This window comes from Ascidia mentula, chromosome 2 (genome assembly GCF_947561715.1).
Source record: "Ascidia mentula chromosome 2, kaAscMent1.1, whole genome shotgun sequence".
NCBI lineage: Eukaryota > Metazoa > Chordata > Ascidiacea > Phlebobranchia > Ascidiidae > Ascidia > Ascidia mentula.
Window position 1 is genome coordinate 6766535 of NC_138567.1, and position 135638 is coordinate 6902172.

Genomic DNA, 135638 nt, shown 5'->3' on the forward strand with positions numbered 1-135638 from the left:
CCTTTTTGGCATTTTAGTGTTTGCCCAATGGTTTTATGTTACGTACAGTCATTGGCCCTTCATTCACCTTTCCTCTGAGCATTCATTAACCAGCACTGCGGTCTGTCTTGCACACAGCTTAACGGTATAACAACCGGTTACACTCAGCGAAAGAAACCCAACAAAAATCGTGGTCGGTCGTCGTTTATTCGTTTATACGCAATCGAGATACTGTCGTCAACGATACGCTAACAGCATACGTTATCGTGCATAAGAAGGGACATGGCTTCGCGCTGCTTATCTTCAGGGCACGAAAAATAGGAAACACATTGCGCTGTAGGGTAAGTACGCCGTCGTTACAGATATTTATATATATATATTTTTTTATATATACGGGATATTAACAGCATGTAAGTGTACAGTTCACGTCATGTACAGTAAAAGGAGTCATCGACTTTCGTCGCAAGAATAAATAGAAGAGATAAGCGCCTGATACTCAACGTGGTACAGCAAAACGAAAGGAGATGTACATACTGGGTATAGGGAGGTGGTTATAACCGACATGGAGCAGTTAGCACAGTGTTGTTGTCACTTTATAGCAACAGCCTCTGCGCTCATATCGATTTAAACCCCGGTCGACGGCACTTTTGATCGCAGACGGACGTCATAAACGTATGAATTGTCGCCCCCTGTTACCCACGTTCGAGGAACACTCGACATAAATCTCTTGGGGAAGTGGTTCGACGAATAGTTTCATGCTGACGCGCAACGAGTCGCAATGCTGAATGAGAAACTTGATTTTTTTACAAGGTAACTCACAAACAGTGATGTCAAATGCTGATTTTAGATTTAGCGCCAAAAGTCCAGACCATTGGCTGTACGGCGGTAAATATAACTTGTCATTCCACAATCGTAATGATTTTGCAAATGACTTATAGTTGGGTTGCTGCGATTAATGGGGTGATCATTGCAAAATGTTTGGCTATTTCTGGCTATGCCGAACTTTCCAAGCTGGAACAAGTTCAAACTCCTCCCAGTTGCCTCCTGACAACTGGCTCTTGCTCTTGGCGTGTTTTCTCCCATTTCGGTGGTTCGAATGTTCGCACTTCGGCTACAGTCTTAGGACATGCAGAAATACTTCCTCCACCACACGACCGACTTTCTCCTCACGCTCTTTGCCTTCCTCTGCGCTACCTCCCGCTTCTCGCTCTTCGTGGACTCGTTCCTCTTGATGCTTAACCGAGACCACTTGCGACCCTTCTTCTCCTGCCTGGCGATGTACTCCATCCCTTCCAAGATGGCGGTATCGAAGACCTCCTTTAAGTTCTTCTGCGTAAGCGCCGAACACTCGACGTATCCGATGGCGCCGCATTGCTTGGCAAACTTCTCAGCCTCCTCCTCCCCGACCGGTCTCTCACTGGAAAAAAACCCAACGTTGTACCTATTTGATCTTTATTTCGACGATACTGCGGTAAGGATTAGTGAGAAACGTGACGCCATTTGTGCAGTGATTTTACCAGAATAAAAAACAGATTTTGACTAAATTCCAGCATCAGGAATGATTTCAGCCTATGCACCAACCTAATAACTAACATTCACTAAAATTAATACAAAACACAAACAAACAAACATAGTAATAACAAATAACAGTAGCACTTGCGAGGGGATGTGGGATTGCTGCCAATAATAAACTAATAAAAGTTATTACTTACTTGAACCGAGCAAGGTCTACAATGACGTCCAAATTTGTCCTGAGGTCGGTTTGTGTGCCTACTAGAAGGAAGGGTACTTTGGGCATAAACCTCTTGATCTCAGGCAGCCATTTGTCCCTGATGTTGCATAAGCTGGTGGGTCTTACTACACTGAAGCACACTAAGAATACGTCTGTCCCGGGGTAGCAGAGTGGGCGCATACTGTCGAATTCATCCTAGAAAAGAAAATGCAAAAATTTTTGAATAGTGAAAATGTATCGTTTAGTTAAATTTAAAGCATGGGAGTGCATAACGATCAATCGCTTTCGATTCTAAATCAGTGATTGAAAACTAAGTAATGAAAACAAACAGACAAGCAAATACCATTCAAGAATAAAAAATACAATGGATTGGACCAAATCGTGATAAAATAACCCAACTACAATGAAAAGTGTGATATTTGCCCTTATTTGACAAACTGCTTGCAAGCAGCCAAATGCATCAAAAGGGGTACACGAGTCTGGCGCCAAAAAGTCGGACGTTCTTGGATGAAAGATAAACGAAGCCACAAGCGTCATCCAGGCCGTTGTTTTGAGTTTACACAAGCACAGTGCAGTTAATCTGCTATGCCTGCCACCCAATGACGGTGGCTCTATTCTCCGCAATCGCGCTTGTTTGCGTTACAGGCGAAAGGCAAGCACTTGACGCCGCACGGGGCACTCGACTAATCGCATGACACTAACACGGAAGCGGGCTACCGACCTAGTGGTATACTCTCTTAGCCCATTAAGAAGGTTAGGAGAGAACGAAACGTAACCACATTGACATATTCAGTAAAAGAAGTGAGACTTGAAGTCAAACTGTGGTTTTTGTGTATGTTCGGCGAATTTCACGGTACTTTTCGCCTAAAATCGAATTTAATTTCTTACCCACCTTGCCCGCGAACATTAAGTTCATGTATGTTTAAAAATTAGCCTTACGCTTATCCAAGATGAAGAAATGATTTGATGAAAGCAATACAATATTACAACACAATATGACAAGTACATGTGTACTGGCCAGAAATGACACCAACTAGGAAAGCTTACATGTCAATATCATTCGGTCGCAGTGCTCAAGTCGTGAAGTAGAAGTCAAGACAAAACATTTTCGTGTTAAAAGGAGTTTATATTAGTCCGGATTGCGCAGCCTTGTTGTCGTTGCACTTGGTCGGTCAAGCGATGACAAGTTGAGTCAACATCACTCGCTCCCTAGGCGTCTTAACCGAATTCCAGGTGTCGGAAAATTTCCAGCACCTGTCATAGACCACGTGATGGTGGGATTTCGTCATTGGGGGAGGTAGGTCCCTCAGGCGTTGACCTACCGGCGCCAAGCGAGCAGTTGCCGTCGCTGAGGTGGCCTTCGTACTATTGAGTCCAGCGTGGCGTGGCCTAATATGTCTACGACAGGGGGAGGGAGATGTCTTTGATGCGAGCTGGGCCAGAAATAGCCGTTTAACAATGGGGGAGGTTTACGTGTGCAAACAGCGCATCTGACGTCCACCGGAGGTGACACACACGCGCAAGCCCAGCATGACCGTGGCGCTCCGAAACGGACGTAAAACGTTTCTAATAGATGGGAGAAAGGCCCGCCCTACCTGTGATGATTGATAGTTGCCTTCATTCATAATTTTTCGTCTTTTACGGAAGACTGGCGACCGCCCAGCACGGGTAAGTTTATTTTTGCCGGTAGAACGCAAATGTGATTTGATTCTATGCCTCGGGGCCATCATACGATTTAGGTTCCGGCTTTCGGGCGCTTGATGTGTTAAAGTGCAAACCCAAAATATGCGATATCCGATAACGCCCATTCGAATTCCGCGCAGTACTGATGTCGAATCACTTAATGGCAACCAACAGCTCACTTTCTGGCATGCTTGATGTATTAAATACTGGTGCTTATTATCGTTCTTGGCAAATTTGGATGAGGTGCACGATTGCTTGTTTAAACACTACCTCGATCCAATCCCGTGACAGCAGAATATTGATTGAAAACATATGCCACCGAACCAATACCAGGGCAGTAGTTACACACACATAATTTTCTTTGTTTAAAAACCAAGACAAGATAAACAAAATCGACAGTTTATGGCAAAATGGAACAGATCGCCGTAAATCCTAGGTAATAAGGTTTTACTGACCAAATATAAGGCGTGTTTTCCTCAGGGTTAAGCAAAAAGTCCAAAGGTAACAAGAAGCGTTTTCGCTGTTGAGTGAACAGCGTGTCGAACACGAACAAAACTATGTAACAAAATGCTCTAGCGGATCGAGAACGCAGTTGATGACGTCGATCCTTATGTTCTTTCCGCTAAAGCGCAGTTCCTGTCGCCGCAACAAACAAGTTTGACAACCCAACTCAAGTGGGAATAAGGATTCGCCGTCTGGTTAACACATTAACAGGTCTGGTGTTTTCAGCAACGCCCCAAGGTCATTGTGCGCCCAACAACGGGCTAACGACACAACATGACGTCATCACCACTTAACGACAAGTGTCGTCGGGCACAGCCTCGCGCGCGCGCACTTCTATATTTGTGCATGAAACGATGAGCGGAGTGCGGTAATTAAGTACTTTGGCGAGGCATTAATGGAGAGAACAGCGACACGCAAAACGGTTTGGATAAAAGTGCTAAACTTGCCGGTGAAATACTTAAGATGATGCACCGCCCGCACTGGACGACACGTGTACAGTAACATTGGAACAGTGTTAAAACAAAATCCCAGTAACTGACTTGGAAACACGCCTTGGCGAAATTAATTATAAGGTAAATTAACCACGATAAACAGTAAATGAGGTTTGTACTTTTTTTGTACATTGACGGAGAGTGGCTTTTGAGACTTCGAGTTCCGTAGTTCATTGCAAAGGGATGTGGGAATAGGGTGACATCATTCATAGCAGTTCCAAGTTTTTAAAGTCCTTCAACGGCATAACCTTCGTTGAACTAATCTGATTGGCTCGGTTGGGCGGCTGCACACTAAGCGAGGCCAAAATATCACCAAAGATGGATGAAGTCTGGCGGTGGACAAACTAAAGGCCGTTTGATGGTCCCTTTTGGGACCTACTACACAAACAAGGCCTACCAGGGAAGCAAAACCGACCCTGAGGAGTAGGTAGGTCCCCCGAGTGCTCTTTAGAAGGTAGACAAGGAACAGCTTATGCGTGTGTTTACCGGCAAAGGGCGCTCCCTCCGAGCGTCAAAACACAGTGAAAAGGCTGCCTAACGCACACTTCAAAGTCAGCTAATGCTCGAAATCCCAGCTGGCCCAGGGCGTTTAACTAGCCGCCCTCCCTAGAACAACTCCCTGCGCCACTTCCAAGTGCGGCGAGCATTCTGTGCCGACAAAAGCTCGCGCGTTTTGGTAGTCGACTGGAGATCTACATAGAACAGGGGCTTTTAACAACCAGTCATGCGAAATGCGGATGCCTTTACCACGCGCACAAGCCACTTTAATTTTCCCCACCCAGCACGTTTTTTGGAGCAAATAGTTTTCCTGCCAATAGACAACGGGTGAATTCAGCCGCCCGCGACGTGTAACAAAAACATGAATTCCTTCCAATAACCGCCCGTAGCGTACGTGTGTGATAGGATCTGGCCTCCGCAAATTTTGTAGTTACTTGGTTATTGTACGAACGTTATTCTAACATCATTGACAGATCATAGTACCAAACGAAAAGTAAAGCTAAACCCAGTTCTTCAATCACCTCATAACGACAGAACAAGTAGTTTTTGCATCGGTATTGTGTAAAACCAATCAAGCTAAAATCGAGTTTTGCGTGATGCAGCAAAAAAAGAAACGTATATTTAGCCCAAGTTTGTTGCAGATATTTCACAATTATTCTTGCTTCAATTGTTAAACGTAAATAAAATATATGTACCTGGCCGGCAGTGTCACAGATCTGCAGACGGATGGGTTTTTCGTTGATCGTCACTCTCACTAAAAACAAAAATTATTCCTTCATTTAAATTGTCACCTTGAACAAGAAGAATTTGCGGTTGTTGATTTTAAAACCGGCGTAACGAGTCCACGGCGTGCGTTCTTAATACTGTATTTTCCGAACGTTTAAAGTACATCCTAGCGGGCAAAGCGGTCGTTGGTCGCTGGGATTGCGCAACACCGGCTGCAATCATCTCATAATAATCGGCGCAGACTGATATTTGCCCAGGGTCGAACGAACCGAAGGTCGCGGCTGCAGCAAAATCGAACCGCGCGAGTCGATCAAGGTAATGGCACTGACCCGATTTGCCTCGAGTAATAGCAGTAATTACGTTGCCCGCAGCAGTCGTGGAGACTTGTAATTGACTCCGATGCAGGTAGTTCTAATCAAAAAAACATCGCCTGACCAACGAGGCTTGTTTGCTGCACCGAAACACCGCCCCGAGTTTCAAGCATCACGCCACCCTGTTACGTCACGTCACATTGCAATGACGTCATCGGTGTTGGTTAGGCTGGAGTGGTGCCATATCGAGACAAATAAGTCCCATAGAAAGTACACACTTAACGGGGTTTCATATCGCGGCGCAGGAATTAGAATTATTACAAACCTGAGTAGTTGTCGAAGGCGGTTGGGACGTATTCGGTGGGGTATCCGTTTGTGGTGTAGCTGACAACAAGGCTGGTCTTGCCAACCGCACCGTCGCCAAGGAATACACACTTCAGGCGGTTTTCTTCTTCTTCGCAGTCGCTCTTTACTTCCTTCTGCATCACATCTCCTTCACAGCACTCCGAACTAAGTCGCGTTGAGACATCGGGCGCCATTGTTTTCAGATTGTTATTTACAGTTGGGGTCGCGTTGTGTTCCTTGTCCTGCCTGGTGAGACTGTTGCACACGTTAGAAAACTCTTCGTCCTTTACAGCGCCGACTCCATCGACAATAACTGGGGGGTTCATGTAAACACACTAAATACAAGTCGCTTCCAAGCAGTGCTTAGTCTATACGTCTCTACATGAAGAAACAACAAGTCTGAATAAGGCTCAAGGTAATTGACACTGACAAGCCTATTCCAGTCGACGACTGGCTAAACGCACAAGATCAGCCGGCAATACCAATCTCTACAGCCTTTTTCACTCCCCTCTTCTCCCGCGGGAAAGCTCACCGATTCTTTCTTATCTGCGTAACATCTATCCCGTATTTCTCGAGCTTATTTCTTCGGCGCAACGCCCAGCTAATCTGTATTTGTTATGCCACTTTCGCGTTGTAACACCGCTTCGGCGTATTAATCGGCTTAAAGAATCCCACCTATTGCTACGCACTTTCGCACCATTCTCTTTAATTAATCGCGTGATTAGAAGAGAACTGTGAGGTAGAGCGGTGTCTTAAAATCAGGCGCAACGCCAGGTTTTTTTCAATCTATTTGCGTTGCACCCTCGCCCTTTTTAAGGGGGGATTTGCTTAGACCTTACACAGCTGAACCTTACCGCTCGCTAAATAACATACAGTCATAGTCATAAAAAACACAACACCTGTCTTGAGACTCAATCTAAGGCTGCAGACTGGTTGCTGTTTAAACTGTTAGCAAACTTCAGTAGTTTCGATACAAGTGGCCCTCCTCAAGTACAGCTACCTCACAAGAGCCTGTTGCCTGCCTTCGACCCAGACAGACCGGCTGGTGTTCCAATCGAATCGGTCGCTTCAGCCGAAGAAAAAGGGATGCGGCGGTTACGTCACATATGTTTTCGTTCGCCAGAGACGGAACCTTTCAATAAGTTTTCCACATCAACAAAACGCGTTTTTTGTCATTTTTTGCTAATTGGCTACCATTACGTGTAAAAGCGTGATTTTAAAAAACAGACAGGGCGAACATAACAGTAGCGCGAGCGACCATTGCAATCAGGGTACGTTCATTTAATTGTCGTTGGGCCGAAGAGCAAATATGTGATGAACTACTTTCGTCCGCTTAAGAGCACACTTTACTTTAACTCTAATTGACTGAACGTCTGTCGCAAGGCTACTACATTTATTGTAAAAGACGCATCACGCGAAATCGTGCCGTGTCATATAAACTTGTTCGAAATATCCGAATGCGAAAAACACGTAGGCTATACCTAACTAAAGACTATGCCTATATTTACCGTAAACTGTTTGGCACATATTCAAGAAAATTATCCGCAGTCTGATCAGTAGTTCACTTCGCAACAATATTTTCGCGACCATCGGGCTCACATTGCAGCGTTCCAATCGACATCTGGTGCTCAACTGCACGCCCGTGGAAATCGCGTCGTTAGTAGGGTTTCATGTCACCAGGTTAATTATTAATAACGTGGAAAGGGACCCGGGCCACTGACGACATTCATTGGCCTTTCACAATGTTGCTTGAACAAGCGCCATGTCACTGGGCACACGCTGTACTGGTCACTGCCGTTTGTCCGGACCACTGCGGAGCAATTAAATGTTTAGTTTAACAATTGTTGCCATGAAAAACCGACCGATAATTGCAATGCAATCGCAAGTGACATTTACATGGTGGCGATGTTTTAAATGCATGATGAATTTAACTGATTTGGCTCCGTTTTGAAAAAGAAGGACTTTTGTTATCTGAAACCCATGCAGTTCACATTACTGCAGTAGGGCTTTCATCGACACAGCGTTCGTTTCGACCAAAAACTGACAAGGTTTTATTGAACCATGCGCACTTCGTTTATCATCTGGACCACAAAATAATCCTCTGGTTTAGACACTTCAAAATAAGACTTGCCATTCAAGTTTTGTGTACAATAATTTTGTCATCACAAGCGTTCTGTCCATTGAACACCTGCTTTAATTTACATCCCACAACCATATCATATTCGTACGGGGATTCCCCTGCAGAACTGAATGTGAAATTTTAAACTCACAATAGAAGAGAGTAAAGTAAACATCCACTACGATTGCCTCTATTACGTGGCAAATTCCAACGTATTAAAAATTGGAAATAGAGAAACACTGTTGCAATCAGACGAGTTGCGGAACAACAAACACGTTCTTTTTGTGAATACCACGCTTATTACCTCACAAAGCGGTGGGTTACGTTACACCATAGGGCGGCCCCTGCTGCGTAACATATGATATTTGCCAGGGCGCCAGATTCTATAATAAATTTGTCAAGCGGTGAAATGACAAACCTACATAGTAAAGGATAAGGAACCCGACTTACGCCTACGGGACATTCGCGGTGATGGATTGTCTTACAATGTCGCGTCAAGAGATGCCGTATTTTGGTTACTGGATTGGAAGTTGGCTTCCTTGGCCCGGTAAGTTTGCGTTTTGGTTTCCAAAAAGGGCCCAGTCCCGCCATTTGTCTCCTGGTAGAACACACAATTGATGTGATGAATGACCATTCAACTAAAAACGATATCAGATCTCGTATCTCACATTCATAACATATTGATGACCAAATTTTCAATGGTATTTTGCAACTTTACTGATGTGCATATTCAATGCTCCAAAGCCCAGGAAATTAGGCACCTAAATTTTAGTTTTTCTGTCCTTGAACTTGCGCAACAGATCCACCAAACATGGTAATGCACATCTCTTTGCTGTTGTCCAAAAATTCAACGACCATAAAGAGCCTATAATTTCTTTTATGATCAGATACGCCCGAATTGGTATTCTGGGTTGGATTTAACAAGGTTAATTGGGTAACCTACCACATGCTTATAAAGACTGGTGATGCCCAATTGCAGACCTGGCAATTCAATTTGAGGGACTTTTTTTGGCTAAAACGGATTTGAGGTCAGTCAGGTTTTTGTCCGACGTATATGGACTCGTTGTCAACCTGCGTAAAGTAAATTAATTAGCATTTATGGCTCAGTTGTTATCATATACATGACCTTACGCAGTGATACTGCCTGGTGACTCTGTATGCCCTCGAGCACGTCTTGCTGACGTCAATCCAGGCAAAGAGCTGGCGATTTCAGGTATATCCAATAATACATATTCATATTCCAACATAATAAGAGTTCTGTAAAGGACACAAGAGAAATTGGTGAGAAACAGATTTCGAAGTAATGATAAAGTCTGGTTAGATTTGTCGCTTTGAAACGGTTGGTCGAAATGGATCGACGTTTTTGGTCTCAAATGCACGATTTCGTAAATGTGATACTGCGGGTTCTTTGCCCTTATCGTTTAGAACTAACACTGTTTGTAAGTCCTACATTTAAAAAAATATACGCAGATTACAAAACGACTTGTGGTGTTTGTACAGAAATTGTGACAATGGCTGCGTATCAACATAGGGATTTAAACTAAAATACATTAATTTCTTGAATGTTTTGACACCTTGTCATGTTTTTGTTGTGCTGGGATCTGAACCAAGGTTATTCTGCACACGAATTCCGATCAGGTTTCCACCATAATGTATAGGTCGAACGCTTTGGCCGACTTTATTAAATGCCCGTATAGTCCGTTCGTCTCAAATTCGTGCACTTTACTTCCATCAAACGTTTGTTTTTTAGGATGTTTTATTTTTATTTACAGTTGTCCATATACTTTTGAAAAAAGAGAACTACAATTTTTGTGTGTGTTTTAAACAAACAGCTGGATTTGCCCACTTTTCATTGATGTTCTTGGAAAAAGAAAAACTTCCGAAATGAATTTTTAAAAAACAACCTTCAAACGGGGTACATTCCCTAGTTGGCAACCATCGTGTTGTTCCCACTGGTCATTCATTTGTTACAGTTTGCTTTTGTTTCCAATTTATAGCAAATGCTTCGAAAATGTCCGAAAAACCAAGTCCATTTTCTTGTCACGCCATTCGTCTTAAGCCTGGTAAAGCGTTTTACGTTAGCTGTGGGTATAATACCTTACAAGAGTGCTTGTTTTCTTCAGGCCAAGACTTGGTTAAGGAGTTGATTAAGTTTGTGGCATCTATAAAATGCACTTCAGCATTTATGTTGACTTGTGTGGGGAGCCTGAGTGATGCTACACTGCGAATGGCCGGTTTTTGCAAAACCAATGAACCAGATGTAAGTTCTTAGTGAACTAAATTTGCAACCACAAACCTTTTCCAGTATTTTTTGACTCTATAATAAAGTTAAATATTTTCAGCTTCAAGAAAACAAAGTTCTTTGACTTGTGATGATAAGATCTTTTCTAAATTACCATAGTTTACAATGTCAGTCACCAGCTGCACTGATGACCCTGAGGTCAAATCATTGAGCACAGCACCTCACTAATTCCTATTGTTGTTCTTAGTTTCTTCGAGTGAATAAACCAACTGAAATTGTGTCTCTGGTGGGCACAATATCAAAACATGGTAAAGTTCACATTCACATTTCTCTGTCTGACGCTGACGGTAAAGTGGTAGGTGGACACCTGCCATCAAGTGGTGGAGCTATAGTTGCGACAACTGCAGAAGTAGTTGTAGGAGCCTCGGATACCTTGACATTCACCAGGGAGTTTGATGAGGAATCCGGCTTTGACGAACTGGTCATAAGCTAATCAGGAAATCCAAGCAACCATGGTTTAACTGGTGCCCGCAAAGTACATGTTTTTGGTGCAGATTTTCTTAATCTGTAAAATGTTTTACATTTCGTTGATCATAGCAATGATATATTTACCATTGCCATATCTGCTTTTATTTGAGTTTAAGTGAAAGAAAATAAGAAATAGAAGAGAACGTTACGAACAACACAATTTGGCAATTATTATGCAGCAAAATGGACCTCACAATTAAGCCAAAACAAAGCTTGTTACAGTTGTTACTTTTCACACATGAATAGAAAGGAAAGGAGTGTTGGTTAATGTTCCTGGAAATACTTGTCAGTTATGAACTGGAATGTGAAATTGGCCACAGATTTTGAACCTTTTACCATAGCGACTGATAGTCAAATTTAAACTTGACCAAGTATTTAAGATTGACTTGAGCCACATCATATACAATGTATTCGTTGTACAGAAGTGACGTGTTATCATCAAACTTGGACAGATCAGTATCAACTCCTTTTCCCATTGGTACTTCAGCGCCATCTTGTGTGGTGTGTGTAGCTTTTTCAGGCTCTGTTTGCCCAATTCCTTTCACGCTATGTTTGGATTTGGGAAGTTTGCGCACATTTTTGGCATTCACCAGTTCGTACCTTAGAAAAATTATGGAATAAGAGATTTTTTGGACAATAGTGTACAGAAAAAATTAACAACTTGGCTGTCAAAAATAAGAAATAATTTTCTTGTTTCTTAAAAATAATTTGCAATGGGAAATTTAATTTAAGTCTTTTTCTTTCCTAAAACTTATTTTATTAGGTGGTTGCTTATAACTATTTTTAATTAAATCATTATTATCAATGAAGAATATGACGAACACGGTTAACACAGCGAACACACAATGAAAAATATCTTAAAACACTCACATATTTCCCAGTGCGACATCGGCAAGCATCGCAAGGCCATATGGGTTGTCAGCAGTTGTTCCACAGTAGTTTGTGCTCTTTGACACCATGTCAGCAAAATAAATTCCTTTTCCAAACATGTATCCGGTCTACCCAAAAACATTGGTAATAAGTGAAAAAAAAAATTTTTATTTTATGAGTAATAATTTTTTTTGCAACAAAAAGGTCAAGCTGTAAAAAAAAATAATATATGTACAACCCAAAATATTTCAGGCATGTAAGCTTAGCGATCCTGCAAATTTCTGGGTAAAACAAAAAAAACATCATGCTCTAATCAATATAGAGGACAAAAAAAGGAGCAATAATAAAAAATACCAGAAGAACCGTAACGATAAATTTCAAATAAGTGAATACTTTTTTTTTTATTGAAAATTTATGTGTATTTTTGTGCAATCATTGAATAAATTTAAAATAATCTGTTAAAACTCATTAACATTGTGTAATTTCTTAAGAAACACAAATTAGTGGCACTTACAACTGGAGCTTCCGGTGGTGCAATACGCAATCCCTGAGACAGAATACCAGCATAATTTGTTGTCCGTGAGCCATGCCACAAAAGTTTGCGATTGTGGAGGGATTTAAATGGACGGAAGCGAGATTCCTCCCCTAAAACAGAACATGGCGTCATGGCAACAGCAATTGCGTGAAAATAATTCAATGATTTACCGTGTCTGTTGATCTTGAAGAGCTCCTCAACTTGGAGTGTGTATTGAGTGTGAGTGCTGGCGTGAGTCAAGTCCACATATTTTTCTACCATCTTGTACTCCTCGCTCTCTTTTTTCACCACCTTCACAATTCAGAAACATTTTTAAGCTATGCCATTATAAGCCAGGGGAGTTAAACTTAAGCTTGAACATAATGACAAAGTCAATACTTTAGAAGCACAAAAGTGTACGAAGGGCTGCGATTGTCATCACTGGCAGTTGTGGTTTTGATCCATTACAAGAAGCTATTAATCTTGTTGTGGTATTTTATTCATAAAATCCTATGACAATATAATTCAGAACATGGCTGGCCGGATGCTGTTACAGTAATTGTTTAAATCAGACATGATTTTACCTCCAAATCACATTGCAACTTCTTGTAGCTGACATCAAGTGGGTCTTCTGCACTTTTATCCTTATCTTCGGTTTTCAGTAAGTTGTACGCAACTTCTATGTCCATGAGACTATCCAGCATTTCAGTCTGTCAAGCAATGTTGGTGATTATTCAATCAAGCGACTTGCAGTCTTAAATTATTTCCAACACTACGGAAAGCCTTATTTCCTTAAGTTTTGCTTTATTTGTAGTTATATTTTTATACATGTATGTATTTTTATGTTGACGTAGTGTTATAGATGTGTTGTCACCTTCGACTTGATAATTTCTGCACAGTCCAGCATTGGTGGTTGTTTCATGCCATAGTCGTGTGGAATGAGAGTGTAAAATCGGTTTGAACAATCCAACATCTTTGCTCCAACTAACTCACCACTTGTGATCAGCTAAAAAAGTCATATATTTGTTTTTGGCCAACTGCCTAATATGTAACTTACCTCTGTCGCTTCTGTCAGCACAGAGTAAGCATGTTGCATTTGTTTCTTGCTTAACTTTCCAAGAGGCATCTTGTTGAGGTCAATCTGAATGAAAAGGTCACTTGAGAGTCAGTGTTTGTACCAAAAAAACTTATTTGTGTCGGATTTGTGATTAAAAATGTGCATAAAAAAGGCAAAATCATATGCACTGGATAAACAGTTTGTGTGATAGTGTACCAAGACCATAAATAAAAGCTGATTCAAGGATAGTTTATTTTTTTATGCCAGACACATGAGAAAATATTTTCAAAAAAAGGAATCAACAAATTTTGTGAAATGAAATACTACACTCAAAAAAAAATAATATTTAGCATGGACATTATACATGGCAACAACCCAGGTGTCAATGTCAAGCAACACAATCACAAGTTGCAAAAATTAAATTACAAGTAACCTCAAATTCCACCATGGCCTTTTTCATGCTTTCAATGTCAAATATCATTTTCACAAGTTCTTGTACTGACTTTTCCAGCTTTGACTTGGATCCAGCATCACTCAAACTTTTAATCTGCAAAAATAACATTTTTTTTATCCAAGACTTAAAGCAGACATTTTCAATGGGATTCACAGCTATTAAAACAGGTCATGTGATTAATATAATGAGTCTTATATGTGCAAAAAAGCCATATTATTGCAAAGCTGCAGACAGTGCGTGTACACACCCTGTCTGCAGCCTTATAATAAGTCTTGTTTTGAAAAAAATAAATAGTGTACATCTTGGACATAGATAAAATTTTTGAGAATCATTGGCGAAAACTGTTTTGACTAAATGTTCCAGTCTTCCTATGGTGAACCTTTTTCAAACAAACTGTTTGCAGCTAAATTAAAATGCCTGACTGCACTCACAAAATTTTTCTATTTTTTTTTACCTTACTATTTCCTTCCGAGTAGTCAATGTCAAGCGGGTAAAACTTGTTGGGATATTTGTGGAAACTTCTGGCCAGAAAATTGTTGCCTGAACAAAATACATCCAAAATTATTGTGCCTACCTTTCTACCTTATTGCAGTAATTACCTGTTTTCTCCAAATAAATCTCCAGAAAATTCTCCATGCCAGCATCTAGAGATCTGAAAGTTTCCAGTTTTGTCCCGCCAATCTGTGTGCCAACACGGCCCCAGGATCGGAACACATACCACCTGTGAACAGTGGAAAAGAAAAGGAATTTGCAATTATAGACATAAACACAACATTTAAAATACTTTGTTAGTTTATCAAATAACATTGTTGTAATTCGGGGTAAAGCCCTGAGGTACTGGTAACGTTTTTGAGAGTACAGAATGGCTTTCAGATCAACATCTTAAACTTTATCTTTATTTTATGGACAAAAACGGTATTGGAGTAATTCTAGTCGTCAGTAGCACAATCCTAGTCATGGTAAATATTAAATGTCAAGTTCCCAGCAATTTCTTCTTACGTTTTGCCAGAATGTTTGGTGAGGAGTTGCAACTTATAATAGGAGTTAGCACCAGACTTCATATCGACCAATGCCAGTGTGGCAGTGTACTTTTTGCCTTTGTGGACGGTGACATCACATGAATCCTAAAGTTATGCAAAACTTATTTGCTGGTAACACTGACCAGGGAATCATAATGACCAAACCTCCATTTCAGACTCCGGATCCACTGCGGCTCCATGCTTTACAACCAGCTTCATTTTCTTTGAAGATTCACCATGTCCTGTAATGTATCAATGTAATTTACAGGATATTGTAGGATCAATAACAGGCCACTTACTTGATTCTTCTTCCATCACTCTTTTCATGCTCTTCCCATCTGATGCAGTTTCCCTCTGCAATATTATGTCATACAAAGATTATGCATACCTTCTTTTGTCAATTAAACAGCCACGCCGCTTTTACTTGATTTTAAGCCAGGACTTGTAAATGCTTTTACCCTACTGTTTGTGCGACTTACAGTCGAAGGTGGTTTGTAATCGGTATGGCTTACACTTTTTATTGACACACTAATGTTTCATCTGCGACTTTGTGATTCATTGAAATTCACCTTTACACTGCTTTTCTATACCAATAGATCAACAGAGGTTACAGTGCACAGGATTGTTAATTTTACCAATAATTTTGAATCATAGATTTGGTTACAATGCACTTTTATGTGAGGGCAGTGCAGCTTACATTTGAGGGCGGCTCACACACCAGTAAATACAATAATCACAATCGTTCAACACAATACACAAAGCTTCACATTTTGCAAAGGTTTTCTCAATTATTACCTCACTACCCCAGCTTGCCAGACTGAATTTCTTCAGAAGAGGAACAAGAGACTGTGGTGGAGTCTTTAAAGCTTTACATTCTTTGAGGAACTCCTCAGATACAACAAACAGATCTTGCACCTCTGCATCTTTCATCCTTTTCTTTCCCGCATCCACTTCTCCTGCAAGAAATAATCAGACAATGCTATTTACACAGGAGAGGTAAAATATATTTTTTTTTTTTTTGAAACATGTGCAAGCAATTGTTTTTGGTTTTAAAGATCTGTGAAGTTATTGTTTGAAACCAAGTGTTTCCGATTACCGTCAGTCGGTTTATTTTTAAAATACGAAAAATTGATTCTGCCTACAAAGGCATCATCAGTTTCTACAAATAAAATGCAATAAAGCACTCTAAGCTACCTTTACACAAGATAGGCAAGCAAATAAAATAAAACTAAAATGGTGAACACTGTGGCCCCTACCACTGCATCTACTCAACTATGAACTGCACTGCTGTGCAAGGCTTTTTAACACAGGAGGCAGAAAGATCTGTGAAGTTATATTTTTAAATTGACCTTTTGTTGAAATACAGCAGTAGGCCTTTGCAAGTGAAGTTGTCACTGAACCTCCTATTTCTTCTATCAAGGTCTTGAGTTCCTCTTTCGGGGTACTTACTTTTCCCAAGATCACAATTTTCTTGTTCTTTAGCGGTTTGACTGGTGGCCTAAATAAAAAAGGCGTAGACCTACATTGGTATCAAAATGTCAAAGAAAAATTCAATTACTTTTAAACACCATTTTAAAGATAAACAATATTTTAAAATATCAGTTAATATATTAAGTTGGAGGCATAGATCCTTTTATTCATTTTTTTCAAACGAAAACATTCCTTACAAAATAAAATAAAACAACTTACAATGGTGGAAACACTCTGTCCATAGGCTTGTACTTGTACTTTGCCCTAATTACAAAATTAATAAAATTGACATATATAACTTTAAGTTAACACATCAAAGTCAATCTCACAAATAAGGCACTTCTCCCTTCAAATTATCTGGCATTTCCCATTTATTTCTTTTTACATCGAGGGTTGTGTTTGTGCATTTGGTCCAGCTTGAAATATTCCCGAGACATTGATAAAAACCCCTGCTACTGGCAACCAGTTGACCCCCACATACGGAGCATGGACTGAGACTGCCAAAGAGCATTCCATCTGCAATTCTTTCATAAATCTACACAAAAGTAACAAAACCAGAGTGTAGAATGTAAAATATTTTCCACTTGACAACAATATATTTATTTGACATGTAAATGATAAATTTCAGTGTCATGGTAACTCACCTGTCATGGTAAATGTGGTATGAAGTGTAGAAAAAAAACAAATCTTTTATCAATGTTTAATTAAACCACACAATTACTAAGAATTGTTATTCTGGCACTTAAGTTACAATAACCACTTTTGTAACTTAAGTGCCAGAAGAACAATTCTTATTAATTACTAGGCCGGGTAGCAAGAATAGCACTATAAACCACAGAAGTTTGACCTGTGGTCATTCTTGCTATGGCAACAAAGTATCTGCGTTGGTTAACCATTTGGCATATTGTACAGTATCCAGTAAATACCGTAATGCACTTAGGACCATATTACAGGACCAAAAAAGTAAAGTTTGTCCAAATTTTGAGTCTTTGCTCAACTGTTTCAACTACACACCTTGTCTATGCCTTTGGGGACGTCCTGGCCATTTACTGCAAGTATTTGGATCAAATCAGCTTTCTTTAAATCAATGTTTTTCAGTGTGTCTACAACCTTCCAAAGTAGACAAGTTTGGTGTTTGAGCTTTTTGGTTAACTCGTCTTGTGGAGAAGTAGACGACTTTGGTTCTTTCTTTATGCTGCACTCTGGTGGTTCATTTTCTTTTGATTTTTTGGTCTTTTTTCTGATAAGGACAAACATAGTAGAGAAAAACAAATTACAGAACAAGGGCATGTTTAAGGCAAACAATACACAAAAACTTTATGGTAATCCAAATATCTTTATTCATGTTCTTATTACAGAGCATTTTTGTAAAAAACACAAAATACACAAATATAAATATTTTGATTTAAGCTTTTTACATATATATATATATATAAGATGTACATTAAGATGTACATTCCATACTTTTTTTTGTCTAATAGTTTCTCAATAGTTTTTCGGTCTTCTGAGTCAATAGCTTTAAAACCGCTAATCATGTTAGCTGTGTATTCTCCATCGACCCAATTCAACTCCTTTCGTCGTTTAACGAAACACCCAACATGATGCCAGCGATCAAGGAGGCCCAGCTGTGGTTTCTCTGGGTCAACTTCTTTGTGAGATATACGAATCTCATCCTTAATGAAAATTAGTGTAATTAAAACCTGCAAGCATGAACATGGTATCTATGAGGAAACATCATAATTTTACCTTTTCAATTTTTCCCTCACATTTTCTACATTTGCTTCTCCCAGAAAGTGCATACTGTATTACAAAATCTTTCAGTGACTTCGATACCAAAGGTGCACTGCCACCATCTTTAGTAGTGACATTTTTTCCACCAGGTGTTCTTTCAATTTGTGTTCTTATTTTTTCCTGATCTTCCCATCGAAGATTGTGGTAATGGCCAACTTCATCTACTGAAACTGGTCTGAATTTTCCAAAGAAGCATGAGTAATGAAACCAAGTTGGTTGCTTGAAAGATAAACAGATTTTATATAAATTGCAACACTTTTGGCAGACAATTCTAACCTTCCCATCGAAGTGTCGGGATTGCACCATGTGTGCCAACCTCAGGGAATCTTTTGCTATGAGACTCATGCACCCTTTGCATGAGGCACGATTGCTTTTTGCATATTCTGCTTGATAGTTGCAGTCTTCACTTTCCATTGTATACCCTTTTTACAGGTTGGCGAGGACAGTCAAACAGCTGTTGAAAAATGTAGGCTAAGTCTAAATGTTAATGAAGACACGTCAAAAAAATCCTCTAATTACCAGGTATGGATGGAACGCTAATTTAACGAAGCAAACTATTATCGACAATGGCCTTATTAGTAAAATTTCTGGTCGATTGATGTAATATTTACCAAAATATTGGCAGCAAAACCAAAGCACGCCCAGCAAACAACAACAACAAAAACGCCGCTGGATGTTTCCCGCCAAACCACACATGTAAACAGTCCACAAGGGCGCAGCAGAGGTGCATTGCGTCATATTTGCGAAATTGGAGAGAAAAAAGAAAAAGTTTCTGACTTGTGACGAGAGGAAGAGAAGAAACAAAACTCTGACGCAACGAAACTAATTTTAGCTTTCTGGTGTTTCGCACATTAGTAAGTGATTTACGATGCGAGCTGGTTGGCAGTATCGTATCTTATGTGGCATTTAGAACATGTTTTGCAAGGTAGTCATATTGGAAGCCACTACCGATGGCCTCTTTACCTAACAATCGTTGGATTTTATTGCAGTTTACGGCATTTAAGTTGCCACTTAGCTTATCAGTAAAATAAGGTCTTGAAAGATTTAGATAAGACTTGTTTGATAAAGCAACTTGTTTTCAATGCCAGTTTTTCCGCTATAATTGCCCAAATTGCTGAAGTAGTTGTATTTTGATTTTAGGAGGCCATCATGGCTTCGACGCTAACATATCTCGACGGTTCGCGTATCGTAAATAAAAACGAAGACGTCCACAGCCTGGAAGACGGCGATTTGAGCTCGTTGAGTGATTTCGGTGACGACAATTCGTTGGATGAATATTTCGAAGACGACCTTATCCCCGACGATGAAAATGACATGTCCATAATCAGCAGCAACGCAGACGAAGACGGTGATGTGGTTGTGATTCCTGGTCGTTCTGAAGGAAATTACACAGACGCGGATTACTCTTGGAGAACTGGCTACACCGTCAATTGGAAGTCATACGGAAGTCATAACAAAAGTAACAACAATGCTGTCCATGAAGATTTGGGCAATGGACGATTGCGTTCAATCTCCGATGTTACAATCGCTGCAACCAAACCCCCGACAAAGAAAAAACTTAGTGTTGGTAAGATAACATATTACAAAGTTTAAGTGCCAATGAAATGCGTTTTCGAAATCACAAATTGCAGCATTTAAGTGAGTGTATTGTTTCTAAAATATAGTGAGGACAAATTACATTTGTGTATGTGATTTTTTAGATCTAACAGAACCAGACAACACACCCTCCACAAATACTTCCTCATTCTTTCGCAGTATTGGAAGCTGGTTTCGTGGTATGTATGCATTGCTTAAATATATAATAAAACTAAGTTTAATCGTGTTTACAAACAAAATTATTGTTAACATTACCTTTTTGACATGTATTGGTGTATGTATATATATACACTCATTAGCTGTATTTAAAATCAAAAAATTGTTGGTTGTAGAGTGTGGTCAGAAGAAAGTACTAGCAGCATTCTGGATTGCTATAGATCCCAACTCCCAAAGAAGCATTAATTATCTCTCTCCATAACTATATATGTATATTCTTAAGGGAGTAACAACTCCGTGAAATCCCTGCCAGAAGCACCAGCACCACAAAATAACAACGAAAAAACTTCAGTGAGAACAATCAGTGGCACAACACCACAAACAGAGAATCACAAAGATCATGTTGTAAGTTGTCGTAGTTAATTAAAATAAATCAATGTTTCCGACAGTTGCAATTAAATGTTCTAAATTAATTTTAAACTCTGCATTGTTTTGTTCATAAATTCCTTTAATTCTAGAAACATTTTATTGGTGCTTATGTAGCTATTAATCAAGCTTTAAAGTGGTGTGAGTGCCATGTGTAAACTACTTTGGTGCCGTTACCCTTTATTAGAGAACAATGTTAAGTTTCTCATTGTTTGTGGAGTACAAACAAGATTTGTGTTGGCTGAATATTTTGTATATTCTAGGTTGGAACTTCTTTTTCTTCATTTAATAACCAAGGCACTTTACGAAACAGTCAGAGGAAAAAAATTCATTTTTCTCTGGAAGAAAAAGAGGATGATTTAAGGTAGACATTTTGGACAAACATGAAGGTTTGCCATATTTGAAATATTTTAATTACCCAACTTTCTCCTCTTGTAGTGAATGTGAGGAGTCATCAAGTACAGAGTCATTATCTCCAAGACCTACTTCACTGAGTAGCCAAAAACAAGCAGAGGCTGCAGGTATTATATACCAGGTCTTGTGTAGTTATAATCTATTTAAACAGGGTTTAAACTTGATCAGTGTCTGGTTGTGGTGTGATAATTTGTTAGTATGCCAATATAGCTACACTAAACCTAAAGTTCAAATGAAATAATTTAATACTTAACTATGATAAGGTGTATACATGATTAGTACCCACACAAGAAAAAAACTGTCTCTCTGTTTGATAAGATTACAGACTGAAATTATGCCTGCAGTTGTTCCAAAGTTTATTGCAATGACAAGATATTAAAACATATTAATTGTCATATTTGTCAAGACTGTTTAAGTAATTTGTGTGCTATGTCTTCTAACCTATTTTTGTTCTACAGGAACAGTTTCCCCAAACTTTGTATGTGACACCACATATGAATTGTGCACCACCGACAGTCAGCAGTACATTTGCTGGCAGAGACAGTTTCGCAAAACACCTGGAATCATGGTGTCGAGGAAGCCCATTAACTCTTCATTGATTGGTGACGCACTTGTGAGTTTACTGCCATCAATTAATCATGACAGAGGAAATGAGAAACTGGTATAACTTCAGTGATTTTCTTGTGCAGATTGTGCCAGGAAATAGCTTTGGATTTCTTGATGGAGAGCCTGAGTTACAATATATCAAGCTGTTTGGATGGGCAATGTAAGCACTTACCAGCTCTATTTTTACTTTTTGTGGTAGAAAAATATGCAAAACAATGCTTTGTAGTGTCCTTTTCCCTGCGATCAATTGATCATGTTTATAAAAGTGTGTTTCTTGTGCAAATAGTCAATGTGTGATTGCTTAGGGTTTAACATGTTGTCTTACTTCTAATTACAGACAGAAAAGGTTACGACAAATAATCTGTCAAAACCATGATGGAGAGTTGTTAGTGGTAAGTGTTTGTGTTTGGTTTTCATATTCAAGCATTCCATGTACAATGTTAATAGGGGGAGGCAATAGTTTTGCCGATGAATATTTCCGAAGGGAGTTTATCAGATAGCAGCGAAAGCAGGGATGAAATAGAGCACACCAAGCAGTGCCTGAGAACAATATCAGTGGAATTGGATGACGATGAGGCATCGGAAAGGGAATACTGCAAAACGGTGAAGAATCTTATCTATGTACCAGTGATGAGAGTCCCCAGTCTTATACAGGACACTGTGAATGCCTATCTGGCTTTCAGAGCTGCAATCAGGGCTGGTAAGTTAGATGTTGGTATCCTGAATTGGATTTTGGGTAGCTCTGTGTGTGGGGTGCATTTGTAACATTTTAATTCTCATTATTAGCCAATAACTTACAATTTATTGTAAATAACTGGGTTTGTAGTTGGTAGTAATTTTGGTCTATGCTGCGTTTTGGGGACATTTGGCTTTATAAATGTGACTACGAAATTCTCATTATGCATAAATGGGTTTGTGTTAACAGTGAAGTCACACAACCAAAACTGCGACGAAGCAAAGAAAATTCAAACGGTGATCTGTCCGCAGTTGTGTGGTGACATCGGAAAGATGCCTGCCGGCAGAATTGCGTTGCAGGTTAGTTCCAAAAGTTACGAATTTTTTTGATGAGTTTCGTACGGTGGAAAGTTTCTTTTAACAATGCGCCTCTTTAACATGATGCGGTGTTTTTTACCGCACTTTTTTAACCGTCAACGAGCTGATGTTTGCTGTGTTTTTGCATTTGCAAAAGGAAAAAACAAGTGGTTGCGAATATCTTAAAAAATCTGTGAAAATCTTGTTCAAAATACCAATTTTTCGTCCTGAGTTCCTGTCGTGAAAAGTTGCTGTCACTAATCCGCTTTTACCGTCAACGAGCTTTCTGTGTACAACGCCACTTGTGTCTGAGCTGAGCGCTATCTTGAGTTGTTTAGTGTGGGAAACACGAACATGTAACACAAACGCCACCAGGAAGGAACGTGAGAGCAGCTTCCATCGCCAAAAATGTCGCTGTATTTATAGCTAGGGTTTTTCATGGTTAAACATACCGTTTCCTTTATTGTTTCAAAGGAAATGTAATACTCGCTTGACTGCACATATATATATATGGGCATATGTAACTTGTATTTTGCAAGAAATCGTTCGCTTTCTCACAGAAAAGGGCTCATCTTATCAATGTCATTGTGATATAATTTGATATCACACATGGAAATATGTTTTTACGTGAAACTCCCATATCTGTCATCTTTAGAGCAGTGAGTTTTCCAGCAGTTGTGAACAACCAGTGGAAATGTTGTTCCGCTCGGGAGCCGTATCATCATTGCCCGCCTGTGTTATCACAGGCAAGCAAGGCTTGGGATCTTTTCGTTTCTAAAATTAGGATTTTGAATGAGTGTGCGAACAAATCCTCTAGAACTTCGCTGGTTGGGGTTTTGTTGTGCGCGTTCCGCCTCAGTGACCCTGAACCCGTAGGAATTTCATGCCACGAGTAGCGTGAAAACCCCTTGCGATGAAACACGAGTACAGTTCTCAATATGAGGAACCCAGCAAACTGCGGAAATGGCCATCAAGTAGCACGTTTAGCTCAATGATTTATTCATGCATTAAGTTGGTTTATTGCAACAGTGAACATAGCACCTCGAGGTTTAAAATGGTGGTATCGAATTTAGTATTGTGACGTAAACATTTAGGAGTGTGACATCAGCAACCACAATTTTGTAATCATATTGAACTGCAAGGGTATTCATCTCGGTCGCATTGTGTATTTCAATAGCTTTTATATTGCGATTACCTGTCGCATCGTTCACTCGGCTCTTTGAGTTCGACGCCGTCATAAAAAATCCCTGTGATCTTATCTCGTTGCAAATACCAAAGTTTCGCCCGATGCAACCGCTCCCCGTCGTTCGCTTCGGGGCATTTTTAAAGCATTCTAAAAGCCGCTGGCACGCCGCAAGGTTTGACACTTCCACCGTTTGTGTTGTCAGATGAAAACTGCGTATGATTCGTTCTCACTCAACAAACGACACGACATTAAAATGCCTATCGACCTCGGCTCCATGGCAACCAATCACGTGGAACTGGCAACGGCGAAAAACGGAAACTGGTGCTGAGATTTTACGGAGTGTTTTCACCAGATTTCAACCTATCTGCTTTTTAGTATTTTTTATGTCTTAAATATTTCGAAAATGCTGCCATGCCATGTGAAACGTGTTCGTATTTAACACAGAAGATTAAATCGTTGCTGTTAGAAGTGGACGTATTTTTGTATCATTTGTTTTTGCACGCTGCACTCACACTCCGGAAGTTGCTTTTTTCCTCGTCACCATCAGTGGATGCAGATAACTTGACGCGTTGAATTTCGCTTCCCCTTGCACATGATGCTGACTGACACTTATAAAACCTTGCCCAGTTTATAAAAGTTCGTTTTAACCTTTATATTTGCACTTTGCAAAGTCAATGTCATTGCGACGTTGCGTCGATATGTGGCCATCTCCTATAATGCACTGCTGTACTTATTCGTTTATACAATAATTTTTGGTTTCTGGTGTTAAAACATATATTTTTCCATTTTGCTATGTTAAACCTAAAATTGATAGCTTGAAAGTGTCATGAAAACCTTCATTTACATGGAAATATTACAAATATGTCTTCCTTTTCTACAGTTGTTTTTTTAACGCTCTTCCCATATATACTGTGGTATTGTACATACTGTACACATAGCAAAGCAATGATTATTGCACTTTAGTTGGCTAGCTGCAATACATTTGTTTTACTTTTCCGCTGTAACTACGTCTTACTCTGCCTTTTTTATTCGTTCTTAACTTCATGGGCGCTTTAACAATAAGTTTGAATACGACCTACCTGTATACATTTACCAAGTATTTAGTCTATTTTGCCTAAAAAAGAGCCCAAGTCACTGCCCAACATCAATCAAGACAAAATGAAATTTGACCTCTAAAATTGAGATAACACCACTTGTGACCTTTCCACGTGCAGTATGTCGATCTCCACGACCTTCGGCGTCTACCACGCGCCGATACAATTTTGTAAGATAAACACTGGAAACAAACGATACGAAATGTGTTTTTGTTTCTTTCATCATATCGTTTTCTTCTTTTTACTTTGTAATGTTTTACTTTTCGAACTCTGACAGCGTTGACATTCCCCCTTGATACAGTAAGTGTATCTGTATCGTGGACCTGTTTATAAATAAATATCAATTTAGCACTATAAGCTTGATGTCGTGGCTGCGTCACCAAATGTTGAGAATGTGTGAACCAGCATTCATATGCATACCTGAAAAATCCTATATGTGGATTAAAATAGTGTAATTCCCAGTGATGTTGTACTGCTCATAATTTAGTTTCCACCTAAAATATTGACATGTTTCGAATCGGTAAAAGCATATAGCTGGAGGCCAAATTGTATTTGAGCACCGTTTGGTAAAACGAGACATTCTCTTGTAACAAAACCTCGGCACGCCCGATTAACTTTGTGAGCAGACTTGAGTCACATCATGGCTATAAACGATGGAGTCCTCACCCACGTACATTTTCTTACCTTCGTATAGCTTGTAAGCGTTAGTGCGTAGGCCCAGGATACTTATCATCATAGTGGACAATTATAGCACATATACTTATTAGGCTGTGGTTGCTAAAAATGCCTTGGAAATGCGTGACATTGTCCTGAAATAACGGCCGAATACGGTAAGTTTGAAACGCACAGCATGGCCGTGCAGTGAAGGCGTATCTTGAAATACCCGTTAAAAAGGTGGTCGGAAAAATAAAAAAAAATGTCCAGATAAAAACAACAAATTGACGAAGACGTGTCGTGGAATATACATACTTGTAAATCAGTTCACATCGTTTGGAACAAAGGAACATGTACAGAAGTATATAAATGTCATCAAAAGTGTCTTTTCGTTTAGTTGGAAAGTCTGATTTGAAAATACTTTAGCCTACATGTGATTATACGTAACGCAAAAAACTAAACCATGAGATCGCAAGCAAAGGCGCCAATCTTTGATTTAGCTCTTCCACCCTCTGTTATGGTTCCAAACTTGTTCAGCTTAGTGCGAAAAGAGTGCATGACTTTTCGATTGCTAAAGATTATCGACCTCTGACCTAAATACAAAAAAAATATTTACTTTTCAAAACAAAAGAAATTTTATTTACTTGGTAAATGTGCGGTAAAAAGTCTTCTGTTTCAAAATTAGTTTTGGCAATGTGGCGCTCATCAAAGGGAAACAGGTCCAAACCCAACTGGTGATCAAGGCGATGATGCCGCCTATAATTGGAACAAAATGTCGTAATTTAATCCTCGATTCCTCAAATACCAGGCGGCCATCAAGGTGGGGTTATAATTGCTTTCAGATTCCGTGCGAAATTTATCCTCGTGGAAACTGTAACAAGTTGCATGGACTTGGGTTTATATAGAGCAGCGGTTCGTAGTACTTTATTACAACCTCTGCTCAGAGTGCCGTTTAGTACTTCCCACTATACTACAGTTACATTCCCTTAACGGTTCATAATGTTGTTGCAAATTTGAGGCATTTTATTCAGTCTCCTCATTTTGGCACTCGTCGTATATATGGCCATATTTAATTACAACAATTCATAAAGAGGCTACGGCCTTTGCCACTGTGGGTATTACGTCAGTTGTTCCAGTATTTAGGCGGGTTCTTTGTGATTCTATCTTTTACCGCTTGTGCCTGTTTACAATAATAGCCTGCATGGTGTTACGTCGGATTCGACCTGATGCCCCCATAATGGCGAATTGCATTAAGTTGATCATGTATAATGTATGACATGATGGATAACAGCTTCCATTTCCAAAATACCAATTTAAATACAACTGTTTTTTTTAATCTGACTGCAGGAACAAGTATAAGCACTAAAACCTGAAAGTCAGAAAGTATTTGGTGATCTCGTGCCATCCACGCATAATACGACGCTTGAGCGACACCACGTGGTGCAATTATAAGACAGTCACAATTAACACTACTACATAACGTGGTTTTCAAAGATTTAATCTATATAGGTATAAGGGCGTGTCACGGTTTTCATTTTAGATGCGGAATGCAGAAAAAATAGTTATCTTCAATATTTGTTCAAATATTTTTGTATGCCCGTGTTTTCATGACGTACGAAAATATCGTTTTCCAAAACGGTATTTTTCCTCAATATCCCTGGAATTCGGAGCACGAGAAGTTTATTCTCTACCAGAAATATTCGAGGAAATGTTGTTCGAAGGAAACACTCTATCAAGTGGGAGTGAGAATATGTACATATATTTTGGTACTCTGAACCGGTAAAATTTCGGAACAACGTATACGGCCGCTGATTTTTTTAAAATCTGTGCATTTTGCTCTAAAGGAATTCCATCAAATGTGGAAAAATTACTGCTGTCTTCGTGATATAAACTGAGCCAAACACGGCCCGAAAGATGTTTCTGAAACGTGAACTGGCAGAATGTATTTTTAAGGACCGGTAAAAAAGTTAATCCGGACCGCCGCAGGTTTCGAACCAGAAGAAGAGAAAAAACTGCATAAGACGTATAGATTTCCCACAGGCAACTGCATTTTGTCATGATGCTAATATATATATTCTTACGATTATGCGTCTTGGATGATTGTATCAACCTATAGGTAAGTCCTAAAATCACTTTTTAGGTCACAATACTAACATTTGTCCTGATCTATACCTTGGACCTTTCTGCTGACCTCCGTTAATTTTGATGCTTTACACGGCGATGCACAGCTGTAAGCTTTATAGGCCAATAATAGAAAACAAACAGTGGCGAGCGTGCGTTTTATTGTGACGTAACAATGCAACACGACGGCAATTGCAAAAATTGGGGCGTGTCAATAAAACTCATCGCACTTCACGAAAACGTAAACGCAGCTGAAAGACACTGGTTTCACACAATGGCACAAATGCAAGCGCAATAAATGAATGAGCTCCAACAACGCCAGTGTTTTAATATAAAAATATACGCCTGTCAACAATAAAAATCTATGCGTGGTGCCGCGTGTTTTGCGTTGCTCGTCGTTTAAACACTCAACGTATTACTTTGTTGCTGACGTTGCTAGGCATATGTTAAATTAACTCGAATTAATTTAAGATCAACATGATCCATAAACGGCGTTCGACCTCTGTTGGAGTTCATTCTTTTGCTGACGAAGTCGCGACGTTTTCTCTTCCAATTGTCTGATGCGGATCTCGCATTTCTTGTGGTGTTCACGCAGAATCACGATCCTACGCAGTGGCACTGGCTTCGAAAACCTTTTTCCTTTACTGGGGGGAATGGAAACAGGAAGAGATTTTTTCGGTAGGGTATTTGCATTGACATCGGTCGCTCTTTTATCATCAACGGCACCGGGTCTTTCTTCCAGGCCGCGCGTCTTTGGGCTCGCCGCCTGAGGAACAACGTTGCAAGTCAAGGCGCCTGTTCTTTCCTTGATAATCTCCCTCTCCTTCACAGAAGTGCGAATGTCCTTTTTAAGGATGCTGGACTCAATAATTCCAACATCGTTCCTTTTGGGTGCAATCACGCCATATCGCTTTTTTATCGATACTTCCAGCATAGGTTTCTTTGCTGCTCCTGCAGCATCACGCACAGTCGTACCAGCACTTGGCATCAAGTCTTTTACAGCAGTCGTCAGTCTTAGATTTTCTCTGCAGTCCAGGACAGCTTTCGAGTGTCTCTCCGTGAGATTGGATGCCCTCTGGCACGTAAAACCGGTGGGTTTCGGCGCTAACGACTTGCGAAGGCCGAGGGCGGTTGCAGCCACGCTCCTCTGTCGATCTTTCAAGTGAAACCACATACTGATATTCTGTTCCAAATTCTTCAGATCCGCAACAGTCTGCAAAGATTTTTAATTTTAGTTGCAAATAATAAAAACATGTTTTTTTTAAAAAACAGTTAAGCTCTAGTGATATTCCGGCTAAATTGTATGCGAACAACTTTTTTGTTGGGTACTATATAAAACTGAAGAAACACAGGAACTACACGAAAATTGCTGAAACAACTAACGCAATCAGAGATAAATATCTCTAAGTATGATTACCATTTCTCTTATTTTAAGAATTTTATTTTTGAAAAGTGTGCTAACTTGTCTTCAGGTTTCATCAGTACGGTTTATTAATTGGTATGAACTTTTTGTTACAGATAGGTATTAAAAAAAATATCGATAACTCCCATAACCATAAAGCCACATTGAACAATACACAAATTTTAACGAGTGGTACCGTACATCCTCGCAAAGCAGCGTGCGTATTTTTTAGTTTATGCATATGGTAACCCTGCCTGTGTTCATGTGTTGGTTTACATTTAGCACATCTCGCCTGTCGAAAACTATCACTAAGCACCCAACACATAACAATTCCACGAAATAATTAAATCAATGAAACTTACCATTCTCTTGAAGTGGTCAACGTTGAATTTCATATCTTAATGATAGACGAAAGCTTTACCACAATCTTCAGACACAAAAATCACACCTTGCAAGTTCGCTAACAATTGTAAGACAGCTGCAAAGTAGAACAAGTCCGGTTAGATCAGCAGCAACAGTCTTTCAATGACCTCGAATGCCAGGCGACCGGCATCCATCGCACGACATATATTCGCAGCGTAACAATATGCCCTAACTGCCGCCATGTTGTTTTAAGCAAGAGCGATTCATTCCGTTAATTTTTTCTCTAAATCAGGTCGCAATACGATAATCCGTACAACACTTTCGCGAAGAGGATTACTGCCCTGGAAATTGGTTATAGCTGCATTACGTCCCACGTTATAAGACTGTAGAAGCGACAGCAGCTGCTACTGGATTACGTGTTCGGTACCCGAAGCATGCCACCTTTATACGCAACGACTTTTACCCATCGACAGGCGCTGGGCAGTTATCTACTTTTCTCACCTTGTTCTAGAGCTGCGCTATTGTCTTCCGCCGGCACAAAAGAGCTTAGAACAACGGTCTTTTCAAGTTCACCAGCACGACTGATAAAACTGTAGCGCACTCGTACGCGGCAGACTCATTACACATTGGTGTTTACGCAGGGGATTACAGCCCCTCTTTCACATTCAGCGCCATTACTTACCAGCACCTGTACTCTGTCTACAATTATGAAAAGACTATTATCAATAAGCAAGTCGCCATTGGCAGAAATCATGGCGTCGGACATTAAGTGTTCCACTTAGTTACACGTTTTCTAATTGCTTTTATTCCCAATGGACGTAGAATGCAAAAACATTTGCACTATTTGCAACTGCCTTGATGCAAAAAAGTATGTATATGGAATTAATATTGGCAGCTTATTAAATTTACTACAAATTGCAATATTACGTAACAATTTAACCTTTGTTGCTATCTTTTATTTGCTAGAAACAAAATGTAGCAGTCAGTAGTCTTCAAAATTTATTTTTATTTTTTGTTCGCTCAAAGCATTTTTAACTGTCTAGATTTACATTATCAGACAAAATAATGCCACGACGATAAAGTTGTATTTGTTTTACGAACTTGTTTTTGCAAAGTTTTGTATGTCGAAGATATGGCGAGCAGGCCGTTATCGCCTGTTGTGTTTTCTGATTGCCATTAGACATTGTTCATGTATTGATTAGGAGCCTTAGAATTAGAATATTGGAGATGCCTGAAAAGGGCGTTATCGCATTTTGACGCGCCAGCAACCAACCATTCAGCGAATGTTTGCTCACTGTAACCTTGAACGCTGGCAAAGGTGTTAGAAGTACAGCCTTCGAGCCGAAGGTGCTTTTCAAAGAGTAGATGGCAGTTTTATTCGAGGCCAGCCAGGGTGACGTGTAGTAGCAGACATCAAAGATGGTTTATTTACAGAGACATTTGCATTTTTGGGTGTACAGGACAGTCAAACAAAGCATTCGGCTTGACCTTGTAGTACATAGAACAAAAAAACCCAGGCGTCTTGATGACTCAGTCGGCCCACTTTGAATTGCCTCGCCACATCTGCCGGTTGTTTACAACTTGCCCTGTGCGTCACATTCGTCTGAAAACCCAGTGTGTCAACAGACTGCAGTGCAGCGCATTCCCATGGCACGAACGGTGACTTCGGCCTTACTCAGACAGCCGGTGCAGTCACTGCAGTGCCTATGTAAGGTCGTCGGGTCAGCCCTTTCCAATACAGCGGTCAAATCAAGTCTTGGTATTGACGGGCACTTGCTTGTACTGCGCACTCCTTATGACCCGAGCGGCGATTACGAGCGTGCGTTTGCACGAAATTCAGAAACTGGTCAAGCGAATGGAAATTGATAGACAGCGATGCGCGACGATAAACAATTTTAATGGGGATATGAAGGAGGTTTTAGAAGCGTCTTATCAGTACATGGGGCATTTCAAATGCGCGACACTTTGGGATATATATTTAGATATGGTGTTATTTTTATTTCACGCTCTGAGCAGATTTTCGTGAAAAAAACGTGAAATCAACTTGGTAAATTATTTTCGTGATTATTTGCAGAAGACAGAAAATGAAGAAGGGTTACTAGGTTACGTGTATAATGCAAATAAATCCCAACATACCAGTGGGAACCAGCACATACGCAGGAAGTGAGCAGCAACGAATAAAAAGGTACTTGCATCCGGCGTGTACAAGAAACTTATTAGGTTTAATACGACGGAGAGCAGCCGCTATTGGGTTTATGACGTTCAAACAGCTTGACCGAAACGTTGCTACTTAATAGCAATTGACAATCAGTAGCAGCTCGGGAAAAGAAAAACTGAACGAGCCTTGGACTATTTTCGTAATCAATTATTCCGGCGCACCAGGCATCCATTGTTTGTGACGGCATTGCCGCGCGAGCAAACACCAACGGCGCCTTTCTCACACGTTGTTTTTCAGTCTTCGGGTGCTTGTAGCGCGGCAATTAGTTCCTGTGTTCTGTGTGACGCGCGTGCTTCGGGAATACGAGAGGCAGAGTATAGGGTTGTGAAGACGGACGGCATTGCTTCGCATGCTTTTTTGGGATAACCGTTGAATAAACATGACTGTCACATCGGATAGACATCACATGGTAAGATGAGATTGTTTTATGCTTATATGGAATAACTGCACGAATTTGTTTGAGATAATTTTAGGACGTCAACAAAGCACGTGACTTTGCTTTCCATAAAAGGTTTTGAAAACAACACGTCGCCTCACTTGTTTTTCTCGCCAAGAATCGAACGAAATTTATTGCAAGATTGCTTAATGCCTTTCGAATAATAAATCTTGTTTATAAAGAAACCATTATGAGGAAAATACACTTATGCTCGTTGTACGTTTATATGGAAACACGGGATTAGACAAAGATAGTTTAAAACGCAGGACAGCAAACATCGTGCAAATTTTTCTAGAAACAACAAGGACTTGTTATATGCACTATAACAAACTATACGTTCAAACGATTGTAATGTTCACTGAATATTATTTCTATGTTCGTTTTACACAGAACGTTAACGACCTGCACAAGTTTGAGAAGAACATCACCGGCTGGTTTCAGCAGTGGGACAGGCAAAGAAATTTAACCACCAGTCGATTTGCGCAAGACAACAGGCCCCCGGCGCACGGAAGTCCCAACAAAACAAACGGAAATTCAGAAATGCACACCAAAGCTCTGCTGGACTGTAAAACCTCGACAGGTCCCGGAAAACAAAACACAAGAAACCACGATTCTGTCAGTTTCAAGTCAAGGGGCGTATCAGCTTTTGCCGCGAAACTGCGAAGCTTAAGGTGTCAAAGCATAAGCTCTAGGGCAAAGAAAAACGCCGCAGGAGTGTCAACTGGCGGTCGCAAACTATGGACTATCACCAGCAGGTCTTCGTTTTCACGTTTGACGCCACTCAAAGAGACCGACCAAGCTACGATATCCACCTCTGAAGACAACCAGCGAAACAGGCCGGAGTTGGAACGGCGGGGCAGCAGTCACAGTAACATGTATTCGCTTTTGTTGTCGCTCAAGGAGGACGTAACGCCAAACCGACAGCGCCGTTTTCCCAGAACAAACTCCTTGCGAAGGTTTGTGACGCTTCGCGAACATCGGAAGAAATGCGAAATGGGTTTGATTAAAGTGGATACAAAACATACCTAAAGTTTTAATGTCGGGGTTATATACATATACCTATGTCGCTGTGAAGTTATGCAAAGTTATTATCTCAGTTTTGTCTTGTTGTAAGCTGTTTGCCTATTCGCACAATGCTACTTTGTTTTCTCTAGCTCTGTGTATCACTTTTCGCTTGGGAGCATTGTTTACCGGTTCGTGAGCAGCATCTGGGCCGCGCTTATATGATGATTGCGTAACAAATGAACTTGACAGGGGACGATATATCAACGAAACATCCATCTAAAACTTTCCAATGTTGATTGAACAGCTATTGTGGCTGCCACTAATTAAATGTTAGGGACGAATGGATGGAACATATTGAACTCAATAGTTGCATTTTTTAATGCCCGTTTTTCTTCGATAAGTTGTTGAAATAAACGGTTTGTTTTTGTGCATGAACAGTTTGTACCAATCGGGGTTTTGAGGTATTTACAATTCGCAATTGGGCATGATCAGTAGTTGTGATGAATACTTGAAAGCAGAAATGACCAATTAGAGAAAAATTAATAATTTAAAACTCATTGCATAACCTCACCGTGTACACAGAAGAATGTGTTTCACTTTTTGCGTATATTAACTACGAATACGGCACAGATTACTTGCAAAAAAATTATTAAATGTTTTCGAAAAATAATCAAAAATACAAATAAAAGCCAAATACCTCTTCTTAAAAAGGTCAATCTGGCATACAGTCTTGGCTGGAATGAAGGTTTACAAAAAGTGAAAAGTTACGTCACAAAGACCTTGATCGTTGCCCCACAGTTTATGTCTTAAATTTATGTGTTGGGAATTTTGTAAATGCTGTGATGTGAATAATGTGTGTTTGTACATAGAACTTACCAATTACTTGACAATTCCCGATATTGTGAACACTATAATGTTGTAGAAACCAAGATTTTAGTCACTTTTTATCAATGTCCTATGGATTCAAGCTTTACAGAAGTTAATGTTTGTATGAAAATAAGCAAATTAGCAAGAACAACTACGGTATGTAAAATTTGTGGCAATTCTGTGATTGATGTAGAATCTACTACAGATATTTGATTTCTATAGTGCATGATAGAAAGGACCTTGTTGCTCAGGATTTTCAACATGTGCAGATTTCCTGGGTAGATACATTGACCACATAACGGGGGCATCGACGCAAACCAGATTATGACGTCACAATCGCTTTTAACAATGGACAAGGTTGTGCGTGCGTCAAATGTGCGTGAAGTGCGCTGTAGTCTGAAACGTGTCAACTGAACCGTGAATGTTTTGAAGAATATAATGTGGGTTGGGCCCAGATTTCAGTTATGGTGTAGTCTGGAAGCATTAAATACTCTAATGTGGGTTGGGCCTAGATTTCAATTATGGTGTAGCGTGGAAGCATTAAATACTCTAATGTGGGTTGGGTCTATATTTCAGTTATGGTGTAGTCTGGAAGTATTAAATACTCTAATGTGGGTTGGGCCTAGATTTCAATTATGGTGTAGTCTGGAAGCATTAAATACTCTAATGTGGGTTGGGCCTAGATTTCAGTTATGGTGTAGCGTGGAAGCATTAAATACTCTAATGTGGGTTGGGCCCAGATTTCAGTTATGGTGTAGTCTGGAAGCATTAAATACTCTAATGTGGGTTGGGCCTAGATTTCAGTTATGGTGTAGCGTGGAAGCATTAAATACTCTAATGTGGGTTGGGCCCAGATTTCAGTTATGGTGTAGCGTGGAAGCATTAAATACTCTAATGTGGGTTGGGCCTAGATTTCAGTTATGGTGTAGCGTGGAAGCATTAAATACTCTAATGTGGGTTGGGCCTAGATTTCAATTATGGTGTAGTCTGGAAGCATTAAATACTCTAATGTGGGTTGGGCCTAGATTTCAGTTATGGTGTAGCGTGGAAGCATTAAATACTCTAATGTGGGTTGGGCCCAGATTTCAGTTATGGTGTAGCGTGGAAGCATTAAATACTCTAATGTGGGTTGGGCCCAGATTTCAGTGATGGTGTAGCGTGGAAGTATTAAATACTCTAATGTGGGTTGGGCCCAGATTTCAGTTATGGTGTAGCGTGTAAGCATTAAATACTCTAATGTGGGTTGGGCCCAGATTTCAGTTATGGTGTAGCGTGGAAGCATTAAATACTCTAATGTGGGTTGGGCCCAGATTTCAGTTATGGTGTAGCGTGGAAGCATTAAATACTCTAATGCGGGTTGGGCCCAGATTTCGGTTATGGTGTAGCGTGGAAGCATTAAATACTCTAATGCGGGTTGGGCCCAGATTTTGGTTATGGTGTAGTCTGGAAGCATTAAATACTCTAATGTGGTTTGGGCCTAGATTTCAGTTATAGTGAAGCTTAATAACTTTATACTCTGTGGGTTGGTGTATGACTGGAACTATTATATTTTGGTTTTGCTTCGCTTACTTTGCACAAGCTCAGACCATCAGAATGAAGCATGTTGCCAATGTGTTTAGATCCATTAACATAATTTAGGTCATTCTATTTTGACTATGTTGGTTTCAACAAAAGACAAATGACATTTGAAGCGACAAGTCAAACAGAAGACACAAATCAAAAGGTTTGTTATGATTTTATTAAAAAAAAACAATTTTAAATGCTACTTGAATTTCAGCTGAACATCTGCAATGCTTCTATTGGAATATTGCATCTGTGGAAATAAAGTATAATTTGAATAAGGTAAGAATTACTGTTAAGTCTTTAAAGTTCATTTTGTGTGGTCCTTTTTACTCCTTCCCAAAATTGAAAATTATTTTATATCATACTATGGATATGATAGTGTCTGTCGTCATACTACAAAATATTTTCACTTTGTATATTGTTTACATTGGATTTAAAAAAATGGATATTCCTGTATGATTCTTGATTGATAAAACAAAATTGTAACAAAGCTTTAACACTGCAGATTCTGCAAAGATAGAAGCCACCCTAAATAAGCTGCAAGAAACCAGATACAAATTTCCAAACATATTTTTTACAAAGTTGAAATCTTTATAAAACACACTATCTCATGTTAAACAGCATTTGTGTTATATATATTGTTTTGTGTATGCTAATTGTGATGCAATAAACTGTTTCTGCCACTGCCAGACAATGCAAATTTAAATGAACTTCCTTTGGGCACAAACATTGCACTCTTTGTCACATGTCGCTACAAAAACGGTGCTATTTGTTTTGTAATCGATTTCTCTTTTTTATGGCGAACTAAGTGCATTTCAGGCTTTCCAAATAAATAATGTTTGCTTATATGTTGATGTACTGCATTTTTATGTTGTGTTTGAAAAATTCCTACCACGCCCAGGAGGCTTTTCCATGTGGTCGTTGGCATTTTTGATAACCCAGACGCCTCGCCAGTAGCCATATGAAACTGGGTTGAACAACATAATACGTGTTGAAGAAAACACAATACTTAAATAGTATGGTCTTAAAATCACTCTGCAGAAGTGTTACACCTCTCAGGTTGAAGCCTGATTGGTCAGTTTTACCATCGCAAGGTATGGTATGAAATTCACTCTGCGAAAGTGTTACACCTCTCAGGTAGAGTCCCGATTGGTCAGGTTTACCATCACTCTACGAGTGTTACACCATTAGGGTCAAAACCCAAAGGTATGGTAGGAAATTCACTTCGCAGGAGTGTTACACCTCTCAGGTAGAGTCCCGATTGGTCAGGTTTACCGTCACTCCAAGAGTGTTACACCCTTTGGGCCAAAACCCAAAAGGTACGGTATTACATTCACTTTGCAGAAGTGATAAAACTAAAAAAATTGGGACATTGTGGTTGTTATGGTATAGTGAATAAATTTCATTTGGCTTGTGTTCTTATTTGTTTAACAGATTGTAATGTTGTTTGATTTACAATGTGCACACAAAATATTTATCTTTTTTTGCTTGCTTCTCTGAAAAACCAACACACATGATGTGAAACCACTGTCCACATCGAGTGCACTCAATCCAAACTTTTTTCAGGGGATTGGCGCCTTCATCTCCACATACTTTACATGTCTCTATTTCATTTGTGCCTTGAAGACACTTGCCAGCAATTTCCCTTAACATTTCAAGTCTATAGCTGTAGGTACAAACATTTTGCACAAGTTTTTCTCCAGTTGCCAGCCATTTTGCATACATACATATCATCACTCCACAGCTTGATCCATCTGGCTGTTTTGTTCTGTGTGGTATTTCCACAGTATTAATTTTCCAACCAAACTTTGTTGCCATTAGACAATTCACCATAGCTTTTGCAGTTTGAACATTGCTGTCTGTTTTTACACAAGGCATTGCTACTGGGTCTATGTACAGCATTTTTCGACCAGGGATGTCAACTACAAGCAAAACCCAGTGGAAGCCTGAAGAGTTCCAAGGTATAAACAGTGTTTGTTTCCCTTGCAAATTTATCCCTTCCCAAACTTTTTTAATTGAAGCTTTTCTTTGTAATATTTGAGCCACTGTCGAACAAACATAAAGTGTGTGTTGGTGCACACCAGTTAATCGCCACAAGTAGCTGTTAATGACTTCATCATAAAGCCAACCAACATTAAATCTGCTGTCATGCTTTTTAAGCTCGCAAACTTCAGCTGGTGGCAATGCATCATCCAGAGATTTTAACTCCAACAAAGAAATTGAATGAGGGCCGTTTTTTAAAATTGTACCAGAAGCTTTGTAACCGGTAACATGGGCTGTGATGTTTTTTTGCATCATTGAGTGTTTGTTCCGAACAATATCCATACAAGCCTCACCAGAAGATTCATGTTGGTCACAGGCTTTTGCTGCCTGTGGGGTTGTTAATTTTACACTTTTCTTTGATCGAGGAAACAAAGTTGTTACTTGGTGCAGCGGCTGCATAAGGTTGGCAAATTGTCCAACCCGTGATGAAAATGGATTGGGCTTTGGTCGCTTGCGGGGCAACTCATCATGGACAGTATTTTCAGAAGGTGTTGTTTTTCGCTTCCTTTTCAATGACTTAAGTTCTGGAGGTTGAGTAATTCTAAACCCAGAATCGTATGAACATGCTTTAGAAAACTTAGCCACCATGGCATTGCCATCAGAAATGCCTTCATCCAAAACCTGCTTGGAACTGACATCATATGAAAGGTCTATCAAATGCTTCATTAAATCAATAAACTTTTGATGGCTTTGTTTGCGATCTGAGGTTTTGTTGTCAGTACCGCAGGTTTTGTCGTCAGTTACAATGTTTTCAGGTTGAGAAATTGATTGGTTTGTGGAGGAATTCTTGATGTCTTGTGTTTTGACCACAGTATCACAAACAGTTTCAACTGACAATTTGTTCACAACAACCGGATCCAAAACCATGTAAACAGAATTGGAGTACCAATCTGGCAGACTATGCCATCCAACATCTGCATACTTGTTAAAAATTGCAAACATGTGTTTGCATGGTAAAAAATTGTGTAAAAAATCATGACATGTACACTTTGGAAAATCTCTTTCAGTGCCAAATTTAATGGTGTATATTTCAGAAGAGGAACTGCTTAATACAGTGAACAAGTCCCCTTTTCTACATATAGAACTTGCCTGAATGTTTGTAGTTTCTCCGATACGTTTTATACAATGTTTTACCAATTTTCTTGGTCGGTTTCGAAGAAAGCTGGGAACCTCAGCGTTGTAACTTCTGTAATTGCCAGAAGATCTCATGTTTTGTTGTTTGTATCTGCTCAAAGTAAAATTTATTGATTAATTTTGATTGCATATTCTTGCATATAACCATAAATGTTTTAGTGGAGGTACACTCACTTCTCATATGCATTTGGCAAAAATTCGTGGTGCAAAATTGTAATTAAGCCAGAAAGCGACTTATCAGTCCGAAATCGCACATGGCATTCTTTTAAAACTCGGTTTTGTCTCTCAACACCATTGTTGGTGCGGATCAAAACCTTTAACTGGTCTGCTCGATAGAGCCACATCCAACGCTAGAAAACGTGCATGAACAGAAGTCACATTTAACATATATGTTTTGTAAATACTCAAACCTCTTTATCCTTAAGCCAAATATTTGTGAAGTATTTTTGTAGTTTTGGGTTGTTTTCCCAAACTGAACTTGACTCAAATATCTGCAGTGCATTGTTGCAGCTTTTTTCACATTCAGCGTTAGCAATTCCTCTCATAAATGTCAAAACTTTGTCCTTGTCTGGACCTACTTGGTTTTCAGATTTTTTAACCCATCTTTCCCATGCCTGTTCACGATGAAAATCGCAAATGAGGACACGGACATCTAGAAAATAGTTATTTTTACATATGTGGTACATGTATATTTGATGCAGAACTTTAACCTGTAAAAATGCTTTCAATGGCATGGATCTCAGCATCACATTTGTCTACCATAAAAAATGATGGTTGCCATGCAGGAGTCCATTCTTTCAATATTTTCAGTGCCTCTTCAATGTCCAATTGTCTTTCATTTTGTGTAATGAAACTGGCAACAACTTGATAGCCAACATTTGTCTTCACACAGAGAAAAAACAATGGGAGAGCATATTTGGATGTCTTGTAGGTAGCATCCATTAGACAAATGTCTTGGCCGTAGCGCAGAAGCAATCTACGCTGCCATGCAAACTGATGGATAAACAGCATGGTTTGTTCAGATTGAATGACTGGTGCTGTTTCTCCATCAACTACTTCAGGTTCCATGTTAGCAATGAATGGCCGGAAATATATTTTGTCATTGGCATCTCCTGCCTTCACCCATTCATCCACCAAGCACTGGACATTAGTTTGATCAATTTTTGCAAATCTGTGTTTACAAAATACTCGGTAATAATGACTTTGAATGTCCTTTTTTGTTGGATAAAATCTCCTGTTTGAAGTAGATGGTGGGGTATCATTTTGAAAAAGTTCATGGGCAACATAATGTTTTAGGCTTCTAAGAATTTCCTCAATACTGCATACACCTTCTGTAACCAATTGATCTATTTTGGCAATTATTCTTTGATCAACAGGTTGAAGGAAACCAGCAGCCTTAAAATATGTAATATGGTAACAGTTCAAAAGTAAACATTTAATTTAAATAACATTCTTACTTCCCCTAAAACATGACCGGTGTGGTCATCCTGAGATGGAAAGCAAACACCGTAAGTTTGTTGCTTTAGCAAGTGCTTATCGTTGTTTTGCAGCAAATCTTTTACAACAACACTTGTCTTGTCCATTTTAGATTTACATTTCGAGATTATCTAATCATATTACAGAAGAAATTATTGATATCCAACTAAATAAAATTAGATTCAAACAAGTTGAAGAAGTACCTGAAACTGTGGAAACTTCATAATTTCCTGAATTACAATTTTTGCCTTGCAGTTAGTTTTTTTGGTCCCTTGAATACACAAATGTTTTTTGCAAGGATTTGGATGATCTTGCAACTGATCAAAGGGGTTTCAATATTTTATCATAGAAAACATAAAGTCACTTACATGTGTAGGTGGTGCAACATGACGCCTTTCATTTTTAATCTTGTTGCGATCTTTAGAATGTTGGCATTCCAAGACCTTTGTTTGTACTATGATGTAGGGAGTGGATGTACTGTCCCAATGCAAGCGACCTATTAAAATATCTAAAAAAAATCACAAATGTAATCAGTTTGTATTGTCATACAATTATGGCTTGATGAACTTTCTTTTAATAAGTAAAACTAAGCTAAAAAGCAGGCCTTTTTTTTATCATACCAAATGAATTCTTCGAGAAATGAATGAACTTTGTCAATGTGGAGATTTCAAATTTCTCAACTAAATCATTTGCCTGAGTCATTGAACAAGCCCACTGCAACAATTGTTGGATTTACTCTAAACTTAAATTTATAAACTGCACCAATTACCAGTCTTATATTACCTGCAAATTTTGTTTGCTATTCTCCTTTGCTGCTTCTGATATATTTTGCTAAAATAAACAACCACACATATGCACAAAGCATTGTGTTAAGCTATACAATTTACTAACCATTTTACTTAAACAAGTGAATTCGTTCTTCACAAACTTCACAAAATATCTCTCTTCCTGTTGTAAACCTGCACCTTGGCTATTAAGGCTTTCTCTTATTGTTTTGCTTGCCTTTTCAAGATTGTATTTTGATAGCTTGTTCTGTGCCCAAGACATTAATGTAATGATAGTTAATAACATTTAAATGCATACTTACTAAGCCTTCAAACTTTGCAAACACCAAAACATCAAAGATGGTTATTACATATTGATATAGTTTGTTTGGTTCAGATTGGCGGTCAAAATGCCAAAGTGATTCAAAGCACTCTGAACGTGTAATTATGTATGGTATGGCAGCATCATTCCAATGCACTGAGCTTTTACATGCATCTTCAAACGTAAAAAGAGGTTTCGAAAAAAAAACAGTACCATCGTGAAAACAAGCACCCACAAACAACAAAACTCACCGTGTGATTTAATTAACGGGGACTTTAAAGTTAGTGCACATGACTTTTTGAATTGATGCAGCATATTTGTTGCTTCATGTTTGGATCCATACCACTAATAAATAAAAGCACAAATGAAATACTTCCATAATACAACAAAAACGTGTTCATGTGCTTGAACATAGAACTTTTATTACTACTTAACAGATTCTTAGACCAATTTGTGACAATGCAAGTTTCATTCTTTAATATTCACAGCGTAATAACTAACCTTCTCTAGAGTATTTGAGAATGTAAATTCCTTCTCACCGAATGCCACTTCATTTAGGATGCTAAAGCAAGTATTAAAATAGTTTTTAGGATTTAGAAAAGTTTTACATCTTACCAATGTTGAACAATATCTTCAGAGATTATTAAATTTTTTGGCATTGGCACACAATTTCGAAATTGCCTAGACTCATGAGAGTCAACAACATCTTTCAAAAGACTGAAACTTCTTTTACAAAAAAACATCTCTTCGCACAAAATCAATTCGATTTTTAGCAGAACAGAACCTAAATAAACAATAAATACAAATGGTCACTACAAATAAACCAAATTAAAGTAATTTCTATTTTACACATAAAGCTTCCACGCTACACCATAAATGAAATCTAGGCCCAACACACATTAGAGTATTTAATGCTTCCAGACTACACCATAACTGAAATCTAGGCCCAACCCACATTAGAGTATTTAATGCTTCCACGCTACACCATAACTGAAATCTGGGCCCAACCCACATTAGAGTATTTAATGCTTACACGCTACACCATAACTGAAATCTGGGCCCAACCCACATTAGAGTATTTAATGCTTCCACGCTACACCATCACTGAAATCTAGGCCCAACCCACATTAGAGTATTTAATGCTTCCACGCTACACCATAACTGAAATCTAGGCCCAACCCACATTAGAGTATTTAATGCTTCCACGCTACACCATAACTGAAATCTAGGCCCAACCCACATTAGAGTATTTAATGCTTCCACGCTACACCATAACTGAAATCCAGGCCCAACCCACATTAGAGTATTTAATGCTTCCACGCTACACCATAACTGAAATCCAGGCCCAACCCACATTAGAGTATTTAATGCTTCCAGACTACACCATCACTGAAATCTAGGCCCAACCCACATTAGAGTATTTAATGCTTCCAGACTACACCATAACTGAAATCTAGGCCCAACCCACATTAGAGTATTTAATGCTTCCACGCTACACCATAAATGAAATCTGGGCCCAACCCACATTAGAGTATTTAATGCTTCCACGCTACACCATAAATGAAATCTAGGCCCAACCCACATTAGAGTATTTAATGCTTCCAGACTACACCATAACTGAAATCTAGGCCCAACCCACATTAGAGTATTTAATGCTTCCACGCTACACCATAACTGAAATCTAGGCCCAACCCACATTAGAGTATTTAATGCTTCCACGCTACACCATAAATGAAATCCAGGCCCAACCCACATTAGAGTATTTAATACTTCCAGACTACACCATAACTGAAATCTAGGCCCAACCCACATTAGAGTATTTAATGCTTCCACGCTACACCATAACTGAAATCTAGGCCCAACCCACATTAGAGTATTTAATACTTCCATGCTACACCATAACTGAAATCCAGGCCCAACCCACATTAGAGTATTTAATACTTCCATGCTACACCATAACTGAAATCTAGGCCCAACCCACATTAGAGTATTTAATGCTTCCAGACTACACCATAACTGAAATCTGGGCCCAACCCACATTAGAGTATTTAATGCTTCCACGCTATTACACCATAACTGAAATCTAGGCCCAACCCACATTAGAGTATTTAATGCTTCCACGCTACACCATAACTGAAATCTAGGCCCAACCCACATTAGAGTATTTAATACTTCCACGCTACACCATAACTGAAATCTAGGCCCAACCCACATTAGAGTATTTAATGCTTCCACGCTACACCATAACTGAAATCTAGGCCCAACCCACATTAGAGTATTTAATACTTCCACGCTACACCATAACTGAAATCTAGGCCCAACCCACATTAGAGTATTTAATGCTTCCAGACTACACCATAACTGAAATCTGGGCCCAACCCACATTATATTCTTCAAAACATTCACGGTTCAGTTGACACGTTTCAGACTACAGCGCACTTCACGCACATTTGACGCACGCACAACCTTGTCCATTGTTAAAAGCGATTGTGACGTCATAATCTGGTTTGCGTCGATGCCCCCGTTATGTGGTCAATGTATCTACCGATTTCCTGACTTTGGAAAAACACCTTTGCAGAAATCACGTCTTGCTGTTGCTAATGGTTTTGGCAGTTACACTTTAAATGCATGGCTACTGGACAATTTCAGGGAACATTTAAACCTGTTCCTCCGGCAAAAGGGTCGTTTCCACTGGACCACTCAGGTATGCAACGGCAATAATGACCTTTGAGAACTGGCAGACAAAATAAATTCTTTACAAGTATTTATGCAAATTGTTCAATTGATTATTGAGTGATGTCTGTGATTTTTTTGTGAACTGAGCAATGTATTTTTGCAATATGCCTGCTGCACAAAGTTTTGCAAAACAGTGTAGTTTAACTCATTAAACGTAGGCCTATCGCAGACATGCAAATGTTTAACACAGCTCTACATCTGCTTTACAGGTGAATGTAAGGAGTTAAAGGAATTGTTTATGAAGTGCCTGGCCCAAAACAAAGCTGATAACAGTTTGTGCAGAGAAGAATCAAAGGCCTATTTAATTTGTCGCATGGAGAAGTAGGCTATGTTTACCAATCTGCATGACAAAATACATTTGTTGGAATATATTGCAAACATTATTACAGAAAACTAAGTCCAATCTTTATGGTGATGTGAAATATAAGGCAACTGTTGGAATAAGATTGATAAAATATTGTCATCATATAATTTTAGAATTGTCAATGAAAACTGTGGTCACACTTTAACCAATACTTCTCCAACAGAAATCTCATGCAGAAAGAAACATTGGTGCAACTTGGGTTTAAAGGAAAGAAAGAAAAAGACAATCAGGAAACAGACATAGCAAAGTCCTAATACATTGCTATGAAAGATAGTGAGGACTCCAATTGCAATGGCAGCGAAGTTGAAGAATTGGAACGTTTATGTCCCACTGTAGTGGACAGGTATTTTGCTCGGGGTTACAAGGTAAATTTACCCAAAGGCGGAAGTTTGTCTGACTTTGAGGACAGAAAATCAAACATGAATGATGTGAGGATTCTTCGACATTCCAATCGAATATGTGTTATAACGTTGGCCCCATCGCATCCAGTCCTACAAGCGGGAATATCTAGCATCAGTTTTAAGGTATCTTATGTGTTTTACGTGACATGATCTGGGAATTCTTCTATTTTAGTTACCTAGTTACCACACTAAACATTACTTTAAATTGTGTATCTTATATTTTGCTTGTTCAATTATGTTTATAGCTTATAATTTTGTTTTGGCTTCTTTTTCTATGTTAAATTTATATGTGTGATTAGCTGAGACTTCTTTCCATATGCTTCCTTTGTCCAAACAAAATTACAGGTCTCCGACAAACTGGATCGATCTAAAAATGTAGTTTCTGGAAAGCGAAAGCGAGGAGCTCAATGGTTGAACCCTTCTGCACCTTTATGCATTGTATCATGTGACAATGGAACTCAGTATACGGTTTATTGTGGAATTCGGGCAAAACTTGTTGAAATGAACAATCGTTTGCTGACCCAACCACATTTGTTGCACACCAAGACTGAAACTGAAGGGTAAAACTGTCATTAAACTTTAATGCAATTACCTTAATAATCAGGGTTACCACAAGCAAGCTAATTACTGAGGTTATCTTGTTACTGATGTGCAGTTCATTTTGCAAAATAGGTTCGTTGCAATTGTGATGCCTAAACTTGAAGAGGCAAGTACCACTATGGATGGTTTGCTAAATGAAGAGGAATATGATGGCTACAGGAAAAAGCAGCAAATTCTTCATTCTGCTTCATCACTAGATATCACAGAGGCTTCCGATGTGATACATGCTTCATAATACATTTAGTCTTGTTTAAACCGCTGGTTTTTAAACATTATTTGTATTCTTAAAACAAATACTTTCGACAAAAATTCTCACAAATACACCAACATTGTGGCAAGTTTCGAAAATTTACAAGAAATCACCATTAGGATAATAATAAAAACATCGGCGTAGTAATAAAAGCAAATGAAATACACGAAAAAGTTATTCTGCATTTGCACTTCCGAAACTATGATAAAACCTTTCTTCAACGCGACTTTTTTAAACAATTTTTTGACTCGTTTAGTATGTCTTTAATCGTGTATCAGACCTTTCTGGAGCGACAGGTTGGTCTCCAATAGTTGATGCACACGCGCGTATCGCATCTGTTAGTACCGAGTCGTCTTCCACCAGCGCCCCAACTCTCGTTGCCCAGCAACTGTCGCATTGAAGGTTGGTTGTTTCGAAGTAAGTGGTGACGAGCGAGTCTCTCGTGATTACGTCACCACAATTACAGTTGGTTTCGCTGGGAAAATTGAATTGTAAGTGAGTGTAGACGGTAGAGATAATAGTCTTCTGACTGATTTCGGTTTACCCGGCAGAATAGACCGTAGCCTGTTTAAGAGCGGAGAGCATACAATCGATGAAAAAACAATCTTTTGTTAGTGAATATACACATTCTGGTATAAAAATATAAGACCACGTTTATAATGGAAACAAATTACTAGTGCGTAGCTTTGCTTGGTCACGTCATATTCACATAATTTTTATGTTAGGTCCTAAACTTGACCTAGACTTTCTAGTGACGTAATTTGGGGTGTTCAAAATTTGTATAACAAAGTTCGTACGATTTCGCACCAAACCCAAAACTAATTACCTGCACTGCACCTTTTGTTCCACAAACCCAAGAACCGATTTAAAATTCCCTATCGGGTTCGTTTGACCCTGGTATTTGGCAAGGTAATCGTTAACACAGAGATCATAGTTGTCTTCGGTTCGTTGCGGACAGGCATCGTCATTTTCCCTGTCCTGATAGCCAGCACTGTTTTGCGGTCTTTCAAAAGCTGCGTCTGAATGGTAAATGTATTCGTTGGTTAAAAAAGGTATTTATTTCTTCTACACAAAAACCCAAAGTTGTGGCCGTGGCTTGTGTTTTTAGTAACTGGTAAGACGAACAAGAACGCAAAAAATTACAAGTTATTTCAGTATTTGTATTTTGTTCAAAACAAACTATAAGTTAGTTTACAAGCAATAAGTGCGTATTGGATCCCTCCTGGTCGACTAGAGGACTGTTTCAAACGACGCGCACTCCCTTCTTATACCAAGTTCTTATACCATCATATCCGTAGGTGGCATAAAAGTAGAATTTCTTCACACATTCCTCGGCCGCCGCGAGTTGGATGCTGCCGTCTCCGAGTAAAGATTTCAACCTCCATATCCAGCACTCTACAGTATCGTTCGACGCGCTGTTGTTAAAATAATCGTTTTACGTCTCGTTTTACCGACTTGTATGTTTCCAAAAAAACATTTTGAAAAACCTATGTATGTTATTCTGACAAGCAGTAGTTTCACAAACAAATCAAAATTTAATCCTATATTCACCGTGACGTTCTGTAAAGGTCTTTACGCGCGCGGAATGGTTTGGGAATCAATGTTCATTAGGTTATAATTTGTCTCATAAAAGCGTTGGTACAAATACATACATATATACCTGCATGTGACGTCATTCGATATTGTGTACCACCTCGAATACTCGACGAGGAACTTAACAACGCTATCGTAATCCACACCGTCAAAGTTTGTTTCTGTTGTGAGACATCTCGGGAAATACGACTCGATATTTTCCACTGCAAGTTGGTCTCGGGTTGTGGTTGTGATCTCTCGCTTTGCAACGTGGGTTGGTATGTGGCAAGCTGCAAAACATTTTAACGAAATCCTATTAGAAATGCACTTTACATTTATACGAGTAAAATTAAAAGTTGCAAGAACAGGTTCTTTTGCAAAAATGTAAGTATCGTGTTGACGTTAGACTTGTGCATTATTGTTGTGACAACCGAGTCTCGAATTCTAAGAACGTACCAGTTCGAATATATACCACCAGTTAGTCTTTACGAAAATAACCAGAGACCAAATGTTGCGCTTGGTTATCGTTTGTGGTTAAAGTTTTGCGAACATTTGGCTGCGAAGTATAAAACTATTAGAAAACTGTTTAAGCCCTTATTTGTCACATTCAGTATCCATTTGAAGTAAGTTTTATAAAAACCTGGTACATGCACAAAATAAACTCGATTTGACCAATTGGCGATAAAAGGACAGTTTTCTTGATTACATACAACTATTCATTATTGAACAGTTATTTGATTCAAAATCCAAGTTGCAAAATATCGTGAAAAAATATTATCCTAGTATATTCACTTGACTGGCAGCAATATATTGGTGTGTTTAAATCAAGCAAAAATGAACCGAAACTCTGTCATTTGACAACAGTGCCACACATACCCTGCGTCGCCAAAGCGAGAAAGAACAACGTCACAACCCCAAAACCTAAAGCTCCTGTTCTTATCATTCTGCAAATATTATTTGTTATGACCGTTTTCCATGTTTTGCAAGTATACCTAGCTTTAGCTTCTTCGTATGATATTGACGTCAATTTAAGCATAACATCTTCACCTTGTTTAACCACTACCAATAGGAACATTGACTCATACGTGCACGAGTGCAAGGGTAAGATTACGGGACGGAGTAATCCTGCTAATTACAGCAAAACACCGGTTGCAACAGGTCAAAAACGCAAAATACATGCTGCGTCAACGACCGACGGTGGGTAAATGTGCAGATGAGTTGTCTGTGACGTAAGAATGATAAATTGTTAGTAAGCGACTTCAAATCGGAAGCAATTGGGTTCAAACAGCTTGTTTGTTTGTTTATTTCGATTGTTAGAGGAGTTTGGTTTTACTATGTTACGTACACGGTGTTGCGTGATACAAGTTTCGAATGACAATATGCACGGTAACAGAAGAAGCCAACGGCATAGCCGTCGATATTAGACGCAGTTTTGTTTTATGCAAGGAAAAAAATGGAAAACTGTGCAACAAAATAAACAGAAACAATGAATTATCAAAAAGTGTATACACAGCGCATGAACAGCATTACATACACCCGGGGCTCGCGGGAAGATTTTTCCAGGCACTCGTCACAATATTGTTGTGCAATGTGCTATGTAAGCAAAGCAACACAACGGCGATCTTTCTTAAACCACAATCGGACAATCTTGGGGGATTTCGGTTCCTACCACACCAACAAGCTCTGTTTCGTCTGACGTCATCGAAATCACGTGGTCATATGGACAGCTACATTCAGTGGCCATAGCAGCTATTTCCGTGGCCGATAGCATGCGGTCGTATAGGACGAAGTTAGCTATTGAGCCACTTTGGACACAAAATACCCAGAAACAGTTAATAACCGAACGTACCAATATCGCTTGATTTTTAAGCATTTCACCAAACTAACTTACTTCATGGAACCAAATCCTTCGAGGAAAGCCCCGAGAACGAAACTTCCGTTCCCCTCAATCACTGGTCCAGATGACGTACTTCCAGCCAACTCCGTTCCGTCGATAGAAATGAACATCTTGCTTGAGTCAAATCCAGCACACACGTGATGCTACAACAAGAGTAGTTTTGAAAACATCGGACGACAAAGGTTACTGGGAACGATATATTTAATTTTTGTAATAGATACCTTACGAATTCAACATATTTTATCCTACTTACCGCGTCACCTGTTTTCCAGTCATATTCTAAATTCAAAAGCTTTGAAGTGAAAAATACCAGTCGGATATTATTGTCCGATGCAGTTTCGGACCCAAAATAAAGGATTTGATACGAGTTGGACAAGTAGGAAAAAAAAACTCCGAAAGTGTTTTTATTTGTTATCCACGCACACACGGTGGCAGCACTGAGCTGTGAAAACGTTTTTGTGTATCTGACGTAATTGCCCTCTTGTCCGTTAAAGTCGAAGTGGGATCGTGGACAGGCTGCGGAACGTCGGAAAAGTTAAATGCAGTTTGTACGTTCCTTACCACGTACATATAAAATCACATGTTATTATATTTTATTATTTTTACACATCTGTGATTTCTTAAACCCAAATGACAATGCATCAGTCATCACCAATATGAAGTCGGTCGAACTTACAAGAAAAGTGAAGAGATGAATAGGAAAAACCAGCTGATAGACTTCTGATGCCATAATTAGTTGATCCTTGGTAATATGCCTGACTGGGAGCCGAAGCTAACTTTACAAGGCCACCGTTTTCTTGTATGCAAGACGAAATGCTTTATTTCAAGAAATTGTATTGCAATATACGTTTATCACCAGTTAGCTTTCCGGCGTGTATGGCAGCGCTGCACACCGATGACCTGATGCTGTAGATTCCAGTTCCGTAAACAGGTTCCTTTCCGCATCCAGATGGACAAAAGACTTGTGTTATATCTGTGGCCGAATCACCTTTCACTGAACACGTCACTGAAATCCCGAAATTAAATTTTAAAATAGATTAGTTTTACTTTTGAATAATTGAATGTTGATGAGTAACGCTAACTTTGTAATGTTATGGAATAACACAGGAAAAATTGGTCTGCATATTTTGTAATCACTTTAATGCAGTTTTATCTGCAAAGTCATCAAATAAAAAAAGGAAATTTTTAAAGTATTTCATTGTTTGTCTTCGTTCCGAATAGAAAACAAAACTTTTTTTGTAGTTCTTTCTGCCCTTAGTTTAGATAAGCCTTACATGCCAAAAATATTTCTTATTTCTTGTCGCCATGCTCTTACTTTGAAATGAGTATGAGTTCCCTGCTTTTCTACAGGAATTGCTGGTGACGCCATTTCTACTTCCGCCAATGTATCGATTTTCTGGATTTCCTTCAATCCTATAAACCGTCACAGGTCCACCGCCATCTTTACAATGTTCGTGAAAACAACTCAGATGCATTCACCTTTAGCACATTATCATTATACAGCATTAATTTGTGTTGCAATACCGTCGATCCATTGATCTTGTATGGCAGCCAAGCAAATGGGCCCATTCGAATACACTCCGTTGCCACACAATGTTGATTTCTGCCTCCAACAGTTCGCAGGACAAAGCAGAGTAGTTATAGAATGATTCAAGTCCGAAAACTTCGTGTTACAATCTGCATAAACAATTATCGACAAATAACGTTTAGTCCAAAATTTAGATGGTTTGTTGTTGATTGTCAAGCCAATACATTCCGTGTGTAATTTTAATTATTTTCAAGTCAAATACGGTTGCTATAAATAATATGTTGGTAACGTTATTTAACACAAATATATAGAAGCAAGTTATTTACGGGTTTCTTACCTTTCCATTCGTTGCCATTGACACTCGAGACAACAATCAGGAACCACCAGAAATTCATCTTTTCACTTATATCAAAATTTGCGTGTTGAAAACGACGCAATAATCTACATATATTTAAACAATCTATTTACAGCACCGTCTTTCCGCAGTTACACAAGTGACTTCTTCACAAGGAACTTAATGCTTTCGTTCACCATAGCATGGAACAAACCAATTTTTTTAGTCGCAAAAACTGTTCCTTATCTTACTCATTCATTAAGCTATATCCCACAAATATCGCAATACTCAGAGTCCAACTAACGATGTTGACAAACCAACTTAATATTTAAGCGCAGTTTTCTCTTTTTTTCATTTCTTCGCACCAGCAGTTATTTTTTTTATTTCGTGATGGCAGCGATTTGCAATACAAGGTTTGTTTAATTCTGACTTTTTTGCAGGAGCCAGTGACGCCGTTTTGGTTCCTACCTTTTTTTCATTATCCTGATTACCAGAACTCATGCGAACCGTATACTGCTGCTTATTATAGAAAACAGTTACCTGAGTTCATTATTTTGCGTCACGGCAAATTGCCTTGTTTCAACCCATGCAGTTTAGCTGCATTCTAAAGGAAGCATCGAAAGCATTGCATAAGTGTTAAAGGAAAAGCATTGATGAGATGTTGAATCGCATATATTTAACTGTTTGAATTTAAACTATTGTTGAGTTCCTCGCAAAGATAAAGAAGTTACATACACCATCGGTTGGCGTTTGATAATTACGACTGCATTCCTTTAATTCAATTGTTCTCTTTGTTTGATCAAAAATATTCAAAAAACTTTGCTCTAAACGATTTTATTTTGCTAACTCGATTTTCAAAACTGAAAAGACTACAACGCTGAATATTTAACGCAATTAACTTGGTGACACTTCTGGGTATGGTTTATGCGCAAAGGTCTGTGAAATATGTCACTTATTTGGTATGATACCAGGTGTGGGATTTAATTATTCTTCACCATGATTGCGGTTCTAAATAAACCAAATGACAATAAATCACCAGGTAGACTCATTGTGTAGCTCAGATGGCATTTAGTCACTTAATCTTCATTTTCATATTAATGCAAACTTATATAGACGGCTTCCACTTTACACTCACCGGTTGCGGATTCCTGGTATAGACCGGCGGTATCCAACCGCAATGCTATTTCGGAGCAAAATTGATGTTGCTTTTTTGAGAAGTGCCGCAAAAAGCATTGCTTTTAATGGGAAAGTTGGTTTGACGAATTTCCTTAGTATTTCCAAGTTTACAAACTGGAAACTACCACATAATTACGTGTGAAGGGTGAATGTACAGCAACATCAATGTATTACAACGTTACAACCACGAAATTATGCTTACATGTCTCACGTTCAAGTTGTGCTTGTCAGTTTCCGTCTTATTCAAATGAAAATGGCAAAAGCACAATGTATCCAGATTAGTCACATTTATGAACGAGTTAAACTTTGCCACAATTAATAATTTTTTTATCGGCATAATAAATCAAAGTCTGGGGTATAGGGCTCAACGCTAAAAGTATAGCTGATGGCTAATTAATTCACAAAAGAAAGTAATTAATTTTAATTTAGTGACGCACGTTAAGAGTATTAGCAACGGAAACTATTAAACTAACACGTCGCTCTGACAAGTTTGGATGATGGATGACTTCAAGTTTTCAGGCAGTAACTGGTCGTCGCGCTCGCGTGGTGCCAGGTGATGATCTGTCAAGTTGTTACTTTATCAGCATATTATTAAACGCCACACATTGTTGATTTCTGCTTCCAACAGTTCACAGTGGCAATAGAATGATTCAAGTCCGAAAACTTTGTTGAGATTTCATCGCTAAACCGTAGTGCGCTGAGCAAATGTTTGCGCGTTTAGCCCGACATTTATTTGGAAGATACGAGGACCTTGGTGCGATAAAATCCTGTGAAATTTCAACGAATTTAAACACTGTTGTGCGAGCTTCCAGCATATGCATGCGGATGTTGTTGTGGGTTCGTGTGAAAGTGCCAATGATGGGTCACACACAGTGACATGCCTATCAGTGAAGGTACGCCTACAAACCACATGTTTGTAACCTTTTCCACTTCGGTATATCGGATTTCAATTGCGTCATCATGATACCTATTACAGTTATAGTAATGGAGGCATAGCCGAAATAACATCATATACGTTTACCCAGCGTTTAAATTTCACCGAACGTTGAAACCCAAACCCAAGTACGAGGTCTGACATCTTACCTTGATTCAAAGGCGCTGTAGTTGACGGAAATATAGCTCGCATAAGTGCTGTTCCGTGTCGTTTATGCATTTATTTATGACGCGAAACATTGCGTGCCATTATACCAATTTGATACAAAAAAGTTAAAAAAAACTTGGTCAATGTACACAACAATTTACATCAATGCGAATTATTCCAAAAGGGCGAAGATTCTACGAAAAACACAATGTATAGATATTTACATTCAAATCAAGAACGTTTATACCTTAAATTACAAAACGATTCCTTCGAGTAGAAGTGAAGTCAATTTGCCTTCTCACATCAAATTAATATGTCTTTGCGCGATGAATGCGACGTTGTACATATAATAGCGCGGGACCGGTAAACACGTGTCAAGGAAGGCGCAAGATTGACGATTTTACCGAGCCAATGTAAATCAGCAGTAAGAATCATAAAGAACGGTTAGTATAAAAATCACTCTTCGCAAAAAAGGTATTTTACCGATGAACAGAAAACAGAAAGTAATTGTTTGTAAAAAGTGATTACGTAAACATGTTTACATCAAAGTGGGACATTCCATGGGGATCGCGGTGCCTACATTCCCCCCAACCTCCGTTTCATCTGATGTCATCGAAATCACGTGGTCATATGGACAGCGACATTCAGTGGCCATGGCAGCTATTTCTGTCGACGAGAGCAGGCGATCGTAAAGAACGAAGTTGTCAATTGCACCGCTGTGACATCGTAAAATATGTAAACAGAATTATAGTTTTTCTTTGTGAACAAAGTAACGTATCTATCTAAACCATCTTACAATGGATATCCGCCACCTACAACTAAATCGCCACCACCCTCCATCGCTGGTCCTGATGACGTATGTCTGCCAAGCTCCACTCCGTCGACAGAGACGCCGATCATGGTCGAATCAAACCAACCACACACGTGATGCTACAAAGTACGATGGAATTCAATAAAGATACGCATGAAGCAAATATTGTCATTTTGACAAGTAGCTGAAACATTAAATTTGCTGTTTGTAAAGTTCTACCAATGATTCCACTTACCGCTTCACCTGTTCGCCAATCAAAAGGAAACTGTTTCGTTCGTCTCCCAACGTCATATTTTAGTGCTGTTGGGTTGGTGAAACTATAAGAAAGGTGAAAGAAATTGTACCTGCTTTGAACATAGTAGTAAAAAAAAAGCCTTGCGCTTGTCTGGTTTTGGATGGTTAACCATGCACACATGGTGGCAGCACTGAGCGAGTGAAAGGTTTTGGTGTACGAGACCCAAGACCAACTATCGATGAAATCAAAGTGGGATCGTGGACAGGCTGTGAAAAAAATAATTAAGTTTATCAACACGTGCTTCTAGGTTACTCTTTGTTACTGCCGTTGATGTAATCAGTGATAATTTGACCGTTCCGTAGGTTTCGATTTCCCGGGTTGAGTTATTAATATTTATGTAGTGTCACATTATATGGAAAGCTGACTAACTTACATGAAAAAGTGAAGGAGGAATTGGACTGCCCACTTGAAACACTCGTCACGCCATATTTGGTAGATCCATTATAGTATAATTGTCCAGGAGCAACAATGAACTTGACCAAACCTCCGTTTACTTTTCACAAAATGAAATACGTTATGCAGGGAAACTATGCAAAAGAGTTTACGTTTTTTACCTGTTAGCGTTCCGGCGTGTATGGCAGCGCTGCACACCGATGACTTGATGCTGTAGATTCCAGTTCCAAAAACAGGTTCCTTTCCGCATCCAGATGGACAAAAGACTTGTGTTATGTCTGTGGCCGTATCACCATTCACTGAACACGACACTAGAACAGTCATATTCCAACTTTGTAATGTTATAGAATAACACAGAAAAAATTCGTCTGCATATTTTGTAATCGCTTTAATGCTGTTAAATCTGCAAAGTCATTTAATAAAAACAGCAAGTTTTTAAGTATTTCATTGTTCCGAATAGAAAACAAAACTTTTTTTGTAGTTCTTCCTGACCTTAGTTTAGATAAGCTTTAGATGCCCAAAATATTTCTTATTTCTTGTCGCCATGCACTTACTTTGAAATGAGTATGAGTTCCCTGCTTTCCTGCATGAGTTGCTGGTGACGCCATTTCTACTTCCGCCTATGTATCGATTTTCTGGATTTCCTTCAATCCTATAAACCGTCACAGGTCCACCGCCATCTTTACAATGTACGTGAAAACAACTCAGATGTATTCACCTCGGCACACTATCATTATACAGCATTAATTTGTATTGCAATACCGTCGATCCATTGATCTTGCATGGCAGCCAAGCAAATGGGTCCATTCGAATACACCCCGTTGCCACACAATGTTGATTTCTGCCTCCAACAGTTCGCAGGACAAAGCAGAGTAGTTATAGAATTATTCAAGTCCGAAAACTTCGTGTTACAATCTGCATAAAACAATTATCGACAAATAACGTTTAGTCCAAAATTTAGATGGTTTGTTATTGATTGTCAAGCCAATACATTCCGTGTGTAATTTTAATTATTTTCAAGTCAAGTATTCGGTTGCTAGAAATAATATGTTGGTAACGTTATTTAACACAAATATATAGAAGCAAGTTATTTATGGATTTCTTACCTTTCCATTCGTTGCCATTGACAATCGAGACAACAATCAGGAACCACCAGAAATTCATTTTTTCACTTATATCAAAGTTTGCGTGTTGAAAACTATGCTATAAGCTACATGTATTAAGTCAATATTGTGAAACTAACAGAAGTTTCAAATTGAAGTCAGCTGATTTATTAACAACATTGAAAAATTGATTTCGCCTGGACGGGCATCCTCAGTTTCTGCAAATTCGAATTTGCAAGTAAACACAGAAAGCTATACGGTAAATAAATCAAAGAATAAAATAAAATAAATAAAATGAATTAAAATAAAATAAAATAAAACTACTAAAGTAAAATATCAAGAAGTCATGTGCTCCTGCCTTCCCTATGCACTACACTGCAAAGCAAGGCGAGACTTCAGTGGCGCAAAGATAAGATTAGCCGAATGACGCGCTAAGCTACATGTGTTTAAATCTATTTTACATCGTCCCACCACAGTTACACAATTTACTTCTTTATAAGGAACTTAAATGCGGTCGTTATAGCGTGGAACAAACTGATTTTTCGGCAGAGTCTTAAAAGCTTTTTCTTATTTTGTAATGCAAATAACCTCGTGGCAAACGCAGTTTATTACAAAGAAAACAACATTTTTCGCTAAAAGCATCATCAGTTCTAAAGCAAAACGAAAGTAAAATGTTAAAACTGGCCGAACATATAGGCTGCTGGTGGTAACTACCTTCAAGTCATTCTGAATAGCAATGTCAGGTGACCTACTTGCATGGTGTAGCACCGCGATGATAGAGTTACATATCCGGGAATGTAGCCCAGTTTACCGGTTGATTGGCATATTTGGTTTTTTCTTGTTGATTCTTTGGCCAAAACCTTTTCTCCCAATCCCGCGCAATGTCAACCTGTCGTTTGGTGCTTTTTGGTGGGAATTTAGGCATAGCACACTTCCTCTGTACTCGTTCGAGACCGACCTGGTAGTCTTCTGGTTCTTCATTGAGGCGGCGCTACCTAACAGCCTCCTCATACACAATGGCTTTGAATATATGTTTGGGATGGTGTGATCTTTCACTGATGAATAATCTTCCTTCGCTTGTCGGCTTCACGGAATCCTTGGTTTTAAAACCCGACAAGGAATCACTTATAATCACGAAAGTGACGTTTAAAAAGTCCCGAACAGCACAGCGCTTGCTTATTGCTTTCAGGTCTATTGCAACCCGTACCCACACAGGGCCAGGGTATTTAAAACCATGCCGGAAATGTGGCCTATGTGGTCATTTAAAGGCTTTAACAGCATGGTGGACGAAGTTCACCACGTTGATACACTATCTGGTGCAACCAAGCTGCATGACCAATCGGATTGTACAAGCGATGGAATATATATGGTGATTTGTATAGGGTATATGTCATTAAAAATACGTAGGACAAACAATGAATAAGTTCACCACCAGGTGGAGCAAGCCCAGACAGTTGTGGAGAACATTCAACATCGATAATGCGGGAGACAAAAGTGCACTTTTCCGCTATTTTTAGGCACATCACCGAGCAAAGTTCTACAAAAGATCTGGTTTAGCTAAATGCTACTCTGTGGTGTTTCTATAATGGAGCATTTGAACATCTGTGAAAACAAATGGCAAAAACTTTTAAAACGCACGAATTAACAAAAATAAAATGATACTACTTGCGATCACGTGATACGCTCAACGTTTATATCTACACACGCAACGCATGCTTGTGGTCGCGGTGCTGCACCACGCAATTAGGTCACCTGACATTGCTATTCAGAATGACTTGGAGGTAATTGCTACCAGCAGCCTATCTGTTCAGCCAGTTTTTTCTATTTGGCAGATGCGAGGACTGGTATCTTACCTTGATGAGACAAAATCCGTTGAAATTTTAACGAATTTACAGACTGTTGTGCGAGCTTCCAGCATATGCATGAGAATGTTGTAGTGATCTTAAAATGTTTATTACTTCATCCCCTAGGTTACTTTGTAACACTCAACCAGGTGGTACGCGTCAAAAATTTTATATCTCCAAGTGGTACGCAACCACGAAAAGGTTGGGAATTACTGTGTCACAATAATGGGGGCATAGCCGGGATAACAACATATACGTTTACCCAGCGTCTAAATTTCAAAAGTTAAAAAAAACTTGGTCAATGTACACAACAATTTACATCAATGCGAATTATTTCCAAAAGGGCGAAGATTCTACGAAAAACACAATGTATAGATATTTACATTCAAATCAAGAACATTTATGCCTAAAATTACAAAACGATTTCTTCGAGTAGAAGTGAAGTCAATTTGCCTTCTTACAACAAATTAATATGTCTTTGCGCGATGAATTCGACGTTGTACATATAATGGCGCGGGAACGATAAGCACGTATCAAGGAAGGCGCAAGATTGACGATTTTACCGAGCCAACGTAAATCAACAGTAAGAATCATAAAGAACGGTTAGTATAAAAATCACTCTTCGCAAAAAAGGTATTTTACCGATGAACAGAAAAGTGGGAATCGAACTTACAGAAAGTAATTGTTGGTAAAAAGTGATTACGTAAACATGTTTACATCAAAGTGGGACATTCCATGGGGATCGCGGTTCCTACATTCCCCTCAACCTCCGTTTCATCTGACGTCATCGAAATCACGTGGTCATATGGACAGCGACATTCAGTGGCCATGGCAGCTATTTCTGTCGACGAGAGCAGGCGATCGTAAAGAACGAAGTTGTCAATTGCAACGCTGTGACATCGTAAAATATGTAAAGAGAATTTTAGTTTTTTTTCTGAAAAATGCAACGTATCTGAACCATCTTACAATCGAGTCAGGAAACCTAGATAAAAATGGCCACCACCCTCCATCGCTGGTCCTGATGACGTAAGTCTGCCAAGCTCCACTCCGTCGACAGAGACCCCGATCATGGTCGAATCAAACCAACCACACACGTGATGCTACAAAGTACAATGGAATTCAATAAAGATACGCATGAAGCAAATATTGTTATTTTGACACGTAGCTAAAAAATTAAATTTGCTGTTTGTAAAGTACTACCAATAATTCCACTTACCGCTTCACCTGTTCGCCAATCAAAAGGAAACTCTTTCGTTCGTCTCCCAACTTCATATATGAGTGCTTTTGGGTTGGTGAAACGATAAGAAAGGTGAAAGAAATTGTACCTTCTTTGATAATAGTGAAAATAAATCACTCTGTTCGTCTGGTTTTGGAAGGTTAACCATGCACACATGGTGGCAGCACTGAGCGAGTAAAAGGTTTTGGTGTATGAGACCCAAGACCACCTATCGATGAATTCAAAGTGGGATCGAGGACAGGCTGTGAAAAAAACTTGAATTTATCAACATGTGCTTCTGTATTGCTTTCTGTTACTACAGTTGATGTAATCAGTTATAATTGGACATTGATTGCCCGGGTTGAGTTATTAATATTCATGTAGCGTCACATTATATAGAAACCTGACTAACTTACATGAAAAAGTGAAGGAGGAATTGGACTGCCCACTTGAAACACTCGTCACGCCATATTTGGTAGATCCATTATAGTATAATTGTCCAGGAGCAACAATGAACTTCACCAAACCTCCGTTTTCTTTTCACAAAATGAAATACGTTTTCGAGGGAAATTATGCAAAAGAGTTTACGTTTTTTACCAGTCAGCTTTCCGGCGTGTATGGCAGCGCTGCACACCGATGACTTGATGCTGTAGATTCCAGTTCCGTAAACAGGTTCCTTTCCGCATCCAGATGGACAAAAGACTTGTGTTATGTCTGTGGCCGAATCACCGTTCACTGAACACGACACTGGAACAGTCATATTCCAACTTTGTAATGGTGTAGAATAACACAGAAAAAATTCGTCTTCATATTTTGTAATCGCTTTAATGCAGTTAAAGGTTTCAAGTATTTCATTGTTTGTCTTCGTCCCGAATAGAAAACAAAACATTTTTTGGAGTTCTTCCTGACCTTAGTTTAGATAAGCCTTACATGCCCAAAATATTTCTTATTTCTTGTCGCCATGCACTTACTTTGAAATGAGTATGAGTTCCCTGCTTTCCTGCATGAGTTGCTGGTGACGCCATTTCTACTTCCGCCAATGTATCGATTTTCTGGATTTCCTTCAATTCTATAAACCGTCACAGGTCCACCGCCATCTTTACAATGTACGTGAAAACAACTCAGATGCATTCATCTCAAGCACATTATCATTATTCAGCATTAATTTGTGTTGCAATACCGTCGATCCATTGATCTTGCATGGCAGCCAAGCAAATGGGCCCATTGGAATACACCCCGTTGCCACACAATGTTGATTTCTGCCTCCAACAGTTCGCAGGACAAAGCAGAGTAGTTATAGAATGATTCAAGTCCGAAAACTTCGTGTCACAATCTACATAAAACAATTATCGACAAACAACGTTTAGTCCAAAATTTAGATGGTTTGTTATTGATTGTCAAGCCAATACATTCCGTGTGTAATTTTAAATATTTTCAAGTGAAATATTCGGTTGCTAGAAATAATATGTTGGTAACGTTATTCAACACAAATATATATAGAAGCCAAGTTATTTATGGATTTCTTGCCTTTCCATTCGTTGCCATTGACAATCGGGACAACAATCAGGAACCACCAGAAATTCATTTTTTCACTTACATCAAAGTTTGCGTGTTGAAAACTATGCTATAAGCTACATGTACTAAGTCAATATTGTGAAACTAACAGAAGTTTCAAATCTGTATCATCGCAAAAGTCAGTAGCCACACAGGATCCAAGCAAAATAACTGCAATAACATTGCGTCTAGAAACCACGGTTTCACCAGTAATCTATAGGCCTTTTTAGTATAGTCTATATACTCCAGCTAGCAATAGTAAAACAAGTCAAATAGAGGTTAATTATCGTTGATTGATCTACGCAGATATAGGTAATGAACGTTTAAGTATAAATTATAGGCTCTTCCCCAAACGTCACAAAATCTTTGATGCCTCGGCCAGGTTTTTTGTGCCCAACAGGTTATTTCCTTTCGCAAGCTGCATTTAAACTTTATCTAAGCCTTACTTTTGCAGACCGTTTGTGAATGATTTCTCATATTTTTCAAAGTTTTATATGGTGGTGCGAAATCGTGGGGAAAAAGGTTCCTAAACAAGCAAACGAGATTTCAATACCCCAAATTGTGTAGTGTTATTGATTGTCAAGCCAATACATTCCGTGTGTAATTTTAATTATTTTCAAGTGAAATACGGTTGCTAGAAATAATATGTTGGTAACGTTATTCAACACAAATATATACAAGCAAGTTATTTATGGATTTCTTACCTTTCCATTCGTTGCCATTGACAATCGAGACAACAAACAGGAACCACCATAAATTCATCTTTTCACTTACATCAAAATTAAATAATCTATTTTATAGAAAGAAAATGACGCCATGATCTACATGTATTTAAATAATCTATTTTACACCGTCTCACCACACTTACACAAGTGACTTCTTCATAAGGAACTTACTGCGGACGTCATAGCGTGGAACAAAGCTATTTTTTTAGTCGCAAAAGCTTTTCCTTATCTTACTCATTTATTAGGTTGTGAAAACATTTCTGTTCACCGAGTACCTTTTTTGTTTAAGTAAAGCAAAAATATCCCACAAATATCACAATACGCAGAGTCCAACTAACGATGTTGACAAACCAACTTAATATTTAAGTGCAGTTTTTCTTTTTTTCCATTTCTTCGCACCAGCAGTTATTTTTTTTTTTATTTCGTGATGGCAGCGATTTGCAATACAAGGTTTGTTTAAGTCTGACTTTTTTGCAGGAGCCAGTGACGCCGATTTGGTTACTACCTTTTTTTTAATTAACCTGATTACCAGAACTCATGCGAACCGCACACTGCTGCTTATTGTCACGGCAAATTACCTTGCTTTAACCCATACAGTTTAGCTGTATTCGAAAGAAAACATCGAAAGCATTTCATAAGTGTTAAATGAAAAGCAATGGTGAGATGTTGAATCGCATGTATTTAACAATTTAAATTTCAACGATTGGTGAGTTCCTCGCAAAGATAAAGACAAGTTACACACGCCCTCGACTGGCGGTCGACAACTATGACAGCATTCCTTTAGTTCAATTCTTCTCTTCGTTTGGTCAAAAATATTTAAAAAACTTTGCTATAAACGATTTTATTTTGCTATCTCAATTTTCAAAACTGAAAAGACCACAACGCAGAATATTTGATGCGATTAACTTGGTAACACTTCTGGGTATGGTTAGTATGCGCAAAGGTCTGTGAAATACGTCACTTATTTGATATGATACCAGGTGTGGGATTTAATTATTCTTCACCATGATTGCGGTTCTAAATAAACCAAATGACAATAAATCACCAGGTAGACTCATTGTGTAGCTCAGATGGCATTTAGTCACTTATTCGTCATTTTCATATTAATGCAACCTTATATAGACGGTTTCCACCTTACACTCACCCGTTGCGGATTCCGGTATCCAGCAACCACAATTCTATTTCGGAGCAAAATTGATGTTGCTTTTTTGAGAAGTGCCGCAAAAAGCATTGCTTCTAATGGGAAAGTTGGTTTGCCGAATTTCCCTAGTATTTCCAAGTATTCAAACTGGAAACTACAACATAATTACGTGTGAAGGGTAAATGTACCGTAACAAAAGTGTAATACGACGCTACAACCACGATTGCTTACATGTCCCACGTTCAAGTAACGTTCAAGTTCAGTTTGTCAGTTTCGGTCTTATACAAATGGAAGAGCACAATGTATTCAGATTAGTCAGATTTATGAACGAGTTAAACTTTGCCACAATTCATGATTTTGTTATCGGCATAATAAATCAACGTCTGGGCTATACGGCTCAACGCTAAAAGTATAGCTAATGGCTAATTAATTCACAAAAGAAAGTAATTAATTTTAATTTTATGACGCACGTTAAGAGTATTAGCATCGGAAACTATTAAACTAACACGTCACTCTCACAAGTTTGGATGATGGATGACTTCAAGTTGTCAGGCAGTAACTGGTCGTCGCACTCGCGCGGTGCCAAGTGATGATCCGTCAAGCTGTTACTTTGTCATCATATTATTAAACGCCACATAATGTTGATATCTGCCTCCAACAGTGCGCAGGACAAAGCAGAGTGATGATAGAATGATTCAAGTCCGAAAACTTCGTGTTGCATGTGTACGTATCTGCACTTACATACCGTGGTTTTGTTCAATCAAAATAACAATCACTACTAAATATAATGTACATGAAAATCAATTGATATTGGCACATGACATTCGTGAAGTCCTGACGTTTCATATATTAGTGACCCAAAATGTGAAACGCATTTAATTTTTGATTTATCCATTAAATGCGTAATCTGTGTCAATGTAATTTGCATTTTTAAACGAAAATCTTTAATACGTTCTGAGATCTAAATATTTACCACTCATTGGATTGAAATAATGGATTTCCCACCTTTATATTTGTTGCCATGGACAACCGAGACAGCAAGCAGAAACCACAGGATCGTGAACTTCATATTATTTTGTCTGCGACAAAAAACCCATGTGTTCGGAGCAACTATTGAATGGCGTCTACCTGTAACTACTCATCACACTTGGGCATGGCGCAGTCGACTTTGTTGAGATTTCATCGCTAAACCGTAGTGCGCTGAGCAAATGTTTGCGCGTTTAGCCCGACATTTATTTGGAAGATACGAGGACCTTGGTGTCCTGTGAAAAATCCTGTGAAATTTCAACGAATTTAAACACTGTTGTGCGAGCTTCCAGCATATGCATGCGGATGTTGTTGTGGGTTCGTGTGAAAGCGCCAATGATGGGTGACACACAGTGACATGCCTATCAGTGAAGGTACGCCTACAAACCACGTGTTTGTAACCTTTTCCACTTCGGTATATCGGATTTCAATTGCGTCATCATGACACCTATTACAATGACAGTAATGGAGGCATAGCCGAAATAACATCATATACGTTTACCCAGCGTTTAAATTTCACCGAACGTTGAAACCCAAACCCAAGTACGAGGTCTGACATCTTACCTTGATTCAAAGGTAGTTAACGGAAATATAGCTCGCATAAGTACTGCTCTGTGTCGTTTATGCATTTATTTACGACGCGAAACATTGCTTGCACACTTTTGATAAATAGCATTAATGTCGGAAGTATCCAAGCTCCACTATTGCGCCTGACACAGAGAATGTATTAACTCTACCTAATCGGTTCTGGCATCTACCACCAACACATAGAGGCATCCTATAGTTGATTTGAATATAAATATCACGACAAATGATCGTTTGAGATTTATTGAAATGCTCGTGTTATCCATGACGTGTAATGTGTTGTCGGAAGCAACAAACTTCACATAGATTGCTCGTTCGATGCGTAAGTTTGCGGTGAACATAGATGACATAGTTGCTTTATTAGTTTACGTTTATTATCGTCATTGCCCGCACGATTTGATGCTTGGTTTCGTGGCGAAAGCCCTCCTAACAATTTTATACAAAAAAGTTAAAAAACGTGGTCAATGTTCACAACAGTTTACACCAATGCGACTTTTTTCCAAAAGTGAGAAGATTCTACGACAAACACAATGTATAGATATTTACGATGAAAAGTAACAAACGAATTCATTCTTTATTTACAATTAATTACATCGATTTTGGACATTTCGATGGAATTTGAGTTCCTGTCACTCCAACAACCTCCGCTTCATCTGACGTCATCGAAATCACATAATCATATGGACAGCGACACTCAGCGGCCATAGCAGATATTTCAGTCGATGAGAGCAAGCGATCGTAGAGAACGAAGTTGCCAATTGCACCACTGAGAAATTTAATTATAACTTTGTCTGGTTTTCTTACCATGCACAACCCTAAACATTGAAGTGAATCTCCCCAACCAACTTACTTCATGTATTGAAAATACTGCCCTCTAGTGGGATGCTCGTCAGTACCGAGAACAAAACTTCCGCTTCTCTTTAACGCTGGTCCTGATGACGTAAGTCTGCCCAGCTCCATTCCGTCGACAGAGACGCCGATTTTGTTTAAGTCGAACCACGCACAAACGTGATGCTACAAAATATGTTTGGGAATAGTCAAGTTTACGATAAATCAAAAATAACATTTCTATTGTCGATAATCTTAGCTTACTTAGGTTGATTCAGTTCATCATCTTAGTGTTAAAATACATACCGTGTTGTCAGTTTCAAAATCGACTGGGAAATGTTCCAGTCTTCCCTTTGCTATAAGCACCAAAGATTTGGGGTTTAGTCGGTTATTAAACTCAAGCAAAAACTCGTTGCCATTGTTATTTGTTAGGTAGCTGAAAAATCCCTGAACTCTGGAAGTATCTCTTAGTGTTATCCACGCACACAAGGTGGCAGCACCGAGCGATGGAAAAGGTTTTGTGTATCTGACGTAATTTCCGTTTTGTCCGTTGAAATCGAAGTGCGATCTAGGGCAAGCTAAAATTTTATTACAATTGATGAGGTTTTCATACAGGGATTACGAAGTAATTTCACTTGTTTTTATTGTACTTGAAAAGCTGAAGGAGGAATTGGAATGCCCACTTGCAAGACTCGCGGCTCCATTTTTAGTCGCCCCCAGGTAATTTGCTTGTCCAGGCGCCACGAAAATCTTTACAAAACCACCATTTTCTGTGTAAAAGATGAAATATATTTTGTGTTGAAAGTGTATGACGAGTAAACGTTTTCACCTGTTAGCTTCCCGGCGTGTATGGCAGCGCTGCACACCGATGACTTGATGCTGTAGATTCCAGTTCCATAAACAGGTTCCTTTCCGCATCCAGATGGACAAAAGACTTGTGTTATGTCTGTGGCCGAATCACCTTTCACTGAACACGACACTGGAAAATGTAATTGGATTTAATGCTCAAAACATAGTCTTTAAGCAACACAAAATGTATTCGCTCCTCGTAATGAGTATATAATTCAGTGATGCAACATTAGCAATGTTTACTTTCAAACGAGTACGAGCTCCCCGCTTTTCTGCATGAGTTGCTGATGACGCCATTTCTGCTTCCGCCAATGTATCGATTATCCGCATTACCTTCACTCTTGTAAACAGCCACGGGTCCACCACCGTCTTCACATTTTGGAGAAATTTGGAAATTACCGCGTATACGTATTAAGAATTGTATCATAGCCATACCGTCGATTAATTGATCTTGCATAGCAGCCAAGCAAATGGGTCCATCCGAATACACTCCGTTGCCACACAATGTTGATTTTTGCCTCCAGCAGTTCGCAGGACAAAGTAGAGTGGTGATAGAATGATTCAAGTCCGAAAACTTCGTGTTGCATGTGTACGTATCTGCATGTACATGCTATGGTTTTGTGAAATAAAATACGCCAAACCCTTACTCACAACTTCAAATATAAACTACATCATTTGCGCCGTACAACAATATTTGCTTTCGTCATCAAACTCGTTTATGAAAAGTGACTTAATATTTCTTTGGTAGTGAAGAAAAAACGATAGTTCAACATGCTTTATGTAAACCGAAGCAGTTCTTGTAACGCAATGTCGCAATAAATTTTTTTTTGCATAGATTTAAACCACAGCAGCATACACACCTAAAAAATGTCACGTATACTGGCGTTGACAACAATATAGAAAAAAAATTTCCTTCTTAATTGTATGTTGTTTAAACTTCAACAACGCGATGCTTCTTTGCCAACGCATGTTAGAACATTACCCTCCCAAAAACGTGACAAAATGTTTGGCACGTGATGGATAGTACAGAATAAATATTGCACGCATATCGGTTAGAGTTGTGCACCCCTGTGTAATAAGTTTCCCACCTGTGCATTTGTTGCCATTGATTGTTGTCAACATAGAAAACACGAAACACCACATTATGAACTTCATGTTTATGAACTACCAAATTGAACGACGCCTTCCAGCAACTACACAAGTGTTGTTTGTATGCATTCGTCCTGACTGACAAGGTATAAGTAAACTTAAAGCCATATTTTTCGCAACATTCGACGCACAGCTTTTTGACAAAATATTGATTGCACAACTTTCAATCATGGGTCATTATCTTTCTCTTCCAGTCAAAGACGATTGCTGCGATATCTTCCTGGTGCCTAATTTGTTACCTTGACTAAGGCACTTGCGCCCACGTTCTGTAAAGCGAATGTTGGTTTGCCTGAAACATGGCGGACGCAAAGTATCTGCAACATAGCTTACTATAAATGTCGATTATATCTGTCTGACCATTATCAAAGGCACATAAAGTCAAACGTATTAAGTCCACAGCTCTTAAACCGTTTGATGCCCCTTCTTTGTACCTTAGTCATACCACCAGTCAATGTCTGTGCTATTATGAGGAATAGCTTTAATCTTTGGTAATACCATTGTTATGATTTTGTTTTGCCGAATTTCCGTAGTATTTCCAAGTATTCAAATGAAAAGTACAACATAATTACGTATGAACGGTAAATGTACTGTGACGTAAATGTATTACGACGTTATAACCACGACATTGCTTACATGTCCCACGTTCAAATTCTGTTTGTCAGTTTCCGTCTTATTCAAATGGAAGTGGAAAAGCACAATGTGGTCAGATTTAAAATCGAGTTAAATCTGTTTATGGAATGTGCACTCTTTAGCGATTTCAATATGTATTTTCTGCAGATTAACTGACTAAATACATCTGTAACATAATTGCAAAGTGACATAAATTGTAGCTTTGATTGCGACAAAGAAAATGCCCCAAAAAGGTCACTTAACGTTATTCACAGCATTAGCAAAGAAAGTATTTTGTCTTTGTGGCTTCTTGGCTTTTGGTAAGATGCGTTTTTAGGATCAGTTTGGCAACTTTTTCCTGATCATATTTTTCCTGTGCTGTTTCACTGACAACATTAACACTTCAAGTTTTTCCTGTATGTTTTAGTCAGTCCCAATCCCGACCATTCTTTTGCACAAATAAAAAAATTGGCAATTCTTGTATTGCAGGTAATTTTTCCTCTCAATACTTCAGTGTACGGTGTTGGAACTCACCTCCATCGAGTTATCTATAAAACGGATAATCACAGCACAAAACTTTCTGCCTTGCTCGTAAATAACCCGCCATCGTGCACTGGTTGGCGAATAACATAAACATTGCACAAAATAAAGCAATAAATAGATGTAAAAAGACACACAGAAACGAGACACATGTCAAAACACAACGCTGTCTAGGTGAACCTGTACCATTGTATCACTTGATCATGAAGATGCTCGAAGGGATATGATTTTATGGAAACCGGAACCTATTACAGCACAAAGCAGTTTACGATTATGATTTGCAATAAGTTAAAGCAGAAAATGAGTTTTGCGGCCTTTGGTTTATACAGAAATGCTGCCCGATAACGGGCGACATTACAGTTGTGCTCTAAACGCTGGAATCTTTGCCACAAAGCACTTCGTGAAATATTGGCGTGCAAAACGCTTGCATACAGTGAGAAAAACATAAAATAAACGAATTAGCACAATTTTAACCGCTGCGCTAAAAGAAACACCATAGGGACTATAAGAAAAAGAAAAAAGTCCAAGGCTTGTACAAGATAAAAAGTATTAGGACTTGCACAGCAGCGTAATTCTCGGCCAAACAGTTTTAAGCAGCTGTGGTATCTCTATCTTCTCTTTTCTTTGCTTCGTTTCAAGCGTTGCTCCTCCAGTTTGGCCTCCTGGGCGTCTTCGATTTGGGCAATTCGCAAGCTGCCGAAGCCAAAAAAATTTTAAATAAGGGTTATGTGTGCACGTATTTGTATATGTAAACATATTATATCAACAGACCTAGGGTACCTAAAACTTTCCCGGCATTGCGTAAGTATTTGTCGATTAATGTTACGCCCAATGACAATTATTGATGGCTCGATTAAGTGCGCAACGTGTTTTGAAGTGTGTGGCATCGCATTCTTAAAAGTGTAACACCAATAATTTGTTTTTATTGAGCTGTAGACAGGGCCACGGTTTCGACAACTCGCTGCCGTTTCCGGTCCCATGGTGCTGAATATTTAGCTTAGAGGCCCGAGTCAAACTTTCGGCGAGGCAAAGAGAGGTGACAAGTGATCAGAAAAAGCAACAACACGAAGCCTTTGCAAATTATAAACACACATTACTGATAGGAAAGCATAAGGAACATTTAAGGCGAAACATGCATTACTTTTGCCTTGTACAAGATCTTACGAGCCCCATAATTGACATTAGCCAGTAGAGTTTAAACAGAATTTAAATTATTCGCAATAAATCATCATTTCCTGCTACCGCCAGTAAACTTACCTCCGTTTCTCCTCTTTTTCAATGTCTTTATAACTGGCGTCCATTTTCGACAAATCGTATTCACTTTCGCGCCCGTATTTGTGTCGGTTGTACCCGAAAATGGCACCGATTTGAGCCGAAACGTCGTCGTCGTCGTAATCTAAAAACAATACTTCACAGGTCTTCACAGGTCGCAAATCTGTCGGTGTACTGAACCCGTGACATACAACTCAAATACTATAAACCAGTTTGTGTAGTCAAAGACTTTAGCAACGCCAACAAGCGAAAATAAGCAAACCGACACATATATTATCTTTGCATTACAAACATATATGTAAACACCTAATTTGAAATCGGTAAATATATATACGCTGCTATCTATGATATAATGTTTCATCGCTGCGTATCTCAATTCAAGGCAAAGAACGGGGGCATGATACTTACCATCTTCGCCATCTTCGATAAATCCTTCCAATTCTGAGTCGTATTCGTCGTCTTCATCATCGTCATCGTGTAAAACTTGAGCTCTCCTGTACACAGCAGCGACATCTCGCGGATGCATATTTGCGGCCATGGCTCTTCTCCGGTACTCCTCAGCAGGTGTCATGCGTGAGCCATTGGGAAGTCCTATGAAACAGAGCAAATGAATTAGGGTCTGATTTAATGCAAAGAGGTCCTTCGACTGTCTTGCATGAAGGGTAAACTCAAGATATTTAAAGCTGTTTATTCATTGATCAAAACTTTCTGACTACATGTAACTTATTTCCCAAACAAAACTCATCAATATTGTAAAGCAAATAAATTTTAGCTTTAATTGCAACAAGTCGTATGTCCTGAAAGGTCACTCAATGTCATACACAGCATCAGCAAAGAAACTATGGCAATTTTGTCCTTGTTGGTTATTTAGTACCTGGCGGGCGCTTCTTGGGCTTTTGGTAGGATGCGTTTTTAGGATCAGTTTCAGCAACTCCAGGGTAGTTAGTTCGAACTCCGTGACTCTGTACACTGAGTTTACATTGACCGGAACTCTTGGCCATATTGCTGCATGAGAACAACCAATAAACAAGTGCTTCCAACCAATACAATAATATAATTATTGAAAAGGCAATGGAACACACAATGTTATGGACTGCACAATAGAGTGATTTCATATCAAATCACCAAATTTGAATCACATTTCTGACCTGACCCAATTAATAAGGTAATACCTCCCATATTAAAATAGTAATATGTAATTGTTGGCGTCAACAACTGTGTAAGTTTTCCTCACATTACGAAAAAATAATATTTGTTATCAGCCAAGACTTCCAGAAAAAAAATTAAGGGGGTGTCCAGAGTTCGGTCACGCCAATGTGTTTGCCTAAAGCGAAAATACGCCAATTATTGCGTTTGACTTAGGCTATTCTGACACCCCCCTAAAATCCGCCACTGAGTATAAAATCAAGTTGACCTTTTCCTTTGATGCATCTTTTGTATACCAATGTCGCAATAAATAATTTTTATGGGTTTAACAGTGGTATAAATGTTTTTTTTTTCAGAAATAACAAATGTTGTTGTGTACTCAGCTGCAGTGTTACACTTTCATTTTCACATTGACACAGTTAAAAAACTATTTTGTGCCAGGTATGTTTTACTTCATTATTCCACCCAAATTTTGTTACACAGGTGTTATTTTTATTACCTTTGGGCCTTTGCCATCATCTCAGTATAGGTAACAGACTTTTTCTGGGCATTGGCCGCCTGTGCCTTTTTCATTGCTTCCAAGTAGGGGTTACTCCGGCCCTTTGCTGGTGCACTTTGTTTAGAAGTCGATTTTGACAGTTTTGTTTCCATTTGCTTTGTAGATTTGGAACTGTGCCCATTTTTCAAGGCATAAGCCGAGTCACTTTTCGTCTTTCCCTTTTCATGCAGTTTGTTTGAGTTGTTGCTCTTTGAGACTTGGTTACTTCTGGGCCTTCCATTTAATGGAGAAGAGTGTCTGGAATCTTTCAGGGAAGGTGATGCAGATTTCGTTTTGGCTCTTGACTGTTGGCTGTTACTGCTGGATGCCTTTCCTGGGTGTTTTTGGCCAAACTTAGCCATGATGGCTTGAATCTTCATTTTTTTACTTTCGTCGCTGAGACCTGACTGAAGTTTGCCAATTTTCAGTGAATGTGATGCAGAATCCCCTGATTTTCGCTTCACACCTGAAGCAAGCATTAAAGGCAAAAATGAACACGATTAAATGGAAATTGTTTTTATGAATTCATCATCTCCAAAATACATAACTTTTAGCGACTAATCATGTACTTGCAACATACCTTTAGTTCCATTCTTGAGTCTTGCCTCCAATTCCTTTCGTTTTCTCTTTTCCCGTTCATATTTTTCCTGCGCTGTCAAACCATCCTCTGAATCATCACTGTCTGTAACCAAGTGCAAAAAACTGTGTACAGACACAGACAAAATTAATTTACAGTAAAATAGAGAGACAGGCCCATACTATTGAAATGTTTTTCGGCAAGAGCTTCCAGTCTATTTATTCTCAGAATTATGAGTAAATCCATAAATAGTGCTCCTAATTTATCGCAATTTTGTAAGGTATATACATACCAGAGGAAACAGTGTCATCAGAATCTTCATCTGTACTGACTGTTTCTTTTTGCTTTTTTTCTGCCAACTTTAAAAGACTATCAAAGTTGAGCCCTGCCGCAGCACTCCTTGCTTTAATTCGATTTTTTGCAATTTTTTTCCTTTTGCGGTTGTCCTCATCCGAGGAATGGTAACCGTGAGTTTCCCGACTGCCGTCTCTATTCTTGTAGGGCATCTGTAACATAAACATTATTTATTAACTAAATATTGTGAAGTGAAGACGATAATATAAGATTTGCACAAACTGGATAAAAGGATTTTATGCATTTTTAATTGATGTATGAAACACATCGAAAAACACTGCTATTAAATTGGATGCAAACCTCTTTTGCATTACCAAACTGTGATTCAGTGTTGTTGAGAACATCTAACTAAGGAAGGGTAGGAAATTACTTTGTTTATCTTTTTCATGAATGCTTTGTGCTGTCGGTCAGCTTCGGGAGATAGAGGAAATTCCTCATTTCTTGTAGTTTTTGGTGCTTTGTGTAATCCGAGGTAATCCTCACCTCTGTAGACCTAGGTCAAAACGAGAATGGGTTGATGGATATATAGACCCAAGAAAAAAATAATATGTCAATTTTAATGATTAAACAAATAATGCCATGCTGGTATTGCTACTGTTTTAGAGTATTTTGTGATATTTGGGCCCATGTATGTATCAAAATTAAAATAAAAAATTTATTTCAGAGAATAAATTGTTATATACCTGAAGGTTATCTTTTGTCCTACTTGCCATTGCTTTGGCTTTTTTGGTATGTTTCACTTCTTCACGCAGTTTTTGCAACGATTCTTTTTTCTTAGCATCTTCAACAGCTATAAAAGGTATGTAAATGCATATGTCATACTTTAAAAATGGCCTACAAACGTAAAGTGTAATGTAAACGCATTGTTACAGTTTACTTATTGTACTTACCTTTTGTTTCATTTTGCTTTCTTTGCCGTTCCAAAAAGGCCTTCACTGCAGCAGGATTTACGTTCCGACCTAGTTTTGTTGGTCCTTGCAAACTTGTGGAAAACCCAATTTTCTAAAATTGAAGAGGTGACGATAAAAAACATAGGCATACTATCTCGAAAATCACATAGCAACTCAAAGCTTAAATTTTACTGTTCTCAAAACTTAATGTCAATGTACCTTGTACAAATGTGTACAATAACTTACAGTTTTATTGCTTGCTTCCTTCTGGTTTTTCTTTGCCAGAGAAATAACATCATTCATGTTCAGGGTAGTTGCCATATTTATGCGTAAGTACAATGTTATGGCCTAACTACTAGTCTAAAACAACAAAAACATTATTTAAGAATTTCTTTTCGGCAATCATCGATTGCACGGACAAACTACCGTTTTTTCTCATGTAAAGGCATTAGTTAATCGTTTTTGTGTGGATTGCTGATAAAATTGTGCAAATTGAGTTTTTACTTTGCCTGTGCCTGGAAAACTTGATAGGCGAAATGCAATGACTTCAGCAGAACACTGATAATAAACACTAATTAAGAAGAAGATACAAAAATATTTTATTCAAAATGACATAGGCTACCCTAACCCAAATCAAGAACATATGTTTCATGATTTACTTCATTAAACAAGTGGCACGAACAAACAGTGGACGTATCAATTGTTACAGCAAGCAGGTTCAAATTAAATTTATAAAATCAAATCAGTTAAGGTACATCGCGATTGTTTCACAAACAAACAGTGGCAAAATAAACCTTTTTCGAGAAGGTTCTTTCCAAGTTAGCTTGACACGACGTGAAAATACATTCGATGTTGAAACTGTCTACAACCTCAACATCCACAACTAACAATCCCATATGAACTGACGTGCATATTTGGTGCTAAACCCAACAAAACAAGTAACAGACACGAGATTAAAAGAAATGGACAAACCTGATGACGTCATTAGATCAGCTGTTTACATCATCCGCAAACGGCGCTGTTACGCTCACTGAGCAAGGAAGGTACGTCGCGAAGCTAAAAGCACGTCATCGTTGCGTTTTACGACTCATAAATTGTAATCATGACAGGACAAACATGGCCTTGGATTTATTAGCAAAACATGATCCAGGAGAACGAAATATCTCATTTTACTGCCAATCGCTTCAATAGATAAAGTCGATTTGTGTGGTTACGCAATCACCCAAGTGCTGTAGTAGTGGTTTCATTCTTCACCATCCTTTATGCTTTTACACATGGCCGCCATAAGTGAAAAAGTTTATTAGCTCTCACACAGCAAAGCACAACACATACACAAAATGTACTTGTGATATTTAATACTGATCTACACAAGATAATTTATGATGCAAACTCCCATGCAGAATAACGACGTCTGCATTGACAAATATTTATTATAAACGTTGTAGTGTGCCAAAGCTTCGCATATGGTTATTAAAGCCTGATTAAATTTGCAACGGTGTACATCTGAAACAGGCAAAAACTGTTCCATGAATGGGACAGCACAATCGCATCACAGTAATTTCAAGCAATTAAGAGCAAAAGTGGCAGAGATAACCATATAATAAGAATAATTTACAACCACACAATTAAACCCTGCAGCAAACATTTAACTGTATTGCAAAATCACAACACTTGGTTATACTTGAAAAGTAAAGCATTACAATGCAAACATTTTACGCTCATTTCATACAGTAGGATTTTATGATGTTAACTTGTTTGGCAGTTTGCCAAACACACACACCTTCCAATTTCAGTACCAACTCCAGTTGATATACATGAAGCACAATGACCCAATGGTACACTTGTTCGACTTGATCCCCGCAATTGGATGTATCATAAGATGGGAAAAGCCAATCAATTAAAAACCACACAGGCAGTAAAATAATGGGTTAATGTGTGACAAACTAATACAGACTTGCATATTACTCCTTTGTTCTTTGAATGAAATAATTCTATCTAGTCAAGAAAGCGAACACTCATCTTGGAATCAATTTCACTTTTCATCATTTGCTGCAAAATCCAATTGTAATAGATTAAATTTAGAAACAAAATTCAAAACAACTAAACACTATAAAATCGACAAATTTTCATATGAGTTTGGGTTGCATCTAATTTTGTACTTTCTTGCATTTTCCCAAATGCAGTGTAAAAATAAATAGAAATTGTACAATGAGAACAGCTTACATTTTTGAACTCCTCAAAGGTAATTTGGCGATCATTGTTTGCATCACATTCAAGAAGTGTTCTTTCGGCTATGTGCGAGAGCTGTTCTTTGCTGATGTTGGCACCAACCAGAAGCTCCAAGACCTGAATACAAACAAATCATCAGTTTACTCTGTTATGGACACTTTAACATTGGCTAAAAATCTTACTTGCAGAAGCTCATCTTTGGAGATGGTGTTGTCCTTGTCATAATCATATATTGAAAACACAACTGTAGGGAGTAAAACATGAAGTTAACAAATAATGCCATTGATAAGTCGTCTTGAGTTTTTTGAGATAACACCTACATTTAATTTTGCTGCTAACGCTGTTTAGGGCATCTTCGAGAGTTTTGGAACTGCAAGGCCGAAAGTGGGCCAAAGTTCTCATAAAAGTCCGAAAATTAACATGTTCCTCCCTGCAGCAGAAAAGTAGTCAAAATGCAAATGTAGACATAATGGAAATATGTGATAGTGAGAACACAGCAAATTACCCATTTTTAAAAAAAGAATCCACTATCCTTTCTGCCAAAGGATTTATAGCCAGTTCTGGAATTCTGAGGAAGTCATCACGCCTGCATTATACATGTTAAAAAGTTTTTGTTTGCAATTAAAAACAAACATTTAGAAATACTATCACTGTCTGTCGATAGTTGTGGAGGTTATATATATAATATTCTATGCACTAAATGCATGTTGAGTTATGCAATGGGTTTTTAAATATATAAATGTACATACGTGAGAAATCCATTCTGCTCTTTGTCGAGACTGGTAAATCTGCTGAATAGTCTAATGATTTGGTTGCAATGAACTGAAATAAAAAACAAAAGCGTGTTTCTATTTAGAAAACAAACTAAATCTTTTGCGTATAATACTTTTTCTGTCTAACATAAGGGGGTGGGCAAATCAACAGAGCTTTTCAAGTGGTACGCCATTTAGTCTACTCTATACAATTTGCCGCACTTTGCAGAAGCCAAAACTGCTGCAAATACATGATGTCAGTTTTCTTTATTTAGCATTTGTGACGCAATAGTATCAATGTGAAATTGTTGCACTGTTGAAGTAATTCTGACATCGTGTATTCAACTGTGCAACAATTTCACGTTGATACTATTGCGTCACAAATGCACAATAAAGAAATCCAAGCAACTGGTGATATTGGCTAAATTGTTATTCATTGGTGGTATGTCATAACAGTTATGGTATAGTGATACGGTGGTACGCAGTGTATTAAAAAACAAATGAGCGGTACGTGATTGGAAAAAGTTTGAGAAACACTGCTCTATATGTATACCAATTCACATTTGCATGATTATAAAACAGCAATTAGCACACTGTTCACTCTCTTCCAGATCTCCAACACCACCATCAACAAAACTGTCCACCATTAAAAGGTAAAAATCAGTGCAATGTTTTGCCTGGTTTATGCATTCTACATTTGCTACTTGGTTTAAAGGTTATATGTTTTGAGATGTGAAAGCATAAACTTCAAGTTTAAATCATACTTTATGACACAATTAGGCATTTTTTGCTGAAAGTGTAATAACAGAATACAAGCAAGAAAATATTAGTAAATTCCAATATTATAATTATACCAGTACTGCTTTAAAACTTACACCCAGTTTCCTTGTGTATAACTTGAATCTCCTCCTCTTGCAGATGTAGTGATGATCTTGACCCCATTTTGTATAGCCTACTTATGTTTCCACGAGTGTTTTAGTTAAATGTCAAGAATTACCAGACCTTTTTATATAATATACAATCTATATAAATACATGTAATGAAAAATCCTTATTTACCCAGAGGACAACGTAACACACACACAGCGAAATACTACTTACCTTTATTTCGGAAAAAAACACAAGTCACTGCAGCCCAGCACACACAAAAACAATAAAACCGGAATATAAACTAACGTATGGAAGTTGGTGTTTCTACATTTTCCCGAAATAATATACGTAAAGCGGTTAACCGTTCAAAACATAAAAAGGTGCTGGGGAATTTTTTAACTTTTGGCAATAAAAGTTACATTTAATTTCACAGTCAATTTGTTACAAAAATTCCACTACACAAACATTTGTTGTAGTATTTTATGATATAAGTCAAAAGCGTGCAAGATAACTGTGTTGCAGCACTCCTAAATAACAAACTTTATTTCAGTTCGTGCATAATAATGTTTCAGATATAAGCATTTTAAGTAAATAAAACTCATTCGAACCAAACGCCATAAATGCAGTCGAACTTGCGAATATGCGGGTAAGCCATATAGGAGTATAGTGGCGTACCACATGGTTTTGTTAAAATCAAGAAAATGTTTTGTTGGCTTCACGATGTAGCCTACTTCATCTTGTACTGTGTACGTTACTGTGTATAAATATATTACAAAATTTTATTTCTGGAAAACAAAACTAATCATTTCTTCTGGTTGTGTGGAAACTTGATCTTCATCCGAATTTTTCCAAAGCTAAAACACATCAATGTTAACGCACTGTTTTCGGTACAAGTCAACTAACCAAATGAGTACACCGATAAAGATAACATTCAAGTTTTAATAACATTGTTAAGCATAAAGGCTTACCGCTTGTAGGTTACCGTCATTCCTCCATGTGATTGCAATGATGTAAATAGCGTACCCAGGTATAAAGATTATTGAGCTGAGACTCATGCACTGAGCCAACACTTGCGCCCAAATTGGATATTTGTATTCTTCATATTTTAAACTTGAGGTAGTGGAAAGGTAGTAAATCATTACCAACTGGAAAAAAATATTTCTTGACGTCAAAACAAACAAACGCACATTACTTTTTTGGGAGATTTGTTCTCACCAAGCAAGTGATTGGCCCCAGAAATTTCCAGCATATAACAAACCAGGCCCTTCCTCTTCTTTTACCTATCATGTCTTCCACGGCACGCCAGTAATTGTTGCCTCCGTAAAGCCATCCTATCGCGACTAGTTCGCACAATACCATGAAAAATATGCACCAGCCCGCCACAGCGTAGTTATTGTACAACTCAAATATGTAAATGCCTCCCTGCAAAGTACAAATAGGCGAATGATTTTAAAAGTCAATGATTTTAAAAGTCCTTTTAAAATCATTGAATAGAGTATACAAAAATGCCCAAACGCAATCATAAATAGGTTGTATGACATAGTTATATCTTGTGTATCTATAATAGGATAAACTATTGCCTCAACGCAAATAATAGGCATGTGTACGTTGGTTAAGGATTGAAACTGTTCCTTAAACTGTGATTTACAATTATAGCCGGATATGGTTGTATTTTTTTGCAAACATACGTCATAAAACGTATTACAAACCGATAGACACTGATATCGCTTATAGAGTAAATGGTGAAAGTTGCATTTACCGTAATGGGTTATTTTAGGCAAACACTTACCTCTGTAAGCATGATAAACCCCACCAGACACATTACAATGGCAAATACTCCTTGAACCATTTCCCTTGAATATCGGTGGCGTTGGATCATCGAAAAATTTTCCAACACCGTTTCCACTAAACATTCCTGGTAGACAAACTACAGCCAGAAACAAAACTTCACTTATATTTTGGCCTTTGTCACCATACCCTTTTTCGTTTTATCGGAGCCCAAGTCATTTTATTTCTTTCGTATATTGTTTAACTGCGTAGTTGTTGTTTTACGCAAAATGCACATGATTTGAATTGGTAAGCGCTTATGGTCGGGCTAGTTGGCATAGCAACAACTGCAAGAAACAAAGTGCAAAAACCTGTGAATCAAATCCAAGGAAAAGTATTGTGACGAAGAAGAGTGAACACCACAATTGCGGAAATGGGAGGAGCGACAAAGCCTCAGGATATGCGATGAAGGCCAACCCTGGCCCAGAACTTGCAACTTGATCAACTGTTGTGTTCTGCATCAATGCGACAAATCGTTAAAACGTGCGATATTAGCGGTTAAATGATTTGCAAAATTTGGAGATTAACCTTGTACTTTGCCATTGCGCCCAGTGTTGAGAAGACGGCAAATCCACTGCAAAAACTTGTGATAGAGTTTACAGCTCCTATCAGTAGCGAATTTCTGAAAACACCCATAACGAAAGCATTGGCGTTTGACTCATCATTTCAGTTACATTTAATTATGTTGTTGGTTGTGTTAAATGAACAAGGACATGCCTCACCTGTAAAAGTTATTGTTGTACTTGTTGTAGCTGCCCAAGATTAGCAGAATGCCAAAACCCAATCCAAATGAGAAAAAAACCTGTGATCCAGCGCTCACCCAGACCTAAACAACACACAGCGATATAATGGAAAAGAAGTGATACCAACGGTAAATGCCACCTCAATGTCTTGCAGCCTCGTAATGTTGGGATAAATATAGTATTTTATTCCCTCTGCAGCGCCATCAAGTGTTGCACCTCGAACAAGGATAATTGCGATCAGAATGAATGGAAGAGTGGCGGTGACGTAGACGATCTGTAATTTGAAAGCTTATAGTATGTATTTGAATAGTCTGTTCTCTATATCGGGGAAACCGGAAGAGCCCTGAAAACCAGAAATAAGGAGCACCGCCGCAACGTTGCATCAAAAGACGCAAGTAAGACAGCGTTGGCCAAGCATGCTGCCTTAAAAGGTCATCGGTTTGCCTTCGACAATGCTGAGGTTTTGGAAAGGAAGGTGGATCGCACTAAGCTTTTTCCTGGAAGCGCTCCATATCCACAAGTACAATCGCATTGTAATGATAAGGAACAGTGCGTGTATTTCCTGCTGCTGTATGACAACTTGCTGTAACTGTTGTTTCCCGCCTTTTTAATAACATCACGTGATTCAAAAGTGTTGTACCAGTACCATTACCATTATCCTGAGGAAGCCGTGCCGGATAGCAGGCGAAACGTCAATATGCCAGAAGAACAGACTAATAAAAATACAATATGCCCGAAGGCAACAGAAACATTATATTTATAGTATGTGTGTTGAATTCGGGTAAAACTTTGCCTTTTCCAACTCAATGCAATATGAATGGCCGTGCAAGGAACAAACCCGACCTTTGCCGTCCACTTAATGCCTTTAAACGTGGAGAAATAGATTCCAATCCACAACAGGGCCAAGTACAGAGCAAGATCGGAACGCAAGGTTCCCAGGGATTCAATTCCATCCGAAATGCCCAATACTTTAAAACTGTAGAAACATCGAATATTGTGCTATGGTTTTTCGTTAAACGCCACAGGTACTTCTGTGTGATATATTATCACTCAAATGTATTAGGAGTCCATGAGAGCAATACCGAGATTTAAAATAACATTATTTAGATACGTATATTGATATGTACAAGGGAAATACAAAAAGAAGTAGTTACCGCTGCAATACAGCAACCTTCTAATACTACAGGTGCGGTAGGACCGTTATGGGACCTAGCGGACCTAGCGGACCTAGAGGACCTGTAGTATTAGAAGGTACCGCTGCAATACGGCTCTTCTGGCAATGATTTTATTATATCGACGTTTTCACCACCATGCAGCATGCAGCCTTCATCAGAATGTTATTCAGGATGTTAAAATAATTGCCAGAAGAGTCGTATTGCAGCAATGCCGGGCAGAATATATGATAATTTATTTAAAGCAATAGTTACCGCCAAAATTCTTCCGCTGACGTTGAAAAACTATTGTTGAAAACGGAGTGATTTATTTTCGCTCCGTTCGAGGAAACGCACATTTTCGTATTCCATTCGTTGTCGCAGTGTGACCAGGGTAAAACACCAGAAAAACTGGACACAAGGTATTTAAGTGCCCATGCCAGTATGATCGGGTAGTACGTATTGACGTGGAGAATGACAACGACGTTCGCCAAAGCAATACCTGAATAGACAGTGTCGACTATTATAGTATACAATGCAAACCAATTTATGTCATGTTGATGTTGTTAAAAAATACCTTTAAATAAAGGAACCTTTGCCCAGCTTTTAAGCAATCCACTTTGGACATATTGACCCAAAGACGTTTCCAGCAGAATAACAGGAACTCCCAGAGTGACAGCAAACAGCAGATAGGGAATCAAAAAGGCACCTTAAGTAAATAATTGCATTTTGACGAGAACGACTAAAAGACCACTAATTGGCGAAGGGGAAAGTTTGCAGGTGTTATGCAACAACAAACTTACAATAAGCTACATTAATTAAATCAGGTCTAGCGTGTATAGTAAACATAACATTCCACTACACTTTTATCAAATCGTACCTCCACCGTTTTTGAAGCACAGATAAGGAAATCTCCATATGTTTCCCAATCCAATGGAACAGCCAATCACAGCGAACAAAAAGTCGTAAGACTTGTTCCATTTCGGTCTACTTACCGCGTTGTCTCTGAGAGCTTTCTGGATAAAGATGTGCCGAAAATTACCAATGAGAAGTATTTCCAAAAAAACTTACGGCATCAAGAGATTCCATCGTGGTTTCTTAGGATCAAGGTCTTTATAAGGCCAGTTACTAAACTTGAAATTATGCGATTTAAACTGCACCGAAAGACGGAAATCCTAAGAGAAAACGGCTTCGTTTTTTGTATTGCGTTGAAAATAACTTTTGTTTATTGATTTTTCAACTTTTGCTTGCGCGATAAGGATCTGCTGCATTGCTCAGCAGAAACGCGTTTTGCGCAACTATGTAAAACTATTCCTGAATGTGCGTAGGAAAGCTCTGCTCAATTCATGCTCCTTCTACGGTAACATATTACCAAATGTTATTCTGACCAACTACTTGTTAAATTTATAATACTGTTTTTCCGTGTTGAACGCTTCGAAAACGATTACGGCAAAACAGCCTTTTTTGCAGCTGGATATAAGCTGCAGACGAAATCGATATTGTTCGCCACAAACGTGACTATTGCATCCGCCCGTATGTTAGGGTTATAGAAAACAACTTTCCGCTTTATGCAGACAAAACCATCTGCTTTCACCCCAGGCAACCAACCACATCGGTAAAATCGGCTTTGTTCATGATAAATTAACATTTACTTCAAGTATTTTGCACCTAACATCGTAAATTATCATATTCACAACAGGAATGTCTCGTGCTCACTTCCATACAAATGCATGCTGAAGTGGAATTACGAAAAGCTATACAGGAAGCTAGCCAAGATGCATCAACAAATCATTAAACCGCTGCATTGTGTACAGAAAACTCAAACATTATGGGAACGGAATATCTGCGACGACTGAACAAGTGTTTAACCCCACCCATAACACATGCATATCGTCATCTTCTTCAGGAACGAAAAGCGTTTTCCGTTTTCGCTTGGTCGCCCCGCTGCAAGCTAGATATGTTGGGAGCGATACAGTGGCATTTCTATCGAACGCCACCAACACGCAGTAATCCAGACCCGATATATGAAAGCAGTTCTCGAGGGACAGAACGTATCTTCATTCGGGGCTTGCCGCAAACTCGTGGTACACGACCAAGATGGTGTTCCTGCTTGCCTTCATCTTCAACAATTGAACGACTTGCGTGGTTCCACAGTGGTCGTCTCTCCCGCTCACGCTAACTTTGAAGCGCGGTTGCTCGCATTCTAGTTGCGGAGGCAAACACTTCTGTACCAAATTGCCCATTTCTGGGTGTGTGTGGTCATGGCATACGAAAGCATCAAACTCGTAACTTTCGTCACTCTTACTAGCCCAACAAGAGCGATGTCGGTATTGATGTACAGTTGTTGAAGGCGAGATCCAAATACTCCAGGGCCATGGTGGCAGAAGGTTTTCCCTTTGAGGTGAAGCGGCCCTTGCAGAATGTTTTCGTTTCTATCACCGGATAATTGGATGAAACGTGAAAGACCTTGAAGTTTCTCAGTCGACGCAGACGGTCGCTCGGAATAGGGTGCATCGCGCCGTGTAAATCACGACCATCGAAGTTAGTAGTCGACTGGAAAATGTGGGTATAGAGCCTGAATTCGAGCTGAGGTCGAGGTACTTTAACTTATCCAACAGCGCAAACGCTTCATCTTCTAGCACAAGTGATCCACTACACACCGGGACAGTTTGTGATGCATTGTATGCTGCAAAATTTCCATCCGAGTTAATTGCAACTAGTTCACGATAACGCGTAAAAGCGTTGCGTCCTGCGTGTGTTATTATGTTTGGGCTCAGATCTAATATCTGCACATTCTGTTCAAGGTATTGGGGAACTTCAATTAGTCCTCTTTTTTGACAAGATATAAACTTTAAGTCGAATCTTGCTCATTGGGGCAGGCCAATTCGATGAAACACCACTTCGATGTTAAACATTTTAGTTTCAGCGTTATTTTCCACGGGCGAACATTGCAGTCTGTAGAAACGGCTCGCACTGGGTATGTTGCTTTGCAGTTGTAGACTTAAAAGCAGAAACACAAGCAACAGTCTAGTACGCAGTGCTTCCCACATTTCTGCTTCTTAATTGCTTTACCTTATAGGAAACTACCACGTGCTAGAATAGCCAGCTTCCGCGTGATGAATGCAATACCAAGACTTGAAAAAAGGAATGCCGCCACGAAAGCTGGGCTGAGCGCATTTCCAATTCAATTCCCAATTGAATTAAAATTACTGAAAGCGCCTAACTGTTTTAGAAGAATTCAACGGTTTTCGAAGCATATATTTTTTTTCAATTCAAGTAATGGTACTTATAGTTTTTTACAAATGTGCAATTTACAATCCAACGGTACTGTGTGCAATAGTTGTTTTTTCTCCCACGGAATATGTGTAATCATTCTTTTGGTGTACGATGTCCCCAGTGCATGTAAGTCAGGCAGAATTTGTTGATGTAAAGCAACAGAAATTTAAACACGGTTTACCAACATGTAAAAATTCACCACGAAAATAATTTCGGCAGTCTCCGATCTAACGAGCCGCAAACTCACGATTATTATGCTGCACTTTCGTAAATTTTAAATATTTGTTATTTTATACCGCTAGAAGTCGCTAGTAAGTAACAAACTCCGCGCAAGCAAATTCTCAACTTTAAATTCAAAACATCGGGCATAAAATTTTAACAATTGCTGGCAACATAAGAAATGTACTGTGACCTGTAATATGGTAAAACGAATTAAGATGGCTTCCAAAGCTACCTTTAATCATAGTCCTCATATAAGCTATACTGACAAAAAGATTTTAATTTGTCCGGACTGTGGTTGAAACCTAAATTCAACACTTCCGCAGCACAGGATTTGATTTTGTGCCAACCCCTTCCATAGGCTTTTTGGGTCCCGAGCGAGATGGAAAAAGTAAATAAAACCAAGTTCTTTGACATAAAACAAAATACCTGGGTGGAAATTAACTCGACAGAAATGGAATTTTTTATAATTTAATCCCTTACTAATCGTTTTACTCTAATCAATATACAATTTTGGCTACAATTGTGGTAAAGAGTATGAGGTGCGATTTACAGAATTATAAAATAACAATGAAAAAATTATCAGTCAAACAAATATTCTGTAATACACTTTTGTATATCTTGAGTACTTTTATTTCTTTTTCCCGCTAGAGTTCGCTCGTGAACCACAAAGTAAATACATGCAAATTCTAAACTTCCAATATCGAGACAGGAGACAGCCAAAACGAAATACACTGCTTCTTTCGGTAAAACGAATATTTTTGTAGCATTAATGTTTCATGCGGGCATGATTGACAGGATCTGGTTGAAAGAGCGTTGGACCTGGTTAGCCCAGGGTCGTGAGTTCAAACCTCACCGGGAGTCTGGTTCGGCTTCGGCTTGTCGGGAAAAAGGTGGGTGATCGAGCTGGGCTGCATTGCCTGTAAAACTTTTTGCAGCATAAAACGAAACCAAAGCTTCTTTTAAACCTAAACACAATAAACCTGTCACGAACACATGATTTCGGAGGGCAATGTCAGATTTCGTCACACTAATGCAGCAAACTTTGTGATTTGGGTAGGGATAATACTATTTACCAGATTACTTAAAAGTTTCCTCTCTTATTATCGCAGGCTTTCGTCCTTGACCAAGGTTGTCTTGCGGAAAACGCTGCCGTGTTTTTGCTGATGTGCGGTTTTGCATTACAATGACGTTACCGTTGGGAGAATACACAGACGAACGTGCATAAGCCCAAGCTTTAGAGCTCAACTATCTCAGCAAGCAACTCTTAAGTTGACGTGTGTATTTTGAAGGGTTTGTCGGCCTTACTCTGGCTAAATTCTCACATTTATGTTCACGGTCATGGTCGTAGTGACAATGTTGAAAAACGGTTGGCTTGGATCTTTTAAGTTCTCCGCACAAGATCTTGACATGCAATCGAACGCTCCATATTATAGTGGCACTAACATGTCAATTTGTGCTGAGACGTGTTATTATTATGGGTGTGTAGGTTGATTGGTGCGGATAAGAGGAAAAGTATATTAGCAAACAAACCTGAAGTTCAACGCGTAGGTTTTGTATTCTTAATGTAATGCCTAGCTTAGAGTTGTCAGTTACTTTCCTCGTGAATATGTTTCGTATTTCACAATATTGCTGGAATGTTTGTTCGTCCTAAACTTACAAGTTTATTTTTGACTTTGTAGTTAGTCGTTTTTGTTTCAAATAATAAATAATAAATGGTATAATCTCATTACAAAACACTTTTGCCGGATCAATTTATTGAGCAAAAAGTTTCATTTCGCATCAAAAAGTTAACACCAAACATCACTTTTTCACATTTTGATTTGTTTATTTCACACATATTCAACACCTCCACAACGGTTTAAGGCTCCTCGGGTATCTCAGGTTCCAAGGGTTCCACTACCACCGGCGGGATGTCATTGGAAAGGTTGCACAGATCGCCATCACAACAAACAAAACAGACGCGCACCTAAAAAAAAGGGAAAAGTATGAATGACGCATAAAACCAGTGCTCAAACTTTTTCGCGTTCAGCACATTTGGAAAATTTTCCACCTCACTTGCGGCGCACCAATTATAACTATTTTTCCCATGTTAACCATATTCAGTCGCAGAAGGCTGGTTTAATTTAGTATTTTATCCATTTATCTCACAAAACATTAAATTATAGGTTTGAATTGCCTCGCGAAACTAGAAACGCACAGTTTGAGAACCACTTGATCAGACTAAAATCATCATGTATGATAATTGTCATAATGTTACCATCCATAAGCCAAACATTGGAAAATTTACCTGCTTGTCAATAGCCGACGCCGAGTAGCAGTTCTGGGCGTTGTTCGCTGTATTTCTTACACAAGCCTCGGTCTGTTTGCATCTTTTTTCCACTTTCTTGTAACCGTGGTTAATTTCGATTTTGGTTTGGCAACCCATTCCCTGTAACAAGCCAAAAGATTGTGGTCAGAACTTCGAGAAAATGCTGTCGCCTTAAACAAACAGTTTTATTTTCATTTTTACACAGCAGTTCTGTGTGACAATTTTTACGCGGAACGCTTTTTATAGAAAAAACGTATGGCCTATGTATATCGTTGAAACCCAAGGTTAGGATGGCGAGCGGTTTGTAACATTGGTCAATAATAAGACCGACCCTCATACCAAGTTACACTGTTCGTGATCAGGATACCGCGTTTTCGAATCCCGGCGTGGTAAAAATAACAACAAAAGTTATTGTACACATACCTCTCCACCGCAGTCGATCATGGTAACGTTGACCTCAACCCCGTTGATAATTTCACCATCGTAGCATCGTTGGACCGGCACTGAAATGAAAAGGTTGTTTTTAATAATGTTTGTATTATGCTTAGGTTTATTTGCAATCGTTACCTGGGTTCTGGGCGACGACAAAAGTAACCAAAGCAGCGATGATCAAAAGTTTCATTATTCTTGCCAACTAGTTTTGTTCAGCTAGCTTTAATCTGGAATTGAAAAATTATGCCATCAACACACTATCGACTTTACCACAAAATATTTTTGCGAAGGAATGTAGGAATACGAAAAACAGAAAAACTTCAGTCGTCTTAATATTTTTCCCTTTACCCAATCAACTTCACCGAGAATAATTACAGGCGATTTTTTAAGCGGCATTTTGCAGCTTACACGCAACCATGTTCAACAATCCTTCAGTCATTGTCACGATGAAGGCAGACGAGTGAACAGGTGGCGTTGCTCGCTCCCTTAAATACCCGCCGAGGTAGAAGTTCAAGGCAGTGCAACAGGAAAACCTGTTTAACCTGATTTTTAGGAAAACGAAGAGACACGTCGTGGTTGCGAAAGGTCATGTAAAATACGCGGTCAAGACAACGCTCGTGTTTCGGGTGGTGTTTATGCGAATTTTGGTTTGGAAATTTTCGCCACACCCGTAAACTTGCCGCATAATTCTACTTCCAGCGGCTTTGTACATGGTTGTGAACCTCAACTTCTTAAACTAATTAAAAGAAGTTCGCATACATGGAGATTATTTGTCGCGATCGAACTAAAATTTGTACTAAAATTGATTTCTGAATGTTATAATTTTTTCGGAATTCTTTTAAAAAACGTTAAAACGCAGTACATGTTTGAAGGCACATTTATATTTATAACAGTTATCTTGCATATTGTTAACTTTTTTATTATTAAAATATTATTGATCTTCTATTCAGTTAACAAGGTTATGCACGAGTTTTTGGCATATTTGGTATCAAATGTTTCAAAAACCCGCAGACGTGACCTGACGTGTCTACGTGACTCGTTTACACCACATTGTTTAAGTTGGATTGTTAAGAGCGGCAAGGACTCATTTACATAAATACCTTGTGGCGGTTTAGGTTTCGCAGCAGCAAGTCGTCTACAGGCTTTCCAGACTTGCAACAAAACCAAACGACTTGTATTCAATTTTTGATAATATGATAAAAAACATTTTCTTTATTTCTGTGGAAATATATTCGTGGACGATCGGTTCATTATCAAACGTTCATGCAGCATTCGAAAACAATTGCAACATGGTCATGTGTAGGTTCCTCACTTTAAACGCGTAATTAGAAAGCTTAGGAAAGGTCATTCATGACTAACCATACTTCTAATGGATGCATGGCCAAGGAAAGGTCAAATTTGGCTACCTTTCATGTGTTTTAATCAAAAGTTTCTGGTTCTGCAATGGCTCGTTGCGCCGTTTCAACAGCGATTATATGACTCAACACAGTACGAACGATTCCGCTTGGGTGTGTGCGACATTGTAAGTATGGTGATGATTTTGCATGTTGCAGTACCTTCCGGCGATTCTGCTATAATTACAGTTACCGATTTCTAAAATTCGACATCACAGCAAACAACATAATGTGCTTTCATTGTTTTTTTTATTGATGCGATAACGAAATGTTTCCATTATTTTTGTGTCAAGTGTATTTGTCCGTCGGTTTATGGCACTACTGGACCAGGTTCCAACGGCAGAAGAACCAGAATGTCGTTTGAGGCGTTGCATAGATTTCCCTCGCAGCAGTAGAAACAGACACGCACCTGCCGAAGCAAAACGACACGGAACAATTAGGTGTTTTCAAACATACAAAAATTTGGTAGGGGGCGAAATATACCATTACATAAATGTGGAATACATAATTTTACCTGCTTCTCAATGGCCGATTCGGAATAACAATTTTGCCCGTTGTTGTCAGTGTCTCTCATGCAAGCCGTAGATTGTTTGCACATTTTGGTGACCTTTTTAAATGCGTGATTGACTTCGATTTTAGTTTGGCACAGCCTCCCCTGTGAGGAAAACAACCGTATAGCGTAAGATAATGTATCAATATGGTTGACATTCTACATTAGCTATTCACTCCAAACAAATGATTGACCGATGAGAACCAATAAACAAAGAATCACAAGCACCAACGGCATGTTTAATCCCAAGTTTTTACATTGGTAAATTAACTGAAAAGCTCTTCTGACAAGGTCAAAGACACGTATGGGACTTACACAGGGGTTTGCCATGGTAAAGCGTCTGCATTTAACCATTTTGCATAAGATCTTTTTGAGTTATTTTTATCAATATGCTGGGCAGCATTGGCAACAAACTATGCATTACATTGGTTTTCTTTTCAACAAACATTCCGTTTTACTTGAACAAGGTACGGTATAGACATGTCCCTTCCTAAATTTGAACAGTGCCTCTTGTTGGGTTATAGGCATGGTATGTTTTTATTACAAAGACTAGTGTTTATTTATAGTTAGCCAATACCTCTCCACCGCAGTCTTGCATGGTTATGTTTTCAACCCCGTTGATGATTTCCCCCTCGTAACACTGGGGAACCACCACTAAACATATAAATACGATAATTGTATTGCTATTTCACTGTTGGCCGCAAAAAGAATTGTAATTTGCAAAAGTACCTTCGTCTTGTGCGGTCACGACCACGAACATCACAGCAAAGGCGGCGAGCAGTTTCATCATTTTGCCAACTGGTATGTTTAGCTAGCTTAAACTGAAACGCAAAAGAAACGAATATAAGATTCAATAACCTACCCCGCGATGTCATCGTTGCGGCAACAGCTCCAAGCGACCGAATACGATTGCAATCGCCTTGTCGTCGGTTATTGCCTTAAGTACAAAATTTGCACGTTTTGGAAAGGCCGATCGTGATCCAACTTGCAGAACCAGGTTCCGAGAATAAGATGGAATCCGGAATGCTAGAGGGCCAAAGAAAGGCCAAAGCAAGCCGGCGTGGTTGGTGTTAATTAAAATTGCCTGATTCGGAAAATGTTGGCCGCACCCGGTGTCAGAGGCTGCATGACTCACGCGACCTTTCTGCCACTTGTCAATGTTGATTAATGTTGGAAAGTTTAATTTTCAACATTAATCAAGCCGGCGACGGAAATTGCTCTTTGCGCTACTACCTCCGTTTTTATCGTAATTTTAATGCGGGGCTTTGTTTGGTTCGAAATATTGTTGCATTCTCGCCAAGACATCTGGCATCAATTCGTAGTTAAGAGAGAATGGAAGACAGTTACAGTGCAGTAGCTTCGCCTCAAACCCCGTACGGAAAAACACGTTAGTCCAGTGGTTGTCGAACACGTGGCCCAGTCAGATAAGGTCGCTCCTGTGCGCGCAATTCCACCTCTCCTTTGCATTTTGCAAGGTGACAAGGCGAGTGTACCAAAAAGTCGCTGGTGTGAGGTTGGCTTGCACAGCGCGACGTTAAATGTCAAAACGCAGATATTATTATCTCAACGGCAATCTTGTCTCAACATCGTGCGAGCCATCAAACAGCTCCAAAGCCGAGAGAAAAGCTGGTTTCTGGGGTGAGGGGACATCTATATTCTGAGATAAGGTGACGTGCGCTGTCGTTACCAAATAGGAACGTCTTTTGTTCACTGTGGCCCACAGAAAGCAGGTTCGTTTTTACTTCACAGTAACCCATATCGCTTTTATCAATACGCGGTCAGAACACTGGTTTGCACTTAAAACATTACATCGTCGTCGATAGCAACAACGTTGAATAGGTTTTTCACAACTTTTTTTCGTTTACTTGAAGAGCAATTGTTGATTGGGTTTCAACCGCAACGGCCAGATTCGTAATTGCGTCAATTTCTGAATCGAGTTGTCAAAAACGCCTCATTGTGGTCTTTTGATTATTCTGAAGAAGCGGCCACAAATTTGATTTTTTCACAGCGTGTAACTGTTTTTTCATTGAAATTCGCGCAGTCCAAACAACCATGTTTTTTTCCTTAACAGTTTCCCTTTTTCTATACAGCTAAACGATAAACAAGATTGTAAAACCAATGTGCCATAAGGTTTTTCATCAGTTCCATGCTCGTGTTGCGCTGGCATGAACGCATTGCTATTTGTTAGCAGACATTCGCACTGCTTGAAAGTCAGCTCCCATTCCAGGAAGTGCGCGTTTGGACGTCAGATTTTGGCTTTCACGCGGTCACGAACGTTACCCCCGGGTCGTGACATGGAGGCTCGTCTCAAGTGCAAATTTGGTCCTTGGTTGTCTGGTACAAAGGCGACGTTTTAAGGAAGAACACGAACTTGTCATCCACAAAACTCGTAAATTTGTTGTTTTCGAAGAACCGCCCCCCGGATTTGGAAACAAAGCGTGGCGACGACCACGATTATTTCCGAACCGGCATTTTGTAACGTCATCTCGCTTTCAAGTTGCCTGGCCTCATTCACGTTCACAATATCCCTGGCTTGCGGTGAAAGCTTCGTTTGAACCCGACACAATGGGTAAATGACAATGCACGAACCTGTCCTGCTCAGAATTCGTCTCGGCCATTATTTCTTCCGGCACTTTACACATGTTTCACTTAATAACATGGGGTATGGTTCATGTAGCACAAAGAGCGAACAATCCACATCGATCAAGCGGGTACATGTTGTAATTACATCTGTAAGTGCTCGGCACTGTTAAAAACAGGCGACTGAATAAAATATTTAAAACGTTGCAGGAAACCGACACAGGTACTGGTCAAAAACAAACAGGCTTTAAGCCAATCAAGGAATCTTAAATATATAAATGATGGGAGTCGATACACTTGCTGCGTAGACGCAGAAAAAAAATACATTCACCATGAGTATTGAACATCATTAATGTCTTGCTTAGCAATCCACCTTCAGAACAATGCGCAAAAAACAAAATATATGCACTTGGTGCCAAACGTCACAATGTGTATCGAAATCCGCAACTTGCTAAAATCGCTAAATAATTGATAAAATAATTGGCGTTTTTGCAAAGCATTTGCTAACATATTTGTATGTTCAGTTTTCAAAACCACCAGAATCCCAGTATTGTCCAAAGATTAGCCAGTATGAAAGTTTGCATGAACGGCCCAGTTGTACGAAATGACCCCATAGCACCTGAAACAGAAAAATACAAGGGAGTAATACAATTATATATTAAATTCCACAAAGCGATCTGTGGACAGCTCAGATGGATTTTTATTGAAAAAAATATATTTCGCCTGAAAAGGCATCATTAATTTCTCCAACTGCCAAAAGGAAGAAAAAAAAACATAAATACAAGATAGTACATTTCTATGTTTTCAGACAGAGATCATATCATACAAAAAGCCTCTCGCAGGCATGCGTGATTTTTGTGTTTAAATCTTCGCAGTGAAGGAAGATGCATGTCAGGAATTTCGACGCAGAGTTTCGTTACACGCCATGAATATGTATCCACGTAATTTACACATTTCCGATTGTGTTCCTCTCTCCAGAGAAATAACAATAAGCAGCATTTACACCAGTGTTTTAAAAGGGCGAGTGGTTTATCCACAGTGCATTCCATTTTTGCTGGGTTGATAAAAAGAAGGACGGTGAAAGGAAAATTATTTGTTGATATCGGTTTTGTATCGATTTAACATTGGCCATCATCGGACCGGCAGTTATACCGTCCACATTTTTAAGATGTTTAATAAATTTGTAATCTTTAACAAGCCCTCTAAAAACGACAACGCATATTTTGCTATGTTTGACCTAAATTAATATTGTTCAAAAATACAAAAATACGAAAATACAAAATGCAAATGCAATGTAAGGGGGGGTTGATATAAATTTATACCATAAAAAACGTATTTTGGCCTCAAAGATAGCCCAACGTGATTGTCATATAATTTAACCAGGAATTCCGTGGAATCACAAATGGTCACCCCAAATATTAGACAGCCCTGAAGGTGTTTATTCCGTATCATAAAAAAAACACCAAGAAGGGGAAAACCTTTATCACCCACTTACCCGAAGTGCTGTTGTTTCCAACTCCCGCGGGCGTGGGGAGTGTATTCGCCATCATTGTTGCGTTATTAGTTTGGTTTGACGAGGTGGCGGTTGACATAGTTGTAGTGGTCGGTTCGGTTGCAGTTGTAGTGGTCGGTTCGGTGGCAGTTGTAGTGGTCGGTTCGGTTGCAATTGTAGTCTCGACTGTGGTCGTAGGAGATGCTGTTGTAGTTGTTGTGGACTCCGTTGTAGTCGTCGTTGACGTTGTTGCTGTGTGTTTTGTTGTTTTACGATGAAAGGGACAAAATGAGTTAAAACGAAATGCGCTTTAAGCGTTATTTGCCAGCGGGAAACTCACCAAGGAAAATAAAATAAAGCAATACATATTTCTACTATGGCCGCCACGAATCACGCATATTGTCAATTTCAACTACTTCCCTCATGGAAATAAATTGACGAATGCAGTATGTGATATAACGTGCAGTGCCTATACTGTACGCAATACGCGAGGCCTCTTAGGTGTTTACCGCCGAGTATTTGTTTGTTAACATATAAAAAATACTCACCGTTAACTGCACAGAGATTGTTAACACAAACCAACGATGAATCGCACGCTGAACACGCTTCTCCACTCTGGTATGGTATATCAGACACCTGGACACTATCGATAATTGTGCTGCAAACAAACTCAGTTTAAATGAAAGTTGACGTTACCATGTGTTGCAAGAATTAGGAAAAAATCTGATATATCTGTAGATTGTTTTGTTGGAGTATGGCTCAAATTTTTTGGAGTATTTTTATCATTTGTATTGAATAGTAACAACTAATTTATTTTAACATTCCTCTGTAAGCCCTAGGTTATATATATATTTAGGCAAACTATTGGAAGTCAAAAACCTCGATTTAAGTTTTGTAATTTCATAATTTCAGTTATTCCCAACTCAATGGCGAGTCAATTTGCCAATATTCACAGGATCAATAAACGTGGCGGTATTTTAATCAGAAGTGGATACCTCAGGAAACTGACAAAAACGTGGGAAAATTGATACAAATTTAGCATATACTTTTGACCACACCGGGATTCGAACCCAGGATAACCTGACCACGAATCCCGATCAGATTTTCTTGGTATATGGGTCGGGCGCTTGACCGAGGCAAAAAAGCAACATTATAATAGAGATAGCGCCATCACCTGGTCAATCCTGCGGGTCCGTATTGGCAAATGGTGAGAAACCCATCCAAATTGTTCGGCAGCAGATCGCTGTGTTGTAAAAAACACAATGTTTATTCGTATTGTTGAAACTTTTGTTTCGTTATATTTCCGATTGCTTCTGGAGGGAGATGTACGTGTAGTATAAGTGTTAAAAAATCGATTATAAAAAGGAAAATCATAGCATTTTCATCATGCTGCTTACTTGCAAAGTGATATCCCGCACCCCACTTTGTACGTTTTTGCCCAGTTTAGCGCGAGGTAGTGACCGCATACTTGGCCATCGTCACAAGTGTTGGTGTCGTACGTGTAGAACTGGGTCTGTAAGCGGATATTTTATAAAAGAAACAATGTTGTTCAATGCACTGTAATTTTCCACTTAGCGTGCATATTTGCTGATTTTCATTCGTATCCCTGTTATTTAAAAAGCCAGGAACGAAAGAGTGTGGGTTTGGGCTAAGATTTCCTAATGTAAAGGTGCTGACCCCGCTCATTTAAGTGCTAATTTTTTGAAAAATAAGGTGAAAAGCGGAAAGCACCACTCGACGACAACAAACATTCCTTTTATTGATTTTGTACGCGGTTGTTTTTACATAAAGCAAAAACTGAAAAGTTGAAAAAAGTTTCGCTTTAACATTGAGTAGAGTTCGGTTTAGAGAACTCATTTTCTCCCACGCGGGAATTCGGAGAAATGGGAACATAGCTGATGTTTTTTAAAATGCGCTTTTTCTCGTATGGGGAAGACGACGCTTTCGTCCTGACTCCACGAATGCGATTTCCGGTTTAAATTTGTTCGTCGCGGATCACAGGAATTACCTCGTTGTTCCATGCAGTCGCCGCAGCTGTAGGTGCGCCGTCCGGGTTCGAGTCGCCTCTGTGGATGTTTTCGCCAATCGGGGAAAACATGGACGTGCTCAAACCTGAACTGTGTTCAAACAAGCACATCCTACAAAAAGATAACATCAGCAAATACCCGTAACAGTAAAAGCAGTTGTATGTTTTGCATGGGCGCCTGACTTAATGACCTTTTTGGTTATATTGGAACCGATGCCACTCTATTTCTGTATTGTTTTTTGGTGTATTGTTAATCTGCGTAGTTGTTTTCTTTACCGTTTCCAGTCATCAGGTTTCGTCTTTTTATCACAAACGTAACCTAGCACCTCAGGATATCGGGTGACCGTCAAAGTATCGGCTAAAACTATGAATGACACTATATCAACAGAATCCCTTTTTTTCTCAAAAAGTCAAATAATTTTTATTTTTTCAAATATATTTCAAAAATTGCTGCCCACATGAAACAATAAATCTTAATTAAAATATGAAATGGACGCCGATTAAGCCGCAAGGCTATCGAGTCCCTAAGGCGTCATATGAATGTGATGTGCCTACGGATGACCACTGTCCACCATATATAATTGCAGTCAGTCGCACAATAAGGTTAAATATAGTCGACCGATCAGAGGGGGTGCTCCATAAACCTTTTGGATAGTCATAACATTTCATCGCCAAAATAACTCGAAGCAACTCCAAAGCTTTCCATTGCGCAACAATGGTCTTTTTTGCGTCAAGATGAAAGGTATCGAGGTGCAATGTTTCGGTGGAGCTTGTTCAAACAAGTTGATATGAAAGCCAGACATGCCTCACTGAGATAACTACCTGGTTTGCTACAACGGTTGCCGATGACCTTTTCTCACTAATAACAAATTACCATTGTTTTTGTGCAACTTCAATGAACACTGGAGGGTTACTCAAGACGGTTGGACGCGGGTCGCCGCACACTAAGGTTTATTTAATCTTCTGCGGGGCAAATAGTCAATTTTTTACAGTTTGCACCGGGTTGAAAGATGTTTTGAATACAAAGCGAGGTAAGGGTTTCCTTGTAAATGTTGTATTATGTCACTTATTTTTATATACTTGTGCCACTTTAACCTATTCACTGCGTCAAACCAAGTTTCGACAGTAAACATGGGTTTCGGGGTTTCGGTAATGTTAAAGAGAAGCAATGTTTCCACTGTAAACTGTTCTGACTCGATAACGGCTATAGTTACAAAGCAATTACCAGTCCAAATTGTCACTGTGAGCACGGAATATCAGGTGGACTGACACGCGATGCTCTTGTTTTTGGAGTATGAGATGCCATGTTTTAATTGATAAACCGAATATAGTCATTGCAAACAGGTACATGTTGGTCAATGTTGCGACGTTTGTTGCGAGGTATTAATATATTTCTATTTCATTGTGAAATAGTTGGTCTGTTGGGTACACCACAAAACATACAAACATGGACAAGTCCTTGAATGCAAACACCAAAGCTTAGAATGGGCTGACGAACATTTCAACAATACAGACATTTCGCATGCTTTCTTGCGTTTACCGTCAGTGCAAACAAAACCGACTGTATACAGGCTGTATACATGGCAACGGGTAAGCTCTCCATTGTGGCGATGTTTATCAGCAAAATCCTAGCTTTGGAATTCATATTCCAAGAAGTACTCTCCAAATACTCTGCAACCCCCCAGCAGTACAATACGAAGCGCGGATTCGAATGAAGCGTCTCGCACCTTTTCCAAACCACACATTGGACGATCACGTGACGTGGGGTCAAATTTCTGCCGGCAAGAACAATGAAAACCTCTATATTTGAATGAATTTAATTTTAAACTTGTGTTCGTGAGCTCTGATTGTGATCCCACGACGCGCGTTATGTTACCTCCGTAGCAACGAAGTAAATATTTGCATCAATACGGGACGACATTACGCCATGTAACCCTAGCGTTGATGCTTCCAATTGTAATGGTATACATGTATTTTTTGGCACAAACAACTTGGTCTGATGCTAAAGCAAGGACTTCCAATTATTTTTGTTGAAGAGTCATATAAATTCTACATTTTAGTTTTTATATTAAAATGACCAAACAAAAGAAGCAAAAATGAGCGTTAAATAAAGGGGTTTCGGCGTGGGCCACTCGAGAACTTTCTGCGGACCATGGGCCGCGGGTTTGACGCCCCCCGGTTTAAACCGACCGAAATATGTTTAATTTTATAATATTTGAAAAACTTCGATTCAAAACATAGTTTATTTCCTGAAAAGATGTTTCGCAGTATAAGCAACATTTATATAAGATCGGAAGATCGTTTTAGAGCCACCTTTCGAAACGAGACGTATTTAAAATCGTGAAGTAATTTATAAACTTCTCCACCTTTGCCGCACGATGAAAGTGGCGTTGGAATAAGTTTATTTATACAAAGGAAACATCAATATCGAAAATCCTTGCACTTACGACGCATATTGTTTCGCGAGGGCCTCCAACTCGCTGTCCCAAGTTAGTTCTCGCATGTCGCTGGCCGTGGGAGTGACCGAACGTCGAAACTCGTTGTGGGCGTCCAGAAAATGGGTCCTCATAGCATCGGTCAGGTCGAAAGAGTGCACCAGCGTGGTGTCACCAGTTGCGCGGCTTGAACGACCTGAAATTGCCCCATCTGTAAGTTAAAAACGCTTTATATTAAATGCATTGGACTTTTGACCAAGGATTTTTCGAAAAGCAATTTTAAACATTCGTTATCGGCCTTTTTGAAATATTTATCAATTCAAGAATATCATTCAGTTGCCTTGAAATGTTTTTTGTACCCTTAGCACGTCACAACAGACCGGAATATGCGCATGGATTACGTATTGTCTTGCGCTTGGGTCACACATTGACAGTCGAAACTCTCAAAAACTTTACTCCTGATTACCAAACCCAGCATGGATGTTTAATTTTACACAGCATGTATTGGTGTTTGTGGAAGAACTGAGAAGAATTGTGAGTTAAATAAAAATAACATAGGATGCCGCAACGCCGGCTCAAGTCAATTCGTCATCGCATATTTCCTTCGGCATATTATAATCTCACTCACCTTCAAGTTGTGAATAATCAACCATATGACTCCCTCCAAGAACAAGCACAAGCATCATTGCAAATGACGCTGATTCCATACTTGAACGCAGCTTATTTTTAAAAACACGAAAAATGCCAGCTGCCAACAAAAAGAACATGTAGAACGTACTTCAATAACACGTAACTAGATCCAGTTTGCACAAAAGAATCATACCGAAACGTGATACGACATTTCACACCCTCTCGTTGGACAAGCAAGACCAAAGACTCCTTTCAAATTGTACACGGGTTAACAAAGCGCAATTATGACTGTTCGATATACAGTCCCTTTCCACGTATAATGTGCGCTTGACGTGAGCATTGCTTTAATCTGATCGATATTGAACGGGAGGTGCTATTGAATTTACCCTTAAAGTCACAACAAACCTGTATATAACCTTTCAGTGGTTAATATACACTTCCGTTCAACTCTCATCCACTTTAAAATTTCTTGCAACTGACGTGTAGTTAATATTCATCCCAAACCCTATTCATCGAGGCAAGCAAGACTGCTATATCACCAACACATCCGACAACTTTCCATTTTTAAGCTCACGGTTAAATATATCACATGGCCAATACGTCACACCAGGAAGGAAATGGTAGCAGACATAAACACCTGTTGCACACGCGGGCCATAAGAACTACAATGGTAACACAATGCTGTTATGTGATGGTTTATCGGTTCCCGCGTGTTTAATCATCTAAAGTCACTCCTGCTCGTATTGCGAAACAACGCATCGTCGTCAACATTCAAGAAGCGTTAAATAAAACACAGGTGCTATAATATTAACCCTGCGTTTGAAATTGTAACCTCTGCACTGCATGTGGAACCACAGCAGCAGCGCGCACTTAACTTCCTGAGTGGCTTCGGTTGCAAGATGCCGTTTGCACCCCTTTGATATAGACTGCACGTCATCTCGCCCGGCGTTACAAGCTGTTAGGTAACACAAAGCGGAGTCAGACGACCGTGACCTCATCTTAGACATTCATTTGAAAGCAGTAAAATTTTTGTTCTTCCCACGCCACTTTATCCTGATTTTTTATCTGCACACAATCCTTGGGATTTCGTGCTCCAGTGCTCACACCAGCGACCCACGTTTCTGTTGCCTTGACACTCGGCGACCAAGCAGTGTGTGACGCTGGCTGTTGAATCAGCGCCAAATTGAAAACCGTATCAAGTTTCTGCCGAAGAAGAGCATACCACTATCACAGTCAACGACTGACTGATTTGTGGCCATCGTTCAGGTAGCACAAAAATTCTGGTCCAATCAACTCTAGCAGCTGTATTTTAAGTTGAATGCAGTCCGAGCGCCTTAATGCGTGCAAGTCAAAGACAAAACGCTTGTTTAAAAGACAGTGATTTTGCGCACACGACTGCAATACGTAAATTTCCCCCAGACCTGATCAAAACATACTAATTCCTCCGGCGGAATACATACTTGTTGGCGCGCCTGTTTAAACTGAAAGAAATAATGCACAGCGCGTGCGTGAAGTAGACCTTCAAACGGAAATGTGCCCATAGTGCGTTTTAGAGACGTCATTGCCACTAAAGGTGTAAGCGTCTAAACTGTGCTCCTTCTTTAGATATCATTAGGACACAAAGCTGTATAGTTGCACGAATGATTTATAGTTTTGATGCGCAGGCGACTCCACCGTCATTGTGCGATTTACATCACCACGCAAATCTACATGCAACAACCTTTTTTGAACCTTACAGCAATCGTCGTCCTTTTTTTAGCGTGTTTTTTCTTCTGAACGTGACGTTTGTACACATTTGTACCTAATGGCGAGTTTTACTTATGATTAGCCGGGATAACTCAATTTGCGGCTTCCCCTTTAATCAGGCGTACACATCGTGCACGTATACAATGGGTTAGATGGGTACAAACTGTACACCCCCTCATCGGAAGTGGTTTAGCTACGTTGTCATTGCTGATATAATGGTGTTTGCTAGCTCGTCGATACACAGGTTGTATTCCTACGTTACAAATCACGACGCCATTGCAAGAGTGTCAGCACTGAACTTAGATCGATAACTTGCAAGCAGTTTCGCCTTTCTATCCGATATTGAGACCCGTTATATTCCATTGGACTAGGCGGGATTAGGGGGTATAGCCAAAAAGTCGCTACAGTTTAAGATTTGTTACTTTTTGCTTATAATAGCATATTTTGGGGTATTTTTTGTTAATAGTGTGACATTATGCACGTTTGTCGTCAATATATGAATGCGCTCATTAGTGAGGCAATGTTTCAAACCAAAAACTTCGACTCGTTTAAACGATTAAACACTTGACCCCGCCAAATTTTTCCGACTGAATACGCCACTGCCTTAACCCATGAAAAGCTGGTTTTCAACTGTCTGCTCACACAGAAAGTAATAATAGGCGCAAAACTGTTACATTGTGGAAACTACTACCTTTTCCTCAGGAAACTCGGTATCCAACCGCGCTTTTGTGATATTTTGTGTTCGTCACGGTTGATAACTCCATGTCACTCTCACCCACCTACCGCTGACTGCTTCTTCACACAGGTTATATGTATTCACACTTTACTCATTTCAATACGATGTTTATTGATCACGAGATGTGACGCACCAAAATGACGCGCCGTCGTACAGGGATTATAAAAAGCTTCGCTAAATCGGTTTAGGCCAGGCGAACATATTTCAATTTTTTTAGTGACATAATTTCGAAATACTCTGAACAAGCAAAATTTAATCGCACGAAAAGACAAGCAAAATTCACCGAACTAATTTAAATCTCGCAAAAGGTTTGGTCAAATCAGTCGTAACATGTCAACCGATTGCTATGTGGATCTACTGTACTGTACTAAAATACGTATCTACGAACATGCATGAATTCACTCATAGCTTTTCATCAGTACCGCGGCCGGGATGAGAAGTGCAACTACTGCCGACATCGACAACTGCACTGCACCTGTAAATTATAATTAATAGTTAATTAATAAAAGTAAACATAATTTCATGTAATCTATAAGATGTTTTTTATTTCAAATCAATTCATTTCATTCTACGCAAATCGACTATATGCAGATGAACAATGCACACAAGAAATAAAATGGCGTGGGCACCGATAAAACCATAAAGGTTGTCAGGTCAGGCGCCCGTGTAAAGTGATTTTTCACGGAAAATCACAGTCTGCAGTATAGGATACCGGCGACTCGCACTGGGAAGTAATGATTGCGACAGGCTACAGATGACGTTATAGGCGGCTACTCGGTCGTGAATATCGTATCCTACAAGTTAAGGATTGATTCTTTTGTGCGAGTTGTATATGGAGTGGTAAATACATACCTGATGTGTTGCCGCGCGCAATCTGAGCACTGGAAGAAGCCACTGTAAGAACAACGCGGTGTGTTAGATTTTCCATATTGTAGATGCAAAGTGTTAAATATATTTACCTTCTGCGGTCAAAAGCCCTGTGGACGAAGCGTTGGCAATCATTCTGTTCACTAAAATAGATTTCATGTTTAGTGCGTATTTTACGTCACAGGTAGACAAAAGTTTAATAATTATCTCTTGTGTTCTAAAGTTCAATAATTATCTCTTTAGCACAGTGGTTCATAACCGATGGGAAACTTCCCACCAGTGGGAAATTATAAGTTTGTTAAATACCGGGGGACAAAGATGTTCAGTTTAAATCAAAGTTTGTTTTAACAAACGTGATATGGAACCCAATTCACGGATTCACTCATACGCATATTTCTGAGAATAAAAAGACTGGCCCATATACTGTTGTTAACATAGCCGTGTTTAAAACGTTTCGGCAAAAACTTATGCCACTTGAACTGATATTAGAACTAACGAAAATATTTTTCGGAACACTGTAACATGCGTATTTATTAAATATCTTTTTATAAGTTGGAAAGTACTCTTACCGCTTGCAGAACACAGTTTGTCGTTTTTGCATTGCAAGCCTTGATCACAAGCTGTACAAGCAGGGCCCGCTAGGTATGGTTGACCAGCACTGTAAAATACATTAAATGCCAGATGTGAATATTTTATAACAGATTGTTTTAAAACGTTTGAAATAATTGCGAAATGCTTTCACGCATGTCATTTAAATGTTATTAATACAGTTTAAATAGCTATGTATGCAAACACACTGGTAGCCAAAGTCATACTTGGTAGGTACGTCCGATTTGTAGATACACACGGTCAGGAAACCGTCCAAACCCTTCGGAAGAATATCGCTGCAAATTAAATAATGTTTTATCGTGTTTTGCCACAAATGAAGAAACATGTCGATATCTTTCGTTTTCAAAAAAAACTGTTGGTTTGATATTTTATGCTGATATATTTGTTTACGGAATGCTTCAAGTGGTTTAGGGGAATCTACGATAATTTGGATTATGACAATGTTGAGACTTACTTGCACAGAGACACCCCGCAGCCAAATTTGTAGTTTTGCGCCCAAACTACTTGGAGGTAATGGCCGCAAACTTCTCCAGATTGACACGTGTTGGATTCGTAGTTGTAAAACGCACCCTATGACATACAAAGTAATGAAGTCATCAAACGCGGCGAGAATATAAAATATCTGCACACGAAAATAGTTTAAATAAGTATAAAATAATGTAAGAACTATGGAAGTTGAAAACTAAGAGTTTTAAGCAGCAACACAGTGTTGAATCTGTGAAACGTGCTTTTGCTACAAATACAAAAGTATATGAGTAACCTTAACTAAAAAAAACATTTCTAGCAGTTTGTGGCAGTTTGTGGCAGTAGCAAACTAAAAAATACACTTCGCAATTCAATACTTGTCAAAAAATAGTAACTTTTCGTTTTGTCATATTGTAGCAAGGAACATGAAGTTGCAGCATAGGTTGCTGAAAAAAATCATCACCTCGTTGTGCCAAGCCTTTGTTGCCGCAGCAGCCAAGCTTGGTAGAGTTGTATCGCCTCTATGCACGTTCTCCCCTGATTCAAATCCTGCACTGTGCTCAAACATGCAATTTCTATAAAACATGATAATGGTTAAAGTAACGAACTGAGTGCAACGACCATGATGAAAACTTATATGCGCTTTAATCTAATGAACATAAGCACAGTTGCTTCGCATAGTCTTCTAGCAAAAAATAGTGCAAGCCAGTTTTACAGTACATTACATATCACGTGGTTTACTTGGCATGTTCCTTGGCAACGGTCGCCAAACCGTTGTCCCAAACCAACTCGCGCATATTGCTGGCAGATGGCGACACCACGCGGCGATATTTGTTGTGCTCGGTCAAGAAGCTTTGCTTTACGACATCCGGAAGGTCGAACGAATGAACAAGGGACGTCTCCCGTTTCACACGGTTTTGCAAACCTGCATAATTTTGTTTGTGTGATAAAAGTACCTGGAAATTTGTGGTAAAACATGAAGCAAGTTGACTCATGATTTGCCACTTCAAATCAAGCTCGTATAGTAGCTCATATACCTGATCTATAGTATATTAATGGATGATAGATTTTGGAAACAATTTGTAAACAGGGCGCCTAACTCCATGGTTGTCGGTGTCCATGTTAGTCTATTTGTTTCGTGTCATGTTCATCTGTGTAGTTTTGTGCAAAATACACATAATTTGATTAGACTTGAACTACTTAACAAGGTGACACACAGCTAGCCTACATTATGATCAAGGTTATATTAGTTTGGAACTTTTATATTCTCTATTAAAGTTGTTCCATCAGGTCATGAAATTATACTTTCTTTGCGTTAGACGACGTTGAATGTTTTGACAAATTTAGTAATCCACTAAAATTAAAAAAAAACGTTTTGTTGATTGTCTTTGGTGTTGGATAAAATGTTGCTGCCAAACTTTAATTGATTCTATCTGACGTGTTTGGCGAAATGTAATGTAAAACTTACCTGATAAACGTGACTGAAATTCTGTATCATCGCAAAAGCCAGTAGCCACATAGGATCCAAGCAAAATAACTGCAATAACATTGCGTCTAGAAACCATGATTTCACCAATAATATAAGAGCCTGTCAAATAGAGGTTAATTATCGTTGATTGATCTTCGCAGGTATAGGTAATAGACGTTTAAGTATAAATTATAGGCTCTTCCGCAAACGTCACAAAATCGTTGATGCCTCGGCAAGTTTTTTGTGCCCAACAGGTTATTTCCTTTCGCAAGCAACATTTAAACGTTATCTAAGCCTTACTTTTGCAGACCGTTTGTGAATGATTTCTCATATTTTTCAAAGTTTTATATGGTGGTGCGAAATCGTGGGGAAAAAGGTTCCTAAACAAGCAAACGGGATTTCAATACCCCAAATTGTGCAGAAAGGTAAAGTAAATTCCTGAGCTCTTTCTGCCTTTACCCTTAAAACACACATATCATTAATTTTTTTTAACAGTTTTTGGCGGGCTCTTGCGTTTTTGCTTAAAAGATGACATTTGTTGAATGACATTTGTTATTTGAAACAATCAAGATATTTAGCCCACGCTACGCCCAAAAAAATCTTTTTGAATATCCTGCATACATATACCATTGTACAGATCTGTAATGGTGAGAACAACACTGTGCTGCAAAATTATTTCATGAATTTAATGCTGATAGAAATTAATAGGTATAAATTTACATGCATCCTGTAAACCTACACTAAAGGTCACGAAACAAATTAACCGTCATTGTACTTTTTCATTAAACTTAAAAACCTAAAGGTACCGGCAGGTGCACCAAAGTGCTATATGTATTTTGTATATTTGCATTTATGTATTTTCCTGAATATGATTGCCTCGCATGGAGCGATATTAGAAGGTGAAAGGGCGCACAGCGTCGGCACGGTTTGTCGCAACACGTCACTTACCTGGACACATGACTCGATAATCCTTATGGTTTTATCGGCGCCCATGTCATTTTTATTTGTGCATACTTATTGTTTTTGTGCGCACAGGTTATTTCGTACAAGATTTGATTTATACGATTTCTATTTTAAAACACGTCATCACTATGAAGTGCCGGTCTTTGTGTCGCTGCTGCAGTAACTGGGCGCCGTAAATGAAAAAAGGTTCGGGTTCAGCTTGTGGCGTGGAGCGGTTGACTTGTTCATTTACTCGCAGTCAGAGAAAAGCGTTTGTTCAGGGATAACCAACGAACATTTAAAAACTGAATATTGTTAACTGTAGCAACTTGTTCTTCTGTCGTTTTGTAGAAGTATAACGATATATTAAAAAAAAAAAATATTAAAAATGACTGTTACTGTGAAACTAATCAATTGTTTTGACATGCAAGAGTTGTAAAAAGTATGTAGTTTACTAGACTGATTATCTTTAATGGTTTAATTTTACAAAAAAAAGTTCCGGAGGAAACAAAATTATAAAGATAAACATCACTTTCCACTAACCTTTTATAGATTATTGTGATACGTACAGTTAGATATATATTGTAGATAAATAAATAGCCTCCAGAGATATTAGCTGCTTTAAAGCCACTTTCATAATTGGATATGGAGGACGCATACGCCAAAACCAAAGAAGAAGTATTAAAATTTTTTAATGTATCTGAAAACCTTGGACTAAGTCAAGAAGAAGTAAGAAGGAATAAAAAGAAATATGGGCCTAATGGTAAGTTAAACCATGTTACATGATATAAAAAAACATTGTACCTATAATAGATAAAAAGTCTATTGCGCTGGCAGAATACAGTATGACAGATTCTATTCATAAACACTGTTTTACAGTTATTATAACTTGTAAATTTATCCTGAATTAAATATGTTTAAATTGTTTATCTACTGCTGTTATGTATATATTTGTAGTATAAATTTCTAAACAAGTAAAGTTTGTGTAGCTTACACATCCTAATTTACTGTTTTTTGTTTTCGCAGAGTTGCCTGCTGAGGAAGGTATGTACATACTTTTTCACCACGGGATTTCAATTTTGAAGGCATTGAGACTTATGCATTTTTTATGTTTTCCCAGGAAAGCCTTTGTGGCAGCTGGTAGTGGAACAATTTGAAGATTTGCTGATCAGGATATTGCTGTTAGCAGCCATCATCTCATTTGTAAGTCGTGTGGCAAGACATAATACCTGTGAATAAAATACTAACTTACATAATTTTGTATCACAGGTTCTTGCTTTATTTGAAGAAGGTGATGAGTCCATTACAGCATTTGTTGAACCTTTCGTCATTCTCCTTATTTTGATAGCAAATGCAATTATTGGTATCTGGCAGGTATGTGTAGCACATGTAGTAAAGTACATATGTTTACACATGTACTGTTGAAAGTTATAAACCAAAGTCCATTCTTTATTAATTCTGTTGCTTGTTTGCACAGGAACGAAATGCTGAGAGCGCAATCGAGGCACTGAAAGAGTATGAGCCGGAGATGGGCAAAGTTCTGAGACAGGACAAGGCCTCAATACAAAGGATACTGGCCCGGGAGATAGTGCCTGGTGACATTGTCCAAGTTGCAAGTAAGTTGCCCAACCATTATATATATATATATATATATATATATATATATATTATTAAAGGTGTTTGAGCAAAAACCAATGCAGCAAACATCCCTTCATCATTAGGTCACATTTAATAATTAATTTCATTATGCTTGTTGTGGTAACTGGGAATGTAAGTTTAAAGCAAGATCAAGATTTCAAGAGAAAAGGGAAAATCCAGTTAACGGGAGACCATATTAGCGTAGTGGAAGTAAGTTCACAGGCATCGTTTTCTCTCAGTGGATACAAGGGTTTTATCAGGCTTTCCCCTTCAACCAATATTGCTTAGCACAGTGCGGGTTTTCCAAGTCCACGTAAGGCAAAGTGAATCATTTGCATTAGTGGTGACAAACAGCACGCTTGTTTTCAAACGCACGTTATTGTAAGACCAAGCGACTTCGAACGACGGTTGGGGTCTACATCCGATCAATGCTGACGTAATGCGGATATCCAGGCAAGTTGGGCAACTATTCGTTAGAACGTACCAAGTGATAGATGCCTCCCCCTACATCCACACAATGCTTTCACTTCTTTGTTACTTTTTACAATACTATTTGGGTGTAATCGAACAAAAAATGCAGCTAAACTGTGGTATTGTTTGCCTACTTGGTTGGGATTTTTCTGGAGCGTTACGGATGTTTATGGTTGTGTAGCCAGTTTGTCATCGCCCTGTTGCTTGCTGCACTTCGTACGGTTATGATTTTGTTGTTGTTGTTGTTAAACAGTTGAAACCCCTACACAAAGCGAGTCCTGTACCTTATGCTTGCCAGTTGTCGGCAAGTTGATGTTGGTGCAAAATTAATAGAATTCGCTACATTTGAAACATTGCCAAAATCCATGTTTGCAGTAAATTTTTCTCGCAACAATCAGCAGCAATTAGATTACGATATAGTTAACTACTTTTTCGTCGCGTCTTAGTCATATTTCGTTGCTTTCAAAACGCGTCCCACATTCGAAGGAAAGCTGAATTGAATCAAATTCCAACTCCCTGAATCCCAATACCAACACCCAAATAGAATCGTTGCCATGGTCGCCGATGACGTCATAACAGGCAGTAGGGAGCTTGAGCTGGGATTTGTGGTAATGCATCGACAGTCACGGCAAATATGGCTCTAGGATTGCAATCTGTCAATTAGTGGCGCGTCGTCCATTAGCTTCTGCAGAAGTAGGAAATAGACATGATTTGCTTGCGGCGTGTATTGTTTAATGGTGGAACATCTTTTAGGGTTTTGCAATTACCGAGGCATTCCGTTGCATTAACAGCTCGCTGATATCCTTACAAGATATACTGTAATGGAAATCCAATTTCGAGATAGCCTTGCACTTAACTTGCGCCTGAAATGACCTCGATGCAGTAATTAATTGGGTTACTCGCTTGATGGGTTTTATTGTCCAAGTCTTGGCATTGTGTCACGCAAAGCATTGGCCTGTATCTTTTGTTTAAAGCGTTCTGCAAACCTACTTTTTAACGCGGCGTAGTCGAAGTCGATTTTTATTATTTGCCCCATCTGCAAACTGGGTGTATGTGAAAGGTAATATTTTACCACTTAGTGTGAAAGCTTGTGGTATTATTACTAATATTTTCCATAAAAATCGAAAAAGTGTTGAAAGGGCGAAAATACAGGATAAACTGTTGCAGTCTCCTCTCTTCCCATATGGTGGTAACTGAAAATCGACATTATTACTTATGTGGCACGCGGTGCTACCGACGTTTGTTTATCCTGTGGTGGAGTACGAGTCATTTTTTAATGCATGTTGGGACAACAAATCACAATGTAACGTAAACAACCACATCACCGTACCTTGGTCAGCTCATTCAAGTTAATGTTCTCGCTTCCCATTGCAGCTCGTGCCCAAAGCGGCATTGCCATTTGCACGTCGGCAAAGACGCCCCTCCGTTACCGTGCTGTAAATGCAACCATATCGAGATTACAAGGAAATCGGGTAATGACATTTCAATCACACGTCGGCCGCCAATTTCCAACCCCGGTATCGTGATATACGCGGTCATGTGTCTTTTTGGTGGACACGTGATCCAAGCGCTTGCGAGGCTGACCGCGATACCCAGAAATAGAGTTACTTGTCTCTTATCGCAAATGGAATGGACGCCCCCCTTAACCTTTCCTCCACCCCATTGGGACAGACAAGGTCGCGTTTTTGCCGCTCACATTTTCTTCCCGGTTTCCATTGGCAACTGATTTTCCCTTTTCTGCTGAATTTAATAACATCATGACCCTATAGTAACATCATGAAAAAAAATTGCGGTTTGCGCTTACCATAATTGTGTGTATATACACTCAAGCCTATACTTAGCATGCGTGGTCTTATTCTCAGATACGTTTTTGTATTCACACTGTATACGTTTATCTTCTTTTTTTCGCATTCTTCCCACTCCTCAGCAGTCCCAAACACTTTACGATTAGGGTTATAAATTGGGCCAGAGTTACTAAGTTTTAGTGATTTCTATATACCGTAGAACAGCCGGTGGTTAGTGTTTACCTCTTAAACGAGCTGGACTGAGAGTCGAACCAAACCGCCAACGCTCAGACCGCCGATCGAGGCGCGCTCGAGAGGAGAGATTCTCTCGCCTCCTGCTCGTGAATCGCAATTGTTCCTGCGCGTTTCCGCAGCCGACGCGCTTTCTGCCGAGCAGAATACTCGTTAAAAATAGATGTGACCGCGCCGCGCGTACATTCATCTGCTGCTGGTTGGTCGGCTACATGCGCGCTGAGTCACTGCGGCCTACACAAACGGACGGTTCGTTGAAATTTGACCAAACAGGTTGACGCATCGCTGAAAATTTGCGCACGTTAGAAATTTGTCAGCTCGTCACACATAATCCCCTTTGTATCGAAAAAAAGAATTTAAACCCACTAACAGTTTTTGTCCTACGTCAAACGACAGAGTTTCTTGAATTAGATATGATTTTAAAAACATGATGATATGTTCTGTAGCCCTCTTTTTGTTTGCGGTACCTCCAATTACGTATAAAAAACTGCTGTAATCATATAAGAAATAGTTTTTTTCTCAACAACGAATTGTCTGGTGTTATTAATATGGGGGCTCGCGCGTCGAACCACTTTCACACGCTGCCTGAATTATGCAGCAATTGATTGCAGGTTTTAATACGAACCGTGCTCCCACGCTCACACAATCACTCAAACACCCAAACAAGGCTTAGTGCGATTCGCAGTGGCTTTCTACATGTATGATTAGCTGTGCTGTGTTTACGCTTTGTTTTTGTCGTGCCTATTGTTTTTCTGGGGCTGTGACTCAACTAATTTAGTTGTTTGGAACATTGACTGGCTTAATGGATAGCATCGTGTTCTTGTACGTCTACCATTTAAAGTAATCACATTAAGCCAGTGGATACCGATTTGTGGTACTTATTCTGTACCAATCCATAAAGAAGTTGTGGGCCATTACCTTTTACATTTCCTTGAGGTTTTATACCGTTGATGGCAATAGAGTACCACTCAATTACACGATTCTTAATTCCACAATCCCATTTGTGTACACACACTATACCCCACATTAAACCATTAACCTTACAACCGACCATGTGTTTCTTTACCCTGCTAAGTGCAAATATTATCCATTGTAAGCAGGGTTACATCTGGTAAATGTACAGCGCGCTTGTCTCTTGTCGCTGTAACGCGATAATGGATTCTCGGGACTACGTCGTGCTTCCTCTGTGTTTAGCATTAGGTCGTTTGAGGCTTCCTACTGTTTGTTGGCAGCCTGTTATTTGTGAACCATCTTGCGTGTACGACCGTTCTACAGGTTGTTTCCAATGTCGTGACAACATTGACATGCCCTGTTTTGTCGTGATTGGTACAAGAAACATACAGCTTGCTTTGCGCCTTAGACTTGTATGTGAAGTGCGCTAATCTTCTAAACGTTTCGATGAACTTGAATTACAATCGCTTTAAGCGACCGTCTTGCTGCTGTGAAATTGTTTGTTTATTCAGCATTCAGCATCACTTTTTAAGTGAATATTTGCTTTTTATTCTCGAGGAATTCCAAATGTCATGACATACATTATATCGTGTTCACAAAAACGATCCTTTTTGTACACACCTAGTAGGGGCAGCAGAATGTGCATGTGGTATTACGTTCAATGATAACTGACCCTTGCAATTTTGCAGTTGGAGACAAAGTACCGGCAGACATTCGGATTATTGCCATCCACTCTACCACCCTCCGCGTGGACCAAGCCATTCTCACAGGTACAAGCAGTATTTGGAATTACTTATATACAAGTCCCTGTCACCTGTGCCAAGAACATATGTTAAATCTATACATTTTTAATGGTTGCGGATGTTAAGCTGATTTATGTGTGTAATCGGATTTTAAAGGATACTGACATGTTGTTTATTATCGCCTCTGTGATCGATCTGACCTTACAGCATATTATAATGTGGTAAAAGTCTGTTTTTAGTTAAATCAAGTATCAAATATGCAATAAAATAAAATAAGCCTAAAATTGTTTCACTCATTCTGTTTTCTGTTTCTACATCTTTGATTAAAGACCAAAAAAGACTTTAACAGTTGCATAGCGATTCGAACTATGAAGAAGAAGTAGATATTGTAGTTCGTTCCTTAACGCCCATACGACCAGTTAACGCAACATTGTCGAATCCCGTTTACAGGTGAAAGTATCAGCGTGGTGAAACACACAGACCCCGTACCTGATCCACGTGCAGTCAATCAGGACAAAAAGAACATGCTTTTCTCGGTATGTAAACCGTTATCGACCTAAATCAGTGATTCCCAAACTTTCCGTGGTTGCAAATGAGAGTTTGATTTCTATGAATCGCCTGTGTAGTCTTTATGGCTGATAGAGACTCAGTGACGGATCAATGCAGAAAATTTTCGTGGTTGCGTACCATTTGGAGGTAAAACAATTTCGACGCGTACCACCTAGTTGAATGTTACAAAGTAACCTAGGGGATAAGGTAACAAACATTTTAAGATCACTTACGATTTTTTAAATTCGAACTATATCTGCTAATTACGGAAAGGTGCTCGCGTACCACCTGGTATTGGGAAACACTGACCTAAGTGGTGAAACTGACCTGTTGCAACGCACAATAATCAGTAAGTTAAAACAGTGTTTCCCTTTATCTCGGGGTTATTCTCACAAACCGAATGTGTAATCCATTTAGAGCGCGTGCGCTGGGATCCTTTTAAAGCACAGAACCTCTTTTCATTCGCTGCCTTATCGCCTTGCCCACTGGAGGCAAAGAGATACGCTATCGGAAGGGCTTAAATGAAAAAATAACGTTTGCTCTCCACACTTACATCCTCCCCCACGACCCGACCGCATTAAATGACAGATATATGGCTGCAAAAACCGCAAATTAAACGTGTCAACCTTAAGGTATCTCATACTGCTGATGTGGCAAATGTGCGGTTAGGTATGTAGACAACCTGCGTTACAATTACGAACCTCTAAAAAACAGTTTATAGATGTATGTGCTTTTATAAACTCCCTATTATTAAACGAACCGGTTCGTCTTTCTTGAGAAATCGTGTGTCAAGACAAGACCCTAGTTGTAAAACAACTCACTACAACAACAAAATACATGTAGCTGGGTGGGAAGAAAAACTTGGCCAAAGCTGATATGCTGAACCTTTTGTAGCAGACATTTCAAGCACGGCTGTTCACATCATCAGTGCTGTTGAAACGCGATTTGTTAATTGTACATCAAGTTATTTGCCGGACTGCGTTAAGCTCCTGTTTAAACGTTATCTACTCAAAGATCGAACCCTAGGCGTAAGGAATGAAGCCAAACCCCCACAATGCTGTAACTCTCTACATGCGTTTTGCAGGGAACCAACATTGCATCGGGCAAGGCGACAGGAATCGTGATTGGAACTGGAAGCAATACTGAGATCGGTAAAATCCGCGACCAGATGGCTGAGACCGAAGCTGAGAAGACCCCCCTTCAACAGAAACTCGACGAATTCAGTGAACAACTCTCAAAGGTAAATCCCCACAAACCCTTGTTGTAACCTGAATGTCGTAATTAAAAGGGTTGGTAATATGTGTTTATACTGGGGTAAAATACAGAGAATTGGTAATGGGGGTTAAGGTACACAGATGGCGCAAATATGAACTGTGTTTCACTTTTTTAATTTGCTTGTAATAACGTAATTCGTAAATAAACTTGTACCTTTGTAATAACATTGCTTGTCATATTTTGTAATTATTTTCATCGTGTTCACATAAGTTGTATAAAGTGGTCGTGAGTACCAGAGCGCAAGCAATAGACAAAAGACATCTTCACTGCAAGCGTGGGGTTGCTAAATATATACGTAAACTGTCTTCTTGTGCAAGCGCCCACTCAGTGACCATCGTTTGACAAATGTGAAATTGTTCCGTGTGTCAACCTGCACTATTTTTAGATAGAGCACATTGTCACGATACTTAACGATAGAAGCAGCGATGTTGGGATTTGGGCTTCAAAGCCTGTAAATTATTCCGCTTATCTGGGCATAAAGAGGGCAGCGCAGCAACGCAAGCCCTATTGATACCACACCCGTAACGCGAATACTTCGCAAGGAGTGACTCCGCGAAAACAACATTCGTAACACAACAGCATCTGGGCGTAAGAAACCCTTTCCAGTCATGCTTCGCTGCGAGACCCTAACATAACTTTGTGTTGACATAACCCCGGCCTACTTGAAGTACACGTGTCCTATCGTACGGAGCTTGCCGCTTGTTTCGTCAGAACTCTTTCACGGTCTTGTTGTGTGAGCTTTTGTCCGGACAGTATCATGTGAACTGTTGTAACCCATTGTTATTGACGTGACGAAATCACGGGGTAACCTTATTATGGGTGACGTGTCCTAAACTCATTTGTTCAAACAATTACATAGGTTCGATTACAAAATGATGCGAAACGGACCTTATGAACCCAAGCCATTACAAACACACACTCGAGAAAGGTCTGATGCAAGTGTTGTGAATTACTCTATTTTCCCAGGGCAAATACCATTGCTTCAACGGGTTTTACCTACGCCCCTTAAACCTACATACCGACCATTGTTTGTTACTGTTGGGTTTAGTTGTAAATCCCGTGTGGTTCGGTTCCCATTCGCGTATTTTTTCTCCCACATTTGCTGGTTTGGTCAAATGCACAGCTTACTTTATTCTCAACTTACTATGGGCGCTTTAAACTCGTTCAATGCAAAACAGCTAACACAATTCGTTCCATACGGTAGTGGAGCTGACTGAAAATAGAGGACTTCATTGTCCTCCATACCTGCATCACCCGCAAATCACCCGTTTTACTACGACATTTACATTGTATTTTTGTTTGCGTAATTAAAAAATAACCAACTACGTCTTTTTCGCAGATTATTTCGGTTATCTGCATCGCTGTTTGGGCCATCAACATCGGACACTTCAACGATCCAGTTCACGGTGGTTCCTGGATTAAAGGCGCTATCTACTACTTCAAGGTGTTTATAAGTGCCCGTCTTTTATGACGTCGCTCAAAAATGTCACTAGCATCTGCCCTGCCAGAGGTTTATACCACTACAGATACTAGCGGGAATTTTAGGCCACATCCACAGTTGTTGCAGCTGGTTCACGACCCTCTCTATAGGATTTTCGACCCGAAAGGCAGTGATCTGCATACGCCTGTCTGGAAAATATAACTTTTTCGTTACGTCATAGACTTTTGAAGTGTATATAAAACATGTAATTTTTTTTTTACCAAAGTTTAGTATCTGTAGGTGTATATGTAAATTTTTTGATAAACGTTTATTAAGTAATGCTTTGACCTCGCAAACTGCCTTAGTTGACCTTCCATGTCCCCTAAGTATACCCCATTGGGACGCCCTGATACTTAACTAAACTCCATATATATATTTTGGTAGCCGATATACACACCCGAGGGGAATGCAACCCAATTTGCCCGTACGCCCCAGTAGTTAAGAATTCCTTGCATCTCTTCCGGGATGACGTCACAATGCTTTACCACGACGCTACGCCAAATAAACCCGTCTTATAATACGCACCCATTACGCCATGACTTTGTCATTCTCCACTTCGTCCCTTTGCGGTTGCCGATAACCTCGCTTGACTGCTCCTAGATCGCCGTCGCTCTTGCTGTTGCCGCTATCCCTGAAGGTCTCCCAGCAGTCATCACCACCTGCTTGGCTCTTGGCACCCGTAGAATGGCGAAGAAGAACTCCATTGTGAGAAGTTTGCCCTCGGTGGAAACCCTTGGCTGCACTTCCGTCATCTGCTCCGACAAAACTGGAACTCTCACCACCAACCAGATGTCCGTCTGTCGCGTAAGTAGTTAATTGGGTTTGTCTTCACTTGGTGTTAAGCCGTGGAACGGTGCGAATTGAATACGCCATCAATTGCCGGATTGCGATGGCAAAACAACACAGCAGTGTGTACCCAGTTGTGTGTACGCTTGCATATAAACGTGGGCTGCGTCTGACTCATTACTTTAAAAAACGAATGAAGCAAAATGGTTATATTTTTGTGACCCACTACTGCGCCATGGTTCACAGATTGGAAAAGATTTGACTGAATTAAGGCGGTTGATTTAACATACAAATAAAATCATTAAATGTATATTTAGTAATATACACACAAAGTGTTTGCAGTAGTTCGACTGGTTAAACATTTTACACGACCCGCTTACTATTTGTCCTCCAAATGACCTCCAAATGTATAAAATGCGAGCCTGAAAATGTGGAGGTCATTTAAAGTACAAATGGTATGCTGGTCGTGTAGCAAACATAAAAATGAATCGGATGAGCCGTCTAACACGCGTGCCCCAAAATCCACTATGTGCGTTTTCAACCCAAGGGAGCGAAGCACACGCGCGGGTTACTTAATCTCTGGCAATAAATAACCGGGATTTTGTGATAAGCTACTGATTAATGTCAAGTTTAATGCAATGTCTGATCATCAATCGGCTTTAGGCCTTGCGTGCTTTTGACTGACGTAATAACCGGATTATCTATATAAAACCACTAAGGCTGTGAATTAACTTGAAAGAATTCAAAGACTGTCGTTCGTATCAAGCGTATTTGCTGTAGATCCCGTAGCCCTGCTGATGCAGTTGATGTGTTGTTTAGGTAAACCAACAAATGTAATGAGTTTTTTGTTCATGTACAGATCTGTATCTGTTAAAGATTAAACTTTTGTGTGAGATTAAACATTATGGTCATTTAGCACAAAATAAAGCAATTTTGAGGTTTTCGACCTATTTAGAATTTGGCCAACAACCTACAAACTTTTGTCATTTGTTCGCATTAATACAAAGCAATACAAAGCGTTGGGAAACTCTATTCTTGCGTTTGAAAAAATTATGTGTGCAAAGGTTTCACTGATGTTCTCCTAACTGAAGTTTACAAAGACACACTTTCATGACTTATTCGCCAGCTCATGTCAGAGAACCCGTTTGCTCGCCGACTATACCAGCTCGTATCCCATGCAGAATACACACGAGCTTAAAACTCCTTTAACCCTATATCGTCCTTCTTGTCGCAGATGTTCGTTATCGACAAGGTCAGCGACAGTGGCGCCGGCTTTCACGAGTTTGATGTCTCCGGATCCACGTACGAACCCAGCGGCGACGTCACACTCAAGGACAAGAAAGTTGCCTGCTCCAACTATGACGCACTCACCGAGTTGGCAGTGATATGTGCTCAGTGCAATGATTCCTCGCTCGATTATAACGAGGTGGGTGATTTACGGCCCGGACGCGTTTATTGGGTTTATGTCGATTTTTTTGGTGGTCTTCTGATAAAGATTGAAAACACAGTAAAAAATTGAAGGTCGTGGATGCGTGCATCCTGTGGTAAACCAAACGTTTTTGTTTTTAGCTTTACCATTGCCAATAATTCTGAGAATAAAGAGACTGGCACACACTGTTAAAAACATTGACATGTTTTATTTATTTAAAACGTTTCGGCAAGTGCTTATGCCAGCATCAGTTGAAATGGACCACTCTCTTTATTATCAGAATTATGAGTATAGATCCGTAAATATTGCCAACAAATTTTGTGAGCAACTGAGATTCATTATTTTTTTCGAGTTAAAAAAGAAAGCCAGCAATGACAAGAATCCTAAAAACACACTAATGAGAAATGATCAATAATTGAAACGCATAAACTTGCCCCAGGCATCGTTGGTTGTTTTTCATTCGACGCGAAAGAGAAATGCTTGTTACGTCACTGCACATATCGATTTAGCCACATTTTCGGGAAAATCCGACATGAAATCTCCATACACGAAAAAAACCTATTCCATTTTTAGACCAAAGGCGTCTACGAGAAAGTTGGAGAAGCAACAGAGACTGCACTCACTGTTCTGTGCGAGAAGATGAACGTCCTTGACCTCGATTTGTCCGGTCTAAGCAAGGCTGAAAGAGCCCACCCTTGTAACAGTGTAAGTAAAGTAGTAACCCGTGTGTCTTCTACAAATGTAGTTTCTGTGCATAGTTAATAACACCGATCAAAAATACATTCATACAGATGTGTTGTATCAGAAAAATACAAGGGCATTATCAATGTCGAACACTTGTAAATTTCGTTTTTGCGCCGTGTCTTGTGGTTGTGTGGTTTGCATAGCGACGCCTTATCCGCCAGATCCAAACTTGTTTTTACCGTGGGCTCCGTAGTCTTGCCTCTCGCATTGTAAATAATTGATATTAGTTTGGTGTAACTTCCTGTTTCGTCATTTGAGCTGCATTAATTGTACATCGGACAGTCTGCTCAGCTATGAATGCATTACCCTCCCTCGGGACGGGTGCATGGGAGGGCAATCACACATAACGTTCACCGCCCATTGTACTTGATTGACCGAAACTTGAAAGTCAAATTCTGCGGCTAATTTCGAAATTTGGCCTCGATTTCTTTGAATCGAATACATGTGAATGCTCACGTAACGTATTTCCGGTGCAAGTCGTTCAAACGGGGAATCACCTTTTCAGGCCATCAAGGCTTCGATGAAGAAGGAATTCACGCTGGAGTTCTCTCGCGACCGCAAATCCATGAGCTCGTACTGCGTGACCGACGACGGCCCAAGAATGTACATCAAGGGCGCACCTGAAGGTTCGTATGCCTCTTTCTGATATCCTTAACTATACAACATTAGTTTTGGGACATGGTCAGGTTTCCCATACCCTGCTTGTAAGATTCGTGCACATGTTTGCGAGAAATGGCTCAGAAAATACAAATTTGCTTGTTTCTTACGAATGTGGTCCTGACCGACGGTTACCTCGACAAAAGACATGTAAATGCCTTCGGGACCTTTCTAATGGTATGATGACGCAACAAAAGCATGTGTCTGTGACGTCACAAAACACCGAACACGTGGCGTAGCCGAGAATGTGCGTTTCCCAGTGGGATTCCGAGTGGCTTGCGTGCCAACAATGACCCAGAGGTCACATTTCTGCGCGTGTACAACATCCCTGGGGAGACGGTGTCAGTTGTCTGCCAAGGACGCCACCTATCTGTGCGTTTCGAACCACTTCGTTTATTTGAAGAATGGGTAATTTGTCACAAAGGCTCGTTTATTAAATTTACCATCCGTCCGAATTCTTGTGCAGTATTGGGTTTGACAAACTGGTTTAAATTCTATATATATCGCTTGAAGTGTTCGTGCAGCGCAGTGATCGCTGCAGAATTCTTGCTCCCCTGCCTATTTATTAACTCTCACTAGATAGAGCGACCACCCGACTAATCTGTTTTACCCCTTTCACCGATATCCTGATGCCATCAAACAATATAATATGTTGCTATAACGTGGGCTGTTAAGGGAGATGTAGTTTTTGTTCGCTGGTCTTGTTGCAAACTGTGATTCCAATTTGCCAACTATTTGTAATTCTTTCCAAATATTTCGAAAACTTGGCCCGATTGTGGAAACTGTTGACAACCTTTTTTAGAGGCGTACGGCGATAATTTATTTTTTAGCCACTGGTGCGTCAAAAAACACCGCCTTATATCAGTAACTATCCGCGTTTACGTTTAGATAAGACGAATTAAGTCCATACTAACCTCGTTTCTTAGATATAAACACATTTGTTCATTTACTGCCCTTGAAAATAAGTCCAAACTTTGGATATGAGCACGGTATATGGCAACCTAGGTTAAAACACAGTCATAAAGTGGTGATAAAGGTTATAAAATCTACATTCGGGCAGGAATTTTGGAAAGATGCAACCACGTGCGTGTGGGCAAGGAACGAGTTGAATTGACCCCCGCCATCAAAGCCAACATCCTGGAAAGAGTTCGGGCTTACGGAACCGGACGCGACACCCTTCGTTGTTTGGCCCTCGGAACCATCGACTCCCCCTGCAGCCCGTCCGATATGGACTTCAGTGATGCAGGAAAGTTTGCCGAATACGAGGTAAGAATGGGCAGTTGTAGTGTTTTTTTATGTTTTGGCGTTCGTCAACAACACGTCTTGAAATGACAGTTGGACTATTTTCGCCTAGAATTCCATTAATTTGTTGGTTTTCAATCGGTTATCGTCAAAAATAGAGCTCGCTTGAACGACTCAAACACCGCACAATCTTTATGCGAAAACGGAATATAAAAAAAGCGAACATGCTAATCATTTGTACAATCTTTTCTTCCCGTAAGACTGGAATCACTTTCGTCGGAATCGTCGGAATGCTCGACCCACCACGTACTGAGGTGCTCCAAGCTGTCAACGACTGCCGCGACGCCGGAATTCGAGTCATCGTCATCACTGGGGACAACAAGGCAACCGCTGAGGCGATCTGCAGACGCATCGGAGTATTCGGAGAAGATGAAAGCACCAGAGGTTGGTAACAATGTACATTTGTATCTCAGTTCGCGAACGACCAATACGCAGGTTATATTGCTGGGATACCGATCTGAAGCCTAGTGTTTCCCTGATTTTGTATCACGGGACGTAATGTGATTATAACATTTGTCATCCACAGAACAAAGCTTCCATTTAAAGCCGTACAAATTGAAGCATGCATTATATAATTATTAAAACCTTAATTAACACATTTTTCACGTCTGTTTAGGTCTTTCTTACACCGGACGCGAATTTGACCATCTGGAGCCTGACGAACAATTCAAGGCATGCCTCCGCGCCCGACTCTTCGCTCGCGTCGAACCAGCTCACAAGAGCAAGATCATCGAATACCTCCAGGCCAACGGTGACGTCACAGCCATGGTAAACGAGTTGGCTTAATAGCTTGATGTAAAAATCTCCCTTGTTGTTGAACCGTTTTTTCTGCGTTTCTCCCATAATTACCCATGCCGTATATAATGTATATGCGTTTACTATAGCTGCCCAAATATTTGCAATATTGACGACTATTGATCACAAGAGGCATTTTACGCGTATGCTGCTTTGAGTAATCGCCAATCCATCAACAGCGCGCAGCTTGCAATACCGAGAACTTCCTCCTTTTTAAAACAGCTCTGTACTCTGCAGCTTAAATAAATCAATGCATTTTATCACCAGACTGGTGACGGTGTCAACGACGCCCCAGCTCTCAAAAAGGCCGAAATTGGCATCGCTATGGGAAGTGGAACCGCCGTTGCCAAGAGCGCATCTGACATGGTTTTGGTTGACGACAACTTTACCTCCATTGTGGCTGCAGTCGAAGAAGGACGTGCTATCTACAACAACATGAAGCAGTTCATCCGCTACTTGATCTCCTCCAACATCGGCGAAGTCGTCTGGTAAAAGTTTAAATTGTGCCATCGTTTTTAAGCGACAAAATACATCAGTTTGTCCTCTATATACTGCTAAAAAGAGCTATATTTATAGATATAACATCTATAGAGCTGTCTGCTTGATTAATGTTTTGAGCTTTACACTGAAACTGTCTATACGGTTATCAATCGGCAGCTTGTCAGGGCAGCTTGAATCATTGATCAAGTTACCTTTGTCATTTACTTCTTCATTCGAAACTTCCAACCCCCGCATTGTCTTTACTTGTTCAAATCTTCAAGGAAACTCACAACCAAGTAGCTCAACATCCTTTTATACTTCCAGCATCTTCTTGGCTGCTGCCCTCGGTGTTCCAGAGGCTCTTATTCCCGTCCAGCTCTTGTGGGTGAACTTGGTCACCGACGGATTGCCGGCCACCGCCCTCAGTTTCAACCCAGCTGACCTTGACATCATGAAGAAGCACCCAAGGTCAACTAAGGACACCCTAATTAACGGCTGGCTCATGTTTAGATATTGCGTCGTCGGCGGTAAGTTATTTATGTTGCGGTGGTTTGTGGTTGTTTTGATTAAGGTTAGTAATGCTCAATTGCTTCCTAGAGAGGGAAGTCAATGTCAAGTATGTGGGGTTAAAGCGTATGGCAGAACGCTGGCATTTGACTAAAGTGAAATACCTCGAAATATTGAATAATTTTAAAATGTGTGCGTTATTTTTAAAGAAAAAGCGTTAAGGTTTAAAACAACATTGTTATAGCATTTGTATAGTGAACCTGCTGTAAATAAACATGTACTTAGTTTAAAACTGGTTAGACGCCCAAATAACACAAATCAAGGGGTACAACAACGTGGAAAACGTACAAACTTCTCAAAATACCCAACTAATAAGATTGCACCTAAAAACCGTAAAAAGAATTATCTCGCTGTTACTCCAACAATAACAAACCCAATTAACCTGCGAACCTTTTTCGCCTGTAGTGTTTGTAGGCAGCTCCACAGTGGGTGCGTCTCTCTGGTGGTATCTGAAAGCGCCCAACGGACCCCAAGTATCTTGGTGGCAAGTGGTCAGTTTACTCGGCGACGCGATCGCCTATGTTTCGTGTTTAATTACACCTAGCAAGCGTGACGTCCCTTCTTCTGATATTGCCTTGGTTCCTTTCCTTTTTGGGAATGTGCATCCAATATCGGAACGTCCTTTTGTGCATATTTATGTTCTCCGTTTGCTCGCCGTCTATAGCGTATAACACCGGGCCACGAAAGCCGAACCAATGAATACCAGTAGTGCTCTCGTGCGCCCCCTAATTGGTCACGTGCTTATGGCCGTCCGACACTGGTAACCAATCAGCTTTTTTCTTTACCTTGCCCTACTACCGCTCCAACACGAGCCGTACCAAAGGGAGCCAAGACTGTTATTTGGCGCAGAAAATGTGCCTCTTTCATACAGTATTTGGCTTGCAAAGAACGGCTTATCCAGACTGGTTACGCTATCCACATCCCTTATATGCCTTACCAAAAAAAACGACCCAACTTATCAACCTTCAACATGGGACGTTAACGTTGGAAACTAGCAATACTTAACTAAGGCATAAATATCCATGAATCAATGAAAATATCACAAACGGCACTTCAAACGCTAAGACGTTGTGCATGGGTTTATAGAGTACGGGTGCAGTAGTATATATATGTATCGAGTTTTGAGTTCCAGATTTTGAGTCTCCAACTCTAAACCGTCGTGTTTCTTGTGTTGTCACAGCATACGTGGGTATGGCCACAGTCGCGTCGGCCTCTTGGTGGTTTATGTATGCCCAGAATGGACCCACTATGTCATGGTGGCAATTGGTTAGTCTTGCACCTTCTACGTTTTGTACTGTTCGTCTATCTATATGTACTTGTCGTCCGTGGACTCTGTTCACACACTGTCAGTGTTGCCTGCTTTAAAATGCCAAGTTTTCCGAGCTGTTATATGTTCCAAACTCTTGCCAAGGACAGTGATTCAGCTTCTTTATCACGAATAACCTTTACATTTCGCACAATTCGCAGCTCTACCAACCAAGCCATTCTAATAGTATAGAAATAAATGCCAAAACTTCAACCTTGTTAAATTAACATAGTATTTACTTGCAAACGATGACACTTAACTAATTCCAGTATAACGTGGCACTGAAAACTAAACATCACACGTGACATATGAGCAGCACGGAAACTTGGCAGTATCTTCCTATAGTTATCACTACTTCTCCTTACGTGTTTCTTCTTTTCCTTGTGTATATGATGGTGCTTATGTGTGAGTGTGGTTGCCTGGGAAAGAATTCGCAAGCTGTTCACTAACCTCCTTAACCACGTGATCTAAAAAAACATTTTAACAACAACGTGTTTGTTATAATTGGACACTGTATTTTGTAACACTTTATTTCTATATTATCATGGCTACCTAGAGCCTCCATCTGTTAAACAAATGTGTTTGGTTACAAATACCGAATATTAAATATCAGAGGAACTGTATTAGCATAAGACATTTACATAATGGGTTTAAATCCCATCTACAAGCCTGATATGCATGAAATTTTACCACTCACCAGTACTTGCACCCCACCCTCTCATACAGCGTAGTGGTTGGACGATCCAACCATTTTCTTCAGATGGTTTTAATGCTGTGAATGATTTGTGTTTGTGTGTTGAGTGCGATGACGTATCACTAACCACCAGTAAACCCGTAATTCAAGAGGGCAACCCTGGGAGACCGTACTAAGTGGGCGCATGTAATTTACCATTCCACGCATCTGTCACTTGGAATCATATAGGAGGAACTGGCATAGGAATGATCGTGTTAATTTAAACAAGTCTTATAAATCCAATGACCCAGGACCAAAAGGTGGAAAACCTAGCAATTGAATTGTACCGCTATGTACAAAACCGACAGACATGTAACAAAACCACCTGGCTCTCTTGCAGTGTTCTCGGTCTCCATGCATGAATCCAAAAACATGTTTTAACCAATTAATTTGCGTACCGCCTTCCTTTGTAACTCCCCTAATTTGCAACGCCCAACTTCAAGCAAGCAAGCACCAAGAGCCTTGTTAATTTTCCCGGTACTAGCTGGGCATGCTGCATGGTTTAATTACCTTGATTAAGTACATCATGATCCTTGTAAATATTTGCATTGCGCGGTTCTCGAATGTGAGTACGTTGCTGGTGCATGTCTGGCTCCCATTTCCTTCCTTTGGCCCTTTTTCGTCTGCCTGGAACCTTCTTTCGAATGCCTGCTGTACTTACCTCACACTTCCCTTGTTTTTGATGATTTTAAGCCTAGTTTCAATGCATTTATTTGGTGTTCATGCGTGGTTGTGCATAAAGATATTCTTTTTCATTAAAAAAATTGAAAAAAAAATTATTAAATTATTAAGAAGTTATGTAACTTTTATCTTAAACATGAAATTAATAAAAAAATTTATTTTACTTTTTGTAACAAAATACTTTCCAATCTCTTTTACAAACCTCCAATACTCGATACTAACTAACACGATTTATGCAACGCTCAGACACACTACATGTCGTGCTCAACCCAACCAGAGAAGTTTGAAGGCTTGTCATGTGATGTATTCGAAGATCCCCACCCTATGACCATGGCCCTCTCTGTCTTGGTCACCATCGAAATGCTGAACGCACTGAACAGGTCAGTGGCAAATGAAGTTGCTGAAAACTTATGTCCCGCCTCAACAATATGTCGAAAGTAGCGAAAGGCATTTGTAAATCGTCAGAACAATCATGCTTTGTTACGGCGCGAACATCTTGTCTGTACTGCATTCTTTTGAATTGCTGATATACCTAATCAAACGTACACGCACAAATTAAGTGTGATATATTGGATATTGGGTTTGTAAGAAGCTGTTTTAATATTCAACCACAGCCCACATAAGGGGACATAATTCTTCTCGACAAACGTTTCAGTTGTTACTACAATCATTCTTAATACATGAAAACAAATGATACGCTTGTGTTGTTTGTGCCTAAAGTTTACAAAACCGTAAACTATGTTTCCTGGTTTTAACAATGTGTTGTATTCGCTTGCAGCGTATCCGAGAACCAGTCGCTTTTCCGCATGCCACCATGGCGTAACATGTGGCTGATCGGAGCTATCTGCCTCTCCATGTCTCTTCACTTCATGATCTTGCACGTCGAACCTCTTCCGGTAAGAACGTTGTCGCCTTGCAGTCCCACCTTTTGAATTGTCATCTTGTAGTACAACGAAATGCAAAAAATCATTTTGCATAAGCTGATTGGTAATCACAATGTCGACATATTCGCATCCGTACTAGAATACAGAACATACGGATGCTTTAAAAGTGTTCTTTTTCGATGGTTGACCTTATTACCTAATATTTGTTTTTTCGGTAGATGTGCGGTTCAAAATTCATTCCAAAGAGCCTTAATTGCTGTGAAGCCGCTGTTAACCATTATCACTATTTGTCCAAATATTCGTGCGCTAAAAGTTCACTTATACCCACTTACAACATATACAAGGCATTACATGAGCTGTTAGTGGTAACACACGCTGCTTTGACCTATCAGGGTCTCGTCAATGCAGTTATAGTAACTTGAGGGCGGTCTTGCCGAAATCCCTGATTAGACCTGATTGAAACAGTGCACTCCCTGCATCCCCCTGGTCAATATTGGTTCAATTGCCTCACAGTGCATGTCCACAGCTATTCTCAACAAACGCTTGTTTTTTCCCACGAACAGATGGTGTTCCAGATCTGCCCACTTAACTTCAATGAATGGATGATGGTTCTCAAGATATCTTTCCCTGTCATTCTCATCGACGAAGGCATGAAGTGGATTTCACGAAACTTTATCGATGGTAAGAACCCTTGCCACAATTTCCCCATCATCACCACCACCACCATATTACGCCTACCCCCTAACCCCATCCAATTCGTTTGTTGTATTTTGCCTTATTAAAGGGGTGCCCAAGTGTAAATTCTCATTGGAGCGGTGCATGAACGCAACATTCAAAAGATCAAAAGCAAGTTACTAATTTAAGATAACGTACAGGAAAGTTAAAGCTTGATAAGTAGCAGTCGAATATGTATAGCAGTCGAAGCTTGAGTTGGTTTAGTTTATAGTTAAGCGCAGTTTTGCACATTCCGATACGAAGGAGATATTAGATGCCCAAAACACAGAAGCAGTGAACAGTTTTTTTAAGATTTCTATAGAACAGATCCTGTTTTTTCATCAGTCGGTGTGTTTGTAAGGAATAAGTCGATCGAGCGAAGAAGTATACGAGCAGCCTTATGTGGTTTCAAGGTCGAGGATGGGCGGAAAGCAAAGTGGGAATAAGTATTATCAAGGTGGCTGCGTGTGATAGATTCGTTGGAGCAGTGGTTCCCAACCTTTTGTTGTCAATCTCATAAAATCATCAGGTTTGCCGACCCCAATGTAAATTTTTCTAAAGCGTTTGTAGATAATACACAAATCTACATTTATTTAGTAAAAACTGGTGGCAACATAACTGTAGGAATAATAAGGAAAACATTTTACATCAGAAGAGAAATAAATATTTGCGAAAAAAGTAAGAAGCGAAATTAGCAATGAGAATGGGAAAGATCAGAAAAGTTCCTCATTGTGCGCGCAAGCCCTCGGTTGGGAACTACTGCTATGGTAACATGTGTGAAAACCAACTGAAGAAAGCTTTTTCTTCACGATCATTACAACTACATAGCGACGCGGCCAAACTGAACCAAAGTCACTTTATCTGGGCGTATTTATTTTGTATTGTTAAACATACAGCCAGATTAATCAAAACGAAGGTCATTATTCTTCCTAAATATTTAATGAATTTACCTTAAAACCCAAAGCGAATGTATTGCAGCATGACGATGTTAGTTACCACATGAATTATTTATTATATGCGACCAGCCTTACCCACACACTGTTCTGTGAAATGGATCATTTCATTGACTGCACGAGAAAGTCGCACAATTAAACATTTGTAACCCTTTACTTTCTTTGCAGCCGGTGACAGCGGACATCATGAGAAAGTGGAGTAACTGCTCCCCACCAGATCAACTCCACATCCCAGCACCAAACAACAATAAAAAAGCACGCAAGAAGCAAAAATAGCACGGAAGACGGCAGCGTTCCCTAAATTTTTGTATCGTCAAAAGCTAACCTATTATCTGAGTAGGACAATTTTTCTTTTTTGTGACTCGACAGTCGCTTATGAGTCAATGGTTTTTAGTGGCCTCCGCTTCTGTGACTCTACTACAACTGTTTGTCGTTTTATTTCGTAGAAAAATGTGCTCCCGCAGTGGTTACAGTGGTCGTTCGGTGTCTTGTTCTGCTGTATGCGCCCGCACATTAATATATATATTGTCCACATGTATTTTACACGTTGGTTGGGTTGCGCACATTTTCTGAAGCCCGCAGTGGTAATGTAGTCTCCTGATTGCTGCTTTTCAAGACACGAAGACGAAAAAAATGAAAGTTTCCTCTATTTAAAAAAGGGCTACTTAAATTTCATAAAATTGAAAACTGCTAATTGAATTTGCAAAATATTGTGTGTGCAGATTTGCAGCTATTGCAAAAATCATTCGATATATTGCCCTAAACTATGCTTTCAGAGGCGAACAGACGAAACAACTGCGGAAGCTGCTTTCAACCCTAATTTCAATCAAATTTTCCTAAAGTTATTACCACCGTATTCGCGGGGTCGGTTTTGTCCATTTTGAAACGACTGTCGTTACGTCTTTCCACACGCACGTCCCTATTTTGCTCCCCTAATTTCCCTGACTTGTTCGATTGTAAAAACACGGTTACTGTACCTCCCGTACCTTTTCAAGCGGCCTCAAAAGCTCCAATGTAACTTGCAGTTCACACCCCTGTTTAAGCTTATTTATGCGTTCGTTGTTTTTCGTCATTGTAAGGCACTGTATGTGCTGGTGACTTCAAAGTAGGCTATATTATATCACGCCGCTCCCATGGCATGTTCACGTTCGTTGCGTGTTGTCGTTTTTTGTTGTGAGTTTCCCCGACGTTAAAAACTTCGGCTCTTTAGCACCACCTGCCGTCTTTTGTTATAGGTGTCTTACGCTCACCCGACTCCTTGTGTTTCGTTCTGCTCCCAAAGTTTTAATTTTCGATTTGCGTGATTGCAATAAACTGGACTGGACTTCAGGCGGACTTTGTGTAATTCTTGGAACTAAAAGTTACAATGAAAAGATTGAATGGCAATAGCCACAGTAAAATCATATAGTTTTGTTCACACGCTCTGTGAGCCCAAACTTATCGGCTTGGTTAGACTTTGACTAGTTAAAATATCAAGTTACTTCACAGCACTGATAATGAGCACAGCAGTGTTCGAAACGTTTGCTTCTGATGATTGGCTTTGGCCTTTCTATCTCCTTAAAATATCAACTTCTTCAACATAATCTACCTTCGCAAACAATAGCATTGACCTTCTCAGTATTTTAAAAAGCACGTTTACTACAAGATCTTGCAATGAAATGACGTTTTGTGAAAAAGGCGCCGTTGGGAAAAATTAGGCCCCATATCAGTATTTAGATGAAACAATTTCTTGGGTGGGAAATTCCCTTATTCATCCCGTCTCCATCAATAACACTTCAGTTACGTAATAAATTAATCCGTGATGCGTGGGTGTCAACTTTATGGTTGAATGAGCCCAGATGCGCCGGCTGTTGCTAAGGCGATGTGATGTTTTTTTGCCCAATGCAACTGCAATCATTTTTCTTTATTTTCCTGATACTGGTGTTCAAAGTCACAGGCTACAGCAATTGAATTTAATGGTTTAAAACATAATGTTTCACGTTGAAGTTTATTGAAATAGTTTTAAAAAATAATTTCGCCTGCACGGAGATCATTAGTTTCGATTTTTCATCTATTTAAAAAACTAATTCACTTTAACGTAGAACATTTTGTTTCAAGCAAATAAGTTCATCTCTAGATTTTTCTGCATTAGTGGAACCAGTCTTGACACAGTAATTGCTTTTGGCAAACAAGCGAAAAATGGGTATGTTTATCAATGCAAATAACTTTGAAAGCTTGATTTCTTTTATTTAATATTGAGATAGGGTCTGCAACATTCCCAAACGCAAAACATTTCTCATAAGTTTACCGATAAAAATTCGGTTGCTATAAATAATTTGATCCGAAAACGAAGAGAAAATATTTTACGTATAGTCAGTAAACGTAGTGCTCAATGCATTGTTATAACTGCGGGGTATACGGCTATTGCGTTGTACACTGACGTTTGCTTTAGACGCTCATTGAAAGGATTTTGTCTATTTTTAACTTTAACCTTTACGTAACCTGCGTAGTGAAGACATGACCTTTGAGTCAACTCTTTCCCAAGGCGTATGGGATCATTTGTAACATTTGTAACGAAACAAGTAACGAATTAAAGCACATGAAAGAAAGTCTGTATAGATATTAAATAGGAATTACGTTAATCGTTTATCCGCGTTGCAGGTTATTTCACAAACTGAAAACATGCGTAGTAACCTCCAAAAACGATTTTTTTGTGTTAAACTCAAAAGTGTTGTATGATTTCTATGCTGTATGAAATCACATCAATAAAACAAAACACACGAACAAGTCGGTTTCGTCAAAAACTCTCTCAAACACAGTTTGTTAAACAGTAGAATGTAGGACAGAGTATGAGTTTTAAACTTATTTATAATCATTGCTTTCCAAAAAAGTTCGTTAAACAGTATAATGTAGGACAAGGTAAAATTGCTATGACCACAATTCACACACGTTTGCTCTGTCATGTTGGGTTGCGGAAGATTTTGAATACATTTACGACGAATTTTAGACCCAAACAGTGGAATGCGATCAAGACGATTTTGCATAAAATGTTAAAAAAAGTTGTTGTCATTGATAACTGCATTTTGGATCAAATATGCAATGCGATCCGAAATAAAGTTGGTTGCGTAACTCTGCGTGCAAATTTTGCCCCCAACTGCGTAAACCTCGAAGTGCAAAGGGTCGACAACTGACCTTTTGTCAGCGCTAAAGTTATCGTACGATGTCGGTCATCGTCACCTTCGCAGACTCAGCGGGTCGCACGGTCAGCCAGTTGCTATTAGTTCGGTATATAAACACCCTGCCGTCCACCACGAAGTCATCAGTTGCCTTGGTCATCCAACCAATGTACAGCGAACAGCAGCACAGCAAGCGAAGAATAAGAGTAAAATAGTCGTGAAGTACGAATGATTATGGCCCTGTGGTGACACTAAGATTCGCTATAGACTTGCTTAGTTCTCAAAGCATATTCATTCTGCCGCATAATCCCAATTAAAAAGTCCATCGGATTCCATCTGTAGATTATAACAGTCAGCTATTTCTGACTTCCAAAATCACAAGAAAATTTTGTATTTGTTACTGTGCAGTTGGTATAAGACTCGTAGGGTTTTCAGCCAGCTTTTGGAAAACAGATTTGTCAAGTACAAGATACGCAGCATCTTCACCATGGAAGACGCATTCGCTAAGACAACCGGCGAAGTGCTGAAACACTTCAATGTCACCCAGGCTCAAGGTTTGAGCGAGGACCAGGTCAAGGAGAATCTCAAGAAATATGGACCCAACGGTAATTATGCCAACTTTAAACGAGTGCAAAGTTCAGTAAAAACAAGCTTAAAAAAGAATAGTGTTTGCAATGAAATGTTTCTATGTTTAAGCCAGTAACCACAACTATATACTATTTGCAGAGTTGCCCGCCGAAGAAGGCAAATCACTGTGGCAAATGATCTTGGAACAATTCGAGGATCTTCTCGTCCGTATTTTACTTCTGGCCGCCATCATCTCTTTCGTAAGTAACTCGGCTTAAAGTTTAAAGATCGCAGAGCAACATTTTAAAGAAAAGTTTTTGATCAGGTCCTTGCTCTTTTTGAGGAAGGTGAAGAAACCGTCACTGCTTTCGTCGAACCCTTCGTTATTCTGCTTATCTTGATCGCAAACTCAGTCATTGGAATCTGGCAGGTATGACTCGCACACTACAAAAGTTTGGTTTAAACCTAGAAGGATTTCTTTCCCGCATTAAACGATTGAGTCGTCAGGTTAAACAGATCGCAATACATCTCCAGAGTCCGTGTTCACAATATCATATTTTAGTTCGTTCTTCTGTCTTGCAATATACAAAAACATCGAAAAATAAAAAAAATTACAATAACGATAATCCGTGTCTCCCCTAATTCATGTTCTACCGCCTTAATAGGAGAGAAATGCCGAGAGCGCAATTGAAGCATTGAAGGAATACGAACCAGAAATGGGTAAAGTCGTTCGCCAAGGTCGAAGCACGGTGCAAAGAATCCTCGCCAAAAACATCGTCCCCGGCGACATCGTGGAAGTCTCCGGTACGCATCTCTTCAAATCCCCCTCTTTAGTGCTTCCAGCGGAAATTAACATATATCTTCTTTCATATAGTGGGCGACAAAGTGCCGGCTGACATTCGTCTGATTGCCATCCACTCTACCACCCTCCGCGTGGACCAGGCTATCTTGACTGGTGAGAGCGTGAGCGTTATCAAGCACACCGACGCTGTTCCCGACCCTCGTGCCGTCAACCAGGACAAGAAGAACTTGCTTTTCTCCGTAAGTTACTGTTATGTCCTCATTTGGTTTCAAGTTTATCTAAGCAACATTTTAGAGATGAAATTAGTGAAAAAAAAGGACAACATCAGAAACATGATAATAAGAACCAAAGAAAAACCAAATTTATCACACGAAACATGAATTGTAGTGTCACGAATTGGCAACCTTTTTCTAACGTTTTCTCGGTTAAAACCCGTGTCCCAATTTGGCTACAGGGAACCAACATTGCATCGGGCAAGGCGACAGGAATCGTGATTGGAACTGGAAGCAATACTGAGATCGGTAAAATCCGCGACCAGATGGCTGAGACCGAAGCTGAGAAGACCCCCCTTCAACAAAAACTCGACGAGTTCGGTCAACAACTTTCCAAGGTAAAAAACACAATATATTAAAGACTTCCTCACAAATAGTATGTTAAAAAAAATTACTACTAATGAACATATTATAACAATCTGACCTTATAGTGGCTGTACCGATCACAAATCCGGGAAACAAGTTTTTCCATATTGTGTAGTCTCGTTTATCAACTTCCTTCCACTTTTTCCCAATTTAGATTATTACTCTCATCTGCATCGCTGTGTGGGCCATCAACATCGGACACTTCAACGATCCAGTTCACGGTGGTTCTTGGTTCAAGGGAGCAATCTATTACTTCAAGGTACTTAATGTATACTGTAGCTTCAACCCCAATTCACACACAGACCCATTAACCAAAATATCGTTTATTCAAGATCGCTGTCGCTCTTGCCGTTGCTGCCATTCCTGAAGGTCTCCCAGCCGTCATCACCACCTGCTTGGCTCTCGGAACAAGCCGCATGGCAAAGAAGAACTCCATCGTGAGAAGTTTGCCCTCAGTAGAAACCCTTGGATGCACTTCTGTCATCTGCTCCGACAAAACTGGAACTCTCACCACCAACCAGATGTCCGTCTGCCGCGTAAGTCTTCAGTTACAGCTTGGTTTCCATCATTGGGTCTTAACAGCAAAAGCAACTCAAAAATCATGTTTATAAACATCATGGTTTGGACCAACACATTCATGCAAATTAGGGTTTGACAAACCAAGTTCGCTGTAGTAAACCAGCTTCTTTCACAGATGTTCGTCGTCGACAAAGTGATGGCTGATGGCGCCGCTTTCCACGAATTCCAAATCTCTGGATCAACCTACGAACCCAGCGGTGTCGTCACCAAGAACGAACAAAAGATTCGCTGCAGCGACTACGACGCACTCACCGAGCTTTCGACCATCTGCGCTCTCTGCAATGACTCTTCCCTCGACTACAACGAGGTAAGCGGGTTTGCCACAATGGTTTTTACTTGAAGTTGATTAAACTTCAATGTAAATATCGTGTTTACAATTTCAGTGGTTAAATGCAACCAAGTACAATATACATAATTAACTAACGTTGCATTGGTTTTAGACCAAAGGGATCTACGAAAAAGTTGGAGAAGCCACCGAGACTGCACTCACTGTTCTGTGCGAAAAGATGAACGTGTTCAACACTGACCTGAGCGGCCTCAGCAAATCTGCCCGATCCCATCCATGCAACAGCGTAAGAATCTTTTGCCTCTGAACACAAAACCTCCTTTCTGTCCACAAATATTCAAGTTTTTTCTTTTATTTACGCAGGTGATCAAGAGCATGATGAAGAAGGAATTCACCCTCGAGTTCTCACGTGACCGCAAATCAATGAGCTCCTTCTGCCGACCAACCGCCCCATCCGCCATCGGACCAAAGATGTTCGTCAAAGGAGCACCTGAAGGTACGGAATTCAGTCTGTTTTCATCCCAGAAAAAAACAGCTTAATCACATAAAAACGATGAAACTTCTGCACACTATTCAAAACACTAGAAATAGTGGTAATTTGTGCGGCTTTTCAAGCATTGTAAATATACGTCAATAAATAACATTGCAGGCGTCCTTGACCGTTGCACTCACGTCCGAGTTGGCAAACAACGTGTTCCAATGACCCCCGAAATCAAGGCTGAGATCCAAAGCTTGGTGAAGGAATACGGAACAGGACGCGACACCCTCCGTTGCTTGGCCCTCGGAACCATCGACACTCCACCAAGCCCAACCCAGATGGACCTCGGAGACTCCACTAAGTTTGTTGAATACGAGGTAAATAACTTAACACCACAACCGGTTAAAGTGCCCACTACTTGTATTTATTTTTACTAACTCGATCTTTGTTCTTTAAAGACTGGAATCACTTTCGTCGGAATCGTCGGAATGCTCGACCCACCACGTACTGAGGTGCTCCAAGCTGTCAACGACTGTCGCGACGCCGGAATCCGAGTCATCGTCATCACTGGGGACAACAAGGCAACCGCTGAGGCGATCTGCAGACGCATCGGAGTATTCGGAGAAGATGAAGATACAACAGGTTTGTAGAGCTCTAATTCAAGTTTATCTACATGAGGGATTGGATTTTATGCTTTGCCCTGTATTTTCAGGAATGGCCTATACGGGTCGTGAATTCGACAACCTTCCGCAGTCTGAACAATTTAAGGCATGCCTCCGCGCCCGACTCTTCGCTCGCGTCGAACCAGCTCACAAGAGCAAGATCGTCGAATACCTCCAGGCCAACGGTGACGTTACAGCTATGGTAAGTAAAGCCCTGTGTTTTACGTAGGGGTTTTCGCTTAGCTAAATACCATCCTTTTAATTATCAGACTGGTGACGGTGTCAACGACGCCCCAGCTCTCAAGAAGGCCGAAATTGGTATCGCTATGGGAAGTGGAACCGCCGTTGCCAAGAGCGCATCTGACATGGTTTTGGCTGACGACAACTTTACCTCCATTGTGGCTGCAGTCGAAGAAGGACGTGCTATATACAACAACATGAAGCAGTTCATCCGCTACTTGATCTCCTCCAACATCGGCGAAGTCGTCTGGTAAGTTCAAGCTCATTTCTGTAAATTTTTTATTGCTCTATTGATGATCAAGTAGCTCAACATCCGTATTTACTTCCAGCATCTTCTTGGCTGCCGCCCTCGGCGTTCCAGAGGCTCTTATTCCCGTCCAGCTCTTGTGGGTGAACTTGGTCACCGACGGATTGCCAGCCACTGCCCTCAGCTTCAACCCAGCTGACCTCGATATCATGAAGAAGCAGCCACGATCCACCAAGGACTCCTTGATCAGCGGCTGGCTCATGCTTCGTTATTGTGCTGTTGGAGGTAAATACAAAGTTAATCTTTCTGGAAGATAACAAACCTTGAGCCCAATTCTCTTATAACGAACACATTGATGTGATTTTTGAATCAATTATTAATAAATATGTTTTCTCATTGCAGGATACGTCGGTATTGCTACTGTTGGCGCTTCCTTGTGGTGGTTCTTGTACGCTCCCAATGGACCGGCACTCAGCTGGTGGCAAGTGGTAAGTAGACCATATCAAACATTATATTGTTACAGTCGCACCCATCAGTAAAGCGCTTTATGTTAAAACTTAAAACAACTTATTTACAACAAAAAAGGGCAATTTTAATAAACCACAGAACAAGCTTTAGCCGAATTCTTCAAGAATTAATATTCGAACGTGTCACGTTCACTTTTTAAAATCACAACAATTTACGAGGGTAATGTAAAGAGATTCAAACCAAGTTCTCGCCTCAGGGGAGTACCTTCTTTGCTACTTTTGTGCCCTAGCTTTGTTTGTGTTACCATAGCGAGCCGCTACTTACTTGCCCCAAAACGCTTTGTCTGTTTTCGCGGTTTACGAAATCCTTTGAGTTTTACGATGAGTAAACACAGCGTTTTCTATTCAGACTCATTTCATGTCATGTACCGCCGATTCTGAGGATTTCTCTGGCGTCGACTGCAAGATCTTTGAGGACCCTCACCCAATGACCATGGCCCTGTCTGTGTTGGTTGTAATTGAATTGTGCAACGCCCTTAACAGGTCGGTCATGCAAACACATGGACATTGAGTTTTCCACAAGTATTTGTACACATACTATTTTACCACCACTGCATTCCTCCAAATGACCTCGTGTCTTTTAATCGATAATTTCTAACGTCAAAAACACAAACGCACCACCAGAAAAACTTTACCATCTTTGTAACCAACCGTGTTCAAACTATTGCGCAATTTTGAATAACATCGAAAAATGTAAAACTAAACACAGTTTCCCTTTGCAGTGTGTCGGAGAACCAATCTATCTTCAGAATGCCCCCATGGCAAAACGTCTGGCTTATCGGAGCCATTGTTCTCTCTCTTGCTCTTCACTTCGTAATCCTCCACGTTGACCCCTTGCCCGTGAGTTCCCCAAACCACATAGTTTATTTATACCGTACGTGACGAGTTTTAATGCAACGCTGTTTGCTTTCCAGATGGTCTTCCAGATCTGCCCATTGAGCTTCAACGAATGGTTGATGGTTCTCAAGATTTCTCTTCCCGTCATCGCTCTCGATGAGGGCCTCAAATGGGTCGCACGAAACTACATCGAAGGTAACTAAGATTCTTTTGTGTTGCAGTGCTAAGGATTACCTCAAACCACCCCAAAAGTGTTCTGAATAGACTTCATGATAGACCTATCTGAAAGATGTATTGGTCCCCCGTGTAAACTTTCCTGGGGCGCTTTTGGAGAACTGAGTTGTGCATTTCTTTAGAAGTAAAAACTTGGTACAACGTCACAATATGATAGATGAGGAAAAAATAACAACAGAAAAGAAATAAGAAACGAAATTAGCTCATGAAAGTACCTCATTGGTTGAGAGCCACTGCTATGGTGACATGTGTGATAACCTGCAAACTGAAGAAATGCTTTTATTCGGTGATCACATCTTATATACCGATTATTACGACTACATAGACAGCCAAACTCAACCAAAGTCACTTTATCTTTTTTTTTGTATTTTGTATTTTTATATACATACAGCCATATCAAAACAAAAGCTAATGTTCTGCCTAAACGCGTAATGATTTTACCATGAGACCCACATCGAATGCATTGCAGAATAACATAGTTAGTTACCACGTGAATTATTTATCATATGCGACCAGCCTTACCCACACACAAGTCTGTGAAATGAATCATAGCATTAACTGCAGGAGAAAGTCGCACAATTAAACATATGTAACCCATAACTTTTCTTTGCAGCCGGTGACAGCGGACATCACGAGAAAGTGGAGTAACTGCTCCCCACCAGATCAACTCCACATCCCAGCACCAAACAACAATAAAAAAGCACCCAAGAAGCTAAAATAACACGAAAAACGGCAGTGTTCTCAAATTTTTGAGCATTTTCAAAAGCTAACCTATTTTCTGAGTAGGACAAAAAAAAATCTTTTTTTGTGACTCGACAAACGCTTGTGAGTCGATGTTTTTTGGTGGCCTCCGCTTTTGTGACTCTGT

The 135638-nt window shown here is 39.5% G+C and overlaps 21 protein-coding genes across 27 annotated transcripts; 6 read left to right on the plus strand and 15 right to left on the minus strand.

Annotated features, from left to right (window-relative positions):
* Positions 1-764: 764 nt before the first annotated feature.
* LOC145889342 (cell division control protein 42 homolog) lies at positions 765-7245 on the minus strand. The gene is made up of 4 exons (XM_082980281.1): positions 6250-7245; positions 5583-5641; positions 1692-1906; positions 765-1396 (listed from the first exon to the last, which is right to left on the minus strand). Exons 1-4 carry the CDS (start codon positions 6593-6595, stop codon positions 1099-1101), a joined length of 918 nt encoding a protein of 305 aa, XP_082836407.1. The 5' UTR covers positions 6596-7245; the 3' UTR covers positions 765-1098.
* A 3084-nt stretch (positions 7246-10329) lies between these two features.
* Positions 10330-11237, plus strand: LOC145889343 (bifunctional protein GlmU-like). Its single transcript, XM_082980282.1, has 3 exons — positions 10330-10451; positions 10512-10648; positions 10878-11237. The coding sequence occupies exons 1-3, from the start codon at positions 10400-10402 to the stop codon at positions 11121-11123; spliced, it is 435 nt and encodes a 144-aa protein (XP_082836408.1). The 5' UTR covers positions 10330-10399; the 3' UTR covers positions 11124-11237.
* A 6-nt stretch (positions 11238-11243) lies between these two features.
* LOC145889341 (poly [ADP-ribose] polymerase 1-like) lies at positions 11244-19008 on the minus strand. Of its 3 annotated transcripts, none has more exons than XM_082980278.1 (22): positions 18853-19008; positions 18610-18787; positions 18289-18552; positions 18007-18215; positions 17557-17782; positions 16872-17077; positions 16762-16806; positions 16422-16570; positions 15868-16028; positions 15372-15426; positions 15238-15314; positions 15053-15177; positions 14653-14774; positions 14508-14593; positions 14033-14146; positions 13600-13683; positions 13417-13548; positions 13127-13252; positions 12734-12854; positions 12543-12673; positions 12029-12156; positions 11244-11758 (listed from the first exon to the last, which is right to left on the minus strand). In XM_082980278.1, the coding sequence occupies exons 2-22, from the start codon at positions 18745-18747 to the stop codon at positions 11491-11493; spliced, it is 2967 nt and encodes a 988-aa protein (XP_082836404.1). In that variant the 5' UTR covers positions 18748-18787; positions 18853-19008; the 3' UTR covers positions 11244-11490. The 3 variants fall into 3 exon arrangements, with proteins under 3 accessions (XP_082836404.1, XP_082836406.1, XP_082836405.1); XM_082980280.1 differs by having other exon boundaries at positions 18945-19002; XM_082980279.1 differs by having other exon boundaries at positions 18610-18804; positions 18853-19002.
* A 413-nt stretch (positions 19009-19421) lies between these two features.
* Positions 19422-25189, plus strand: LOC145888985 (uncharacterized). Its single transcript, XM_082979853.1, has 11 exons — positions 19422-19900; positions 20034-20108; positions 20369-20490; positions 20775-20875; positions 20950-21032; positions 21384-21538; positions 21615-21691; positions 21869-21923; positions 21979-22231; positions 22457-22566; positions 23952-25189. Exons 1-11 carry the CDS (start codon positions 19483-19485, stop codon positions 24075-24077), a joined length of 1575 nt encoding a protein of 524 aa, XP_082835979.1. The 5' UTR covers positions 19422-19482; the 3' UTR covers positions 24078-25189.
* A 2901-nt stretch (positions 25190-28090) lies between these two features.
* Positions 28091-29496, minus strand: LOC145889989 (uncharacterized). Its single transcript, XM_082981035.1, has 2 exons — positions 29383-29496; positions 28091-28831 (listed from the first exon to the last, which is right to left on the minus strand). Exons 1-2 carry the CDS (start codon positions 29413-29415, stop codon positions 28091-28093), a joined length of 774 nt encoding a protein of 257 aa, XP_082837161.1. The 5' UTR covers positions 29416-29496.
* Positions 29497-31757: 2261 nt separating this feature from the next.
* On the plus strand, positions 31758-33423 carry LOC145889639 (uncharacterized). Its single transcript, XM_082980631.1, has 2 exons — positions 31758-32010; positions 32428-33423. The coding sequence occupies exons 1-2, from the start codon at positions 31981-31983 to the stop codon at positions 33064-33066; spliced, it is 669 nt and encodes a 222-aa protein (XP_082836757.1). The 5' UTR covers positions 31758-31980; the 3' UTR covers positions 33067-33423.
* A 10733-nt stretch (positions 33424-44156) lies between these two features.
* On the plus strand, positions 44157-45645 carry LOC145889201 (protein Abitram-like). The gene is made up of 4 exons (XM_082980103.1): positions 44157-44268; positions 44475-44835; positions 45058-45272; positions 45385-45645. Exons 2-4 carry the CDS (start codon positions 44575-44577, stop codon positions 45545-45547), a joined length of 639 nt encoding a protein of 212 aa, XP_082836229.1. The 5' UTR covers positions 44157-44268; positions 44475-44574; the 3' UTR covers positions 45548-45645.
* Positions 45646-45814: 169 nt separating this feature from the next.
* Positions 45815-48209, minus strand: LOC145889990 (uncharacterized). Its single transcript, XM_082981036.1, has 6 exons — positions 48127-48209; positions 48011-48078; positions 47223-47424; positions 46847-46977; positions 46389-46581; positions 45815-46037 (listed from the first exon to the last, which is right to left on the minus strand). The coding sequence occupies exons 1-6, from the start codon at positions 48207-48209 to the stop codon at positions 45815-45817; spliced, it is 900 nt and encodes a 299-aa protein (XP_082837162.1).
* A 226-nt stretch (positions 48210-48435) lies between these two features.
* LOC145889632 (uncharacterized) lies at positions 48436-50998 on the minus strand. The gene is made up of 8 exons (XM_082980624.1): positions 50897-50998; positions 50556-50708; positions 50347-50472; positions 49888-50037; positions 49708-49827; positions 49285-49547; positions 49026-49174; positions 48436-48939 (listed from the first exon to the last, which is right to left on the minus strand). Exons 1-8 carry the CDS (start codon positions 50952-50954, stop codon positions 48762-48764), a joined length of 1197 nt encoding a protein of 398 aa, XP_082836750.1. The 5' UTR covers positions 50955-50998; the 3' UTR covers positions 48436-48761.
* Positions 50999-57830: 6832 nt separating this feature from the next.
* LOC145889686 (uncharacterized) lies at positions 57831-61152 on the minus strand. 2 transcript variants are annotated; one of them, XM_082980684.1, is made up of 8 exons: positions 61071-61152; positions 59993-60145; positions 59784-59909; positions 59410-59559; positions 59229-59348; positions 58813-59075; positions 58563-58696; positions 57831-58487 (listed from the first exon to the last, which is right to left on the minus strand). In XM_082980684.1, the coding sequence occupies exons 1-8, from the start codon at positions 61126-61128 to the stop codon at positions 58310-58312; spliced, it is 1182 nt and encodes a 393-aa protein (XP_082836810.1). In that variant the 5' UTR covers positions 61129-61152; the 3' UTR covers positions 57831-58309. The 2 variants fall into 2 exon arrangements, with proteins under 2 accessions (XP_082836810.1, XP_082836811.1); XM_082980685.1 differs by lacking the exon at positions 59229-59348.
* Positions 61153-64431: 3279 nt separating this feature from the next.
* On the minus strand, positions 64432-65008 carry LOC145889991 (uncharacterized). The gene is made up of 3 exons (XM_082981038.1): positions 64978-65008; positions 64694-64857; positions 64432-64609 (listed from the first exon to the last, which is right to left on the minus strand). The coding sequence occupies exons 2-3, from the start codon at positions 64801-64803 to the stop codon at positions 64432-64434; spliced, it is 288 nt and encodes a 95-aa protein (XP_082837164.1). The 5' UTR covers positions 64804-64857; positions 64978-65008.
* A 460-nt stretch (positions 65009-65468) lies between these two features.
* On the minus strand, positions 65469-66745 carry LOC145889992 (cysteine-rich secretory protein LCCL domain-containing 2-like; the record flags this gene model as incomplete). The annotated part of the gene is made up of 4 exons (XM_082981039.1): positions 66609-66745; positions 65956-66117; positions 65764-65889; positions 65469-65650 (listed from the first exon to the last, which is right to left on the minus strand). Coding segments are annotated over exons 1-4 (537 nt in total), but the record flags the coding sequence as incomplete, so codon positions are not given.
* Positions 66746-67755: 1010 nt separating this feature from the next.
* On the minus strand, positions 67756-72957 carry LOC145889116 (uncharacterized). Its single transcript, XM_082979998.1, has 11 exons — positions 72842-72957; positions 72596-72707; positions 72389-72495; positions 72076-72198; positions 71644-71857; positions 71355-71456; positions 70736-71240; positions 69965-70095; positions 69499-69681; positions 69076-69214; positions 67756-68511 (listed from the first exon to the last, which is right to left on the minus strand). The coding sequence occupies exons 1-11, from the start codon at positions 72914-72916 to the stop codon at positions 68427-68429; spliced, it is 1776 nt and encodes a 591-aa protein (XP_082836124.1). The 5' UTR covers positions 72917-72957; the 3' UTR covers positions 67756-68426.
* A 917-nt stretch (positions 72958-73874) lies between these two features.
* Positions 73875-76682, minus strand: LOC145888733 (calcineurin B homologous protein 1-like). Its single transcript, XM_082979558.1, has 7 exons — positions 76452-76682; positions 75574-75646; positions 75330-75410; positions 75145-75254; positions 75007-75068; positions 74819-74941; positions 73875-74644 (listed from the first exon to the last, which is right to left on the minus strand). Exons 1-7 carry the CDS (start codon positions 76516-76518, stop codon positions 74591-74593), a joined length of 570 nt encoding a protein of 189 aa, XP_082835684.1. The 5' UTR covers positions 76519-76682; the 3' UTR covers positions 73875-74590.
* A 483-nt stretch (positions 76683-77165) lies between these two features.
* LOC145889993 (sodium- and chloride-dependent GABA transporter 3-like) lies at positions 77166-81255 on the minus strand. The gene is made up of 13 exons (XM_082981040.1): positions 81238-81255; positions 81047-81182; positions 80744-80875; positions 80443-80668; positions 79859-79991; positions 79155-79289; positions 78995-79098; positions 78801-78894; positions 78584-78727; positions 78235-78372; positions 77661-77867; positions 77414-77590; positions 77166-77299 (listed from the first exon to the last, which is right to left on the minus strand). The coding sequence occupies exons 1-13, from the start codon at positions 81253-81255 to the stop codon at positions 77225-77227; spliced, it is 1719 nt and encodes a 572-aa protein (XP_082837166.1). The 3' UTR covers positions 77166-77224.
* Positions 81256-85401: 4146 nt separating this feature from the next.
* Positions 85402-86667, minus strand: LOC145889661 (uncharacterized). The gene is made up of 4 exons (XM_082980655.1): positions 86540-86667; positions 86396-86475; positions 85952-86092; positions 85402-85630 (listed from the first exon to the last, which is right to left on the minus strand). Exons 1-4 carry the CDS (start codon positions 86592-86594, stop codon positions 85523-85525), a joined length of 384 nt encoding a protein of 127 aa, XP_082836781.1. The 5' UTR covers positions 86595-86667; the 3' UTR covers positions 85402-85522.
* Positions 86668-88030: 1363 nt separating this feature from the next.
* On the minus strand, positions 88031-89215 carry LOC145889742 (uncharacterized). Its single transcript, XM_082980761.1, has 4 exons — positions 89078-89215; positions 88926-89002; positions 88313-88453; positions 88031-88207 (listed from the first exon to the last, which is right to left on the minus strand). Exons 1-4 carry the CDS (start codon positions 89136-89138, stop codon positions 88109-88111), a joined length of 378 nt encoding a protein of 125 aa, XP_082836887.1. The 5' UTR covers positions 89139-89215; the 3' UTR covers positions 88031-88108.
* A 1836-nt stretch (positions 89216-91051) lies between these two features.
* LOC145888859 (peptidase inhibitor 16-like) lies at positions 91052-97630 on the minus strand. 2 transcript variants are annotated; one of them, XM_082979727.1, is made up of 8 exons: positions 97510-97630; positions 96894-97092; positions 94429-94558; positions 93818-93933; positions 93595-93663; positions 92969-93078; positions 92424-92672; positions 91052-91547 (listed from the first exon to the last, which is right to left on the minus strand). In XM_082979727.1, the coding sequence occupies exons 1-8, from the start codon at positions 97586-97588 to the stop codon at positions 91456-91458; spliced, it is 1044 nt and encodes a 347-aa protein (XP_082835853.1). In that variant the 5' UTR covers positions 97589-97630; the 3' UTR covers positions 91052-91455. The 2 variants fall into 2 exon arrangements, with proteins under 2 accessions (XP_082835853.1, XP_082835854.1); XM_082979728.1 differs by having other exon boundaries at positions 96894-97077; positions 97510-97625.
* A 2455-nt stretch (positions 97631-100085) lies between these two features.
* LOC145889545 (GLIPR1-like protein 1) lies at positions 100086-103544 on the minus strand. Its single transcript, XM_082980523.1, has 9 exons — positions 103403-103544; positions 102676-102859; positions 102398-102509; positions 101924-102039; positions 101676-101744; positions 101430-101518; positions 100953-101003; positions 100846-100887; positions 100086-100468 (listed from the first exon to the last, which is right to left on the minus strand). Exons 1-9 carry the CDS (start codon positions 103497-103499, stop codon positions 100392-100394), a joined length of 837 nt encoding a protein of 278 aa, XP_082836649.1. The 5' UTR covers positions 103500-103544; the 3' UTR covers positions 100086-100391.
* A 1356-nt stretch (positions 103545-104900) lies between these two features.
* On the plus strand, positions 104901-135541 carry LOC145890525 (sarcoplasmic/endoplasmic reticulum calcium ATPase 1-like). Of its 3 annotated transcripts, none has more exons than XM_082981631.1 (23): positions 104901-105107; positions 105371-105388; positions 105465-105547; positions 105614-105718; positions 105822-105960; positions 110130-110210; positions 110634-110719; positions 111817-111972; positions 113347-113451; positions 114088-114291; positions 115508-115699; positions 116276-116407; positions 116952-117072; positions 118164-118369; positions 118606-118789; positions 119022-119173; positions 119468-119688; positions 120005-120207; positions 121428-121513; positions 123214-123347; positions 123746-123863; positions 124415-124532; positions 135384-135541. In XM_082981631.1, exons 1-23 carry the CDS (start codon positions 104990-104992, stop codon positions 135416-135418), a joined length of 2997 nt encoding a protein of 998 aa, XP_082837757.1. In that variant the 5' UTR covers positions 104901-104989; the 3' UTR covers positions 135419-135541. The 3 variants fall into 3 exon arrangements, with proteins under 3 accessions (XP_082837757.1, XP_082837758.1, XP_082837756.1); XM_082981632.1 differs by lacking the exons at positions 121428-121513; positions 135384-135541 and adding exons at positions 120653-120738; positions 125687-126847; XM_082981630.1 differs by lacking the exon at positions 135384-135541 and adding an exon at positions 125687-126847.
* Positions 129161-134739, plus strand: LOC145889091 (sarcoplasmic/endoplasmic reticulum calcium ATPase 1-like). Its single transcript, XM_082979974.1, has 20 exons — positions 129161-129278; positions 129400-129500; positions 129566-129670; positions 129906-130044; positions 130115-130281; positions 130497-130652; positions 130835-130939; positions 131013-131216; positions 131375-131566; positions 131700-131831; positions 131909-132041; positions 132195-132400; positions 132482-132665; positions 132736-132887; positions 132955-133175; positions 133255-133457; positions 133575-133660; positions 134049-134182; positions 134422-134539; positions 134614-134739. Exons 1-20 carry the CDS (start codon positions 129161-129163, stop codon positions 134737-134739), a joined length of 2982 nt encoding a protein of 993 aa, XP_082836100.1.
* Positions 135542-135638: the final 97 nt, after the last annotated feature.

What these genes read in the sequence shown, in the direction of transcription:
- LOC145889342 (XM_082980281.1), bottom strand. Translation starts at nt 6,595, where the DNA reads ATGAACCCCCCAGTTATTGTCGATGGAGTCGGCGCTGTAAAGGACGAA. An exon ending in TCTGTGACACTGCCGGCCAG is followed by an intron (nt 1,907 to 5,582) that starts GTACATATATTT and finishes TTTCTTTTCTAG; the next exon opens with GATGAATTCGACAGTATGCG. An exon ending in GTAGACCTTGCTCGGTTCAA is followed by an intron (nt 1,397 to 1,691) that starts GTAAGTAATAAC and finishes GTTTTTTTCCAG; the next exon opens with TGAGAGACCGGTCGGGGAGG.
- LOC145889343 (XM_082980282.1), top strand. Translation starts at nt 10,400, where the DNA reads ATGTCCGAAAAACCAAGTCCATTTTCTTGTCACGCCATTCGTCTTAAG. An exon ending in CGCCATTCGTCTTAAGCCTG is followed by an intron (nt 10,452 to 10,511) that starts GTAAAGCGTTTT and finishes TGTTTTCTTCAG; the next exon opens with GCCAAGACTTGGTTAAGGAG. An exon ending in GCAAAACCAATGAACCAGAT is followed by an intron (nt 10,649 to 10,877) that starts GTAAGTTCTTAG and finishes TGTTGTTCTTAG; the next exon opens with TTTCTTCGAGTGAATAAACC.
- LOC145889341 (XM_082980278.1), bottom strand. Translation starts at nt 18,747, where the DNA reads ATGGAAAGTGAAGACTGCAACTATCAAGCAGAATATGCAAAAAGCAAT. An exon ending in ACCAAACATTCTGGCAAAAC is followed by an intron (nt 14,775 to 15,052) that starts GTAAGAAGAAAT and finishes CACTGTTCACAG; the next exon opens with GTGGTATGTGTTCCGATCCT. An exon ending in CTTCAAGATCAACAGACACG is followed by an intron (nt 12,674 to 12,733) that starts GTAAATCATTGA and finishes GTTCTGTTTTAG; the next exon opens with GGGAGGAATCTCGCTTCCGT.
- LOC145888985 (XM_082979853.1), top strand. Translation starts at nt 19,483, where the DNA reads ATGGCTTCGACGCTAACATATCTCGACGGTTCGCGTATCGTAAATAAA. An exon ending in GAAAAAGAGGATGATTTAAG is followed by an intron (nt 20,876 to 20,949) that starts GTAGACATTTTG and finishes CTCCTCTTGTAG; the next exon opens with TGAATGTGAGGAGTCATCAA. An exon ending in AAAACAAGCAGAGGCTGCAG is followed by an intron (nt 21,033 to 21,383) that starts GTATTATATACC and finishes TTTGTTCTACAG; the next exon opens with GAACAGTTTCCCCAAACTTT.
- LOC145889989 (XM_082981035.1), bottom strand. Translation starts at nt 29,415, where the DNA reads ATGAAATTCAACGTTGACCACTTCAAGAGAATG. An exon ending in TTGACCACTTCAAGAGAATG is followed by an intron (nt 28,832 to 29,382) that starts GTAAGTTTCATT and finishes AAATCTTTGCAG; the next exon opens with ACTGTTGCGGATCTGAAGAA.
- LOC145889639 (XM_082980631.1), top strand. Translation starts at nt 31,981, where the DNA reads ATGACTGTCACATCGGATAGACATCACATG. An exon ending in CATCGGATAGACATCACATG is followed by an intron (nt 32,011 to 32,427) that starts GTAAGATGAGAT and finishes CGTTTTACACAG; the next exon opens with AACGTTAACGACCTGCACAA.
- LOC145889201 (XM_082980103.1), top strand. Translation starts at nt 44,575, where the DNA reads ATGAAAGATAGTGAGGACTCCAATTGCAATGGCAGCGAAGTTGAAGAA. An exon ending in TATCTAGCATCAGTTTTAAG is followed by an intron (nt 44,836 to 45,057) that starts GTATCTTATGTG and finishes ACAAAATTACAG; the next exon opens with GTCTCCGACAAACTGGATCG. An exon ending in ACCAAGACTGAAACTGAAGG is followed by an intron (nt 45,273 to 45,384) that starts GTAAAACTGTCA and finishes TTTGCAAAATAG; the next exon opens with GTTCGTTGCAATTGTGATGC.
- LOC145889990 (XM_082981036.1), bottom strand. Translation starts at nt 48,209, where the DNA reads ATGTTCCTATTGGTAGTGGTTAAACAAGGTGAAGATGTTATGCTTAAA. An exon ending in TCTCGCTTTGGCGACGCAGG is followed by an intron (nt 47,425 to 48,010) that starts GTATGTGTGGCA and finishes AATGTTTTGCAG; the next exon opens with CTTGCCACATACCAACCCAC. An exon ending in TGCCACCTACGGATATGATG is followed by an intron (nt 46,582 to 46,846) that starts GTATAAGAACTT and finishes TTTACCATTCAG; the next exon opens with ACGCAGCTTTTGAAAGACCG.
- LOC145889632 (XM_082980624.1), bottom strand. Translation starts at nt 50,954, where the DNA reads ATGAATTTCTGGTGGTTCCTGATTGTTGTCTCGAGTGTCAATGGCAAC. An exon ending in TTCATCTCTTCACTTTTCTT is followed by an intron (nt 49,548 to 49,707) that starts GTAAGTTCGACC and finishes GACGTTCCGCAG; the next exon opens with CCTGTCCACGATCCCACTTC. An exon ending in GAAGGATTTGGTTCCATGAA is followed by an intron (nt 48,940 to 49,025) that starts GTAAGTTAGTTT and finishes TTGTGTCCAAAG; the next exon opens with TGGCTCAATAGCTAACTTCG.
- LOC145889686 (XM_082980684.1), bottom strand. Translation starts at nt 61,128, where the DNA reads ATGAATTTATGGTGGTTCCTGTTTGTTGTCTCGATTGTCAATGGCAAC. An exon ending in GAACTCATACTCATTTCAAA is followed by an intron (nt 59,560 to 59,783) that starts GTAAGTGCATGG and finishes TGACTGTTCCAG; the next exon opens with TGTCGTGTTCAGTGAACGGT. An exon ending in ATTGGCGAACAGGTGAAGCG is followed by an intron (nt 58,697 to 58,812) that starts GTAAGTGGAATT and finishes TGTACTTTGTAG; the next exon opens with CATCACGTGTGTGGTTGGTT.
- LOC145889991 (XM_082981038.1), bottom strand. Translation starts at nt 64,803, where the DNA reads ATGGAGCTGGGCAGACTTACGTCATCAGGACCAGCGTTAAAGAGAAGC. An exon ending in CAGTATTTTCAATACATGAA is followed by an intron (nt 64,610 to 64,693) that starts GTAAGTTGGTTG and finishes TAAATTTCTCAG; the next exon opens with TGGTGCAATTGGCAACTTCG.
- LOC145889116 (XM_082979998.1), bottom strand. Translation starts at nt 72,916, where the DNA reads ATGGCAACTACCCTGAACATGAATGATGTTATTTCTCTGGCAAAGAAA. An exon ending in AAAGCAAAATGAAACAAAAG is followed by an intron (nt 72,496 to 72,595) that starts GTAAGTACAATA and finishes TACCTTTTATAG; the next exon opens with CTGTTGAAGATGCTAAGAAA. An exon ending in GGACAAAAGATAACCTTCAG is followed by an intron (nt 72,199 to 72,388) that starts GTATATAACAAT and finishes GTTTTGACCTAG; the next exon opens with GTCTACAGAGGTGAGGATTA.
- LOC145888733 (XM_082979558.1), bottom strand. Translation starts at nt 76,518, where the DNA reads ATGGGGTCAAGATCATCACTACATCTGCAAGAGGAGGAGATTCAAGTT. An exon ending in TATACACAAGGAAACTGGGT is followed by an intron (nt 75,647 to 76,451) that starts GTAAGTTTTAAA and finishes TTTTTATTTCAG; the next exon opens with TTCATTGCAACCAAATCATT. An exon ending in CGTTAGCAGCAAAATTAAAT is followed by an intron (nt 75,069 to 75,144) that starts GTAGGTGTTATC and finishes TACTCCCTACAG; the next exon opens with TTGTGTTTTCAATATATGAT.
- LOC145889993 (XM_082981040.1), bottom strand. An exon ending in GCATTAAGTGGACGGCAAAG is followed by an intron (nt 79,290 to 79,858) that starts GTCGGGTTTGTT and finishes TTCAAATTACAG; the next exon opens with ATCGTCTACGTCACCGCCAC. An exon ending in TACAACAATAACTTTTACAG is followed by an intron (nt 78,895 to 78,994) that starts GTGAGGCATGTC and finishes GGGTGTTTTCAG; the next exon opens with AAATTCGCTACTGATAGGAG.
- LOC145889661 (XM_082980655.1), bottom strand. Translation starts at nt 86,594, where the DNA reads ATGAAACTTTTGATCATCGCTGCTTTGGTTACTTTTGTCGTCGCCCAG. An exon ending in TGTCGTCGCCCAGAACCCAG is followed by an intron (nt 86,476 to 86,539) that starts GTAACGATTGCA and finishes TTTTCATTTCAG; the next exon opens with TGCCGGTCCAACGATGCTAC. An exon ending in TGATCGACTGCGGTGGAGAG is followed by an intron (nt 86,093 to 86,395) that starts GTATGTGTACAA and finishes GGCTTGTTACAG; the next exon opens with GGAATGGGTTGCCAAACCAA.
- LOC145889742 (XM_082980761.1), bottom strand. Translation starts at nt 89,138, where the DNA reads ATGATGAAACTGCTCGCCGCCTTTGCTGTGATGTTCGTGGTCGTGACC. An exon ending in CGTGACCGCACAAGACGAAG is followed by an intron (nt 89,003 to 89,077) that starts GTACTTTTGCAA and finishes TTATATGTTTAG; the next exon opens with TGGTGGTTCCCCAGTGTTAC. An exon ending in TGCAAGACTGCGGTGGAGAG is followed by an intron (nt 88,454 to 88,925) that starts GTATTGGCTAAC and finishes TTTTCCTCACAG; the next exon opens with GGGAGGCTGTGCCAAACTAA.
- LOC145888859 (XM_082979727.1), bottom strand. Translation starts at nt 97,588, where the DNA reads ATGGAATCAGCGTCATTTGCAATGATGCTTGTGCTTGTTCTTGGAGGG. An exon ending in GGACCCGCAGGATTGACCAG is followed by an intron (nt 93,079 to 93,594) that starts GTGATGGCGCTA and finishes GTTTGTTTGCAG; the next exon opens with CACAATTATCGATAGTGTCC. An exon ending in TGGAAACAACAGCACTTCGG is followed by an intron (nt 91,548 to 92,423) that starts GTAAGTGGGTGA and finishes TTTCTGTTTCAG; the next exon opens with GTGCTATGGGGTCATTTCGT.
- LOC145889545 (XM_082980523.1), bottom strand. Translation starts at nt 103,499, where the DNA reads ATGGTTTCTAGACGCAATGTTATTGCAGTTATTTTGCTTGGATCCTAT. An exon ending in ATTTCAGTCACGTTTATCAG is followed by an intron (nt 102,860 to 103,402) that starts GTAAGTTTTACA and finishes AAAATTATGCAG; the next exon opens with GTTTGCAAAACCGTGTGAAA. An exon ending in AAATCGGACGTACCTACCAA is followed by an intron (nt 101,519 to 101,675) that starts GTATGACTTTGG and finishes TGTATTTTACAG; the next exon opens with TGCTGGTCAACCATACCTAG.
- LOC145890525 (XM_082981631.1), top strand. Translation starts at nt 104,990, where the DNA reads ATGGAGGACGCATACGCCAAAACCAAAGAAGAAGTATTAAAATTTTTT. An exon ending in TAGCAGCCATCATCTCATTT is followed by an intron (nt 105,548 to 105,613) that starts GTAAGTCGTGTG and finishes TTTGTATCACAG; the next exon opens with GTTCTTGCTTTATTTGAAGA. An exon ending in TGACATTGTCCAAGTTGCAA is followed by an intron (nt 105,961 to 110,129) that starts GTAAGTTGCCCA and finishes GCAATTTTGCAG; the next exon opens with TTGGAGACAAAGTACCGGCA.
- LOC145889091 (XM_082979974.1), top strand. Translation starts at nt 129,161, where the DNA reads ATGGAAGACGCATTCGCTAAGACAACCGGCGAAGTGCTGAAACACTTC. An exon ending in CGACATCGTGGAAGTCTCCG is followed by an intron (nt 130,045 to 130,114) that starts GTACGCATCTCT and finishes TCTTTCATATAG; the next exon opens with TGGGCGACAAAGTGCCGGCT. An exon ending in GATCCCATCCATGCAACAGC is followed by an intron (nt 131,832 to 131,908) that starts GTAAGAATCTTT and finishes TTATTTACGCAG; the next exon opens with GTGATCAAGAGCATGATGAA.